General features: G+C 36.8%; 2 protein-coding genes across 3 annotated transcripts; one reads left to right on the top strand and one right to left on the bottom strand.

Annotated features, from left to right (window-relative positions):
• Nucleotides 1-87,783: 87,783 nt before the first annotated feature.
• Nucleotides 87,784-91,910, top strand: LOC132300896 (U-box domain-containing protein 15). The gene is made up of 4 exons (XM_059798186.1): nt 87,784-88,442; nt 88,547-88,663; nt 89,880-90,305; nt 90,610-91,910. The coding sequence occupies exons 1-4, from the start codon at nt 88,116-88,118 to the stop codon at nt 91,657-91,659; spliced, it is 1,920 nt and encodes a 639-aa protein (XP_059654169.1). The 5' UTR covers nt 87,784-88,115; the 3' UTR covers nt 91,660-91,910.
• Nucleotides 91,911-93,828: 1,918 nt separating this feature from the next.
• On the bottom strand, nt 93,829-137,610 carry LOC132300895 (AUGMIN subunit 4-like). Of its 2 annotated transcripts, XM_059798183.1 has the most exons (15): nt 137,370-137,610; nt 134,735-134,863; nt 134,577-134,645; nt 134,265-134,390; nt 125,212-125,562; nt 124,622-124,721; nt 123,930-123,975; nt 123,075-123,168; nt 122,831-122,902; nt 122,348-122,446; nt 112,019-112,077; nt 94,925-94,993; nt 94,799-94,850; nt 94,204-94,281; nt 93,829-94,113 (listed from the first exon to the last, which is right to left on the bottom strand). In XM_059798183.1, the coding sequence occupies exons 2-15, from the start codon at nt 134,852-134,854 to the stop codon at nt 94,036-94,038; spliced, it is 1,413 nt and encodes a 470-aa protein (XP_059654166.1). In that variant the 5' UTR covers nt 134,855-134,863; nt 137,370-137,610; the 3' UTR covers nt 93,829-94,035. The 2 variants fall into 2 exon arrangements, with proteins under 2 accessions (XP_059654166.1, XP_059654168.1); XM_059798185.1 differs by lacking the exon at nt 122,348-122,446 and having other exon boundaries at nt 134,598-134,645; nt 137,433-137,610.
• Between the last annotated feature and the right edge of the window lie 6,569 nt (nt 137,611-144,179).

Below are 144,179 nucleotides of genomic sequence, written 5' to 3'. Positions count from 1 at the left end.
TGTTATATCTTGGAGCTGACTAGTTTCGCCAATACCCGCACGAAGGGAAGGACTATCAACTTTAGATCAATGTGTTTACACATACCTCAACAATCAGGCCAGCACTTTCTTACTTATTTTATTATTATTGTTTTACTTCTTAATTTATATTATTGATCTAATATTAATATTATATTGCTGAATTATTTATCTTATTAAATTTATATTCATTGCTATATCCATATTGTTCAAATGGTGTATTATTCAGTTTAATGAAAGAATCGTTATTAGATTATTCATTGGCGGTGTTGTTCATTATATTGAATCATTGTGTATGAATATTGTACTTTATATATTTCTATAAATATGTGGAATTTCCACAACAGTCTAAAGCCGATATTTTTCCTATATAAAATCGTATACTCCTAAAATAATAATAATAATAATATTTATTTATTACATGTATTTTTTATAGAAAGAGAAAAGATGTATATAATGCTCATCCGTTTTGGTGTAAAGTTTTCTTGCCTAGCTTAAGGTTTTCGGGAAGTAATTTCTTTATATAACATTATTATGTTTTAAATATGATTATTTCATTTATGTGTTGATTTGTAGGAGGTAGTTTTCAATTTACTGAATATTTTATATAAAAATAAATAAATAAATAAAGGGGAAAATTTCTATATTATAGATTCTATAAATTTGCATGCCTGGGTTTTTATATTGTTTTTGCATTCTCTTTGTATTATAATTGAATTGATTGCTTATAGTTGCACACCTACATATGTTGTTATTTTCATATTTTCTCTACTGGTTAATTACTTAGAAATCATGCCCAATGTTCATGCTATACACTGCATGTTATGACACCTATGCGTCAAATGGAGTTTTAATTACAAATGATAATATTATTCGTATGATTGATTTTTTTTTGTGCGTACTTTTAAATAAGTTCATACAAAATTGTGTAACATAATTTTTAATCCTATTTTATAGTGAATTAATTATGGTTAGTAGTATTATTATTTTTATTTTGATAATGATATTTAAATAGAACTTTATTGACTATTGTAACTTCTAGCAGCATAAAAATGCCATTCATTTCCTTTTCATAATGTGCTATTGAATGCCTATTGAATTATGGCAGTTACAATAGGCACAAATATACATATATACATATATATTGTTGGAATTTTATTTTGCACATGGTGGGCAGTGAACTGTTAAATGATTTATGATTGAATAATTGATAATGTAATTGACTGGTATTAATATTGTTTTGATTGCTACACATATGTTCTTTAATTGATACAAAATTTTATGCTTGAATTTGTTTGTACATCATGAGTTCCCTAAATAATGAGCAGTTTTTAGAAAATGATGGTAGAATGGGAAATAAATGCATTTAAATGGGAAGAGAATTTATTGTTATGAACAACTGTTGACTATATACATCTAAATACACGTTAAAGTGTTATTATTATATGAGGCGAGTGTAGATGATTATTAGGTATTCAATGAAAACTATTATTTAGTTCATTTACATATAATTTTTGGTTCGTTTTCATATTACCGAAATAAATAGTAACGTATTTATGGGAAGGTTAATATATTTATGAGAGAAATTGATCATCCTTATACTACTTTCCGAAAATGAAATTTCAAATACATGCTGAACATATATATACATATATATATATGTAAGTGAATCATTATAGAGTGAACATGCGGTATATATTTAATAGAAAAGAAATGTTGGGGTTTTAATTGATGGACGTTTTTATTGATTTTAACGACCTAAACTTATTTTGTTCATACTTATTAATATTTGACATCTTGATGATATTATTTTAGTAACGGTTCAAATTTATTAGAGAAGTTTAATTGGACTAGTTATATGTGAAATTAAGGTTACAACTTTGCTATTGAAAACCCAATTAATGTTTGGTAAAGTAATAACGTTTTTTATTTGTTTATGTTTCTGTTTTATGAGAGGTGCACCTATTAGCTATGTTATAACTTTCCATCCATTCCATGCTCATGTTAAAAGGCTAAAAAAGCTTGGAGGTTTGAAAGATGACACTATGAGGATGTTGTTACCACTGCTAATGGTGATATAATTGAAGCTTTCAACACCAATATCAACCTTTGAATTACCAAGCAATACACGAACTAGAGAGATGGTGGGGTCCTATTAAGTTAACGAATCAGCCAAAAGTAAATAACTAAAGGCAGAAAGAGATAAAAGGAAGATCATATAAGAAGCCAAAGAAGCAAAGCATATAAGAGCTGAGAAATACAAGCAACAAATTGGATCAATCTAATGCTTCAACTGGGTTTTTTCCATGTCTGCAATAGATGTCCAATGATACTGTTGTCCTTAACAAAAGCAGAACATGTTGCAAAGAGAATGGCAACCACAAAAACAGAGGCGAAGGTTTTAAAAAAAAAAATGTAATATGTTGTAATGGGACCTTCACCATAGCAGGTGTGCGCATGGCTGGTCATACTTAATAAAATTAAAGTTTTGTGCGGTGTAAGGAGATCGCACGGGCTTGCCCGGGTTCTCTCATCTGATGTGTGGTGTGTGTGTGTGTGCACGCTTACATTCTCTCTTATGCCACTTCCAACATTGCAATCTTGCAACCAAAGCATATACTAACATTCTATTATGATAGAATTAACAAAGCTAACAAATTATCCATCTCAAATATTTTCCAATGAAGTATTATTCTGTGATGTTTTATTTTGAGAAGGAAGTGGTTGGGTGAAAAAAAAAAAAAGTGAATGAAAATAATAATAATAATAATAATAATAACAAGAAGAAGAAGAAGGGTGAATGACATTAAACCCCATTTTCTATTATTTTGTCCAACCCCCCCCCCCCCCCCCCCGAAACCCAAAAAAAAAAACTATCCGAGGGGGGTGATTTAACAGATTAGAGTTAATTGAGTGAGATTTGAAATAAAAATTGACTGAAGTGCCCCCTAGGCCTATTTGGACATATAATTTGTCTTTGATTTTTTATTTTTCATTATATCACCTAAAAGATGTATAACTCTTGCTCCACGCCTCATTATCGAGATCAAATACCTACACCTCACCCTTACTTCAAACCTCATGCCTCACTCCCGCTTCAAACCTCACGATGGAGATTAATACTTTCATTCTTGGTACACAACACTATTAGATTGTAATGATCACAACGTTGTTGAATGTGAACTTCTTAAAGCTTTATTCAAAGTCCAGATTCTTTGAGGGTTTTAAGGTGGTGGTAGTCCTGTGGTGATCTCTTTTTAAAAGAAGACAAGACAAGAAAACAACAATTTGGAATATTTGAAATTAGAGTTTGTTTGTTTCTTATTGAGATTCTCATAATTGTTTATGATTTTAAAATTAGGATTTTTGTAGTTTAATAATATTGTATGCATTATTAAGTTGTAAGCTTAAAGAAAGACATGCCCCTTTAATGGATTTCACTTCATAAACCTTATTATCAACCCACTTCCCAACTTGGACACGAGCAGGTCTGAAGTATTTGTCCAAGCTACTTCGTTTCTTTTGTCTATATTGTCAAAATATGGTACTTTTTTACAAGGTACATATACTAGGGTTCTTAAAAATTAGGGCTTTTTAAAATTAGGGCATTTTGCACTTTTAAATTGTCAAAATATGACACTTTTACACCCGATTGGGGCTTTTTAATTTTTTTTTTTGTTCAAGGAGTTACTTTTAATTATTAGTTTCTCGAAAATAGACTATGAGCAATCTGTTTTGATGCCATATCCATTGCTACTGATCTAACTTTTGAACAGGGAAATAATATAATATATGAATGGAGATTATTATCAAAACCAAAAAAAAAATATATGGATGAAGAAATTTATCAATATTATTTGAAGTCTTGAAGACTTTTATTGTTTGAAGTGCATAACTCTTTCTATCAGTATATATCATCAAGTACTTTGGAATCAAATAGAAGATATTTTTTAATTTTAAATTTTGTTTAATGTAGTGTGTTAATGTTAAAGTACTTTAGAATCAACTTTCTGGAGTTAATAATATTGTTATATTATTTGAAAAACTAATGTTAAAATATTTTTAAAAAACAAAGCTTGTGTCCTTTGCTTTGCTAGATGTTAAAAGTAGTATGTATCATTTTAGCCATCCTTTTTTTTTATTTATTTTTTTATTTTTTAAAATCATTTTATCCATTTATCCATTTTGATGGTTACTTTTGAACAAAATACTTTTTTCTAATTTTGTGTGAGTTCTTGTGCTACTAATCTTGCATCTCATTTTTAATGAATTTTTTCTAATACTTAAATATATTTGTAAGCATATAACTGATTGATATCAATCCAGTCCCATTCTAAGTATAAAACTTATATATCATTTGCTGACACTAGGGCATTATGTACATATTCTCACCATTTTCATGTTGTATTAACTTGGACAGCTTTTATGAAAAAGTTATTCACATTAGAAGTTCATCATGGGGGTAAGTTTGAGAATTTTGGGTTATCATATGGTGCAGCTAAAATACATTATATTGAAGGGTTAAGGTTGACTGTATGTCATTGCTTGAATTGCTATCAATTGTTGTGGGCCTAGGTTATGGGAGGAATGTTGATTTTTATTATAGATCACATTTGGCTAGTGGTAATGAGTCATTTAAAAAGATATCAAATGATATTGATGTAATTGAGATGTTTGAAACCTATAAGATGTTTGCATTAGTGAAAGTATTTATAGTTGAACACGAAAAAGTTGTAGTGGCACATGATGATGAATTTGCTGTTGGGATTTATATACCCTGGCACAGCAAATTCCTATTTGGATTATAGTGACATATGTTCCTGGCATATCTGAAATATTTATGATTTATATAATTGGTGAATTCAATATATTATGTTTCGATTCATTATGGAATTGATAGTATCCATTTGATTACAAGAGATATTTATATATGTATGTGATGACGATCAATACATGAATATAAATAGTAATCACAAATTGTTCATAGTCAGTAATTATGGATGGATTCATTATTAACTAAGATTTGAACAGGATCCGCGTTAGGTTGAGATATATTGCTAGAGCCGTCGTATACAATTACTCCCAATCACCGTCATGGCGTTTGACTCTTAAGCATAAGAGAAGTATAGACTTTTTTATTAATTAGTAATTACTTTGATTTGTTCGGCGGAATCTTTAGAATCCTTAGACCGGCACTTTGGGTAATTATGTAATTAATAGTTAGAGGGTTATATTTTCAATATTTGCATCATTGCTATTTGTATTTATTTTGTATTGATTATGGTTGGTCACAAAGTAAATTCAAAGGCCTTCGTGTATTTTTAGGCAAAATGATTTATTATATATTTATTTATTTAAATTATTATTTTTGTCAAACAGATGTTTTATTGTGATCAAACCGAAACTAATCAAAGGTACCAAAATAAATATATTAATTAAGTAGTCATAATGATGGCTTTATTTATACGATAACTAATTATGTATAGAGGAGTCAAAATGCAACATTGACTTAGAGGTTATTTATTATTTAATTGGAGTTCAATTAATTTCTTTTAGTGGGGTAGAAATTAATTTATGAATTAATTGAATTGGGTCCATGGATCGGGCCAATTATTAATTCATTACAGCTAAGAAAATAATAAGCCCAAATGATTCTCACTCATAGTCCAACTTGATATTGGAATCCTATTAGATTTGAGATATGGTAATTAGAGATTGGGAAGGATTTATTATTTCTTTTCCTTATCTTTATGTTGCCAATATATACATGGTCCATGTATACTTTAGGTGTGACTTTTAGAAGAAAAAAGAATATTTTCTCTCTCTAGAATTTTAGGGTTAGTGTTTTCATCTAATGGAGGCTCCCACGAGCCTAGTTTTCTAAGGTTATTCATGGAGGCTTATGGGTGAATCCTAAAGGCAAAACCATTACCAAGAAGATGGAGATCCAAGGAGAAAACATCTAGGAAAGGGATCTACAATAAGTGGGAACATTCACTTTAGAGGAAAGATCTAAGGTTTACTCAAACCTTGATGTAAGTATTCAATCTATTAATTGAATGATACATCATGTTTTATTTTTGCATAAAACTTGTCTCTATGTGATGAATCAAGATCTATGTATGAAAATCTCTCAGAAAGTTTTTAAAACTTGCACGTTTCCTAACAGTGGTATCAAAGGTTCAATAATGTAATTTAATTTTTTTCATTATATTTTAAGTGTAAATATTTTTTAAAGCCATGTAATCTTCATTAAAGGATACTATAAAGCAACAAGAAGGTCCAAAAGGGTTAAATTAGGCTTCAGGAATTTCTGAAATTTTTTAGGATTAATTTAACTTTCTGGAATTTTTTTTATTAATTTTCTACAATTTCAGGCGAATTTTCGACGGCCGGAGGGCAGCCGGTGAAGGAGGAGGCGCTGGAAGGGTTGCGGCTGATCCGATGCGGCGCGGTCCATATGCGCCCGCACCGGCAGCCCTTGGATCATGATCAAGTGGTGACGGGATCAGGTGTTTTGCAGCCAATGGTGCGCTGTATGCGCACCCAATCCAGAGGCGTATGAGATACATATGCCAATGCAGTAGGTGCCAGTGCATGGAACGCGCTGGCAACTCCCTCACGCTTGTACCTGCGCGTGGGAGCACGTGGCACGCGCTGGGAACCTTCACAAGCGCGTTTTGGCGCATCCGATGGTGCGTAGGGGCGTCTGATGGCATCTAATGGTGCGTATGGTTGTGTTATAGCCTCCTGTAGGTGTACAGAAGTTTTTGGAGGACACTCGCGTAATAATTAGAGCATTTAAATGTTAAAGGCTGACTTCATTGGCAATTTTATTTGCTTTTGTCTGTTGTTTAATTATTTATGTGATGCATGGAATAATTAATTGCTGATTATTATTGTTCATGCATTGGATCCATGATTTTTTTTTTTTTTTTTTTCTCTAAATGACTTGATTTATATTAATTAAATTATAAAAATTAATTGGATTTGATTACTAATTAATTAGAGGGAACTTATTGGAAAACAAAAAATTATTTTTGTAAATTATTTTTAAAGTGTGTCTCAAATTAAATATTAGTGAATCATTTAGAAATCTAGATATTTTTTAAATTTAATTGGATTAAAATTATGACGTTTTGCATGCATTAAATGATGAATTGAAAAACTAATTGCAAATAATTAAAAATTAAGTGGGAGCGGGGATTTTTATACATTACCCCATGACCTTCGTTATTATAACCATTGTAATTAGATTTTCAAAAATAAGGCCCCACGCATGATTTGAAGAGTCTAAAAATTATAAGAATGGTTGTCTTATGAAAATAAAAGTATTAAATTTTCATTGTAATTAGATTTTTAAAAATAAGGCCATGCGCATGATTTAAAGAGTTTAGATTATAATGACAAGATATTTAATGTTTTATTGTTCGTTGGAGCATTAATAACGTTATACACTCAATCTAAAATCAATAATGTTAGCTCTTCAACGAAGTGGTCTACAATAGGTGATTTTAGAAAGGTTAAACATAATCGTGAATCATATCATATAGATATACAAGGCATTGTCTTTAGAAATATGAATGATAGGATTTGCCTGCCAATAGCAATAATGAATTTGGCTAGCTGAATAAGTTATTAGCGTATTGGTTATCCGATTTTTCATACAGTGGTTAAGGAACCCACATATATTTTAATGAAAGTGCTCGCTTAATAGCAAATGAATCTCAACAATAGTAATAATGAACTCCTCTATCAGGATAAGTTATTGACATATTGATTGTGTGATTTATTATATTACGAAGTTGAGGGACCCGCATTAATTAAAAGGGATTGTTCATCAATAGTGATAATGAACTCTTATTCTATTGAGATTTATTATACTATGTGGTTGACAAACTCATTTTAATTTTAAATATGATGATAGAATTAATAATTCACCTTGTATATTGTATGAATGCATTTATATTAAGATATTATGTCTAATCCATTTTAATCTTCATGTTAACATATTCAATGTATTTGGACCTCATTTATATTGACTGAAAAAGGAATTTAGATATTTTATTCACAACGTAAGGGTACAAAATGTATTTACTACTCGTATACCTAATCCTTTTACTTTAAGATACCCCATTTGACATTAGTGCTTTTAATAAGTGAAATATGACAAATGATATGGCTCGGTGCAACATTCTAGAGTTCATCTCGAATACACTCTAAAGCTAATATTTGTATTATTTTATTTATTTTAAGCATCATATTATATCTCAATGAGATGTTTTGCTGAGATTAGATAGAGTATATGCCTTAGTACTGCATCAGACTTGAATACCATTAAGATAGTCTAAGGAACTCCAGTAAAAGATTGTGTTTTTAAAATGATTGTTTATTATTTAAAAATTGGACTGGAGGTTAGTAAGGCTGACTTAGGTGGTAAGTTTCAAGTTGACATGATTATTGCCTTGTTACCAAACTCGTTCAACTCTTTTAGAGTGAACTAAATAAGGAACCAATTTCAGTTTACACTTACTGATATTCTTATAGAATTGGTAACATGTGAAGGGATAATCAAAAGTATGTGCATTCCTATCAATCTAACCTAGTCTATACCATCTTCTTCTTGGCCCAAGTGGATGGACAAAGGAAAGAAGAAGGATGATAATAGGAATATGCTAGCACAAAATATGGGGATCCAAAAGGTTAAAGGAAATAAGACAGTGTAAGTTGAGGACGAAGGAAATTGTAGGCTAACAAAGACACTTTGATAAGCGCCGAATATTGCATATTCAAGCGCCCTTAATTGCATTATTTAAGTCCATTGTTTGTTTAATTATGTAGATTACCTTCATATGAACGTTTTTGCGTATTTTCAGGTTCATTGGCCAAAAAGAAGCAAGAAGGATGCTTTGTGGAGTTTTGAACATCAAAGGTCACAATGCTGAATTTCTGGCAGCAGTGGAACCTGGACTTTGCTCGCCATTTTGACCTTGTAAACTCAAGAACTGGACTTCCCTCATAACATGAAATATTTAGAGCTCTGAATCAGCTTTCCAAATCTTCAAGCGGTTTGTCATTCGGAGTTCGGAGCAGAGAGTTATGATCTTCTTATCATAGGTGCTCAGAACTGCCTGGCAGCAATGAATTTCTGCCTTGCTCTTCAATTTCGACCAACCATCCTTGAGAATTGGATCTCCACCAAAACATGAAGTTTTTAGAGCTCTGAATTAGCTTTCCAAATCTTCAAACGCTTCATCATTTGGAGTTCAGACCGCAAAGTTATGGCCATTTTACCAAAGTAGGTCCAGGCGGAGCAAACCAAGCATAAGGCATTCTGGCCAATTTTCGAGTGCTCGAGGCCTTATTTCGAGTGCTCGAAATTAGGGCAGATTGCTTCACAAGATCAGCGGTGGAGTCAGGACTTTGCTCACCATTTTGACCTAGAAAGCTCGAGAATTGGACTTCCATCATAACATGAAAGATTTAGAGCTCTGAATTAGCTTTCTAAATCTTCAAACGGTTCATCATTTGGAGCTCAGAGCAGAGAGTTATGGCCTTGTTACCAGAGGTGCATAGAACTGCCTTTCTCCCCATTTTTGACCAACCAGACTTGAGATTTGGGTCTTCATCAAAACATGAAGTTTTTAAAGCTCTGAATCAGCTCTCCAAATCTTTAAACGGTTTGTCATTCGGAGTTTAGAGCGTAAAGTTATGGCCATTTCATCAAAGTAGGTCTGGGCGGAGCAAGTGAAGCATGGAGCTTTTTACACTAAATTCGAGTGCTCGATGCCCTATTTCGAGCACTCGAAATTTGGGCAGTTTGCTCCACGAGATAGCCCACTTGTGCTCTGAAATTTCCAACTTTGGATTTCCCTATTAATGAGATGGTTGGGGATGTTTTTTGGAGGAGAGAGAGGGTTTTGTTGGAGGACAAAAGGCAACCAAAGGCCACACATTTCATATCCTTGAATTTTTGCAAGATAGAGGAGAGAGAAGAGAGCAAAGAGGAGGAGTTCTTGAAGCTTCAAAGAGGAAGCTCGAAAATGGAGGGGAAAGCCTTGCTTCTTCCTTCATCTAGGGCCACCATGGGTAACTAAACCTCCTCTAGGGAGGTGATGAAGCTCCATTTGTAAGCTTTGCTTTGTTTTGATTTATATTTGGGGGTTAATATATGTATGTAATCCTTCCATGAACTAGAGCTCTTCATTTGATGTAATGAATTTCAATACCTATACATAATCATCTTGAGTTAAATATCTTGTCTTAGATGGTTTTTCTCCTATGATTATATTGCTACATTTTCATAGTGACAATGGAATGGAGTTTATGGAAGTGTTGTTAATGGCATGATATATAGGAGATTTGATAATCTATTGCTTAGGATCTTCCTTTGATAGATTATTCTTGGATTTTATGTCATGTGCTTCTACTATGTGATTAAGGGCTTGATAACTCTATGCTTAGTGAGTATGTCTAAGGTTACAACCTAGTTTAGGTAACCAAAACATGCAATGCTTTGATAGGTTATTCTTACCTATTGATTTCATAAATTTCTTGAAGGGAATGTAATAATTTGTGTTGTTGCATCTTATGGTTATACATATATGTTATTCCCCTAAGTAAATCATATCCTAGCATGCTTATTGATGGTTGTGGAGTCTCTTCCCTAGTCTCTTCTCTATTGTTCTATTTCATCCTAAATTCCTTGCAAATTAGTGTTTTATGCACTTTGAATTCCTAATTTAAGTGACAACAAACAAAACCTTTATGAACACCCCCTCATCATTCTAGAAAGATTCTAGACACTAAGGTTGCCGTAAGACTAGCGCAGTCCCAGTGGTTCGACTTACCCGACCAATAGCCCTATTTTACAATGATTCGTGCTATTGCTAAGGTTGATGTATAGTTGATCAACCGATCAATTTTTGGCGCCGTTGCCGGGGACTGCAAACGGTTTAGCGACCAAAGTTCTAGGGTTAATTTAGCTTGATTGTGCATATTGTGTTTTGTGAATATTTCTTGTGTGTTTTAACCATCTTTGTGTTGTAAGTGAGATCCTAGGGACTCGAAGCTCGCCGTGGGAATGCTAGCAAATTGTGAGTCTAGAGGACCCCAGGTAAGTCTCGTGACTTCTAGTTTCGAATTGTGGATATTGTGCATGTGTTAAGCTTAGAAGTAGTTAATTTATTTGTGAAGCCCTTGTCGAGGCTATTTTTGTTTTACTATATTGCAAAGCATCGATCCTTGTCGTGGCCATTTATTTCCTATCTTGTTGATAATTGAGGAGAAAGGGATCATTGTATGTGGAGTTGATGATAAAGAATTGTTGTGTTGATTATGTTGTGTGTTGTTGATGTTTAACTCCTAGATGGAGAATAATTATCTCCCAACTCAATTCTACGCACCACATGCGTTTTGTGCTTTTTGCTCTAGTAATTCACATCATACAAGAGATTGTCTTCCAACGAGACAATTCTCGGATTTTTATCTAGAGCAACCAAATGAAAATTTCTTTGAACCGGGTAGTGATCCATACTTCAATGGTTACAACTCGGGTTGGGGAGACCAACAAAACTTCTTGTGGCATGACATAGGAAATTCAACCCCACAATCTCATATGCAACCTTTTCAACCCAATGATCATTCTTTCCCGCCCTCTTCTCCTTTTCCACCGTCTCCATTGGATGAGCTAATTGTTGCTAACAAACAAATGATGGAGTCTATGCACACGCAAATGATGGACTCCAACAATCAACTATTGGCTTCCCTTGCTAGCATGCAATCCACAGTAGAGTCTATCGATCAAGTGGTACCATATCACCAGTCCCAAGTTAGTGCAATGATAGATGACCAAATATCTCAAATTCAACAAAGGATTAATGCTAAAAATCATGAAGAGGAGGAAACATTTTTATTTGAATTTATGGCCAATCCAAAAGAAAATTCTATGAATGATGAGATTACTCCTAGTAACTTTCATCATGAGAATGATCAAGTGGTTATTACATGTGAAAATGATGAAATGGTGGTTGAAGATCAAATTATTGCCCCACATCAAAATGAAGCAATTGTGGTTCAAAATGGGAAAAATAATGATGTAGAGATTGTCTACCCTACTCCAAAACAGCCCCTACATAATCATTTGCTTGATGCACCTCCTTCAATGGAGGATTCTCTAAAAGCTTGTTTGGCTCATTTCAATTGTGAGGATTTTAATGTTGACAATTCCATTTCGGAGGTGAATTCTTTGCTTAATATTCATCCACCTATTCATTCTCTTCCTTGGTCAACATCAAATGTATCTCTTTCTTGGGAGCTTGCATCTCATCCCATTCCCTCACTTGAGTTGTCTCAAGTTGTTGAGCCCGAACCGCCGGATAAGTGTGAGGAGGATGTTGAAATTTTGAAGGATAAGTTGTCGAGCATTCCCATGCTCAATGTGACCCTTCAAAAGCCTTTGCTAGGTGCACTCTCACCTATTCCATCTTCCTATAATCCAAATCAACCCCATAGTCCAAAGTACTTCATTGAGGATGAAGAGTGGATTGAGGTCTTTCCATTACCTCTTTCCAACTTTTGTCTTCAAGCTCTTTTTCTTCTGCTTCCAAACGAACTTTTTTACTTAGGGAAGCTTGAATCTCTAGAGAGACATGGTATAGGGTAAGGAGGACTAACCTGATCTCGGTGCGTCTAGCTATCGACGCTAAATTTAGCACTCATGGGAAGCAATTCTTTCAATTTCCAAGCTTTCCTCCTTTCAATTGCCTGAGCCTCGAAATTTTCTGGGAAATGGTTTCAAAAAGCCAAAAATTTGATTTTCCTGGAATGCTCTTCAGTTGTGTTCCACAATTTTAGACCGGCTTCTTAGACATTCTCAACTCTTGTTTTCATTCCTGGAAGTTTCCGGCTCTATCAGGCAATTTTCTCGGACTTTCGACATGGCACTCACATGCATAACCTCTCATCTTCAATGCATTGTTGAAATGTTCTTAATCTCATCCATGCATTGAAGAGATGTTCCAAAGTTTGAAAATTTTCTCAAAATCATCCATGCATTGTGTGAGGTTGCAAAAGTTGGGAAATCTTCTTGAAATCATCCATGCACTCATTGAAAAAAAAAAAAAAAATTTGCACAATTTGAAAATTTTTCTAAATTTTCCATGCATTGCAATGAAGTGTAGAGTTTGACAATTTTCCCTCCTTGCATTAGAATGGATTGAAGTTCAAAAGTCGAAAGTTCATCCATGCAATATTGCATTTTTGCATGCATAGACACCTTGCTTGCATGCATTCCATTCATTTCTATGTTGCATTTTTTTTTTATTTTTATGTTGCATGCATTTCTATGTTGCATGCATTCCATGCACTTCTTTGTTGCAATCTTACATGATGGATGGATGGTTGGAAGCACCATGCATGGCAATCCATCCATGCAAGATCATCCATGCATTCAAGTTGGCTGAAACATTCCATCTCCAAGTGCCAATTCATTTCCAAGCTACTGAGCCAATTTCGTGCCCTCCAAATCCCATTCAGATTGCTCCAAATTACCACACCAATTTTGCATGCTCACTGCCCAAGTTTGGAGCGCTCTAGCTTCCATTTGGATTGCTCCAATTGTGATCCAAACTTCCATGAGCCTACTGCCTTCATTTAGAGCACTCTAGCTCCCATTTGGAGTGCTCCATATTTTCAGCCCAACTTTCGTAACCTTCTGAGCCATTTTAGAGCACTCTAAATTCTGGTTTAAGTGCTCGAACTCCATGCACCAACCAACCCTCACTCTCTGCCAAAATCTCGAGCACTCGCAATACCATTTCGATTGCTCGAAATTGCTTGCACCAAACACCTGAGACATTGCCTTCATTTCGAGTGCTCGCAGGCTCATTTTCGAGCACTCGAAGTTAGCCTCTCACTCTCTTTTAAACTCACCACTCCACCTCTCTCTCTCACCACTCAGCAAACCCAAGACCTCCATGCTTGCAGCAACCACCTCACAACCATCTCATCAACCACTCCATGCACCAACCCTCTCCAACACCATCCACCCTCTCGGCATCATCCTCAACCTTCTCTCTCTCTCTCTTACCACTCTCGGCTTCTCACTCTCGGCCACCTCAACTCCAACCCACCAACCTCTCACCATGCATGCCCTCAAGCACACCACCCACACCTATGCACACCTCCATGCATGCACACCATGCAAGCCACCACCATCCCTCATCAACTCTCTCTCATTCCACAACCCACCATCACCAATCTACACCCCTTCAACCTTTCCCTCACTCACTGCCAAGACTTCGAGCACTCAAAGTCCCATTTCGAGTGCTCGAAGTGTGCAGCACAATACACCATCCTCACATTCCGAGCCCTCGCAACCAACCTCCCAACCTCATGCATCTCCTTCCTTTCGGCTTCTCTCCATTCCCTTCCCTCCCTCGGCTTCAAACACCAAACCAACCTTCCTCATCTCATTTCTCTTTCTCCATAGCACAACCACCCCCTCAACACCATGCACACACCACCCCCAAGCAACCAACCTCCATTCCCCAAACCAACCACTCTCGGCATATCTCTCTGTAACCCAAAACACCAACCCCACAACCTCATCTCCATAAACCATGCATGTATTTTAACACCACCCCATCAACCACAAACCAACCTCTCGCAGCCAACCATGCAAACCAACTTCTCTCTCTTCCACCATCCTTCCTCTCAACCCCAACATCAACCAACCAAACCCACAACCCAACACCACCATGCTCGGGCACCCCTCCTACATGCACACATCTCTCGACATCTTCCACCATCTGTCTTCCTACAGCAATTAATAGTACTAATAATAATAATAATACTAAATAAATAAATAAATAAATTTTTTGGCATTATTTTGTTTTGCATTTTACGCTTATGGCTAATGTCAACATTTGTCTTTTGTTTGGATTTTTTTATCTTGCACTAAAATTTAGGTTAGTGTTTTAATTTCTGTTTTGGTTTTTCTTACGAGACCTATGCTTTTACCTGTGTACATTAGTTGTGTTTTGATAGGTCTTCATATCCAAGTTTGGGGGACGCCGTTGCGCACTCACATGGCTGAACATCTACGTCGTCGTCACTCTACTTGGTATTATTGTACCTTTCCCCCCTTTTTGTTCTTATTTTGATTTACTTATCTTCTCACATTGAGGACAATGTGACATTCAAGTTTGGGGGTGCATTTATGCATTTTTGGTTTCATAATTTTTGCTAAGCAATGATAGTATAACTTGGAACTTGTCGGAGACAAAGCATATATTTAATACCTTGTGTATAGAAGCAATGGACATTTTTGAAAATAAAGAAAAATTTGAGTTGAAATGATCATGTGGATTCAAATTAGTCTGTATAAATGTAATACCCCTAATTTTAAAAAGGATAGTCTCGGCATTTTCAACATATTTATTGTATTGCCTTTTAATTTATTTTATTATCTTTATCGCATTTTTATTTAATTGGTTATTTGAAATTTGAATTAAATTGTTTTATGTGATTATTTGGTTTAATTGTTGTTTACCTATGTGTCATGTGTTTTAAATTGAATTAAGTGTTTTTAATTATTTAATTGGGTTTTTAATTGGAATTAATTAGTTAAGCGGATTTAATTATTTAATTGTTTTTATTTAATGTGGTGTTAAGTTACAGTTAACTTTGGGGTTGGAAATTTCACATTTAGGTAAGCCGTAGCAAAGGTAGTTTCATGGGCCGACTAGGTTTAGAATTAGGGCTCTGTCTCGGATTAAACACGGATTAGGGTTTATGTTTTTACACCTATATATATATGGTTACTCTGTATCAAGGGTTGGAAAAAAAAACCCTATTCACGTACCAAAGATACAGAGAGGGAAACAGAGAGCAGTTGTGGGGAAAACAGAGTGAGGCTTAAGAGGAAGTGTACAGAGAGGACCAAGGAGGTATTAGGAGGCTAGACAGTGTTGCAGTGGTTATTGGACGTTGGGAAGACGGCGACAAGTTTTGGGTCCAAAACTTCAGGCAAGTTCTTTTCTTCCTCCTTCCCGTTGGCCTGTGTTCTGTGCACCTAGACATACTCTAGGGTTCTAATGGATCAATAATTGAATTAAGCATGTTTTTATATGTCAATTTCACCTTATCTTTGCCTTGAATGAATTCGGTGATGGTTTTTTTTAAGTTCATTACAGTAGTCGTTTTCTTAAGCGTGATTTGTCTGTGGAACTTGTAGTTTTTGTTTTTGATTTCAACTGTTGTAAACACTCCATGGGGATTATATTGGACATAGTTAGGACCCTTGGGAACAGTCTAAAACTAAATAAAATGGATGGGAAGCGGCCGGCGTTGAAGAAGAAGGTCGCAGAAGTCACAGACGGACAGACGGCTCTCGGAGAGGGAGAGAGCCGGCTCCATGGAGGAGGGAGCCGGCTCCCCCCTAGTGTAGAGCCGGCTCTAGGAAGTGTAGAGCCGGCTCTACCCAAGTAGAGTAGGCTCCAATAAAAATTGGAGCTGGCTCCCCTTTTGTTCATAACCTGTTCTCGCTCAGTTTGCTTCCAGAAGGTGTTTAATGCACTGTTTGAAGCTGTTGTGTGTGGGAACTGTTTAAAAAAAAAATACTGGGACTTGCCATAGTGATTAAAAAGTTAACTTTGGGTATTAAGAGGTCTTTTAATTGTTTAAGGTTTACCTCTAAATTAACGGAACAAACTGTATAAAATTTATGCACATTGTACACGATTAAGGGATGGAAGAAGACTTAATTGCTCAAGCTTATTTTTGAGCATTCCAGTGGGATCTAATATGTTTATAAATTGTTCTAAATACATTATAGGGTCATTGACGTATTGAAGTTGACCTATGCATGCTTTGGAGGCTAATTGTTGAAATAGTAAATACTTTCTGCAATGATATGGATTATCGTTTGGATTTTTAATTGCTAGAACATCAAATATCTTCCTGCAATTATTTGGATAATGTTTTGGAATGTAATTTACTAAATTATGATTTCTATATTGTAATTGGCATTGATATGGAGGATTATATGCACCGGTATGGGACGGTGGCATACTAGGGATGGTTTAGCTTCAAAACGCTAAGACCTAACCTAATGGATTAATGGAATGGATTGTAAGATATCGAATCCTAATTGTGACTAAGTCAGATCAGCTGTAACCAAGTTGGATGACTTCCTGGATTAACGGATGGTAGTTAAGTCATATCAACTGAATAAGTTGAATGACTAACTAGTTGGTTTATTGTATGACAGTTTAATAAATGGTTGAACTGCATACCCTGGATTTGGACGGACTTTATATATATGGTTATGGTACCACGAGTTGAGCTTGAGTCTCAGACTCGTTGGTTAGGGTGCGTATATGCAGTGGATGCGTAGCTGGTTGTAATAGGTTGAGGTGTACCCTGTTAGGTCTAGGTACTCATGTCCACCTTTGGGTGCGTATTCGCATGTTGCCTTCTATTCAGGTTGAGACCCCTATTATAGACTGGTGAATGTCCCTTAGTGTGGATATATTTATACGTATGGACTAGATAAATATTGTGAGGTGTCTACGGTGTATCTGCGTATCGGGTCACTGTATGGATTGCAGTTAGATTAGAACTTGCTCGTGGGTCTGACCCACTCCTTTATTATTCTTTTCAGGTACAGGACGGTTCCAGCCTTAGAGCTTGATCGTGCTTGTCGAAGACAGTCTCACCTTCATCTGATTACGTAGGACTTCTCTCGATATTTCTAGCATTATCTATTTTCAGTTTTCAGTTTCAGTTGAACTTTTGGTTAGGGGTCCATCAGTAGATTCCCAAGTTGTAACCTTGAAGTTTTGGAGGATTGGATTTTCAATTTTCAGTTATACATGGAGGATTTTATAATTAATGTTACTTTCAGTTTTATTCCATCACTTTTGTTTCATTGTGTCATTTGTGTTCGCTTTAAAATACTTTAATTGTTTGATTTTCCCTCGGGTTTGGGCCTGTGCCTGATCAACCCGTGTCTCGGATCCGAGGGATATCACAATAAATGTCTCAATTAGATTCTTGCTGGATTTGACACTCTTTTAAGCTTCACAATGCACAGATGCACATTGGAAACTTAACTGTGAGGCATACAACTTAATCGACCTTGACCTTGGCCTAGTTAATCTGATTTGATGAACCTAATAGATGAATATCTTTGGCATGATTTAAGTTGTCTAAAAAAAAAAAAAAAAAACTGAGAAAGAAAGAAAAAATGACCAGTTGACGTTCGTAGCCTTTCCAACTCGAGCTATTAAGCCTTTTGGAGTGTCTCTTCACTTAACACCCTGAAGCCATCTGGTTTGGGAGTTGTTGGCCTAACGCTTGCTACAAGGGTTGGTTAGAAAGCTTAAAGGACTTTAACATTGCATGGTCAGTCAAAAAAATTGTAATAAACATGGTTCGCTAAAGTTCGTAGCCTTTCCAACTTGAGCTATTAAGCCCTTTGGAGTGTCTCTACACTTAACACCCTAAAGCCATCTGGTTTGGGAGTTGTTGGCCTAATGCTTGCTACATAGGTTGGTTAGAAAGCTTAAGGGACTTCAGCATTGCACAACCATCTTATGTTTCACTTCTGAGTTACAATAAATTGTCAACAAGCAACAAAAGTTGTCTTGTAAATAAAATCATGCCTTAAGGACCTCATTTAAAGGGGAATTCAATTATTTGAAAACTTGTGCTTTGGAATTGGAAAAGAAAGTAAAAGCCGCATGTTGAGAATCCAATTCACTTTCACTGAAGTTAGAGTTGATTTCCATTCAAGAGATGATAATTGAGTTATTTATATAGTCTATGATGTTAATACATACATGTTGAAATGTGTTTAGTATCAATGCTTCATATATGCAAGGTAGTCTTCCCAATGACCCCATCTCTAGTTCTTTGTTGTTTCAAATTGTATTTGAGCTATGTTTGCACTTCATTTCACCATGGATGATATTTTTGTGGTAGCATGCCCATGGTTGTATTTTCATTGAAGTATTCATTTTGGTTTTGCTAAGGGACTAGCAAAATGTAAGTTTTGGGGTGTGATACGCGCCGAATATTGCATATTCAAGCGCCCTTAATTGCATTATTTAAGTCCATTGTTTGTTTAATTATGTAGATTACCTTCATATGCACGTTTTTGCGTATTTTCAGCTTCATTGGCCAAAAAGAAGCAAGAAGGATGCTTTGTGGAGTTTTCAACATCAAAGGTCACAATGCTAAATTTCTGGCAGCAGTAGAACCTGGACTTTGCTCACCATTTTGACCTTGTAAACTCAAGAACTGGACTTCCCTTATAACATGACATATTTAGATATCTGAATCAGCTTTTCAAATCTTCAAGCGGTTCGACATTCGGAGTTCGGAGCAGAGAGTTATGATCTTCTTATCATAGGTGCTCAGAACTGCCTGGCAGCAATGAATTTCTGCCTTCCTCTTCAATTTCGACCAACCATCCTTAAGAATTGGATCTCCACCAAAACATAAAGTTTTTAGAGCTCTAAATTAGCTTTCCAAATCTTCAAACGGTTCATCATTTGGAGTTCAGAGAACAAAGTTATGGCCGTTTTACCAAAGTAGGTCTGGGTAGAGCAAACCAAGCATAAGGCATTCTGGCCAATTTTCGAGTGCTCGAGGCCTTATTTCGAGTGCTCGAAATTAGGGCAGATTGCTTCACGAGATCAGCGGTGGAGTCAGGACTTTGCTCGCCATTTTGACCCAGAAAGCTTGAGAATTGGACTTCCATCATAACATGAAAGATTTAGAGCTCTGAATTAGCTTTCTAAATCTTCAAACGGTTCATCATTCGGAGCTCGGAGCAGAGAGTTATGGCCTTGTTACCAGAGGTGCACAGAACTGCCTAGCAGCACTAAAGTACTGCCTTTCTCCCCATTTTCGACCAACCAGACTTGAGATTTGGGTCTTCATCAAAACATGAAGTTTTTAAAGCTCTGAATCAGCTCTCCAAATCTTTAAACGGTTTGTCATTCGGAGTTTGGAGCGCAAAGTTATGGCCATTTCATCAAAGTAGGTCTGGGCGGAGCAAGTGAAGCATGGAGCTTTTTACACTAAATTCGAGTGCTCGAGGCCCTATTTCGAGCACTCGAAATTTGGGCAGTTTGCTCCACGAGACAGCCCACTTGTGCTCTGAAATTTCCAACTTTGGATTTCCCTATTAATGAGGTGGTTGGGGATGTTTTTTGGAGGAGAGAGAGGGTTTTGTTGGAGGACAAAAGGCAACCAAAGGCCACACATTTCATATCCTTGAATTGTTGCAAGATAGAGGAGAGAGAAGAGAGCAAAGAGGAGGAGTTCTTGAAGCTTCAAGGAGGAAGCTCGAAAATGGAGGGGAAAACCTTGTTTCTTCCTTCATCTAGGGCCACCATGGGTAACTAAACCTCCTCTAGGGAGGTGATGAAGCTCCATTTTGTAAGCTTTGCTTTGTTTTGATTTATATTTGGGGGTTAATATATGTATGTAATCCTTCCATGAACTAGAGCTCTTCATTTGATGTAATGAATTTCAATACCTATACATAATCATCTTGAGTTAAATATCTTGTCTTAGATGGTTTTTCTCCTATGATTATATTGCTACATTTTCATAGTGACAATGGAATGGAGTTTATGGAAGTGTTGTTAATGGCATGATATTTAGGAGATTTGATAATCTATTGCTTAGGATCTTCCTTTGATAGATTATTCTTGGATTTTATGTCATGTGCTTCTACTATGTGATTAAGGGCTTGATAACTCTATGCTTAGTGAGTATGTCTAAGGTTACAACCTAGTTTAGGTAACCAAAACATGCAATGCTTTGATAGGTTATTCTTACCTATTGATTTCATAAATTTCTTGAAGGGAATGTAATAATTTGTGTTGTTGCATCCTATGGTTATACATATATGTTATTCCCCTAAGTAAATCATATCCTAGCATGCTTATTGATGGTTGTGGAGTCTCTTCCCTAGTCTCTTCTCTATTGTTCTATTTCATCCTAAATTCCTTGCAAATTAGTGTTTTATGCACTTTGAATTCCTAATTTAAGTGACAACAAACAAGACCTTTATGAACACCCCCTCATCATTCTAGAAAGATTCTAGACACTAAGGTTGCCGTAAGACTAGCGCAGTCCCAGTGGTTCGACTTACCCGACCAATAGCCCTATTTTACAATGATTCGTGCTATTGCGAAGGTTGATGTATAGTTGATCAACCGATCACACTTAAGGACGAACTATCTAAGCAATAACTTGGCATAGGAAAATGTGTATTTAATCATTGAGCCATGTTATGTAGTTGTATCTATTAATTCCTGATGGATAGATTCTAGAGCCACTAAACATATTTGTAATTCGTTGCAAGGATTTCAGGAATCCAGAAGCCTCGATGATATGGATATATATTTGTCTTTTGACCTGATGCGAAGATTGTAGCTAAGTCAGTGGGAGTATTACATCTGATATTAGAGAGTATAAGGATATTAGTATTGGAGAACTATCTTTATGCACAGATGTTAGATGCTATCTCATTCTTATTTCACTTTTGGTTTATAAAAAATATGCTGTTACTTTTGGTAAAACTGCTTTTATAAAATTGAATAGATGTGTGATTGCTTCTGGTGCATTAAAGATGGTTAAAATACTATAATCACAAGCTCTTAATATTTGCATGATGTAGAAACTAAAGTTGCATTTTCTGTGTGACGGCTCAAGTTTTGTAAACCCGGTGCGTCAGTGATGACCAAAAGATGACCCAAAAATAGATCCGAAATGCGAAAGTGAAATATTCAAAATGACCTCTAGAGATGTATGTCATCCCTAAGGCATCAAAATGACTTCCCATGAAACCATGGAACTCAACTAAGCCAAGTAATGAAGCAAGAATGCCAAACCCGATAAGAAATGAACCTAGGGTAAAATGGTCATTTCAAGTTGATATAGATGCCACCGTGTGTACCATTAGAAAGACAACAAAAAATGAATGGAGTTAGGCTCAAGAATCGCCTGATTCTGAGTCCGGACGAAAAAGATATAAAAAGGAACAAAGTGGTATTCTTCATTTAGGAGGTACCACGAACCTATCTCACTTAAACTAGAATAACTCTGACTACAATTAGAGTTTTGATGTGTGGTTGGTACCATTAGAAAGATAACTTCAATCGCTTGAATTTAGACTCAAGAACGATCCAATTTGGATTAGGAATGAAACAGTTATGACCCTCTGAATTTGATGCAAGGTAGCCGTTCAATGAAAGAGAGGATCAGTTGACCGAAATACAACCATCAGTCGGCCGAACCTTAACCTTTGGTCAGCCGAACCCTAATCATCAGCTGGCCAAAATGATGAATTTCCTAAAATGGCTACTGGAATGCTCCTCGAGCATGTGTCAGCCGGTTGATGGCCCTCATCAACCGACCGACACCTCTGCTGTAGCAAAATAAAAGCTGCTGCAAGTAAAAAAAAATGCACTCGGTCCAACCTTGATGCAATGCATGAATTCCAAATGGTCCAAGACATATTTGAAAACATTTTCTATCCCCATTCGAGCATGAAGAACATGCTAAACCAAAGAGAAACATGAAACTTACTCCCATGCATGAATTTTGCACAAAATTCCATAAATCATTCCAAAAACACTTCAAAAGTTGCAACTTAAGAGTTTTATAAACTATAAGCATGCCCGCAAACGTAAAAGAAAGTTTTAAATGTGCTACAATGGCCTACAGCCTTATTTCAATCCATTTAAAAAAATTGACCTTTCAAACCTCCATTTTCACAAAATAGGTTATTAGGAAAAAACTTATGTTTTAAAAGCATACATGTAAACTTGAAGTTTAATGCCCTTGGTCTCATGTTATACATACAAAATAAGTATAAAAAAGAGTACTTAAAAACACATTACATGAAGGAAGCCATCTTAGCTTCTAAAATACCATACATCCATAGTATACAAAATATATTATCCAAAAGGAAAGCATGCTAAACAAGTGCATGTCAATATAAAAAAGATGTTCCAAATTGCTCATAAGCCACTATGGATGATGAGCATCCGAGAACATTATCTCCTTACCTGTAAAATAACCCACACAACTAGGGTGAGTAATCAAGTTACTCGTAGGAAGAAGCATATATGTATACCCTAAATTTTCAATGTCATTGCAAGATCAATATAAACGAATACAAGGGAGCATTCCACTTAACGTCTATGTTCAAGGTGTTCTAAGGAAACATCTTAAGTTAACTTAAATGATTCTATAACGATGCAATAACAATATCAATGTACTTAACAGCATCAAATCGCCATTAACCAAAAATTACAAGTCACAATTAAACATTGGTTGTCAATTTAGAATTTAATGCGAAATCAAATAGTTGAATACTTGGACATCAAATCTCGGATAAAGCCAAGACCTAAATGGTTATTCCAAGCATTAACCTGCTGGGAATACCACCCTAGTGCGCACTATAAATGGGGAGAACTCATACCTCCCGTACTAGAGCCAAACTTTAGCCATATCATTTGTAACAATATCCCAAGAAAATCCAAAATATATCAAGTTCAAAACTTATACACAATATTAATACATATATACCACCTTCCATGCACAAGTATTTTGAAACCACACAAACCATGTCTTAGGGTTCCAAGTCTAGAATGACATAATAAATGACAAGTATTCATCACGATATAATGTACAAAACAATATCACCAACTTATCCATTTAAGTCATGCCTCAATAATAAGCTTTATATACTAATCCTTAACAATTTAACAATAAGCTTCTAAAACAATTACAATTAATCATTAACAAGAATATAGAATTATCACCACCATAAATATAGCAATTCAAGACAATAGGAATTGTATACAACATTAATAATTCTACAAGAGTTCTATATCACTTCCACACGTGAAATTACTAGAATTTAGCATACTACTAAATCGTGAAATCCTTTTACACAAGGTATATACATACTATACATGCTTATATCAATGAACCCTAAGTCAAAAGTGAGGGTTTCCTATAATATACAAGACTATCATATTAAAAGCATGTACACAATATATATTAAACCCTAAAGGACTTAAAATACTTAGAGTATAAACATACTACCACCCTTACCTCAATAGAGAATTGAATCTCTATAATCCCAAGCAACCAAGCTCAAAATGGAAAACAAAACAAGGGTTTTGAAGAAGTGAGTAAGAGGAAACTTTTGTCTCCCAATGTTTATGGTCTAAGGTGAGTGGAAGGAAGCTAAAATGAAGTTAGAAGCTCTAAACTAAGCTTTTCATCAATGGTGGCTAGGTTAGGGTTTTGAAGAACAAAGGAAATGAAAAAGATAAAGTGAAAATGGTGAGTGGAGGATCTAGTATTCCTCCACTCACTATGTGCTCTTACACTACCTCACACACACACACAAATGCAAGACTTAAATGTGAGCCTACACTTGTCACAAATCCATGACTCCTTCCTAGGCTTAATCTTAAGCCTATACTTGTCAACCATCTACGCCAACAAGTGCATCAATCCTAGGCCAACATGTGGGTGAATCTCCACCCTCCAAATGTCACAAGATGATGCATCCAAGTCTTTCCACCCTAATGCCAATAAGTGGCTCCATGAGAATGTGACACTTGTCACACTTTCCAAAAATTGTAAAAAGGTCCTTTTCTAAAATATCTTTCAAATTAAATTACAAGATGGTCCCTAAGATGAAAAATAATTATTTTGCATAGTTACACTGAAACCCCAAAATCAAGAATTATTACAATAAAGTATGCATCCATGCCCTTTTTCGAAAAAGTAAGCAACTAGAATATATTTTCTACAAAAGTAAAAATACAATTATCATAGATGTAATGACCCGGTCATTTTCTTCCTTTCCTTTTTCCTCAAATTTCATGGATAATTTTTTTTTTTCCATTGTCTTTTCTATTATGTGTTTGGTTTCTTGTCACTTAGTGTCATCACGAGTGTTCAGAAATGGTTTCTAAGAATTTTTCCTTTGGATCGACAACTTTCTTTAAGGATCGAGTCATAACCTCACTTTTTGTGCTCGGAGTTGGTTTTTGACTTCACGTACCTTCATCCTAAGTGGTTTCCACGAAATACGTATCTTTACTTTTGTAAGAAAGTACTCTTGTTGCTCCAGGTGTCCATAAGGGTATGGATGCAAAGTTCTTTGGAAACTTTTTCTTTTCTTGGGGTATTTTTCGTAAATATATTTTGAAGATATTTTATTTCAGGGGTTTTTAAGAAAATATTTTTTGAAGATATTTTCATTCTGGGTTATTAGTGCAGTTAATCCTTTTTGGAGGAGCCATTGCGCAATTAACGAAAGTTATTGCAAAAATGCCTCGATTTGAGCATGGATCCTCGTACGGAATTCATTTTCACTTTTCGTCAAGTCTTGTACTCTTAGAATTCCTTTCTGGTCATTTTTCCCCAGTTTCAAGGTTTCTGGCTCCGGTTGTCGCCGAATTTGTTCGGGGCATAACTTATACATTGTTGTGAACAAAACGCGACTACCAATTGCAATATTAAGCATGGACCATCAAATTCATATATGAATTGTCGACCTAACTGACAAATAAACTAAGTGTAGAACAACCCATCAAATCTAAGTATGACCCATCAAACTAGTTACAATTGTAGCACACATCAATCTAGAGAATCATGGAATTTGCAATAATAAGCCATGGAATATCAAACCAAGTGTAGGTTGTCTACCTACCTACAAGCATGAATTAAATTATAGAACAACCCATCAAGCATAAGAATAATCCATCAAATTAATTACAAACCCATTCAATGAAAACCCATGTTTAGCCATCACTAAATCCTTAATTAATTACACATAGACATGTAACCAACATAAAGAATCTAGTGCAGAGATCAATTCCCCAAATAATCACACATAATACAACATGTAATCAAATAGAGAATCAATAGAAAGAATTAATCCATATGAATCATGTAAGAAATAATTCCTAATTTAATCACACATAGACATGTAAATAAATTAGAGAATTAATAGGAAGAATTAAACCATATAAATCATAGAAATATAGCAAGATTCATTAAATTCACAAGGCTATAACACTAATCACGACAATATATATAAATCCCCAAAAATAGAAATACAAGGGTTTAGATTACACAAGACTTAAGGCTCATCCAAGCCCTAAGTGTAGATCTAGCCAATCATGGAGGAAGTCGATGTGATCATGAAACCCTCAAGAGCATGCTCCAAACATGGCTCCATCTTCTTCTTATTCTTCTTTGAAGCTTTAGAGAGAGTGTGTGTGTGTGGATCTAGAGATGGGTTCTTGAGATGTGCCTCCACTTCCCTCCTTTCTTCTAACCCTAATCTCTAACTTTCTAGAGAGAGAAACTAAAATTACAATATAAAAGTAAAATGATAAAAAGCCCTTTTACAAAATGGGTCACTTCCCTTTAAATAGAAGGTCTTTTTCTTAGTCATTAAGTCAGAAATATAACCCCAAAAATATCTAATCCCGTACTATGTGGTAGGTGGAAATCAGTGCGCTCGAGAATTAGACAGCTCACTGCCAGCACATTTTCGATCGATCAGAGAAAAGTTTGATCGAATAGAGTTCGATCGATCACACTTTTTTTTTATCGATCTCAAGATCGATCTCACTTGGCAGCTTTTCAACATTAGCCTCTTTTTGCTCCAGATCAGCCTCCTTTTGCTCCAAATTCTCACCAAGACACTAGTTTGACTCCAAAAAGGCCTTAAGAAACCATTTTTAGCTTGTTTTAACATTATTAACCTGAAATAGACAAAAACACAAATAAGTACTAAAACGGGTAAATAAAGATAGATAAATGGACTAAAATACCTTCGCTTAAGGGGTTTAAATGCGCACTTTTCAACGCTCATCACACCCCCAAACTTAAATATTACTAGTCCCTAGCAATAAACTACGAAGTAAAGAAATGAAATGAACAACTAAATAACTATGAACTAGAAACCAATAAATGGATAACGCCACTTTCGTAGGGAACACGATTCATTTAGCGTATGTAACAAGCCTTTTAAACCCCTAGGTTACCCCTAGTGGACGAGTGAAGTCTCGTGAGGGTTTCCAGAAATGATACCCACAAACATTAAGCTTATTATCACAAAAGAAGCACCAATATTGCAAACAAGCATTGGGAGAAAACTACCTCAATCATGCAATTTTTCAAACATTTCCAAGTAATCTTCCAAAATCTCAACATCAAGCAAGCAAGTATGATCCTCCACACATCAAGAAAATGATCATGCAAATCAAAACAACTCTAGAATCCTTTTTGAGTGGACCAGCATCAAATATGTTGCTATCTTAGCCAACTAAAGAAATGATCACATCCTTACCCTCAAACTAGCACACAAATCTAGTACCGATCATCAAGACAAAGAGTGGACCTTTTATTAAAACTTTATTGATCTAAGTGCGCTTATTCTTTTCACTCGATTTTTTTTTAAGGATCAAAGATGGAAACATAGTGCAATGTGTTGATCTATTAAGCTTTCTAGCGATCCATGAGGTCGAACGTTAGGTCAATGACTCCCAACCCAGATGGCTTTAGGGCACTAAGTGTTCAAACACCCCTAAAGACTTACAACCTCAAATCAACTAGGCTATAAATCAAAACAACCTCTATCAAATCATTTCCCACTTCTCACCTTTTTGGGAGAAGTCCTCATTTTTTATTGCTTCTGCAACTTCTTTTTTTTTTCAAATTCAATTATTAACCTAGAGTTTGGACCCTCCACCTTTCGGCGTGAGCAATTCAATGCTTGATGAGGCTAGAATCCCGGCTATTTAATGAAAAGGGTTTATTATCCACCTTTATCAAGAATGAAAGCTTTCAATGCACTACTAGCTCAATTGGGATATAACCAATTCAATAATCAATAAAGCATGTACCCCACAAATGAATGCTAGTGTGCGCCTGTGCTAGTGTAGAATCCTAGAGTGAATCTCAAAACAAGCACAATATCAGGATGTTGTGGACCACTAATGCAAGCAAGATATCAATCTTTCAAAAAATTTACTCCTAAATGGCATCCACAAGGCATACATGGAGTATTGGATTCTTAAGTCAAGCAATTTTTAAATTCTAAGCAATATAGTCCTTAAAAGATCAAAATCATCGCTAATATCAATCTCAAATCTCAATTATGCATTTAAAGTTCAACTTTAAGTAGAATGCAACAAAGACACCTTACCCCCAAACTTAAACCACACATTGTCCTCAATGTGCAATGAGAATAATGAAAAAGATGGAAAGAGTATACCGTGGTGGCGAAAGCATGAAGCCCGGCAATGATCTAATATGAAAAGGGTCTCTCCTGAACTTGGAATCAACAACTTATTTGAATAACCAAACTAGCAAATTCAGATCAAATATCAAATGCGATAAGAATATTCAAATCATGCATTTTAAGGCAATATAACACAAGATGAAAGAGAGATATGAGATCAAGCCCAATATAAAATATGAAAGTAGCATGACTACACATAAGGGCACGATGGTGAATTTTTTTTATATATTTTTCATTTAATGAAAGCAAGTATATACAAAATGCAAGAAATAAAATGCAAAGATGTATAAACAAAATGAAAAAGAAAAAAAATAAAGAAGGTAAAATACAATGAAAGAATATGTACAAAGTAAGAAATAGAAAACAAAAAGTAAGAAAGGATGCAAGAACAAAATAATGAAAAATGAAAATAATAATAATAATAATAATAATAATAATTATTATTATTATTATTATTATTATTTGACATAACAAGTACGTACATACACAAAAATAAAAAGACAACTAAATAAAAATGAAAGAAATAAAAATGCAAGGAAATAAAGAATACAAAGAAATAATATTTTTTTAAAAAAATTATTATTATTTTTTTTTTTCGGTTGGATCGATCATAGAAAACTTGGATCGATAAGGGGAATGTTGGACCAATCATAGAAAAATTCGAACGATAGGACCGAGAGCATACATTTTGTGTTTCTGAAATTTTCAGAACTTTCGATTGATCCAACATAAGTTCGATCGATCCAACAAAAGTTCGATCGATCCAACATTAAGTTGGATGGATCCAACATTTTTTTTTTTTTTTTCTGAAATTTAATATTCAAAATAAAGTCTAAGTAAAAGTCAACCAAAAAACAAAGATCAATCAATCCCAGATCGATCTAGAAGAGGCTCAGATCGATCGAACATGCAAAAACCTGCATACAAGTTTGAACGATGCAACAGAGAGGCCTTTTTTAGGGGGTTCAAAAAAATTTATAAATGTTGGAACTGAAGATCGATCCAAGAGGGGGTTGGATCGATCTTAGAACTTAAGATCGATCAAATAGGAACTTCACACGATGGGACAGAGAGCTGTTTTATGCAAGAAATCTTCTCACGAATAAACAGAGAGGTGATTTGGATGTAGGGTGGAAGTTCAATCGATCGAACCTCTTTTGAGATCAATCGAACGGACACAAAATGCCTATTTTCAACATGAAAGTGCATGCAATCCTAAACCACAGTTCCTAGCAGTGTGTATGAACCCAAAACAAATATCTAGACGTCACAAGAAATGAAAGATAAAAATAAATGGGAGAGGAATAGAGTTAAAAACTCTACGAATACTAGTGTTTAACGTCTCTAGCAAGACGTTGTGTCAACTCACTAATCAAAAGAATCAAAAACCGGATATGAAACATCCTTATTGACTCTCTTTTCAATTTTCTCATTTAATACCTCACTTATGACAATGAAATCATCCTCCAACACAATGACTTGAAAAAAAATAAAAGAGATGATATTGTTCATTTCATCCACGGTCTTGAAAACAAAATCAATCATGGTTGGGCTTACCTCTTTGTTGTGTTCTTGAAACACATTCAAATGATCATCCACTTTGATAATTGGTAAGGCATTATTTTTCAAAGACTTATTTGGATTAATAAGAAACACCATCTCTTCATCCCTCTTCTCTTCCTCAAAAATAACCATCTCCTCACCTTCCAGGTTAGCTAAGGAGTCCATTAAAGAGTTCACTTCATTTTTGGAGCTTTCAAGGTCAAAACCACAATTTTTATACATTTCAAAAAGGTATGTCTCAAGAGGGTCATTAGAGATAATAGAAGGAAGGCTCTCTTTTTTGAGTTCCTCCTCCTTCTCTCCTACCTCAAGTATGGTCAACATCTCCTCACTCTCTAAAGTAGCAATGTCCGAGATAAAATCATAATCAAAACAAGGAAAGTCCTCATTAATTATGTTATGCTCTATTGGATTAGCTACTAACTCACTTGCCACTTCCTCCTCTATACAAGATAGAGTGCTAGACATTAGCTCACTTATCTCATCCTCCTTTTCACTCTTATCATCCTCATCTATATACATTGAAGTTCTTGCCATTTTTTTATTTGCCTCTTCCCCGTCCTCTTAACATGAAAGAGTACTTGCAATTTGCTCACTTGAGCTTCTAACTTGGCTAAAGTTTGAGAATGAGAATTAATAAGTGAAGTTTGTGAAATATGCACATCAAGTAAAGCTAATACTTTTTCTTCAAATCTGGGTGAGTACCTAGAAAGTGGTGGATTTGGTTCATCATAAAATGGTGGGGGAGGGCAATAGTCATAAGAAGAATCAAAAGAGTGATTATGTCCATAATTAAATGATGCATGTTGAAATGAATTGAACTTAACCTCATAAGGATCAAAATATGGTAGAGGGACATAAGGTGAGGGGAAGTAATTTTTTCCCAAACTTGGATCAAATAATGGCTCCATTCACATTCAAAATCCAAATGCAACAAATAATGGCCTCCACACGAGCCAATGCTTGGACAAAGATTTAAGCAATAAAATGAGCCTCAACAACGGCTATCAGAAGTATGCAAAGAAGTGAAACAATTAAAATATAAGAGTTCCAAGAATTGCTCACAACGATCCTTAAGCAACTTTAAATTCCAATGTTAGCTTTAAGCTCCAATGATTGCTTCAAGTTCCAAAGCTTGCCTTTCTTGTAGTCAAGTACCTAATTGATAAATAATAATGAGAACAAGAGAAAAGAATATACAATGGAAAATAAAATAAAAATAGAAGCAATCAAATGAACACTATTGTCTAGTTTAATTCCAACAAAATTGTTAATCCCCAGTAACGGCGCCAAAATTTAACAATAGCCATTCTTATACGCCAAAATAATGTAGTGAATGTACGGTTCAAGAAAAACCTTTTAGGTCCAGTTTAAATTTATAAAAACCACTACCACCACTACTACTAATGTAGCAAGAGTGAGTAGGGATCATCCCAAGGAATTATACGTGTTAGAATTTAACTTCGACTCTAGCGTAACACAAGATTGCAAAGAAGTTGGTTGGTTGATTATTCTAGAAAATAATTAAATTAAAATGCAATTAAAGTAAACTAGTGAGAGATAGGGATTTAAGAAATATGAAGAGAGGTCTTAGGGTCTTGGAATCACCACTAAGCTCATGTAATTAACCACTTGCTTTCTATTAATGGGGAATACATTGTTGTGAACAAAATGCGACTACCAATTACAATATTAAGCATGGACTATCAAATTCATGTATGAATTGTCTACCTAATCGACAAATAAACTAAATGTAGAACAACCCATCAAATCTAAGCATGACCCAACAAACTAGTCACAATTGTAGCACACATCAATCTAGTGAATCATGGAATTTGCAATAATAAGCCATGGATTATCAAACCAAGTATAGGTTGTCTACCTACCTACAAGAATGAATTAAATTGTAGAACAACCCATCAAGCATAAGAATAATCCATCAAATTAATTTATAAACCCATTCAATGAAAACCCATGCTTAGCAATCACTAAATCCTTAATTAATTACCCATAGACATGTAACCAACATAGAGAATCTAGTGTAGAGATCAATTCCCCAAATAATCACACATAATACAACATGTAATCAAATAGAGAATCAATAGAAAGAATTAATCCATATGAATCATGTAAGAAATAATTCTTAATTTAATCACACATAGACATGTAAATAAACTAGAGAATTAATAGGAAGAATTAAACCATAGAAATCATAGAAATATAGCAAGATTCATTAAATTCACAAGGTTAGAACACTAATCACAACAATATATATAAATCCCCAAAAATAGAAATACAAGGGTTTAGATTACATAAGACTTAAGGCTCATCCAAGCCCTAAGTGTAGATCTAGCCAATCATGGAGGAGGTAGATGTGGTCATGAAACCCTCAAAAGCAAGCTCCAAACATGGCTCCATCTTCTTCTTCTTCTTCTTTGAAGCTTTAGAGAGAGTGTGTGTGTGGATCTAGAGATGGATTCTTGAGATGTGCCTCCACTTCCCTCTTTTCTTCTAACCCTAATCTCTAACTTTCTAGAGAGAGAAACTAAAATTACAATGTAAAAATAAAATAATAAAAAGCCCTTTTACAAAATGGGTCACTTCCCTTTAAATAGAAGATCCTTTTCTTAGTCATTAAGTCAGAAATATAGCCCCAAAAATATCTAATCCCGTACTATGTGGTAGGTGAAAATCAGCGCGCTCGGGAATTAGACAGCTCACTGCCATCACATTTTCGATCGATCAGAGAAAAGTTCGATCGATCAGAGTTTGATCGATCTCACTTTTTTCAATCAATCTCACTTGGCAGCTTTTCAACATCAGCCTCTTTTTGCTCCAGATCAGCCTCATTTTGCTCTAAATTCTCACCAAGACTTAGTTTGACTCCAAAAAGGCCTTAAGAAACCATTTTTCGCTCGTTTTAACATTATTGACCTGAAATAGACAAAAACACAAATAAGTACTAAAACGGGTAAATAAAGATAGATAAATGGACTAAAATACACTCGTTTAAGGGGTTTAAATGTGCACTTTTCAGCGCTCATCATGGATCGTAATAGAATAGGACTTGTATGTGGGCCTGACCCACTCTCTTATTTTTTAGGTGCTCGTCAGTTCCAGAGTTAGAGCTTGGTCGTGCAGAGCAGATACAGACATTCATTCCTCCGACTACATAAGATTACTTTTTTATTTAGCTTTGGATTTTGATTACAGTTTTTCCTTTCCAGTTTGGGATTTTATTAGGGGTCCACTTGAAATATTCCCGAGTTGTTAATTAATGGAGTACTTTGGAGGTTTTGGATTAATGGATTTTAACATTATTATTTTAAGTATTTTTAATTAGAATTCTTTTCAGCTTTAATATTTATTTCTTAATTCATTTTGTAATCTGTGTTCGTTTTAATATTAATTGTTTGATATTCCCTCAGATCTGTGCTCGGACTTGATCACCCGTGGCTCTAGAATCCAGGGGTATCACACTTCATTATCTCTTTCATTTTAGAGTTTAGCCTTAACGATATCGATGCACATTATGAATTGCATTCCATCTTAGTCTATCTCAAGGATATCTTTTGAGTTGTAATTTTGACTAAATCTTAGTTTGAAACACGTGCACATAAAGGGTAGTCTTACACATGTGCGTTTGATATGAACAAGTAAGTTGGAAGCAGATCATAGGCATGCTTGATTTAATGGCTACTCTAAAGGCACTAGGATGGATTATTTTATGATCTCAATGATGAAAGTTGATTATTTACACTCACTGTTTATCTATTGGAGGATCATATTATAAATCACATACCTAGTATCATAATGTTAGAGAATATGGTATGAGTACCAAATGTACCACAAATAAACACACATATTATAGAGATTAAGAATTATAAATGAATTCCCTATTGATGCATCAGCATCATCTAATATATAGATTCCTGCATCGGTACATTGATGTAGTGGGAAGATTATCATCCAATCTGACAGAATCATGTTTTTAAGTGAGACCTTTATGGAAACAGATGAGTTGGACCCAGTAAGCTACATGGAAGCATGAATCGATATGGATACAGATCGCTTTGGCGAGTTGCTATTAAATCAAAGTTGAATATATGTATTCTAACAAAATCTAGGATCTTGTAGAACATTCTAGTAGGGTGATACCTATGGAAGGCAAGTTAATCTGCAAAAGGATACCAGAAGATTTCTTAGTGAATAAACCATGTGTGTACAGTGTAATTTCATTATTTTTCCTAATTATATATATTTATGATATCCTATTCATTTATAATAACGTGGAAGCTTTGTCATCAGTAAAAAAGTAATTATTCAATTATTTTGAAATGAAGGATATTCAAGATGTAAGCTATATTCCTATGATTAAGCTTCTGCAAGATCAGGTTAAAAGGAAAATAGGCTTTAATAATCCTACATTAATTAAGTTTTGACCTAGTTTGGTATGCAAAACTCAAAGAACGAGTTCTTGCTTTATAGACATGGATTGCTATCTCTAGTAAGTAGTTTTCCATGACTAGCAGAGGAGATTGAGCAAAAAAGAGTGGAAGAATATGCTTCGGCATGTGGGATTCTCAGATATGCCATGATCTATACCAAATAGGACATCCGCTACATTGTATGGATAGTTAGTAGATATCAGTCCAATCCCGGACTTAATAACTGGTCTATTGTGAAAAATATCATAAAGTACCTGAGGGGAACCAATAATCTCATACTCATTTATGGATATGATGATGTGGTTCCAGTCGGGTATGCTAATTCTGATTTTAGATCAGATGTCGATATTATAAGGTTCGTGACTTAGTGTATGTTCACTCAATAGAAGGGAAATCAGTTGGTAAATTGTTAAGCAGATTTAAACTGCTGACTCAAACCTGAAGGTGGAGTACATTGCAGCCTTAAAGGCAGCAAAGGAAGCCTTTCGGTTTGATCTCACTGATTTAGAGGTTGTGGAGCATACTATCCTGCCTATCAAGCTATATTGTGACAATAGTGCAGAAGTAGTCCAAATCAATGACCCAAGGTTCTATAGAGGAACAAGGTACACTGAGAGGAAATATCTACATGATATTGTCCGATAAGAAAATGTACTCGTAGCTAGAACATTGCATTGGAATACAACTTTGTTTATCCATTAACAAAGGTGTCATCGATCAATAGTTTTGATCATCACTTGGATAACATTGGAGTTAGATGCAATTAGAATTGGCTATGAGGGCAAGTGGAAGCTATTGTGATTTATATGCCCTGGCATAGCAAATTCCTATTTGGATTATAGTGACAAATGTTCTTGACATATCTAAAATATTTATGATTTATATAATTAGTGAATTCAATGTATTATATTTCGATTCATTATGGAATTGATAGTGTTCATTTGATTAGTAGAGATATTTATATATGTATGTGATGGCGATCAATACATGAATATAAATAGTAATTATAAATTGTTCATAGTCGGTATAGGATCCGCGTTAGGTTGAGATATATTGCGAGAGCCGTCGTATGCAATTGCTCCCTATCACCGTAATGGCATTTGACTCTTAAGTATGAGAGAAGTATAGACACTTTTATTAATTAGTAATTATTTTGATTTGTTCGGCGGAATCTTTGAAATCCTTAGACCGGTACTTTAGGTAATTATGTAATTAATAGTTAGAGGGTTATATTTTCAATATTTGCATCATTGCTACTTGTATTTATTTTGTATTGATTATGGTTGATCACAAAGTAAATTCAAAGGCCTTCGTGCGTTTTTAGACAAAATGATTTATTATATATTTATTTATTTAAATTATTATTTTTGTCAAACAAATGTTTTATTGTGATCAAGCCATAAATAATCAAAAGTACCAAAATAAATATATTAATTAAGTAGTCGGATTGATGGCTTTATTTATCCGATAACTAATTATGCATAGAGGTATCAAAATGCAACATTGACTTAGAGGTTATTTATTATTTAATTGGAGTTCAATTAATTTTTTTTAGTGGAGTAGAAATTAATTTATAAATTAATTAAATTAAGTTCATAGATCGGGCCAATTATTAATTCATTGTAGCCAAGAAAATAATAAGCCTAAATGATTCTCAGCCATAGCCCAACTTGATATTAGAATCCTATTAGATTTAAGATATGGTAATTAGAGATTGAGAAGGATTTATTGTTTTCTTTCCTTATCTTTATGTTGCCTATATATACATGGTCCATGTATATTTTAGGTGTGACTTTTAGAAGAAAAAGGAATATTTTCTCTCTTTAGAATTTTAGGGTTAGTGTTCTCATCTAATGGAGGCTCCTACAAGCCTAGTTTTCCAAGGTCATTTATGGAGGCTTATGGGTGATTCCTAAAGGCAAAACCATTACCAAGAAGATGGAGATCCAAGGAGAAGGCATCTAGGAAAGGGATCTACAATAAGTGAGAACATTCACTTTAGAGGAGAGATCTAAGGTTTACTCAAACCTTGATGTAAGTATTCAATCTATTAATTAAATGATACATCGTGTTTTATTTTTGCATAAAACTTGTCTCTATGTAATAAATCAAGATCTATGTATGAAAATCCCTCAGAAAGTTTTTAAAACTTGCACGTTTCCCAACATTTGCAAATGGTGAAGATGGGTTAGAAGATATGGATGTTGCAATGGGTGATAAAGAAGTTGAAATGGGTATGCATGAAGTTACAATGGGTGATAAAGAAACTACAGTTGATGATGTGTATGTTCCAGTGCTCAATGAAGAAGCTGCAGTTGAAGTTACAACTAACACTATGTATATTCCAGCTACAGAAGATGTAGAATTTTAAGCGTTTATAAATGATGAAATGGTACAAAATGCTGAGAATTTAGTGGACATCGAACTACAAAATGCAGAGGATATAGTGGACTATGAAGATAGGTCAGAAAATGTGGATAACTATTAGAATCCAGTGCTAAATGAAGAACATTTTGTTGATGTAGATTCAGAGTATGCACCCACGGATGAGTTAAGGAGCATTTGTCAGTCTAAAGATGATGAGGTTGCATCTAGATACCAAGATTTTGATCCTCAAAAAGACTTGGAGAATGTAAAACTTGCAGTGGGCTAGAAAATTACAACAGTTGCTGAATTCAGAATGGCTTTAAGGCATTATGAAATGACAAAGAAATTTGGTGTGAAGTTCAAAAAAAATGAGAAAAATCTAATCATTGCCATATATAGCCAAAGTTGTGGGTGGAGAATACGTGTATCTCAAACTCAAATTGAGAGTTATTTAAGCATAAAGACATTTATTAAGGACCACAACTATACTGCAATTGAAACAAATCATCTTGCAACATGAACTTACATTGCAAACAGGTATATGTAGGCAATTAGAGAGAATCCAAATTGGGAATTTAGTTCAATGAGACAAACTATTATAAGGAAACTCATAATTGATATCTCCACACAGAAGATTTATAGGTCAAAAGGAAGAGCAAAAGAAATGGTTGAGGGGAGCCATGGGAAACAATATTTGAATCTTAGAAAATATTGCCAATTGATTCAAGAAACCAACCCAGGTTCAGTTGCTAAGGTTAGTAATTACCCTAGTGAGATCAAACCCAGAAGATTCAAAAGACTGTTTTTATCTTATGAGGCCATGCATAGAAATTTTAGGGAATGGTGTAAGCCATTCATTGATGTTGATGGGACTTTTTTGAAAGGCCTTATGGTGGAAATTTACTTAGTGCAATTGGGATTGGTGGGAACAATAAGATGTTCCCTTTGGCTATTGCTATTGTTGAGACTGAGAATAGGGACTCATGGTCATGGTTCATGGAAGAATTGATGGGGATTGTTGGTCCCCCACATGGTTTGACATTTATATCTGATCGACAAAAGGTAAAAAAAATTAATTATTGTTTTAACTAATAAACTATATTATATATCTAATTGCTAATTAACTTATTTTATTTATTTTAGGGTTTACTTCAAACCTTTAAGGATGTATTGCAAGGAGCTGACCACAGATTTTGTGTTCGACATATGTATGAAAACTTCAAGCAAAAATTTTGGGGATTGCAATTTGAAACTGAGTTGTGGAATGTTGCTAAAGCTTATAATGAGCTTGACTTTAAGAAACATATGCAAAATATAAAGGATATAAATAATGATGCCTATGATTGGCTTGTGAAGGTGTCATTCCATCTTTAGGCAATGGCACATTTTCCAACCATTTCAAAGTGTGATTTGGTAATTAACAACATGTGTCAATCGTGGAATTTTGTCATTCTAAAGGCAAGGGAGAAGCCTGTGATAACCATATTGGAGTGGATTCGAAAACATTTAATTAAGAGATTTAAGAAGAAGAGATTTGCTATGTCATCATACAATGGATTGGTGTGTCCTGTGATACAACAAGTGTTGGATAAATATAAGAATTCATCACTGGAGTATACTGTTGATTATAATGGGGGGTGTAGGTATGAGGTTGAATTTAAGGGTAATAATGAGGATATGAACATGAATTTGGAAACATGCAGTTGTAAGGAGTGGGATGTGACTGGTATTCCTTGCTAGCATGTTGTTGCTACCATACTTTTTAGAAGGGAACAACCTGAGATGTATGTTGCTAGTTATTATCTTAGTCAATCATACCTTAAGACATATGGCCCTATCATGTATCCTGTGCCCCTAAAGATGATAAGCAAATATACCACTTATGTTTTCCTTCGACCCCTAAACCCTACACCACTTGGAAGGCCTAAGAAGGTTAAAAAGATAGCAAGTGATGAAGTTACAAGAACAACCAAACTGAGAAAATCATATGTGGACTTAAAATGCACCAAGTGCTTACAACCTAGACATAATGCAAGGACATGTAAGGCAACTGAACCTATTGTTAAAGAAAAGTCTCCAAGAGGTAAAGGAGATAGACCCCCTTTGATTAAACCTACTTTTCTTAGTGTAGGGTATAATGAGCTCAGTCAGCTGAGATAAAGTGTTAAAATATTTACTTCACTTTATCGAACTTTTTTTTTTTTTTTTTTGGGTATATTTACTTCAGTTTACCTAACAATTTTAACTTACATGGTAGGCTAACAGAGAAAGAGCTATAACTTTAGTCAGATCAAGAGGAAAATCAGCAGTTGCATCAGGTGGTGCGAGTAACAAAGGAATAGGCAGAGGAAGAAGAAGTCCAAACACTCAAGCTGCAAACATTCCATCTATAAACACTCAAACTTTAGTTCGAATTCAGTTATGGCAAGTGTTGCTGGGCTTGTTAAGCTCAGTCAAGTGAGACCCTTAATTAAGTTATTTACTTTAGTTTACCTTTTTTGTTTTCTTTGTATATTTACTTCAGTTTACCTAACATTTTTAACTTTACATGGTAGGTGAGTAACCGGGGAAGAGTTGCAACTTTAGTTAGATCAAAAGGAAGGTCTGAAGCTTCAGTTAAATTAAGAGGAATATCTGCAGTAGCAGTTGTATAAAGTGATGTGGGGCATACACAACTCAGTCAGGTGTGTTGTTCATTTTGTTTAAATTAATATTCAATAGCTTCAGCTACATTAATAATAATGTTGATTTCTTACATCATATGGTAGGTGAGTAATAGAAGAAGAAGAGGTTCAAACACTCAATCTTCAAACACTCCAGCTATAAACGTTTAAGCGTCAATTGGAAGTTCAAAGACTACATCTTTAGTTGGAGTTGGAGGCGCAAACACTCAAGCTTCAATTGGAACACTTAGGAGAGTTTCAGTTACAGATTCATTAGTAGAAAGAACTGGTTTGGCTGGAAGAATAGTTGAAACAAGAGGTCCTACTAGTGTAGGAACAAGAGGTGGTCTACTCAAGGTACTTCCATGAACATAAAATAAGTGATTTTGATTTTTAATTTCCTATAACCAAAATTATATTTTTCATATTTGGTGCGTAGGTGAGAGTTACTTCAACACAACCCACTCATGGCAGTGGCTTTGAGATACCTCCATCAACACAAAACACTCAAGCATCCTCTTCAAGGTATATGAGTGTCATCAGTAAACATAGTGATAAAATACAGTTGTGTTATTAAATAATATCGGCGCCGCATTGTTTGAGGCTTATATAACTTTATTTTTTCATTTGGGAGGAAATGATTATATTGAGGCGTCATTTGGCAGTTAATGAACATATGTTTTTGGTCATGGATTATGTTGCTAGAGATGTGTTTTGGTGGTTTTGGTCATGTGTATTTTGAGAGTGTGTGTTTTTGCTGGTGGTTTTGCTCATGTGCGCTTTGAGCATGTATTTTTGCTAGTAAAGCAGTTGCTGATGTGTTTGGCCATGTTTGTTTTTTCGACATATGATATTTTGGACTTATGTTTCTTTTGGACATGATGCTGGACTTCTAAATGAAATTGCTAGTATGATGCTGGACTTTATATATTTTAAAAAGTTTAACATGTACCTATTGAAATATATATATATATATATATATATATATATATATATATATATATTAAAACGGGTAGTTTTATTACGTTTTTCTATGTGAGTTCCGAAAGAAACAATGTTGGGATAGACCCAATTACTTAAGTACTCAATTTTTGTATATATAGTAGATGTACATTAGCATTAAACTATATTTTCAGCTAAAAGTCTTTACTTGGAACACCATAGACAGGAACTTGGAAGTTGTGAAATTTAATTATTCTTTTTATTTTTTTATTTTTTGCATAGGATTGTTTTTTTTAGGATTCAATAGTAGTTTTTTTTATTTAAATTTTATATTTGCATTTGATATTTTGAAGTCCTAAAAAAAAAAAAAAAAAAAAATCAATTAGGGTCATTTTGGGGTGTCCGCAAGAAGGAAGGATTGCAGGTCCTTGGTGTTGTCAAGAACATTAGTGGCTTGTGTCAACCCATATTAGATTTCAAATTAGGCAAGAGTAAGTGGATGTTCTTTAGCTTAAGATGTGTATTTTATCTCCATACATGTAAAACTCTTTCATTGTCAAATACATTTGATTGACTTGCTATGACCAGATCAACCTCTATGGCACTTTCGAGGTTAACCAGAACATCTCAATTTTTTATCATATTCATATACGTGATGGGTGATGATCTTAGTGATCTTTTTCTCCTTGGAGATAATTTTTCATTAGTAGAAATAAAAGGATAAAAGAAATCAAATACAAAAAAAAAAAAAAAAAAAAATCATGTTGGAACTTAACACTCACCAGATGCATAAGCTAAAAGAAAAGTAATCGTAAATGTTTTCTTTCTTTTTCAAGTAGATGCATTGACAATTTCTGGGGAAAAAAAAAAGGCCATAAGAATGATGTAAAATTAAAAGGAATGGACGGTGGTTGGATAATAAATGAAATTTTCTTTTTCTTTTTCTTTTTTCTTTTCTTTTTCCTCTTTTTGTAAGTGTTTGCTTAAATTATCTATTTTCATGGCAAATACACATTATGCCCTTGAACGTCCAAATGTAACTTCTTACACATTTACAAGTATATATAAAATAAGTACAAGGACAATTTTGTCTAAAAAATATCTGAAAAAACACAGTATCCAAACGGTTCCAATTCTACTAACATCTTTCTATTAAGTCACCCCCTCGGATGGTTGAGGGGGTTTTTTTTTGCAAAAAACATAGAAAAGAGATGTTTAGTGCAAAACGCAAATAGAAAAGGGGGGTTTAATGACGTTCACCCTTTAATAAAAAATAAAAAATCAAAGACAAAGTATATGTCCAAACAGGCCCAGTGGGCACTTTATTCAATTTTTAGTTCAGATCTTACTCAGTTAACTCTTGTCTGTTAAACCACCCCCCTCAGATAGTTAGGGGGGGTGGGTTTGGCAAAAAAATAAAAAAGGGATGTTTAGTGCAAAACCTAAATAGAAAAGGGGGTTTAATGTCGTCGACCCTAATAATAATAATAATAGTGAGAGAGAAAAAGAAAAGAAAAAATAAATAAATGAGGAGAAAGAAAGAAAAACCCAAGAGTTGGGTTGTGAAGGAAAAGAAAGAAAGTTAAAATGACCAAGTGTCTTATTAGGACATAATCCTATATATGTCGAGGGGGATGGGCCTAAGCCCCAAGGACACCTACGGAGGTAACCATACCTTCTGATTGGCGATATAATCACATGACAAAAGGTTCCCTAAAGCTTTCATGAGAATCAAGATACCAATGCATGGCCATTAATAGTGCTAAACCGCCAAACCAAGTCTATTGTCAATACTATGTAATGACCCAGTCATTTTCTCTCATTTCCTTTTTTTAAAATTTTACAGATAAATCTTTTCCATTTAATTTTCTTTTTTGAGTTCTGTTTTTCGTCACTTAGTGTTGTCTCGAGTGCTTGAAAATGGTTTCTGAGACTCTTTTTTTTGGATTGACAACTTCTTTTAAGGACCGAGTCATTTCCACATTTTCACTTTTTGGACACTATTCACTTTTCGTCTTTTTCCCTGCTTGTCACTTTTTGGCACAACCTCACTTTTCGTACTCAGAGTCGATTTTCGACTTCATGTACCTTCATTCTAAGTGGTTTCCACAAAATACGTACCTTTAATTTTGTAGAAAAGTACTCTAGTTGTTCCCCGTGTCCATAGGGGCATGGATGTAAAGTTTCTTCGGAAACATTTTCTTTTGTTGGGGTGTTTTTGTAAATATATTTTGAAGATATTTTATTTCAGGGGTTTTTAAAAAAATATTTTTAGAAAATATTTTCTTTTTGGGTCATTTTTACAGTTATCCTTTCTTGGAAGGGTCATTGTGCAATTAACGAAAGTTATTGCAAAATGCCTCATTTTAAGCCTGGATCCTTATACGGGATTCATTTTCATATTTCATCGAGTCAGGTAGTCTTAGAATTTCCTTCCGGTCGTTTTCCCCAGTTTTAGGATTTTCGGCCCCGATTAACGCCGAACTTGTTTGGGATATATCTTTCTGCTCGGAACTCGGTTTTCGATACTGTTTCTTCCGTTGTTTTTTTTTTCAGTTCTTTTTCGTTCACGGTGTTTTACCATTTGAGAGCACCTACGCAAATTTCACTTTTCTGGACCCGGCAGGACCCGTTCGGGGCACTTTTGGGGTTTTACAATAAATAGAATGACTTAAAGTAAAAAAATCAAATTTTCACCATCTTCTTCTCCTCTTTGGCCGGTAGCCATCGCAGCCCCTTGGGTTACCACCATTCTTTCTTCTTTTTCACTTGATTTCCTTTATTATTTGTCTCGTGCCTTAACGCTTATCGTAGGCCTTAACGTGCTCTTACTTTCCCCTTATTAGAATCCATTTCTGACCATTTTTGAGTTCGGGTTTGGATTTTCATGGTACCTCAAAGGCTAAAGTCGTTCCTCTCGTTGTCCCCGACATAACCTAGGAGTATCGTTGGATTCAGAGCATTTTTATTTCGGTGGGGATTTGAGATTTCATCTCAAATTGAGGTAGGGGATGTCTTAGGTTTATATCTTGGTTATATTGAGTGTATTCCATACTTACACAACTTAATCACATGCCTTTGTATTAAATCTAGAAACTTTATTTATTTATTTTCTTGTATAAGATTTAATTCTCCCAGTTAGTTATAGCTTAGTTTAAACTTGTGGCATGCTATTAAATTACACCTTGATATATTCATTGACATATATTAAATTGAGAGCATTTGGACAAGTATTGAAACTTTTATTTAATTATTTTCTTGAATGAAAATTTAATTCATATGGTCGTATCTAGCTTGAAATCAATATGTGATGTCATATTATATTAGGCCCTAGCATACTCTTCAACATATGTGAATATGAGAGTATTCGGAGATATTTTAAAATCTAGAGATAATTAACTAATTAGATTAATTAATTTATTCCAAGTGTACTATTCACTTCATTGAATTTCTGACTTAATATTATTGATGAGCATGCCACATACTTTCACATATGTTAAATCGGAAATATTTGATTAGGTTTTGAAACCTTTCATTTTATTATTTTCTTGTATGAAGGTTTAATCATAATGGTTGTATCTTGCATAGAAATTTATTGTATTATACTATTAAATCAAGTCTTGACATGTTTATAGCATACTTTAATTTGAGAACATTTGGATGAGTTTTAAAATCTAGAGATTTTAATTAAATAAATTAATTAAAATATATTCAATGGTTCCATGGGCTTGATTAAGTTTATAACTTGGTATTTATGATTTCCTTGACAAGTTCTTTCATGTGTATCAAATAGAGAATAATCGGATAAGTTTTGAGATTTATATTTAATTATTTCCTTTGTATGGAATTTAATTCACATGGTTGCATCTTGTATGAAATGAATTTGTAACTTGATATTAAACTTATTATTAACATATCTTGTTCGTAGAATATTTAGAGTTGCCTTGTAGTCTTGAGAATTTAATCCTTTAAGTTGATTAAATCCCCTTTTATGCTTCCATCGAGTTAATTATACTTTAATATTGAACCCTTGTTAAACTTATGAATTGGACTTGTATTTCATGGGGCTTTTACCTTTTTATCATGCATCATGATCTCTTGTATCTTGGTTTCATTAATGCAGTTAATGGACTTGCACAATTGTCTTAGAATGGTTTAATTATTCATGTGTTGTTTAACAAATAATTAAATCATGTGTCTTATACTTGTGGTATATTTACATCAATGGATTTCATGTGTTATATATCTTAGTTGTAGTCTATATAGATGCACACTATGATTTCTTGACATTTCACATGCCATTATAGTTGAGGACTAAGGGCATGACTTGTGTGTTTCTATAATCTTGGTTGTGCATGGAATGTGGTTTAATACATTACTTGTATCTTGATACTATCTTGACTTGCACAACTTGCTGATTTAGGAAACTCAGCGATATCAATTAAGACTTGACATAGCTAGGACTTGGTTCTAGTATGGGGGATAGAGAGCCCCCAACAATAGAGTGCGCACTAGGGGAAGGTACCCATGGGTTAGTAGCCATAAAGTGATCCCAAGAGTACGGTTCTAATCCGGGCGATATCCGAGTATCCACATTGTTTGATTTAAACTCTTAGATTTCAAGTGTATTCCTTGAAGTTCTAAGAATCTTCTCGTGTAATACCCCTAATTTTAAAATGATAGTCTCCGTATTTTGTTTTATGGTTTTTCTGCATTTTTTTTTAATTATTACTTGATTATTTATCTGTTTGTTTAATTGTTAATTGTTTACTTGTTTAAATTGAGTTATTTGTTTATTTGAAATTATATGCTAATGTGGCTGTTAGTTGTTAATTAAATGTTCAATTCTGTTTTAATTTTAATGAAGTTGGGCTTGGCTAGTAGTAATGGACCAACCGTTTGGGTCACATGGACTACTTGGATAGGAGGTTAAATTGGTACAACTAATTACCAATGGATAGTGATACATATATATATAGGTATATATGTATATTGGGTTATTATATTTTTTTAACTATCATTAGTAATTAATATTAATAATAATTATAAGTCAAATATATATATATATATATTATATAGTTATAATATTATATAGAATATATATAGGTATATTTATGGTAGTTCTTTTAGTCGTATTATTTATAGCTTAGTATGTTTTAGTTTCCTTTTCTATTTTTTTTTCTTTTCCCTTAAGGTAGCAGACTTGGAATACATATAGGACTAGGTTAAATTGTGTTGTAACGACCCGGTCATTTGCCTTCCTTTCCTTTTTCCTGAAATTTTACGAATGAATTTTTTTTCGTTTAATTTTCCTTTCTGAGCTCTGTTTCATGTCGCTTAGTGTCATCTCGAGTGCTCAGAATTGGTTTCTGAGACTCTTTCATGTGAATTGACAACTTCCTTTGAGGACCGAGTCATTTTCGCATTTTTCGTTTTTCGGACACTATGCACTATTTCGTCTTTTCCCTATTTCGTCTTATCTCCGTTTGTCAGTTTTTGGCACAACCTCATTTCTCATGCTCGGAGTTGGTTTTTGACTTCACGCGCCTTCATCTTGAGTGGTTTCCTCGAAATACGTATCTTTACCTTTGCAAGAAACTATTCTGGTTGCTCCCGGTGTCCACAAGGGCATAGATGCACAATTCTTCAGAATCTTTTTCATTTCTTGGGATGTTTTCGTAAATATCTTTTGAAGATATTTTATTTCAGGGGCATCTAAGAAAATATCTTTTGGAAGATATTTTCATTTTGGGGCAATTTCGCAGTTAACCCTTTTTGTAGAGGCCATTGTGCAATTAACGAAAGTTATTGCAAAATGTCTCGTCTGGAGCCTGGATCCTCGTACGGGATTCATTTTCACTTTTTGTTGACTTGTAAATTCATAGAATTCCGTTCTGGTCGTTTTTCTCCAGTTTCAGAGTTTCTGGACCCGGTTGCCGCCGAACTTGTTCGGGGTATAACTTTCTGCTCGGAACTCAGTTTTTGACACCGTTTCTTCCATTGTTCATATTTTATCATTTTGAATCTTTTTTATTCACAAATTTTTGCCATTTGAGCACGTCTGCTCAAATTTTACTTTTTCGGGTCCAGCAGGGCCCGTTCGGGGCATTTTTTGAGATTTCTAAAAAAGGGGGGTGAGATATTTCATTTTTTATCTTCTCCCCTCTTCATGCACGACCTGGAGCTCCTATGGCAGCCCAAGGGGTGCTGCCATCTTCTTTCTCCTCTTTTGGTTCACTTTTCCTTGATAGAAAGTCTTCGGCCTTAACGTTTGTTGTTCCCCTCGCCGTGCTCTACCTTTCTCCCTTATTAGAATTCAGTTTTGACCATTTTTTTAGTTTGGTTTTGAGGTCAAGTTATGATTTTGATGGGCCTTTGATGGGGGTTATGTTCACGGCGTTGTCCCCGGCAAAACCTAGAAGTTTCATCGGATTTGGAGCCATTCCATTTTGATGGCTTTAGAGATTTTCATCTCAAATTGAGGTAGGAGATGCTCTAGGTTTAAATTCTTGTTATATAGCATGCTTGTGATGCTTATACTACTTGTTTGCATGATTAAATGAAAATCTAGAGATTTTATTATTTATTTTTTTTGTAAAGGGATCTAATTTTCCCGGTTGCTCATGACTTGGTTTAAACATGTAGCATGATTTTATATTGCCACTTGATATGCTCATTGTCGTGTGTTAAAATTGGAACATTTGAATAAGTATTAAAGATTTTATCTAATATTTATCTTAGGTGAAAGATTAATTCACATGGCCTTAACTAGCTTGAAATTAATATGTGTTAGCATATTATATTAGGCCTTAGCATACTCTTCAACATAGTTGAATTTGAAAGTAATTGGAGGTATTTTGAAAATTAGTAATTATTAATTAATTTGCCCCGAGTGCACTATTCACTCCATTTGAATTCTGACTTGATATTTTTGATCTACATGCCATATAGCTTCACATATATTTGATTTAGAATATTCGGTGAGGTTTTGAAACCTTTCATTTAATTAATTTCCTTGTTTAAGATTTAATCTTCATTGTGATATACAACTTGGAATTGAATTGTGGCATGCTAGAAAATTAAGCTTAGGTATAGTTGTTCACATATATTAAATTGGGATTAATTGCATGAGAATTGTAACTTTTAATTTATATTTAACTTTAGTGAAAGTTTAATTCACACGGTCTTAAATTGAATAAAATAAACTTGTAATGTGATATTACATTAGTTCTTGGCATACTTTCCAACATAGGTTAATTTGAGAGCATTTGGTTAAGTTTGAAAATCAAAAGATTTTAATTAAAAGAATTAATTAAAATCTATTTTGTGGTCCCATTAGCTTAATTAAGGTTTTAAGTTGATGTTTGTATTGGCCATGACTTGTTTACTAGTATATATTAATTTGGGACTATTTGAAGTTGTTTTAGAACCTTGGGATTTAAATTAGCATGATTTAATTAAAGTTCTACTTTGTTGTTCTAACAACCTAATTGAGTTTTAGAATGGATATAGGTGATGACCTTGCCATGCCCTTTAACATGTATTAAATTGAGATTAATTGAAATTGAATCGCAAATCTAGAGAATTTAATTGTGTTTATCTATTTAAATTCTATCAATTTGCTCCATGATCTAGTTGTGTTTTAGAAGTGGTTTCTATATTCAAATCATGGACTTAGACTTGTTGTATATTCATTTGGTTATGTTTTGAACATTGGATAACATAGTTGCTATGTTTGTATTCATGAGAATATGTTTTCCTTATTGAATATATTGTTGCCTTGTGTAATGATTTGCACACTTCGTGTTTAACATCTTTCATGCATAGCGTGTAACGAATCGCACACTGAAGATTCGACATTCATCATATCATATTAGTTGTGGATTTAGAGCATGTACTGTATAGGTTTCCAAATATGGTTGTGCTTAGTAGATAGTTGATTATCTTACATATTCCTGTTGATATATGCGTTGTTGCACAACTTGTTGATTTTGGAAACTTAGGGATGTCGTTGTTTGACTATGGCTAGGACGTGGTTCTAGTACGGGGGATAGTCCCTCTACATATAGTCTAGTGCGTACATAGGGAGGTTACCCATGGGCTAGTAACCCTAAAGTAACTATGTTGTTGGTCTGATCCGGCGTGACGTCCGAGTATCCACTTTGTTTGATTTCGCATTTCATTTTCAAGTTGATAACGAGATGATGTTGTAATTTGTTATTTCTTATTTGTCATTCCATTTTAAGTTACAAGATGTTAACTTTGCGAAATTGTGCTTTATGCGTTGTATTGGAAGTTCCAATGTTAGTTAAATTGCATCGATATTGAAAATCATGTTTTGACGTTCTAATAAAGCTTAGGATTGATCCTATTAATTCATTTATAACATAGACGTTAGGTGGCATGAACCACTACTGTTATTTTGTGCTTTAGATTCTAAGTTAATGGCTTTGAGAACTTATACCTTATTGCATTGTATAGCATGCTCTTTTGTTGTTGAATTGCATGGATAATGTGATTCTTGTTAACTTGTATTCAAATATGTTTTTGTCATGTTGTATGGATTACTCTAGACCTAGTTCAATTGTATTGAAAATGCAATTCATGTTAATCTATGCTCAAGCATTCTTCTTGTCATATTCTTTGGATTATCCCAACCATGATTCGTTTCATACACGTATGTATATCATGATTCTTGTTGCTTAGAGTCTAAGGTAGCTTAAGATGCTCCCCGAGTCTCATTTGGACATAGACGTTAGGTGGCATGAGCCCCTTTAACATGTTTCACCTTAAGGTGATAAAATTTGTAAAATGCTAGGTCGATGCATGCTCATCTCCTACTAGTAGCTTTATATTACTCACCCCTATGATACTGGGGCATATTTCAGGTACGAAGACTTGGTTCATGACGCCTAGCATTCCTTGGATGTCGTGTAGCTTTCAAGTTTCCATTTCATGCAAATGTTAGCATGAAATGTCATTTTGTAGACTTATATGTAAAATTTGTATTCTTTGATTCCATGTATGTAATGTGTACATAAGTGCACTCCTTTCAATGTATTTGACATGTATGAGATGGGGCCGAAGGCCAATGACATGTGTATTGTATTTTATATAACTTTTTAACTTCATGAAATATTGTGAAAATCTTGAAAAATCGCAAGTCATTGCTTCACCTTGGTTGCATCGGGTGTGGAAATTCTATTCTCATTCTTTCATAAGGTCTTATAAATCATGTTTGAAGTGTGGCCAAGGGCCAAACGGTCATTTGACCCCATTTTGTATTTTTGGATTCCGAGTTTTCATTCCAAGTTCCATTTTTGCCTTTTTGCCCGTTGGGGGGTCGGATTTTGTATCGGTGGTATTTTTAAGTCGTGGACCATTGTAGCACGTCCTAATAGGTAAGTTACGTTTGCGTGCATGGTCATTTCCGGGCAAAACTTTATCGTTTGTGTTTTGAGCCTCTTGTGAATTCATTTCGCACTTTTTTTGCATATTCTGATCTAAGGGCATTGTAGACTTTTCACGATGGTTTTATTTTCTTCTTTCAATATGGTTAAATAGAAAATATGATTTTAGGGGGGGGTTTCTTTTCCGTATTTTTCCAGAAAATATCGTCTTGATATCGGAAATCGCTTACGAAGTTCAGCTCTCAGTTTTTCAAAATAGCAGCTTTTTGAACCTCCATGACTAGCTTTTTGGGCGTTTTTTTTTAATTCTCTCGTGAGTTGCATAGAAAACTCAATTTTGAGGGGGGTTTCTTCTCTGTGTTTTTGCAAAAAAATTCATCTAGGCCTCCAAATTCAGCCTCTATTCTGGATTTTTTTGGAAAATAAGCCCACAGCAGCTTTACGGGCTACTGCTGCCAGCCATGGTGCACACAGCGCGCGCGCGGCGTGCATGGGCGCGCGCATGGGGCTGTCATGGCCCCCTCGTCGGGTCGCCGCGACGTCAACTCTTCTTTTGGGCTTTTCTCCTTCGCCCGGACTCCGATTCAAGTGAATTTTTTTTTAAACTTGACTAATTTTTCGCTGTCTTTCCAACGGTGTGCTCGGTTGCAACCGGTTCTTCCTGAATAATTTCCAGTTTACCCTTTTTGCCTTAAATGCTCATTTTTCTTTGTCATGCCGTTTCTCCTTCGTCCGGACTCCGAATCATGCGATTCTTTAGTCCATCTTGATTAGTTTTTCATTATCCTTCCAGCGGTGTGCTCGGTGGCACCTGAATCTATAATTTTTAAAAATGACTATTTTGCCCCTGGGTGTTTATTTGTCATATTTTCGATCTTTTGCTTCCGCATCAGTTCTTGTTGAGTTCCACGACCTCATGGAAGGTCACTTTGACTTCTTAGAGTCTTATTTTCTGTTTTCGCTTCCGCATTCGGATCCGTTATCAGATCATCCTATCGGTTCATGACTGACGCATTGGCCTAAAAACCAGGGCCGTCACATGTGTAAAGCCTATATATATATATATATATGTTATTAGGGTCTGTAAAACGGGGCTGGATTATATACGTAATATATATTGTGTATAAAGAGAGAAAAAAGAGAGAACCGTGAGGAGATAAGGGATAACTCGACCGAAGCTCAAGGCTGAACCAAGGGAATAAGGAACGGGGTTTACTTGTGGATTAGAATCAGAGCAGTGGGAGGTTTGACGGCAATTAGAAGTCATCGAAAAATCTAGGAAGACGGCGGCGAGATTTTAAATCTGAAATCTCAAAGGCAAGTTCTATATCTTTCTCCTTCCCATTGACCTGTGTTTTGTGCATGCCTAGATAGTCTCCAGGATTAAATTAGACTTTAAAACTGAACTTGTATTCTATATCTTTCTCTTTTGTATTTTAAATTATTGTTAATGATGCATACTGTATTGTTATAAGTTTCTGGAGTAATTTGGGACTTAGTTAAGATGGTTAGAGGTCTTAACAGAGAGGGTCAGAATGATTGGAAGTCACCGGAGCTTTGGACCAGGGATGGCTTCGAACCACTAATGGCTTCGAACCACGGATGGCTTCGGACCACAGATGGCTTCGAACCATAGACGGCTTCGGACCACGGATGGTTTGTAATGACCCGGTCATTTTCATTCCTTTCCTTTTCTCGGATTTTCACGGATATTTTTTTCCGTTGATCTTTTCCTTTCTGAGTTCTATTTCTCATCACTTAGTATCATCTTGAGTACTCGGGAATGGTTTCTGAGACTCTTTTCGGTGGATTGACGACTTCCTTTGAGGACCGAGTCATTTTCACATTTTCACTTTTGTGACACTATTCAATTTCGTCTTTTTCTCGGTTGTCACTTTGTTAGCATAACCTCACTTTTCTTGTTCAGATTTGATTCCAGTTTTGCATGCATCAACGATATTTAAATTCTATACTATGTGTATTTTCACTTTTGTAGAAAAGCATGCTAAGTGCTTACTTTTCTTGTAAAAGGTATAGATGCATGACTTTTTTGTAAATTTTTAAACTTTAGGGGTTTTTGTGTAATTACTGTAAAGTAATTATTTTTCATCTTAGGGACCATTTTGCAAATTAATTTGAAAAATATTTTCAAAAAGGACTTTTTTGCAATTTCCGGAAAGTGTGACAAGTGTCACACTCTCATTGGTCCACTTGTTAACATGTGTGTGGAAACACTTTGAGGCCTTGGATGAGGACATGTGGATGATGGAGATTTAACCACTTGTTGGCCTAGGATTGGTGCATTTGTTGGCTTAGATGATTGACAAGTGTAGGCGTGAGATTTAGCCTAGGATGGAGCCTTAGATTTGTGACAAGTGTAGGCTCACAATTTGATCTTACATTAGTGTGTGTGTGAGAGGTAGTGTAAGAGCACATAGTGAGTGGAGGATCTCTATCCCCTCCACTCACATTTCATCTTCATCATTTTTCATTTCCTTCCTCTTTTGTAAAGAAAACCCTAGCCTCCATGGATGGAGCCTAAAGCCTTAAGCTTCGACCTTGATTTTTGAGAGCCTTCCATTGATTTCCAAGCTTGAACTTAGGAATACATTTTGTTCCCCTTATCTTCCTCTTCATAACCCTAGAAGGGTTTGCCATTTTGTGTTGATTTTGCCTTGGATTCTAAAGAGACACTTCTCTAGTGAGGTAGGGAATGTTATATGGTTATATGTTTGTTGTCTTGCATGTTTTTGATGCTTATACAACTTGTATGCATGTAGTGTATTAATTTGAGAAATTATGATTAATGGTAGTTTGCTTATAACTCATTTTAGACTTGGTAAATGGCATGGCCATGAGTTGATCTTTGATATATATTAATTTGGGTTGATTTAGATAAGTTTTCAAATCTAGAGATTAAATGGATTTAATTTGGTTTAAATTCTAGCAAATTGTGTTTTGCTTGTAATCCATCTTAGACTTGATATATAGTATAACCATGACTTAGTGTTTGATATAAATTAATTTGAGATCATTTGGACAACTTTTGAAATCTAGAGATTTAATTGATTTAAATTAATTAAATTCTATTTGATGATATCTTGCTTATCTTGCACTTCTGATTTAATCACCTTGTTTAATTAAATTCTATCTAATGGCTCCATGGACTTATTGGTATTTTAAAAGTTGTTTCTATATTCAAATCATGGACTTGAACTTGTTATGTATTCACTTGATTGTGTTTTGAGCATTGGACAACTTTGTTGTTATATTTATATTCATGTGAACATGTTTTCTTTATAGAATATATTGATGCCATGTGTAGTGAATTGCACACTTTGTAATTGACATTATGTATGTCATTTTAGAATTGAAACTCTAAGGCATGGATTGTGTGGTTTCAACCTACTTGTGCATGGAAGGTGTTTTCATGCATTAAATAAGTTATGTATAAGTTGTGAACTTATTTGGTTTAATTTTGGAATCTTGGAACATTGTTGAGTTGAGATGGCTAGGGTTTGGCTCTAGTACGGGGACGTGAGTCCTCTAAGTCATTGAGATAGTGCGCACTTAGGGTGTTCTTCCCTGCGGGTTAGTGCCTTGAATTACCATTGAGGTCTCGGCAGAATTCCGAGCTTAGATGTCTAAGTCTTCCATTATTTGTTTTCGCATTCAATTCCAAGTTAACAATCATGTTTATATTGTAACTTGTGGTTTTAGTTATTGGCGATTTTGATGTTGTTAAGTACATCCATGTTTATGATTTTAATGAATCATTTTGATGTTGTTAAGTACATCCATACTAAATTGATATATTTAGTTGATTTCACACTTTTAGATTTCTAGTTGATAACCTAGAGAACCTATGTCTTGATGTGTGGTATTAGATATTCTAATTATGCTAAATTGTTATATTTAGTTGATGTTGCATTTTAGACTTCAAGTTGATTACCTTGAGAATCTATATGTTGTTGCTTTGTATAAGCATGCTCCTATGTTGTTGCTTTGTGTAAGCATAACCCTATGTTGCTAAAATTGCATGAATGAGGTGATTGATGCTAGAAATGATCCTAGGTAGCTAGGATGCTCCTTGAGTCTCACCTTTGACATAAACGTTAGGTGGAATGAACCACAATAATTAAATCATGCAAACTTGTAAAACGTAGGTTGATGCATGCTCATTTCCTACGAGTAGCTTTATGTTACTCACCCCTACGATACTGGGGCATATTTCAGGTACAAGAATCAAGGTTGCGATTCTCGCCATGCTTGGATGATTGGTGCACTTGAAGATTTCCATTTCTTGTAAAGGTTGGCTTGAAAAGCCATTTGTAGCCTTATATGTCAAAATATGTATATTTGATTCCATAAAAGTAGTGTGTACATGAGTACACTCCTTACAATGTATTTGACATGTATGAGATGAGGCCGGAGGCCAATGACATGTATTTGTATCCTATGTAGTTTTGACTTCACGATATATTATGAAAATATTGAAAAATATTAAGTTATTGTCTCACTATGTTTGCATTGGGTGTGGGAATTCCATTTTGATTCTTCCGTAGGATCTCATTAATCATGCATGAAGTGTGGCCAAGGGCCAAACGGTAATTTCCAATCAGTTGTTAATTTTGGTCTTCAAAATTTCCATTTCAAGTTTATTTTCGCCTTTTTGGCCGTTGGGGGGGTCAGATTTTGACTCAACCATTTCTGGGACCCGCGGACCATTCCCACGTGCTCAAAATCACTTGGTACATTTTTGTGCATATTCTTTTCAGCCTAGAAGTGCATTTGGGGTCAAAAGTATGTTTGGTGCAAACTTACATTTTTTGCCGTTTTGAGCCTAAACTGAGCATAAGGGCATTTTGGGGTTTTCGTTTGAAAAATAAAGTTTCTTTTGGCATAGTTGGCTAGAAAACATGATTTTGAGGGTAGTTTCTTCCTTGTGTTTTTCTCAAAAAGGCCCAGAAAGTCCTCAAAAATTGCATTTCAAGTCAGCATTTCAGGAACAGCCTACAGAAGTTTGAGCGCTCTAAATGGGGAGTTCGAGCGCTCAAACTTTGGGCAGATTTCTTAGGATAATTTTCAAGCACTCAAAGTCCTTGTTCGAGCGCTCGAAGTACTGTTCACAGGTGTGTGTGTCTTGGTTCAGCACTGCACCTCCGACTTCAAATCATCATAACTTCTTCGTTTTAACTCCGAATTGGTCCGTTCTTGAGTCTAAATTGATTGCGTCAAAATAAGCTTTCCAATGGTACTAATTAGAGATTCAGATTCTTTTTGTGGCTCAAGTTATTCAAGTTTTAGTAAGGTAGTGTCTGTTTTTGGTTCGAACCGGGATAGGGTTTCCCTTCCTTCAACTTCAGAATTGGATATCTTTGCCGTTCGGACTCCGAATCAAGTGATTCTTGAGTCTATCCTTATTAATTTTTCGTTGTCTTTCCAATGGTGTGCACGGTGGGACCCATTTTAGTATGGAATGACAATTTTTCCCCTAGGTTCATTCTTATCCGTTTTTGAAATGTTGCTTCCGTATTTTCTTCCTTTGGGTTTTTTGACCTCGTTAAGGGTCGCATTGGTGTCTTAGAGGAGTGTTGTATCTCTAGAGACCATTGTTCAATCTGTTGCTTCCGTATTTTGGATCCGTTTTGGGTCATCACAGGACATACTGGGTTAAAAAATCCAGGGTCGTCACAGGTGGTATCAGAGCTCCTAGGTTTGAATACCTTGGATGATGGGTTTTGGGTGCATATCATGCTTATGTTGCCATGCTCTATGTGCTTATATGTTTCGTGATAACATGTTTTGGGTGATAACATGTTTATGTGCTCATGTGCTTATATGGTATATATAGTATGCCGTTTGTTTAAGCATGATTTTTTTCTAATGTAAAGAGCATGACATGTGATGTATGCTAGATTAGAATTGTATATGCATTGTTGTGTTGCATATTTGGCAGGACTTGGGATTAGTCATTGGATGTTTGAGTTAAGATTGAGTCGTTTGGTGAGTTTTCGCTTAGTATGATGGTTGGTGAAATTGGTTTCATTTTGGCATTCTTCCTTGAGGTTGTTGGTGATTGTCCACATGGTTTTATGGTAGTATAGGTTATTGTCGACCTAGCATTGGTTTGAGGTAGGTGGTTAGACACCTTTTGTTTAGGCTCTCGTGAGGTGAGTCCTTTGGCATTGCCATGGTGTTGGATTATTGATTTTAGGCCACGATGAGGTCATGGACCTCTTAGGATCCTTAATTGTTTTGGAAGGTTCCTCTGATATTGCAAATTCCGTGGGCGGGTACGTTGTGGGCGGGTGCATGGCACTGTCATGCTACCGTACTGGCTAGCTACAAGTGCAGTTCAGATGGAATCAATGTTGGTTTTGTTGTGATAGGCGTTGTCCTTTTGGTTGGTGATGATGTGAGTTTTGTTTTGGGCGTCCGGTGTTGAGACAATGATTGATGGTCATTTTGAGGACGATTTTGGAGATTGAATTGGTTGTCTGATTGTACGGCTAAAGTAGCCATTTTGTTTGAGTTCTCCTTGTGTGATGATGCTTTTAGGATTGAGTCGATTGATCGATGTTTTGGGTTGGTGAAAGCATTGCATTGTTAGTGTCATGTATAGCGTCACCTCTAGATTCAGCATTAGATTGTTGGAGTCTTACCATTGTGGTAAAGGCTCACGTTTGTTTTGAGACAGGTTGTTGTCGCATTGGTTTTTGGAGATAGTTATGACTAGGACTGGTCTTTCCTTTTTCCTAGACACTCTAGGATACGATATCCATGGGGTTCATTGTTGCATCGTTTTATTTTCTGTAGTTTCATTTACTACCATGTTAGTAGTATGATTTCTGATGTTGTGATGCATAAATAGGTGGAAGTGTATCCACATTTGTTTCCTCGTTGTGTGGCATTAGCATGCCTTCTTTATATGCTTAGAGATGTCATGTTGTTGCTGTACTTTAGTGACATGATTTTGTGTTTACATGGAGACATGCTGCATGTAACCTTGATTTTTATCTATGTGAGTAGATTTATTTCTTGGTAGTTGCATTTCCTTGTCATATGCATAACTTCTAAGTTTGGTTTTCCCCATTCGTTTCCCTCGGTTGCACGTAGTGTGTATGCGGGTTTCCATGAGGGTTTTATGTTCGTTCGTGTTAGGGACTTCACAAGGAGTGAGTCTCTTCTTTTCGTTGCAGTGTGCACAGCTTTGGGGTTAGTTGGTCCGTGAGGATCACTATCGTTGTCTTGAGTCCTTGGTGAGGATTTGATGGATTTTGGTCGACTTACTTCCATGTAGGGGGTGAAGTCTTTGACCTTGCTGTCTTTCATTTCATAGATAGAGTCGTGGTGTTGTCCTTCTTAGGACTGGTGGTTCCCTTTCTTTCATGTCTTCCCTTGGGGAGTTTTTGCCGTGGTTATTGACGGGTTGTGGTGCTCAAAGTGAGTTGATTGGTGTGAGATCATTTTAAGGGGACTTGTGTCCATTTGATTGGGGATATGGTTGACTCGTTGTGTGAGTTTGACGCTGTTTAGGGATGTCTTTTGGAGACTTGTTTCAGTTTTGGATACCTTGATGTGGTAGACTATTAGAAGAGTTTTGAAAGATCGTTGTTGGATATGGCTTGTCTGTGGAGTTTTCTTGTCCTAGTTACGGCTAGGCGTAGCTTTGAGGAATCGTAGTTCTGATGATTGGTTGTGGATCAAAAATTGAGGAATTTTGATTTAACTTGGTGTTTCCAAGTACGGGTTTGAGAGATTCATTTTGTGACCTTGGTTGTTGGCATTCTGATGTGTGTGCCACTTGGTGGGTTTGTATTTGGAGGATTTAGTTATCGATGATAGGGATGCAGATCTAATGTTTGATTATGGTGTAGTCTTGTAGTTGATCTGTTTCATGGAGATATGAAGGACTTTTGATGAAATGTCTTATTATAAGGTTTGTTTTCATTTTTGTAGGCATTGACTTGCTTATCAGGTTCTGGATTCCTGATTAATGTTATTAATAGGGGTATTTTGAGACATTGGAGATGTTGGTTTTGCTGTGTTGAGGATTTGGGGCCTTAAGCATAGCGGTACCTATAGTATTGTTGTCAGAGTTTTGGGATTGGCCAGGATGGTCCGGCCGGACATCTTTGGGCCATATCTCAACTCTCACAAAATGTTGGTCCCCGTAGTGCTTTTGGTAATGATCATTTTTGACATTGATGTCATTGGTATCGAGAGGTTTCATGGGTAGACCTAGTGGGGGGCAGGTTATGAACTAGTGCCTTATACTGTCATGCTACTGTATAAAGTTGTGTGTTGTGGGCGAGTACTAGTTGCCGTCGATGCTACCTTTCTGACGAGTAAGTGTGGGCGGGCACTAGGTACTGTCATTGCTACCACACATTTGAGTGCGTCGTGGGCGAGTTTTGGTCACTATTCGTACTGCCACGTTGTGTTTGTTCTGTACCCTGATTTGATACGTGATTATTTTGGAGTCCTTTTTGGTGGATGTGTTTTGGATCCGTTTAATGGTTGTCATGAGGGATGCTTTCGATTGTTGTCTTCCGTTCCCTTGTCTGACCTTGGGTTCTGTGTGTGATTTTTTACTTGTTGTATGGCCGCATGGTCATTTTCCTTTTGAGAGGTTGTCTTGTCATGAGCACGTGGGTGCAAATGACACTGGGTTGTGGGGTTCCTTTCAACTTTGAGGTCGCTGGTGTAGTGTGTTGTGTGGGATACTCGGAGATGTACTCTGTGGTGTTCCTTGTTTCGCCTTTTGTTGGTTGAGGCTGGATTTCGGGGACGAAATCCTTTTTAGGTGGGAAGGTTGTAATGACCCGGTCATTTTCATTCATTTCCTTTTCTCGGATTTTCACGGATATTTTTTTCCATTGATCTTTTCCTTTCGAAGTTCGATTTCTAATCACTTAATGTCATCTTGAGTACTCGGGAATGGTTTCTGAGACTCTTTTTGGTGGATTGACGACTTCCTTTGAGGACCGAGTCATTTTCACATTTTTACTTTTGTGACACTATTCAATTTCGTCTTTTTCTCAGTTGTCACTTTGTTAGTATAACCTCACTTTTCGTGTTCGGATTTGATTCCGGTTTTGCATGCATCCACGATATTTAAATTCCATACTATGTGTATTTTCACTTTTGTAGAAAAGTATGCTAAGTGCTTAAATTTCTTGTAAAGGATATAGATGCATGACTTTTTTGTAATTTTCTAAACTTTAGGCGTTTTTGTGTAATTACTATAAAGTAATTATTTTTCGTCGTAGGAACTATTTTGTAATTTAATTTGGAAGATATTTTCAAAAAGGACTTTTTTGCAATTTCTGAAAAAGTGTGACAAGTGTCACACTCTCATTGGTCCACTTGTTAACATGTGTGTGGAAACACTTTGAGGACTTGGATGAGGACATGTGGATGGTGGAGATTTAACCACTTATTGGCCTAGGATTGGTGCACTTGTTGGCTTGGATGATTGACAAGTGTAAGCTTGAGATTTAGCCTAGGATTTGTGACAAGTGTAGGCTCACAATTTGATCTTGCATTAGTGTGTGTGTGAGAGGTAGTGTAAGAGCACATAGTGAGTGGAGGATCTCTATCCCCTCCATTCACATTTCATCTTCATGATTTTTCATTTCCTTCCTCTTTTGTAAAGAAAACCCTAGCCTCCATGGATGGAGCCTAAAGCCTTAAGCTTTGACCTTGATTTTTGGGAGCCTTCCATTGATTTCCAAGCTTGAACTTGGGAATACATTTTGTTCCCCTCATCTTCCTCTTCATAACCCTAGAAGGGTTTGCCATTTTGTGTTGATTTTGCCTTGGATTCTAGAGAGACACTTCTCTAGTGAGGTAGGGAAAGTTATAGGGTTATATGTTTGTTGTCTTGAATGTTTTTGATGCTTATACAACTTGTATGCATGTAGTGTATTAATTTGAGAAATTATGATTAATGGTAGTTTGCTTATAACTCATTTTAGACTTGGTAAATGGTATGGCCATGAGTTGATCTTTGATATATATTAATTTGGATTGATTTAGATAAGTTTTCAAATCTAGAGATTAAATGGATTTAATTTGGTTTAAATTCTAGTAAATTATGTTTTGCTTGTAATCCATCTTAGACTTGATATATGGTATGACCATGACTTAGTGTTTGATATAAATTAATTTGAGATCATTTGGACAACTTTTGAAATCTAGAGATTTAATTGATTTAAATTAATTAAATTCTATTTGATGATATCTTGCTTATCTTGCACTTTTGATTTGATATATGTAAAGACCATGATATGTTGCTTAAAATATATTAATTTGAGGTTATTAGAAATCTAGAGAATTTAATCACCTTGTTTAATTAAATTCTATCTAATGGCTCCATGGACCTATTGGTATTTTAAAAGTTGTTTCTATATTCAAATCATGGACTTGAACTTGTTATGTATTCACTTAATTGTGTTTTGAGCATTGGACAACTTTGTTGTTATATTTATATTCATGTGAACATGTTTTCTTTATAGAATATATTGATGCCATGTGTAGTGAATTGCACACTTTGTAATTGACATTATGTATGTCATTTTAGAATTGAAACTCTAAGGCATGGATTGTGTGGTTTCAACCTACTTATGCATGGAATGTGTTTTCATGCATTATATAAGTTATGTATAAGTTGTGAACTTATTTGGTTTGATTTTGGAATCTTGGAACATTGTTGAGTTGAGATGGCTATGGTTTGGCTCTAGTACGGGGACGTGAGTCCTCTAAGTCATTGAGATAGTGCGCACTTAGGGTGTTCTTCCCTGCGGGTTAGTGCCCGAAATAACCATTGAGGTCTCGGCAGAATTCCGAGCTTAGATGTCCAAGTCTTCCATTATTTGTTTTCGTATTCAATTCCAAGTTAACAATCATGTTTATATTGTAACTTGTGGTTTTAGTTATTGGCGATTTTAATGTTGTTAAGTACATCCATGTTTATGATTTTAATGAATCATTTTGATGTTGTTAAGTACATCCATACTAAATTGATATATTTAGTTGATTTCACACTTTTAGATTTCTAGTTGAGAACCTAGAGAACCTATGTCTTGATGTGTGGTATTAGATATTCTAATTATGCTAAATTGTTATATTTAGTTGATGTTGCATTTTAGACTTCAAGTTGATTACCTTAAGAATCTATATGTTGTTGCTTTGTGTAAGCATGCTCCTATGTTGTTGCTTTGTGTAAGCATGACCCTATGTTGCTAAAATTGCATGAATGAGGTGATTGATGCTAGAAATGATCCTAGGTAGCTAGGATGCTCCTTGAGTCTCACCTTTGACATAGACGTTAGGTGGAATGAACCACAATAATTAAATCATGCAAACTTGTAAAACGTAGGTCGATGCATGCTCATTTCCTACAAGTAGCTTTATGTTACTCACCCCTACGATACTGGGGCATATTTCAGGTACAAGAATCAAGGTTGCGATTCTCGTCATGCTTGGATGATTGGTGGACTTGAAGATTTCCATTTCTTGTAAAGGTTGGCTTGAAAAGCCATTTGTAGCCTTATATGTCAAAATATGTATATTTGATTCCATAAAAGTAGTGTGTACATGAGTACACTCTTTACAATGTATTTGACATGTATGAGATGAGGCCGGAGGCCAATGACATGTATTTGTATCCTATGTAGTTTTGATTTCACGATATATTATGAAAACATTGAAAAATGTTAGGTTATTGTCTCACTATATTTGCATCGGGTGTGGGAATTCCGTTTTGATTCTTCCGTAGGATCTCATTAATCATGCATGAAGTGTGGCCAAGGGCCAAATGGTAATTTCCAATCAGTTGTTAATTTTGGTCTTCAAAATTTCCATTTCAAGTTTATTTTCGCCTTTTTGGCCGTTGGGGGGGTCAGATTTTGACTCAACCATTTCTGGGACCCGCGGACCATTCCCGCGTGCTCAAAATCACTTGTTACATTTGCGTGCATATTCTTTTCAGCCTAGAAGTGCATTTGGGGTCAAAAGTATGTTTGGTGCAAACTTACATTTTTTGCCGTTTTGAGCCTAAACTGAGCATAAGGGCATTTTGGGATTTTCACTTGAAAAATAAAGTTTTCTTTTGGCATAGTTGGCTAGAAAACATGATTTTGAGGGTAGTTTCTTCCTTGTGTTTTTCTCAAAAAGGCCCAGAAAGTCCTCAAAAATTGCATTTCAAGTCAGCATTTCAGGAGCAGCCTACAGGAGTTCGAGCGCTCTAAATGAGGAGTTCGAGAGCTCAAACTTTGGGCAGATTTCTTAGGGCAATTTTTGAGCACTCGAAGTCCTTGTTCGAGCACTCGAAGTACTGTTCACGGGTGTGTGTGTCTTGGTTCAGCACTGCACCTCCGACTTCAAATCATCATAACTTCTTCGTTTTAACTCCGAATTGGTCCGTTCTTGAGTCTAAATTGATTGCGTCGAAATAAGATTTCCAATGGTACTAATTAGAGCTTCAGATTCTTCTTGTGGCTTAATTTATTCAAGTTTTAGTAAGGTAGTGTCTGTTTTTGGTTCGAACCGGGATAGGGTTTCCCTTCCTTCGACTTCAGAACTGAATATCTTTGCCGTCCGGACTCCCAATCAAGTGATTCTTGAGTCTATCCTTATTAATTTTTCGTTTTCTTTCCAATGGTGTGCACGGTGGCACCCAATTTAGTGTGGAATGACCATTTTGCCCCTAGGTTCATTCTTATCCGTTTTTGAAATGTTGCTTCCGTATTTTCTTCCTTTGGGTTTCGTGATCTCATTGAGGGTCACATTGGTGTCTTAGAGGAGTGTTGTATCTCTAGAGACCATTGTTCTATCTTTTGCTTCCGCATTTTGGATCCGTTTTGGGTCATCACAGGACACACTGGGTTGAAAAATCCAGGGTCGTCACATGGCTTCAGACCACGAATGGCTTCGGACAATGGATGTCTTCGGACGTATGACTTTGGACGCATGGATTCGGATGTATAGCTTCGGACATATGACTTCAAACCACGGATGGCTTCAGACCACGGATGGCTTTGGACCACATATGGCTTCATACCACGGATGTTTTGGGGTCCAGAACTGTTTTGGGTTAATGAAGGGGATTCTGAATAATATTTCCTGATATATATTAAAACCCAATAATGCATAATTTAATCTATATGCTAATGAATTGCACAATATGAAATTTTAACAAATTTGTATTTTGTTAATGGATATGGAGGATGTAATTGCTTAATGTTTTTAGCAATTTAAATGACTGTGCCATGATTTTTAAATCAGGTATTGGATGCATAATATGGTCATATACATAGCATATTTTTATTATGCTTTTTTTGGATTATAATTGATGAACTATTTATATCTGTTCTGTCGATTATATAGATTTTGTGGATTGTATGCACCGGTATGGGACGGTGGCATATTAGGGACGGATTAGTTCAAAATACTAAGTCCTACCTACTCTGTAATAAGGGAATGGATTAACTTTAACGTTACATCCTACTTATATTTCGTGTCAAGGCAACGAACAGTTGAGCGGCACTACCTTAGTTTTGGATGGGTTTTTTTAGATATATATATATGTCTATGGTACCACGATATGAGCTTGAGTCTCAGGATCGATGGTTAGGAAGCGTATATGCAGTGGGATGCATAACTGGCTATGATGGTAGAAGTGTACCCTGTTAGGTTTAGGTACTCATGCCCACTTCAGGTGCGTTTTGCATGTTGCCTACTAGTCAGGTTGAGACCGCGTTGTAGTCCACTAAGAGTCCCGTAGTGTGGATATATATATTTATGGACTAGATAGATATTGTTGAGTTATCTAAGATGTATCTGCGTATCGAGTCTCTGTTTGGATTGTAGTTAGAGTAAAACTTGTTCGTGGGCCTGACCCACCTTTATTTATTTCAGGTGTTCGACAATTCCAGGCTTAGAGCTTGTTCATGCTAAGTAGAGACAGTCACTCACTCTTCCGACGATGTAGGATTTCTCTTTATACTTTAATTTTTGGATTTTCTTTCCGTTCAGTTTTTCTGTTCTCTAGTTGGGATATTATTAGGGGTCCCCTAGATGGATTCCCGAGTTGTAATAATATTGGAGGGTTAGATTATTTTATTATATTTTGAGGATTTATTATTTAGATTCTTTTCAGCTTAATTACTTATTCTTTATTTTCTTATTGTATTCTATGTTTGTTAAATATTAATTGTTTGGTATCCCTAAGGTCTGTGCTCGAACTTGATCACCCGTGACTCTAGAATCGAGGGCTATCACAGTTGGTATTAGAGCACTCCAGGTTCAGTGTCTCTAGGGTTGTTTCGTAATCAGACTTCCGCGTAACGTATTCTCTTAATTAGAGCTTAAGTTTAAGGTTCGTTGTATTCCTTTACGTTCTGGTTAAATCGTTTTGATGTTTGTCTTTTTGTGTTAACAGAATGGATAACACTAGAAGAGGACAAAACATACAAGGAAACATACGGCAAAGGAGAGCGGCACATAGGCAGCAATATCTCCTACAACGTCAGCAAATAGATGAAGAGCAAGAGGAAGTTCAGCAGACTCAAAATCAGGGAAGAGATCCAGAGTATCCTCCTCATCTCAATGATATCATTACTCGAGCTATAGAGGTAGGTGTAATAGCATCACTTCAGAATCAACCACAGGTTCAGCAGGCAGCTATACCAGCACCAGTGGTTCAGACCGATCCTTGGGAAAAGGCTAGGAGTTCTTTCACAAATGGGAGCCCACCTGAGTTTTCAGGCTCCACCGACGCGAAATTAGCTCACTAGTGGAAGAAGGATATCAAGCGACATCTTCGAATGGTTCAGTGCATGGAGGTTCAGAAGCAGATGCTTGCTACCTTCAAGCTTGTCGGCAATGCACTCCAATGGTGGGAATTAGTTACCACCGCAAAGGAGAGGACTTCATTGACTTATGAGCAGTTCAGTACTCGTTTCAATGAGAAGTACTTTCCATATGTAGTCAGGACAGCTTTGAAGACAGAGTTCCTTAATCTACAGTATGGGAACATGACGGTGGCAGAGTATGAGCAGTAGTTCATGCGTTTATCCCTTATTGCTCCAGAGGAGGTGGATACAGAGGAGAAGAAACGTAATAGTTTCGTTAAGGGACTTATGTGGTCTATTAAGTGATCTATTATAGGTAGTCCAGCCTACACTACATATGCTCAGGTAGTAGACACCGCTCTACAGTAGTATCAGTTGACCGTAGACTTCAGACAAGTTGGGGGTGAGAAGCGGGGTGACAGAGACTCTGCTAATTAGTCAGCTGAGAAAGGGAATGGCAATGGACACCGACATTATGATAAGGGCAAATTTCAGGGACATCAATCTTGGAAAAAGCACAAAGGTGGTTTTGATGCTCACAAGAATGGGGCACCTGTTCAGAGGCAGCAGGATGGGGGATCATAGGCAGGACAGGGTCAGCCACAGGCTAACCGACAAAGGAGGCCATTTTGACTTTCTAGGGTAATTGCTATACTTGTAAAGAGTTTGGTCATACTTCCAGGTAGTGTCCCAAAGCAGGACAGGGACAGGGACAGCGTGGGCAGCAGGGACAGAGGGCACCAATACCTTTACCCGCTCCATAGATTCCACGGATTCAGGGACAGATATTTCTAGCTTTACCCGCACCACCACAGCCTCAGGGACATGCACCATAGCAGTTGCATTGTGGCAGGGTATACAACCCCATGTCACAGGATGTTCAGGCACCTCAAGCTGTTGAGGGTATGTTTCTTATTCATGGTTCGCAAGGTCGTGTTTTATTTGATATGGGTGATACACATTCATTTGTATCTAAATCATTTATTGCATTATCTGGGATGACAACGTGAGTATGCGATTGACCTCATAATATATCTACACCTATAGGCGATATTGCCATTCTACATAAGAGTGATGGACCTGTGACACTAGATATTGGTAGACTCATATTTCTAGCCAATCTATTAGTTCTGGACATGCACACTTATGATATGATACTTAGGATGCATTGGTTATCTCACTACCATGCCCAAGTTAATTGTTATGATAATTCTATTGTTTTCACTATACCTGATCAGGATATGTACGTCGTCGCTATGCTACGTTCTAATACGGTTACTAGCACGTATTTGTTCTATATGGAGAAGGAAATGAAAGAGGAGATTACTGTGTTATTGGATAGCGTACCAATTGTACAGGAATTTTCGGATATTTTTCAAGAAATTCCAAGGTTACCACCTAGTCGAGAGATAGACTTTGTGATTGACTTAGCTCTAGGTACTACGCATATTGCTAGAGCACCATATAGGATGGCACCAGTGGAGATGCGAGAGCTGAGGGATCAGATTCAACAATTGCTCAGTCAGGGTTTTATTTGCAAGAGTACTTCACCTTGGGGAGCACCAGTCTTGTTTGTGAAAAAGAAGGATGGTTCACTTTGCCTGTATATAGATTACAGGGAGTTGAACAAGGTTACTATTCAGAACAAGTACCCTTTGCCCAGGATTGATGATCTTTTTGATCAGTTGAAAGGAGCTACATACTTCTCTAAAATTGATCTGCGTTCTGGATATCATCAACTTCGAGTTAGGGATCAAGATGTTCCTAGGACAGCGTTTCTCACTAGATATGGTTCTTATAAGTTTCGTGTCATACCTTTTGGATTGACTAACGCACCAGTAGTCTTCATAGATTTAATGAATAGAGTCTTCAGGGCTTACTTAGATCAATTTTCCATCATTTTCATTGATGATATTTTGATTTATTCTAAGTTGGAGGACAATCATGCAAGGCATCTTCGTATAGTGTTGCAGACGCTTCGTGAACACCAGTTATATGCCAAATTTGAGAAGTGTGAATTTTAGCAGCGAGAAATGAAGTTTCTTGGTCACGTAGTGTTAGAACGGGGAATAGCAGTAGATCCAGCCAAGGTATCAGCAGTGGTACAGTGGGGACAGCATACTTCACCTACCATAGGTTCGGAGTTTCCTCGGATTGGTAGGATATTATCGAAGGTTCATTCTAGGGTTCTCAAATATAGCAGGACCACTCACTCACTTAACTAAGAAGGGGGTACAGTTTGTATGGGATGAACACTGTCAGAAAGCTTTTGATGAGCTAAAGAGCAAATTGACTTCTGCACTGGTTCTGTCTACTCCACAAAGTGGGATAGAGTATCTTGTCTACACAGATGCTTCTTTGCAAGGTCTTGGATGTGTTTTGATACAGGAGGAACGACTAATTTCATATGGATCTCGTAAGCTTAAGCCTCATGAGCTTAATTATCCAACACATGATTTGGAGTTGGCAGTTGTAGTCTTTGCTTTACGCATTTGGATGCATTATCTGTTAGGTGAGTCTTTTAGATTATTTAGCGATCACAAGAGTCTGCAGTATTTATTCACTCAGCGGGAGCTAAATATGAGACAGCGCAGATGGTTAGCGTTTGTGAAAGACTATCATTTTTCTATACAATACCATCCAAAGAAAGCGAATGTGGTGGCAGATGCACTCAGTCGTTGACCCTATGCGAGTCTTTCTGCTTTATTCACCACTGAGTGGAATGCTTTGAAGACAGTTGATGAGTTGTCTGATGCTTTTATGGCTTGTATGGTAGTTACACCTTCTATCATTCATAAGGTCTTGAAGGCATAACTCATGGATCAGCAGTGCATTGACAAAGTTGCAAAGATAGCTTCTAGGGAAGTTCCATTTTTCTATGCTGGGACTGATGGAGGTTTGAGATACAAAGAGCGTTTAGTAGTACCTTCTGCTGATGAATTAAGGAAGGATCTGATGACTGGGACTCATCATTCTGAGTTTTATATTCATCCAGGAGGAGACAAAATGTATCAGGATATGAAGCTGCAGTTTTGGTAGGCAAGTATGAAGAAAGACATTACTCTTTTTATCTCTCAGTGTAGTACTTTTCAGATGGTCAAGATTGATCATCAAAGGCCGCCAGGAGCTCTACAGCCCCTACCAATACTAGAGTGGAAGTAGGAGAGCATTTCTTAATTTTGTGAAGGGATTGCCTAATTCATTCAAGGATCACAATTCCATTTGGGTCATCATTGATAAGTTGGCTAAATCAGTTCATTTCTTGCCTATTCGCACTGACTCACTTCAGAGCAGTTGGCGAAACTTTACATTACAGAGATTGTGAAGTTATGTGGCATTTTGTTATCTATTATATCGGACAGGGATTCGAGCATTGTGTCAGGATTTTAGAAGAGTTTTCAGCAGGCCTTGGATACAGAGTTGCATCTTAGTACTGCTTATCATCCTCAGATTGATGGACAGACCGAGAAGGTTAATCAGATCATGGAGGATATGCTTCGTTCATGTGTCATTGACTTTAAGGGCTACTAGGAGGATTATCTACCACTTATGGAGTTTGCGTATAATAATAGCTTTCAGAAGACTATTGGTATGGCACCATTTGAGGCATTGTACGGCCGACCATGTCAATCTCCTGTTTGTTGGATGGAGGTTGGAGAGAGTAGATTTTTGGGTCCGGAGTTCATTAAGGATACTTCGGAGAAGATTGCTCTAATTAGGGATCGTATGCGCATTGCCCAGAATAGGCAGAAGAGTTATGCCGATCGTCGTACTCGGGCATTGGAGTTTCAGGTTAGGGATCAGTTTCTACTCAAAATGTCTCCTGTGATAGAAGTAATGCGCTTTAGGAAGAAAGGGAAGTTGTCACCGCAGTTTGTCAGTCCTTTCATGATTACGGATTGAGTTGGAGCTATAACTTATCAGTTAGCACTTCCGGACCATTTGGATCGTGTGCACAATGTGTTTCATCTTTCCATGTTGCGAAAATTTTTACATGATGTGGATCGATATCAGTATATCGATATTGGTAAGATTGAGTTACAGCATAATGCAACATATATGGAGCCACCGTGTCGTATTGTCGACCGTCGGGATCAGATTCTTCGCAATAAGGTTATCCCTTTAGTGCGTGTTCAGTGGAGTCACCACAATGAGGCTGAGTCTACTAGGGAAAGGTAGGATGTCATTCGCTCACAGTTTCCTGAAATATTGAAAAAAGGTAAGAGCGAATTCCTAGGACGGAATTCCTTTTGTTAGGGGAGAAGAATGTAATACCCCTAATCTTAAAAGGATAGTCTCGGTATTTTCTTTTATGATTTTTTTGCATTTTTCTTAAATTTATTACTTGATTATTTGTCTGTTTGTTTAAATGTTAATTGTTTACTTGTTTAAATTGAGTTATTTGTTTATTTGAAATTATATGCTTATGTGGTTGTTAGTTGTTAATTAAATATTTAAATTAAATGTTTAGTTCTGTTTTTATTTTAATGGAGTTGGGCTTGGCCAGTAGTAATAGACCAACCGTTTAGGTCAGATGGACTACTTGGATATGAGGTTAGATGGGTACAACTAATTACCAATGGATAGTAATACATATATATATGGGTCTATATGTATGGAGGGTTATTATATTTTTTAACTATCATTAGTAATTAATATTAATAATAACTTTAAGTCAAAAATATATATATATATATTTTTTATATGTAGTTATAATATTATATAGAATATATATAGGTATATTTACGATAATTCTTTTTAGTCGTATTATTTGTAGCTTAGTATGTTTTAGTTTCCTTTTCTACTTTGTTTTCTTTTCCCTTAAAGTAGCAGACTTGGAATACGTATAGGACTAGGTTAAATTGTGTAAAGCCTATATATTTATATATGTTACTAGGGTCTGTAAAAGGGGGCTGGATCATATACGTAATATATATTTCGTATAGAGATAGAAGAAAGAGAGAACTGTGAGGAGAGAAGGGAGAACTCGGCCGAAGCTCAAGGCTGAACCAAGGGAATAAGGAACGGGGTTTGCTTGTGGGTTAGAATCAGAGCAGTGGGAGGTTTGACGGCAATCAGAAGTCGCCGAAAAATCTAGGAAGACAGCGACGAGATTTTAAATCCGAAATCTCAAAGACAAGTTTTATATCTTTCTCCTTCCCGTTGACCTGTGTTCTGTGCATGCCTAGATAGTCTCCAGGATTAAATTAGACTTTAAAACTGAACTTGTATGCATATTTGATTCAGAAATTTAACCGTATTATGTGTAGTTACTGGAAGTTGTTTTATCTTATCAATTGGGTCATCTTTTGTATTTTAAATTATTGTTAATGATGCATACTGTATTATTATAAGTTTCTGAGGTTATTTGGGAATTAGTTAAGACAGTTAGAAGTCCTAACAGAGAGGGTTGGAATGATTGGAAGTCACCGGAGCTTTGGACCAGGGATGGCTTTGGACCACGGATGGCTTCGGACCACGGATGGCTTCAGACCACTGATGGCTTCGGACCACGGATGGCTTCGGACCACTGATGGCTTCAGACAACGGATGTCTTCAAACATATGACTTCGGACGCATGGCTTCGGACGTTTGGCTTCGGACATATGACTTCGGACGGATGTCTTTGGACCACAGATGGCTTCGGACCATGGATGTTTTAGGGTCCAGAACTGTTTTGGGTTAATGAAAGGGATTTTGAATAATATTTCCTGATATATATTAAAACCCAATAATGCATAATTTAATCTATATGCTAATGAATTGCATAATATGAAATTTTAAGCAAATTTGCATGTTGTTAATGGATATGGAGGATGTAATTGCTTAATGTTTTTAGCAATTTAAATGACTGTGCCATGATTTTTAAATCAAGTATTGGATGCATAATATGGTTATATACATAGCAGATTTTTATTATGCTTCTTTTGGATTATGATTGATGAACTATTTATATTTGTTCTGTCGATTATATGGATTTTGTGGATTGTATGCACCGGTATGGGACGGTGGCATATTAGGGACAGATTAGTTCAAAATACTAAGTCCTACCTACTCTGGAATAAGGGAATGGATTAACTTTAACGTTACATCCTATTTATATTTCGTGTCAAGACAACGAACAATTGAGCGGCACTACCTTGGTTTTGGATGGGTTTATATATATATATATATAGTCTATGGTACGACGATATGAGTTTGAGTCTCAGGATTGATGATTAGGGAGCGTATATGCAATGGGATGCATAACTGGCTATGATGGTAGAGGTGTACCATGTTAGGTCTAGGTACTCATACCCACTTCAGGTGCATTTTGTATGTTGCCTACTAGTCAGGTTGAGGCCGCGTTGTAGTCCAGTGAGAGTCCCGTAGTGTGGATATATATATTTATGGACTAGATATATATTGTTGAGTTATTTAGGATGTATCTGCGTATCCGATCTCTGTTTAGATTGTAGTTAGAGTAGAACTTGTTTGTAGGCCTGATCCACTTTTATTTATTTCAGGTGTTCGACAGTTCCAGGCTTAGAACTTGTTCGTACTGAGTAGAGATAGTCACTCACTCCTCCGACGATGTAGGATTTCTCTTTATGCTTTAGTTTTTGGATTTTCTTTCCGTTCAGTTTTTCTATTATCCAGTTTAGATATTATTAGGGGTCCACTAGATGGATTCCCGAGTTGTAATAATATTGGAGGGTTGGATTATTTTATTATATTTTGAGGATTTATTATTTAGATTCTTTTCAGCTTAATTACTTATTCTTTATTTCTTATTGTATTATATGCTTATAAAATATTAATTGCTTGATATCCCTCAGGTCTGTGCTCGGACTTGATTACCCGTGGCTCTAGAATCGAGGGGTATCACATGTCGTGTTATATGGAATGTTTCTATCTGGTTAATTGCATAAATATTATGCATTATCCTTGATTTCATGCTTTATCCTTATCGTGTTAATTGAATTGTTTCAATCTTGTTAATTTTCTTAGTTATCTCGTTTCATGTTACTTTATGCTATCATGACTTAGGAATGATCCTATACATGTAACTTGACTTAGATTCTAGGTGGCATGGACCACATGTAATGATTAATATCAACATGCAAAATCTTTAAACCCTTAGATTTCAAGTGTTATCTCTTGAAGATCTAAGAACCTTGTTGTGTTATATGGAGTATTTCCCACCTTGTTTAATTACATGACATTATGCTTACTTCGTGTAGTTAGATCTCATTTAGCGTACTTAAAACTGTGCACTTGCTTCTTGTATCTAGATTCCATTTAGTATACTCGTGTCTCGTATACTTGCTTTGTGTATTTCCAATCCCGTTTAGTATACTTGTGTTTTGTATACTTGCCTCGTATGTTTTCAATTTTGTTTAGTACACTTGTACCCAGTATGCTTGCATGTTGTGTATTTTATTTCAATCGCCTATGTAACTTTGGATGATCCCTGAGTCTCACTTTAACATAGACGTTAAGTGGCATGAGCTCCTTTAACATGTTTCACCTTTAGGTGATGATATTGTAAAATGTTAGGTCTATGCATGCTCATTCCTTATGAGTACCATAGGATACTTACCCCTTGCTGGATGCGACCTGTTTCAGGTATGAAGACTTAGTTCGTGATGTTCATCATTCCTTGGATGACTTGCAACTTTTAAGTTTCCATTTCATGCATATGTTAGCATGAAATGTCATATTTAGTCTTATATGTCAAAACTTGTATCTTTGATTCCATAAATGTAACGTGAATATAAGTACACCTTTTATAATGTATTTGACATGAATGAGATGAGGTCGGAGGCCAATGACATGTATCTTGTATCCTATGTAGCTTTTAACTTTATGAAATATTATGAAAATATTGAAAAATGCCAAGTCATTACTTCACCATGTTTGCATCGGGTGTGGGAATTCCATTTTTATTCTTCCATAGGGTCTCATTAATCATGCATGAAGTGTGGCCAAGGGCCAAATGGTAATTTGAAACCATTTTATCATTTTAAGTTTCAAAATTCCCTTTTCATGTGCATTTACACCTTTTTTGGCCGTCAGGAGGTCGGATTTTGCATCGGGTCTTCTCAGGAGTTGCAGACCATTCCCGCGCGCTTGAAATCATTTATTATGCTTGCTTGCATATTCGTTTCAACCTAGAAATGCATTTAGGGTCAAATGCATACTTGGTGCAAAGTTATATTTTCTGAGTTTTTGCCCTTTTTCTGATCTAAGGCATTCTGGGTATTTCACAGTGTGCTTTTTTTTCCTAATGGGGAATTTCACAGTGTGGTTTTTTTCATTTTCTTTCGCAAAACCGGGTAGAAAACTCGATTTTAGGGGGGGTTCTTCTTCGTGTTTTTCCAGAAAATGTCGTTAAGGGCACAGTTTTTACTCTCTGTTCTGGCAGATTTCAGAAAAGCCCATGTAGCAGCTTTTTGACCATCTTGACCTATTCTGATATAAGGGCATTTTGGGAATTTCACAGCGTGTTTTGTGTTTTTTTTTCTTCCGCTTAACCGAGTAGAAAACTCAATTTTAGGGGAGGGAGGGGTTTCTTCATGTTTTTCCAGAAAAATTTGTTTCGGCCTCCGTTTCAAGCCTCAGTTCTGGAAAACCCTTTTTTTTTTTTTTTTTTTTTTTTTCTAGCATGTCCAGGTGCTTGTCAGGATGCTTGTGGGCGCCCATGGTGTTCCGTCTCGACATCCTGACGTCGATTTTTGTTTTCACTCGTTCTCCTTCATCCGGATTCCAAATGAGATGAATTTTTTTTTCAAACTTGACTAATTTTTCATCGTCTATCAAACGGTGTGCTCAGTTGCACTTGGATATTCCCGGATAATTATCAGTTTACCCTTTTAACCTTAAGTGCTCGTTTTTCTTCATATTGTCGTTTCTCCTTCTTCTGGACTCTGAATCATACGATTCTTGAGTCCATCTTGATTAGTTTTTTGTTATCTTTCCAGTGGTGTGCTTGGTGACACCCGAATCCATATTTTTAGAAATGACTATTTTGCCCCTGGGGGCTTAATTGTTACTTTTTCGATCTCTTGCTTTTGCACTTTATTCCTTTGGGTTCCATGACCTTATGGAAGGTCATCTTAGGGTCTTAGAGTTGTGCCTTAGGAAGCCGTTGTCTTGTTTCTTGCTTCCACATCTAGATCCATTATTGGGTCAATCTTCGGTTCATCACAGGATGCACTGGCTTGAAAAAAGCCAGGGCCGTCTCATACTATGTGTGTGGTATGTTAAAGTTTAGCTCAAGGGACCGAATTCAAGACTAAGTTTATTCAAGTTCCTCAAATGGAGACTATCATAATAAATGTATGTTCAAGCCTGGAGACCACCTACACCGATTGCATAGTATAAAGCCGCTCAATTTATTTTACTTATTTTTATTAAAATAGGTGGGGACTGTTATAGATATTTTAATAAAAAAACGTAAATAATATTTAATATAATTATTTATTATATTTATAAGGGTAAAGTGAAAAAAAAAACCCCTTGAAGTATGCCCATTTACACATAACCCCCTTGAACTATTGAATTGTTGCAAATTACTCAATCCGATCAGATGCCGTTGTCGGAAGTATAGAAAGACAATTTTACCCTTAAATAAAAAAAGACACTAGCCCGAGCACTTCCTCTTCACATCAGATAAAAAAATAATTAAAAAAAAAAAAATTCGCCAACATGATAAAATTTTATTATCCTCCATGTCTGAACACAGTCCACTTGGTGATGATTTTATCATTATTGGTGTTATAGGCGTACTGATCCAGATTGATAGGTGTTCGTGTTGTAAAAGAACTCTCTGGTTAATAACAGAGACCAATATATATATATATAGTAGCAGAAGAAAAAACATTTTTCTTTCTCTAAAAGAAGTTTACACGAAGTCTCTTACCGTCTCCACCCAGATCACCGCCGTCCCTTTGAGGCAATTGATGGCGATGAAGCAGAGCCACCGCGTGTTCTTGATAGGTACGCGATGTGAGTTTACGTTTAATCTTAGGCCGTTCAATGTTAAAGAGAATGTGTTCATCACTATATTTGCAAACTGAGATGCGGAAACTATTTATGCTCTCTCCGACTTCCAAGTTTGGTCAATCACCGGCATTACTGCACTTCCATCACCGAAATCAAACCACAATATTGGAAACTCAAGTAATCAATCACAAACCACATATAAACCATCCATACATTATAAACCCAATTGGACTCCCACAACCCCAAACCACACCAAACTATCCATACATTATAAACCCAATTGAACCCACTGCCGCCAACACCATCATCGCCACCACCCCCACCACTCCCACCACTGAATTAAACTGAATTAAACCACCAATCCAACCACGATCTTGGAAACTCAAGTAATTAATCACAAACCACACAAAACCATCTATATATGATAAACCCCACTATCACCAACACCATCATCGCCACCACCCTACCATTCCCACCATCGAATTAAATCACCCAATTGAACCACAATCTTGGAAACTTAAATAATTCACACTCAACCATGTAGCATGTTCACCATTTGAATTTGGATATTTTTTTTAAATTGAGTTAGGGTTCGATCATGTGTTTGAGATGATCTGATGAAGAGACATAATTTGGTGGTAAGGTTTGAGATATGTGGGCATTATAATATTTTTATATTCCTAAGGATATTATGGTTAATTAATTTTATATTGTCTCTCATGTGACCATCACGTGTTCATTTATGGGTAATATATGAACGGAAGATGGCCGAATTAGGCAATTTGCAACTAAAGTGGTTAGTTGTGGGGTTTTCTGCCACTTTAGTAGTCCAAAGGGGTTTCTTGCTAATTAAGGCATAGTTGAGGGTGGTTTATTGCACTTTACCCTATTTATAATGATGAATATTATTATAGTAGTTAAATTATCTTTATGGGAGTCATTATTTCAATAGTAAATTATCAACAGTTACATATTATTTCTATATATAAAGCATCCACCAGTTTGAAAGTGCGAGGATAGATCTAAAAAATATAGAGAGATATATACTCCTACCATATTCTTTCTATATTTCTATATTTGTATATATATGAGTGATGATATATGAATGGGTGAGACTCTTATAGAAGTATTTTATATTATATTATATACTATTTTATATGTTGAGTTTATGGACAACGAGATACGTATAGACTTGGACCTAGTCTTCATGTGGTCGTGCACATGGACGAGACACCGCTGTGAGCTGATTGGGTTGTATCTTGGAGCTGACTAGTTTTGTTAATACCTGAAGGGAAGGACTGTCAGCTTTAGGTTAATATGTTTACACATATCTCAACAATCAGGCCAACACTTTCTTACCTATTTTATTATTATTTTTTTACTTCTTAATTTATATTATTGATCTAATATTAATATTATATTGCTAAATTATTTATCTTGTTAAATTCATGTTCATTATTATATTCATATTGTTCAAATAATGTATTATTCAGTTTAACGAAAGAATCGTTATTAGATTATTCATTAGTATCGTTGTTCGTTATATTGAATCATTGTGTATAAATATTGTACTTTATATATTTCTATAAATATGTGAAATTTTCACAACATATTTATCATTTTGTATTCTGTGTTCGTTTATTGCCATATTATTTCTGATATCCTTGGGTCTTCAGGCGTGGGCTTGGCCAACTGCACTTAGAAATTCGGGGATATCACAAAATTTGACTACCTTATAGGCTGGAATTAATTGAAAACAAAGAAAAGGGGGTCTTTGTCAACCGCTTTGGTGGACGGTGGGTGTGGTGGGAACGGTGGTGGGTAGTGGGTGGTAGTGATGGTGGTGGGTGATGGCGATGGTGGTGACTGGTGGGTGGTGGTGAGTATTGGAGATGGTATGGGGTTTTATAATGTAAAGAGAGAGAAAAAAAGTGGTGGTTGGTGGTCGGCGGTCGAGGGCGATGGATCACCGGAAAAATGGTGTGTGGTCGACGGTAATCGGTCATGTAATGACCCGGTTATTTTCCTCCATTTCCTTTTTCAGTGATTTTCTTTTTTCGTCTTTTTCCTATTTTGTCTTTTCCTTATTTCGTCTTTTTCCTGTTTATCTTTTTTCCTTGCATAACCTCACCTTTTATGCTTGGATTTGATTCTGGTTTTGCATGCATCCATGATATTTGATTTCCATGACATTTGTATTTTTCCTGTTTATCGTTTTTCCTTCCATAACCTCACCTTTTGTGCTCGAATTTGATTTCGGTTTTGCATGCATACATGATATTTGATTTCCATGACATTTGTATTTTTACTTTTGTAGAAAATACATTTTAGTTACTTACTTTCTCAAAAAGGGTATGGATGCATACTTTATTGTAATTATTCTTGATTTTTAGGGTTTTAGTGTAATTATGTAAAATAATTATTTTTCGTCTTAGGGACCTTTTTGTAATTTAATTTGGATGATATTTTGAAAAAGGACATTTTTGTAATTCTTGAAAAATGTGACAAGTGTCACATTCTCATGGTGCCACTTGTTGGCAATGGGGTGGAGTGACTTGGGAGCATAACCTATTGACATTTGGAGGGTGAAGATTCACCCACTTGTTGGCCTAGGATTGGTGCACTTGTTGGCTTAGATGGTTGACAAGTGTAGGTTTAAGATTAAGCCTAGGAATGAACCATTGATTTGTGATAAGTGTAGGCTCACCATTTAGTCTTGCATTGTGTGTGTGTGAGAGGTAGTGTAAGAACACATAGTGAGTGGAGGATTTCTAGACCTTTCACTCACCATTTTACACTTTATCTTTTTCATTTCATTTGTTCTTCATAACCCTAAACCTAGCCACCATTGGAGAAAAGCTTGGTTAATAGTTTTCTTCTTCATTTTGGCCTCTTTCCACTCACCTTAGACCAAAAACCTTGGGAGACAAAAGTTTCCTCTTGCTCTCCTCTTCATAAACCCTAGAATTGTTTTCCATTTTAAAGCTTGGTTGATTGGATTATAGAGATTCAATTCTCTATTGAGGTAAGGGTGGTAGTATATTTATATTTTAAGTGTTTTATAATCCTTTGGGGTTTAATATATATTGTGTGCATGCTTTTAATATGATAATCTTGCATATTATAAGAAACCCTCACTTTTTGACTTAGGGTTTATTGATTTAAGCATGTATGATATGTATATACCATATGTAGAAGGATTATATGATTTAATAGTATGTTAAATTCTAGTATTTTCACATATGGTAGTAATATAGAACTCTAGTAGAATTATAAATGTTATATAAAATTGTATTGGTTTGAATTGTTATATTATGGTGGTGATAATTCTATATTCTTGTTGAGGACTTATTGTGATTATTTTAGAAGCTTATTGCTAAAATGTTAAGAATTAGTGTATAAAGTTTATTGTTGAGACATGGTTTAAATTGATAAGTTGGTGGTATTGTATTGTGCATAATATCATGATGAGGACTTGTCATTTAGTATGCCATTTTAGACTTGGAATCCTAAGCCATGGTTTGTGTGGTTTCAAAAAACTTGTGCATGGAAGTTGGTTTATATAAAATTGTATAGGCTTAAATTGTTATATTTGGGTGCATATCATACTTTTGTTAATCTACCTTGATATATTTGCATACTTCTGATAACATGTTTCGGCATTATAACATGTTTATGTGTTTCTTGATAACACGTTTGGTAGTATGACATGTCGTTATGCTTATATGTTTATGTGGTTAAGAGCATCATTGTTTGACATGTATGCTTATTTGCTTAAGTGCTTAACTGTTTTAAACAGCTTTCTTTGATTGCTTTGGCATGACAGTATGTTGCATGCCTTGTCTTGCTTCGTGTTTTGTGCATTCATAGTATGAGTTGCACTTAGTCATAATAACTTGTGTTATTGTTGACCTCTTTCCTTATGTACGTTTAGCATCATGGTTGTCACGCGTAGAGACTCTTCACGTCAGGGTATTGAGGAGCAGGTGGCTGACACCGAGTTCACGAGGGGTCCGGGGAGGCCCAGGATTCCAGTTCGTAGCGTGGATGCTAATCCGCCGCAGGCACTGACTTATGAGGAGCGAGTTGCTCAGGGAATCAATCAGGGGATCGCTGAATCCCTACAGGAGTTGATACGCAGGTAGGTGGTAGGGATACAAATTCATGCACCGGCACCAGCACCGCTAGTCATGGAGTACTTTATGCGACTACAGAGGGTTAAGATTGATCCATTTGTAGGGAGTTTAAATCCGCTAGTCTCAGAAACTTGGTTGGACCTTATGGTTCGTAAGATGGACAGTATGGCGGTACCCACGAACAGGTTGAGGATTTCCTTGACTGCTTCTATGTTCATGGGGGATGCAGATATCTGGTGGAGGTCTATGACCAATGTCCACAATGTTGAGATGATGACTTGGAATGAGTTCAGAGATTTGTTCTTCGAGCGCTTCTTTCCTAGGGCTATGAGGCGGGAGATGAGGATACAGTTCACAGGTCTTTATTAGGGCACTATGAGTGTCATTGAGTATAAGACACGATTTACTTCTTTCTCTCGCTATGCCGAGGACATGGTGCGACAGATGAGGCCAGGGCAATGAAGTTTCATGATGGGCTACACCTTAACATCAGGCCACGGGTCTTAATTCTTGATTTGAGGACTTATAGAGAGGTAGTCCAAAGGGCTATGCTAGCTGAGGCAGAGGAACGGGATCAGTCACGGATTAGGGGTTCACATAAACAGCCTCGCTGAGACAATCCATCATCTTCTAGGAGTCAGTGGAAGAAGGCCAGGGCAAGGAACAATACTCACTCACAGGGGGCACTGCAGTTGACTTGTCCTGTACCCACAATTCTTGTATCTACGGGATTAGCCCAGAGTGTGATTTGTTACCATTGTCAGCAGCCGGGGCACATCAAGCTTCGCTGCCCACAACTTCGATCATAAGCCAGTCAGACATCAGTTTCTACGAAAACAAGGCAAGGAGTTTGCTTCTATTGTAAACAACCAGGTCATCTCAAGAAGATTGTCCAAGATTGTTGAATAATTTACGTAGTGGCACAGATTCATAGATGGTACCGATACAGTCTGCAGTGGTTCAGTTTGGTTTCTGAGTTCCTCAGGCACCATAGCCAGTAGCGCCAGTTAGTACTTATCCAGCCAGGGGTTCTACACCTACTGTTTCTACACATCAGTCAGGCTATCATGGCAATTCACAGCAGGGCTCAGGGACTCAGGGATGAGCCTATGCTCTTCCACAGGTGGATACTTCCACAGGCACCTCTTCAGTTCGAGGTATTTTTCCAGTTTTCAGTTCTTGGGCACGAGTTCTTGTTGACACAGGTGCATCACATTCTTTCATTTCTACTTTATTTGCACATTCATTGGGTCTGGAGGTCATACTTTGGGATAGTCTTCTTTATGTTGACACACCAGTTGGGGGTCCAGTGTCTTTGGATCATGTTTGTCGGGGTTGTGCTATTGAGATAGCTGGGCGGATCTTAGACTTTGATTTCGTTGTTCTCGACATGATGGGTTTTGACGTCATTCTCGGGATGGATTGGTTGTCATTCTTTCGGGCTACGATCGATTGCTTCCACGGGAGGGTGTCTATTTGCACTCCTAAGAGTGATTGTTTTCTTTTTGTGGGAGATCGAAGTGATTCCCACCCAGCAATGGTTTTCAGTATTGGTGACTGGAGTTGCCACAGATCCTACTTGGCTAGTTTGCTAGTTGATGAGGATAACAGTTTGGACTGTGTTCTTCCGGCAGTTGGTGAAGAGTTTGTTGATGTCTTTCCAGAGGAACTGACAGAATTACCTCCTTTAAGGGAAGTTATTTTTGCCATTGATGTCATTCCCAGTACAGCACCCATCTCTATGGCACCGTACCGTATAGCACCGACAGAGCTTGATAAGCTGAAAGGTCAGTTGGATGATTTGAAAGCTAAGGGCTTTATTCGTCCTAGTGCTTCACCATAGGGAGCACCGGTTCTTTTTGCAGAGAAGAAGGATGGGTCTTTGAGACTTTGCATCGATTATCGCAAGTTGAATCACGCTACAATCAAGAACAGGTATCCTTTGCCTAGGATTGATGACCTATTTGATCAATTGAAGGGAGCGACATATTTTTCGAAGATTGATTTGAGATCAGGTTACCATTAATTGAGGGTTAAGGATGAGGATATATCCAAGACCGCTTTTCATACACGGTATGGCCATTATGAGTTTCTGGTGATGCCATTTGGTTTGACCAATACTCCAGTAGCTTTCATGGATTTGATAAACCGTATATTCAGTGACTTTCTTGACAGATTCGTGGTGGTGTTCGTTGATGACATTCTCGTGTACTCAGCTTCGGTAGAGGAGCATGAGTATCACTTGAGAGCAGTTTTACAAATCCTTAGGGATAATCAGTTTTATGCCAAGTTCGAGAAATGCAAATTTTGGCTACTAGAAGTGAAGTTCCTTGGACATGTTGTGTCAGGGGGCGGTATTGCAGTGGATCCGTCGAAGATTGAATCTGTGATGGATTGGGAGTGTCCGAAGACAGTGTTTGAGGTTCGGAGCTTTCTTGGACTAGCTGGTTACTACAGGAGATTTGTTCAGGATTTCTATCGTCTAGCGGCACCTATGACTCGACTTACTCGCAAGGGAGTTAAGTTCATATGGAATGAGGCTTATGACTTTGCTTTTCAAGAGTTGAAGGTTAGGTTGACATCAACTCCAGTTTTGATCACACCTGAACGTGGTTTGGGTTACGTGGTCTATTGCGATGCTTCGCGGGAAGGATTGGGTTGTGTCTTGATGCAGACAGAACGGGTGGTTGCTTATGGGTCTCGACAGTTAAAGACTCATGAGTTGAACTATTCGACACATGATTTGGAGTTGGCAGCAGTTATCTTTGCCCTGAAAGGATGGAGACATTATTTGTACGAGGAGAAGTTTGAGGTTTTCTCCGATCACAAGAGTCTCAAATATCTCTTTTCTCAGAAGGATTTGAATTTGAGACAGCGCAGATGGGTCGAGTTTATGGAGAACTACGACTTTGAGTTGCAGTATCATCCAGGGAAAACCAATGTGGTGGCTAATGCATTAAGTAGGAAGTCACAGGGTACTCTTGCCAGCATTTTTGTCCACAGATGGAAGATGCTAGAAGAGATTGTAGATCTTAGTTTATAGTTGTATGAGGATGTTTCACTGGCTAACTTGTTTAGCCTTGTGGCTGAACCGGAGAAGAGTTATTGAGGTACAATAGGAGGATGGGGAGATGAAGTCCATTCATAGTCAAATTTCAGGCGGTGAGAATGTAGAAGGTTAGACCTTGCATTCAGACAGTGGTCTCAGGTACAGAGGAAAGATGTTTGTTCCTTTGTCTTGTCGTGACGTTGTTCTTCGGGATTTTCACCATTCTCGACTCACAGTTCATCCTGGTGGTACGAAGATGTATCACAATTTGCGGAGACAGTTTTGGTGGAAAGGCATGAAACGGGATGTTTCTCAGTTCGTGGCTAAATGCCTTACTTGTCAACAAGTGAAGGCAGAGCATCAGAGACCGGTAGGTTTGTTGCAACCACAACCAGTGGGAGAGTGGAAGTGGGAGCATATCACTATAGATTTCGTGACAGGACTTCCGAGATCCAAGACAGGGAATGATGTCGTTTGGGTCATTGTTAACAGATTGACTAAAACGGCTCACTTTTTGCCTATGGCAGTGACAGACGACGCAGAGAGACTTAGTGGACTGTATGTGGGGCAGATTGTCAGGCTTCATGGGGTTCCAGTATCCATTGTTTCGGATAGGGATCCAAGGTTCACATCTCACTTTTGGCAGAGTTTTTAAGATGTTCTTGACATAGGGCTTCATTTCAGCACGGCATTCCATTCTCAGACTGATGGTCAGTCAGAGCGTACCATTCAGATATTGGAGGATATGCTACGAGCTTGCATTTTGGATTTTGGGGGTAGTTGGGAGGACTACTTACCATGGTTGAGTTTACCTACCACAATAGTTACCAGACCAGTATTGGCATGGCACCTTTTGAGGCGTTGTATGGCAGACCTTGCAGATCTCCAGTTTATTAGACCGAGGTAGGTGATACAGTTGCCTTAGGTCCTGATACAGTCTTTGACACTACAGAGAAGATTAAGTTAATTCAACAGCAGTTGGCTATAGCTCAGAGTAGGCAGAAGAGTTATGCTGACAAAAGGAGGAGATCCTTATCTTTTGAGGTAGGGGACCACGTCTTTCTCAAGATTTCTCCACGGAAGGGACTTCTGAGATTTCGGCAGACGGGCAAGTTGTCTCCTAGGTTCAGTAGACCATTTCAGATTTTGGAGCACGTCGGTGAAGTTGCTTATCGTTTGGCGTTGCCATCAGACCTGGATAGGGTTCACGACGTCTTTCATGTATCTATGTTGAGGAAGTATGAGCCGGATCCATCGCATGTTTTATGGTGGACAGATGTTGTTGTTGATGAGGATGTAACCTACGAAGAGGTCCAGTTTAGATTCTTGATTAATGGGAGCAGGTCTTGAGGACCAAGACCATTCCATTGGTTAAGGTCTTGTGGAGACATCACGGCATTGAGGAGGCTACCTGGGAGCTCAAACAGGAGGTTCGCTCTTGGTATCCCAATTTGTTCTCTCTTTCAGGTACTACTCGATTTCGGAAACGAAATCCTTTTAAGGAGGGTAGGTTGTAATGACCCGGTCATTTTCCTTTCTTTCCTTTTTCGGTGATTTTCTTTTTTCGTCTTTTTCCTATTTTGTCTTTTCCTTATTTCATCTTTTTCCCGTTAATCGTTTTTCCTTACATAACCTCACCTTTTGTGCTCGGATTTGATTCCGATTTTGCATGCACCCATGATATTTGATTTCTATGACATTTGTATTTTACTTTTGTAAAAAATACATTTTAGTTACTTACTTTCTCGAAAAGGGTATGGATGCATACTTTATTATAATTATTCTTGATTTTTGAGGTTTTAGTGTAATTATGTAAAATAATTATTTTTCGTCTTATGGACCTTTTACAATTTAATTTGGATGATATTTTGAAAAAAGACTTTTTGCAATTTTTGGAAAATGTGACAAGTGTCACATTCTCATGGTGCCACTTGTTGGCAATGGGGTGGAGTGACTTGGGAGCATAATCTATTAACATTTGGAAGGTGGAGATTCACCCACTTGTTGGCCTAGGATTGGTGCACTTGTTGGTTTAGATGGTTGACAAGTGTAGGCTTAAGATTAAGCCTAGGAATGAGCCATTGATTTGTGACAAGTGTAGGCTCACCATTTAGTCTTGCATTGTGTGTGTGTAAGAGGTAGTGTAAGAACACATAGTGAGTGAAGGATTTCTAGACCTTCCACTCACCATTTTACACTTTATCTTTTTCATTTCATCTGTTCTTCATAACCCTAAACCTAGCCACCATTGGAGAAAAGCTTGGTTAATAGCTTTCTTCTTCATTTTGGCCTCCTTCCACTCATCTTAGACCAAAAACCTTGGGGGACAAAAGTTTCCTTTTGCTCTCCTCTTCATAAACCCTAGAATTTTTTTCCATTTTAAAGCTTGGTTGCTTAGATTATAGAGATTCAATTCTCTATTGAGGTATAAGTGGTAGTATGTTTATATTTTAAGTGTTTTATAATCCTTTGGGGTTTAATATATATTGTGTACATGCTTTTAATATGATAATCTTGCATATTATAAGAAACCCTCACTTTTTGACTTAGGGTTTATTGATTTAAGCATGTATGATATGTATATACCATATGTAGAAGAATGATATGATTTAGTAGTATGTTAAATTCTAGTATTTTCACATATGGTAGTAATATAGAACTCTAGTAGAATTATAAATGTTATATAAAATTGTTTTGGCTTGAATTGTTATATTATGGCGGTGATAATTCTATATTCTTGTTGATGACTTATTGTGATTATTTTAGAAGGTTATTGCTAAAATGTTAAGAATTAATGTATAAAGTTTATTGTTGAGACATGGTTTAAATTGATAAGTTGGTGGTATTGTACTGTGCATAATATCATGATGAGGACTTGTCATTTAGTATACCATTTTAGACTTGGAACTCTAAGATATGGTTTGTGTGGTTTCAAAATACTTGTGTATGGAAGGTGATTTATATGCCTTAATTATTGCATATAAGTTTTGAACTTGATATATTTTGGATTCTCTTAGGACATTGTTACAAGTGATATGGCTAGAGTTTGGCTCTAGTGCAGGAAATATGAGTTCTCCCTAATTAAGATAATGCGCACTAAGGTGGTCTTCCCAGCGAGTTAATGCCCGGAATAACCATTTTGATCTTGGTTTAGTCCGAGACGTGATGTCCAAGTTTTCCACTAATTGATTTCGTATTCAATTCCAAGTTGACGACCAATACTTAATTGTAACTTGTAATTTTTGTTATTGGCAAATTAATGTTGTTAAGTACATTGATGTTGATAAAAAATCATTTAAGTTAGCTTAAAATGATCCCTTAGAACATCTTGGACATAGACGTTAAGTGGAATGATCTTGCAATGATATTGAAACTTTAGGGTATACGCATATACTTCTTCCTACGAGTAATTGGATTACTCACCCTAGTGGTTTGGGTTGTTTTACAGGTAAGGAGACTATGTTCTTGGATGCTCATCATCCTTAGAAGCCTATGAGCAATTTGAAGCATTTTTGTATATTAACATGCAAATGTTTAGCAGGCTTTACTTTTGAAGTCATATTTTGTATACCATGGGTGTATGGTATTTTAGAAACTAATGTAACTTCCTTGATGTGTAAAGATACTTAAGTATTTAGTTTAGACATTATAAGCATGTTTACTTTAGCACTTGTATTCATTTGGTACTAACTTTTGCTACAAAAATGCATTTTAACCAACTTGGAGGTTTGGCATATGAAATTCTTGTAATGGACATGTATAAGGCTATAAGTTGTTGTAATACTTTCATTTATTCAATTTAAGGTTGTTGACATGCTCACATGCTCACATACTCAAATCTCATTAAAAATCAGTTTTAAACTTTTATTTTTGAACCAATTCATGAGGGGATTTGAAGCATAGGTTAAACCTTAACACATTTGGCATATAGCAGGTCTTACAACAACTTTTTGAGGTGTTTCAGTCATCCGAAACTCCATTTCAGTTGACCGATGGCTTTTGGGCAACTCATTGCACAGTAAAAACTCATTTCTAGTAGGCTTTTTCACTATTCAGGACCATTTCGGTCGACTGATGGCCTATTGTGGTTGACCGATGGCCTAATTTGGTCTACCGAAACAACCTCCTCTCAAAAATCATGTTTTCAGCAAAATTATACCCAGTTCGATCGTCTGAAACTCTATTTCGGTCGACCGAAATAGCTTGCATTCACACAGCTTCCAAATTATGTTTCAGCACTGAAGTTCCAACTTCAAAAGGTTATAACTTCTTCGTTTCTATTCCAAATGGGGTGATTCTTGAGCCTAAACTCAAGGATTTTGAGTCAGATATCCAATGGTACCAATGCCATTCTTAGATTCCAATCACAGTGGGAGTTATTCATGTTTTAGTGAGGTAGGGTCAGTTTTCGCTTAAACCGGGAAAGGGCAATTTTGTGAGATTCTTGGCCAATGTTCTTGGAACCTCTTGGAATGTTGTAAAATGATTAGATTAGATTGTACTCACCTTGTTTGACTTGTTTAGAGTCAATTTTCTCCTTTTAATTGTGAATTGGCCATTTTGCCCTTACTTAACGAATTTAATCTGCTTTAACTCTAGTTTCCTCTTTCGCTCTCCTTAAGTTCCGTGACATCATGAAATGTCACATTGGTACCTTAGAGATGATTTATATCTCAAAGGACTATAGTTTTATCTTTTACTTCCGCATTTCGGATCCGATATCAGGTCAACTTTCGGGTCATCACTGACGCACCGGGTTGAAAAACTTGGGCCGTCGTAGGTCACTGGAAAAAATGGTGTGTGGCAGGTGGATGGTGTTGTCAACATTTGGTTCATAAGTTTGGTGGTTCATGAGATTTTTTTAGAAAGAATTAAAACTATTGGTGAAGGGTAATTTGGACTCAAATTATATAGGTGTTTGTTAAATATGTAAATATTTGTGTAAAATTGTCATATTTTACAATATATTTGATCAAAAATATCAATTTTTATAATATATTTTGTTAAGGTGTCATTTCTATCCATTCTTTGTTAAAAATGATCATATTTATAACGTATCTAACAAAAATTGTCCTATTTTAAATTTTTCGAGTTTAAATTCTAAAGTGTACGATGCTATATATATATAAGCATATGATGCTAATTACTACTACTCCTAAATTCATTACCTGGCCGAAGGCCTTGTTCTTTGTGAATCGCTCGTTCTTCTCAAAAACTACGGTTATCACAAAGTGGCTGTGGAAGGGGATTGTATGCCTTTGATGAAATTGCAAGCTTTGGTTGATGGTTTGATGGTGATTTTCAATGATATCATTTCTATATTTAAATATTGTGTGGGTTCTTCCTTTGCTTGGGTTCCTATCGTAAGAATGTTGTCGCTTATGTGTTAAGTAAAAAAACTCTTGTAATCGAATGTAGCCGAATGTAGTGATGTTGAGTGGAGCATATGGCTTCCGTCATTGTTAAATGTTCATTGTTAAATGTTCATTTCCGTGATTGTTCTTTTTCTTTTCCTAATTTGATATATTGTTGTTAAAAAAAAAAAAAAAAAAAATTCCCTGTGGATTGAGAATGACTACGTAGCATAAATATCTTCAATTAAATGGATTGGAGTGACATGTGACGATGTTAGCATAAATACCACCAATGATGACAATTGATCTTTTCGAAGAGTACCTTTTTCCTAATATACGTGGGTCCACGCGGCATTACCCTATCATAAAATAGGATCCAATTTCAAGGAGGCTCCACCTCTAAATTTCCTTGTCTCAAAAATAGCAAAGAAAGAAGAATGAGTGGGACCCACCAAGTGGGACCCCAATGCTTGAAACAGCAAAATCAAAGACAAATTTCACGTGAAGACGCGTCATCCTCGTGCAACACAAAACCGCGTGATACGTCCGCTGCAACTGCTTTTCAAATCATTTCCCCTTTTTAGTAACCGTGCTACGATAGAACCCGCGAAATTCCCGCCGTAAATCATACACCAAGCGAAAGAAAAATCTTTCATATATATATATATGTATGTATGTATGAGCCATATTTGTTGTATTTGGTAAAAAAGAAAAAACAAATAAATGTTGCATTGATGAATGTTTAGGCTGTCAAGGGGGTTAATGATTAGTTTAATTTCTGTATCAAGTCATTCCTCTATTAGCATCCTCTATTGAAGGAGGACCACACATTCCATAACAACCTTTATACATACAAACATATCAGTGTAGGAAAATATCACTTTCCCCTGATTTTTCCAGGAAATTGTAGCTAGCCCATTTTGTTAGAAACACCATTTTCCGGGAAAATTAATGGAGGAGGGGCAGATGTTGATGGAGGGTGAGGTAGGGAGAGAGAGAATGGAGGATTCATCAAAGGAGGGGAGCGATGTGGTTGGGGAGATGATGGAAGTGATTGAGACCGTTGGATCGTTTGTGGGATTTCGGAAGATGCAGAGGAAGGAATCTTTCGGTCTTGTGAGGAGGCTGAAGATGCTGGTGCCTCTTTTGGAAGAGATTAGGGAGCTAAATGGGTCCATTCCCTCCATGGCATTGGTTTTTTTAGCTAATTTGAAGGAAGCACTTGTTTCTGCAAAGAAATTGTTAAAGCATTGTAACAATGGGAGCAAGATTTATCTGGTAAATAATTATCTCTCTCTCTCTATATATATATATAGATGTATGTATGTATGTATGTATGTATTACACACATTAATTAATTGTTATTTACCAATTAATTGTAGGCATATGAAAGTGAGGTGGTTGTGGGTAGATTTCATGCTGTTTATGACAAATTGAATGAGGCTTTGAAGGATATTCCTTATGAAGAGCTTGGGATCTCAGAAGAAGTGAAAGAGCAAGTAAACGCCTCTCAACTGTTTGCTGAATTTACTCTTCCAACACTTGTTCTTTGTGCCTTTGTAAAAGTCCTTTTCTGGATGCTTATTTGTTTATCTGCTAGTGCTCAACCAAGAGTAAACATGAATAAGATTAATTTAAGATAGTAATGAAAGATTAGATAGCTTGTGGTTTAACTGTAGAGCTGGATGATGAAATGTGGGGATTCATGTAGTGGAAACCAAATTACTGGGATGAGGCTTTGTTTGAGTTGAATTAATCCAGCATTCTCATTCGTTGATACAGAGAATGTAAGATTAACAATGTTTCTCTTCAGGAGGCAATCAACTGATAATTGGCTAGTAGTTTGATGATGTCGGCTTAATTGAGTGTGTGTTTGTGTATGTATAGGTAGTTTTAGTATTTTACTGTGATTTCATAATGCTGCCTAGATTCACAAGCCACATTTAAGTTAAACATTTTAGTGTTAACCATAAGTTGTAGTCCTCAAAGGTCCTAGAAAATGTTCTGTTTTTAATGCATAAACTGAAAAGTTTTACATGAACTGGCGGGTGTGTGCATTAGCACATACATGCTTATGTGGGCAGGTTCTATGAACATTATAAGTAGAAACTTAAATTTGATGTATATTATAATTACTTGGTCTGAAATCTGATAAAACATACATATCACTACACTGTGTGGTACCCATTATTCTGCATCAATTTTTACACGGTGCGCAGCCTAAGTTTTTACCGCTACACCAACCAGCAACACTTGGTCTGCAAAACGATGATCAGATTGATTTTAATAAATATACATGATTAATATTTAAGACTTCGACTTAAACTTACAAATAATACTTTAGTGCTTCAATGTGCATGGTTTATGAGATGGTTTCCCAAAGAAATTTATTTGATCACTAATTAGAGTTCCTATTAAGCACATTTCGTTCTAATAAAGAATAGTAAAGGGCTATTCTTCTTTAGAGTCTTTAGACCTTTCTCACTCTATGAGACGTCCCACATCTTCTCAGGAGAAGAAGTTCCTAGCATTTATATGTGTGGACACCCCTTAACCATGTAGATGTGTTTTGAAAACCGTGAGCACTGGGAGTGTGCAAAGCGGACAATATCTACACGAGTTTGGAAGGGATGTGACATTATACTTCTACGGGTTAATGTTAGCACTTTTGCACTTTTTGTTTGCTTATATAGTTACATTATTAGCTATCTTCAGGTTGAGCTAATGCACAAGCAACTTAAAAGAGCAAAGAGAAGGACAGAAACACAGGATATAGAATTGGCAATGGATGTGATGCTTGTGTTCTCTAAAGACAATGACAGCGATTCAGATAATGCTGTACTAGAAAGACTCGGAAAAAAGATGGATCTATGTACTATTGCAGACTTGAAAATAGAAACAGTGGCGGTTAAAAAACTCGCCAAAGGCAAAAGTGGGCAGAATGCAGAAAGCATGCAGAAAATTATACATCTTTTGGGAAAATTCAAACAGATTGCGGGGATGGAGGAAACTAGCGTGCTTGACGATCCCGTGTCATCAACAAGTTCAGAGAAGTGTCCCTCTTTGATTATCCCCCATGAATTCCTCTGTCCAATTACTCTCGAGATAATGACAGATCCTGTTATTGTTGCAACTGGACAGGTATGCAACTTTAATTGTTTTAAAACATATTTCTTCTAAAAATTTGTCTATTTATTTGTTGAGTAATTTGTGCATGCCCTCAATTCTGAAACTCCAAATATTGTGGTTCCATGTATATATATATGGGTCTTGAATTTGTTTTTGACCATCAAGTTTGTTCCTTAATGCAGAAAATCTAATCACTGAACAAAATAAGCACAAAATTTTTTACTTGTAACAACATTTTCATATTGGATTGTGAACTTCTGTTATATATATATATATGCTGAACGAAGGAGCTCAAATGAATTGTTTTTGTTTGTAGACATATGAAAGAGAGAGCATAAAGAAGTGGTTGGATTCGAATCATCAGACCTGCCCAAAGAGTGGACAAACTTTAAATCACTTGTCACTAGCACCAAACTTTGCCCTGCGCAACCTTATTCTGCAATGGTGTGAGAAGAATAATTTCAAGCTGCCGAAAAAGGAAATTGATATAAGCTGCGGCTACTCTGCCAAACTCATAGAGGAAATATCTTCATTGGTCGAAAATCTGTCTTCAGTTCAGCTGGATGTGAAGAGAGAGGCCGCTCTGAGGATCCGTATGCTCTCCAAAGAAAACCCTGATAATAGAATTTTGATTGCCAATTGTGGGGGAATCTGTCCTCTAGTTCAGCTACTGTTTAATCCAGATTCTGAAGTTCAGGAACACACTGTTACAGCTTTACTGAACTTATCAATTAACGAAAAAAACAAAAAAACTATAGCCTTGGAAGGAGCTATTCCAGCTATTCTTGAGGTCTTGCAGAATGGGACAGAGAAGGCTAGAGAGAACTCTGCAGCCGCCTTGTTTAGCCTATCGATGCTCGATGAGAACAAAGTGATGATAGGGTGCTTAAATGGAATTCCTCCATTGGTGGTACTCTTAAAGACTGGGACAGTGAGAGGTAAGAAGGATGCTGCAACTGCACTCTTTAACTTGTGTCTCAACCAAGCCAACAAATCCCGGGCAATTAAGGCAGGTATTATTCCGCCATTGCTTCATTTACTGGAGGATAAGAACTTGGGGATGATTGATGAAGCTCTCTCAATTTTATCAATCCTTGCATCGCATCCTGAAGGGCGGAGTGAAATTGGAAAACTCTCTTTCATTAAAACTCTTGTTGAGATTATAAGAAATGGAACCCCCAAGAACAAGGAATTTGCCACTGCTGTCCTTCTCGAGTTGGGGCTAAACAATTCTTCTATGACTTTGGCTGCACTGCAGTATGGTGTGTATGAACATCTGAGTGAGCTTTCAAGATGTGGAACAAGTAGAGCACAAAGAAAAGCAAATTCCCTTTTGCAACACATGAGTAAGTGTGAACACATCTGAATCCTACAAAAATAATGAGTTCTACTTCTACTTCAAGTGATGTCGACAATAACTTAATATCTGAGCTCAATTTATTTTCTTAATTATAGGTAATTGAAAATGACATAGTTTTGAGTGCTTAGGTACTGATGTTAATATTGATTAAGTTTGTACATTTACATGTTCTGAATATATCACTTTATGGATGCTTAAGTAGTATGTGTGTGTGTGTGTAATTTTGCTCTCTATACTCTTTTTTATCTGCAAGGCAATTATACATCAAACGGACCATGCCATGTAGGGAATTTTTGTGCATATATTTGAGAAGATTGTTGCTAAGTTTTCAGGTGATGTGCATGTACAGATATATATCTTAACAACCATGGATGACTTAAATTGTTCAGTACTGTTCATTATAATGTCATATGGAAAATCATATATTGGCCAATACAGGCAGTGGATTGTACATTGGAGTATGTTCACAGTGATTGATTAAGTCTTCATTCTCTAATTGGTTTGGAAGAAAAGGTTTTTTTTTTTCTTTTTTCTTTTCCTTTTTCAAAAATTAATTGGGAGAAAAGTACTCAGTTTGCATTCTTCCTCTAGACTCATGAGAGCAGTTACACATTTTGGAACAATAAGTTGCTTAATTCATTACAAGATTATTATACAGTGAGATCTGGTGGTCGTCCTGCATACTAAGACTTTTAAAAAGTTGCATATGCACGTCTTTTTAATCTAATGTAGCAATCACTTATAATAATCACAACTTTTGGATTTGGCAAATATTCTTTTGTTTAAGAGGGGCTTTGTGTACCAACAAGCACGGTAACTCATCTACCTTTCAATGTGAAAATTGAGTTCAAATGTGGGTGAAGAATCACCTCCAATTGCACAGTACAACCATTTCCTCCATATTTGTGAATGAACAGTACTTACCATGGTGGGTAAAAAATTGTGTTCAAATGTACTCTTCTTCCCTCCCTCCCTCCCTCATTTTAGCAACCCATTTGAAATAAAATTGAAATCCCATTACCCAACTACCCTTCTTCTCTCCCAAAATATCAATCAACCCAATTTATAATTTGATTTCTTTCCAAATAGATTTTGATTGAAATCCCACCACCCAACTAACCTTCTTCTCCCCCAAAATATCAATTAACCAGTTTAGAATTTGATTTGTTTCCAAATAGATTTTGATTGAAATCCCGCCACCCACCAACTAGCCTTCTTCTCTCCCAAAATATCAATTAACCCAATTTAGAATTTGATTTCTTTCCAAATAGATTTGGATTTCTTTCCAAATAGAAGCAGGAAGCCGGCTTTATTCCCTCCCAAATTTTGAATTCTATGATTTGTTTCCAAATAGAATAAGCGATTCTATTTCCAAATTGAAAGTCGGATCATACTTTTCCAAATTGAAGCAAGAGGCATGATTTCTTTGATTCTGTCATTCATTATGGAAATAAGAGGATTTCCTTAAAAATGAAATCTGAAAATTATAAGTGTATCCCAAATTATCCTCATTTGCTTCAACGTTGGCCTTGCATCACAACATGTATTTGTAAAGTAGTGCATCACAACATTTTCTTAAGTTACATCCCAATATTTTCGTACAAACATCTCAACATTTTTCTACAATACATTCCAACTTTTCCAACCTAACCTCAAACCTTTCATTATTCTTCGTTTTCCCTTCCCTTCTTCATCTTCGTTTATTCAAAATTCAAAACCCTAACCCTCAGACCTTCCTTCTTCCCTTCTTCTTTGCCTCACACCTTCCTTCTTCCATTCTTCTTCTTCACCTCAGACCTTCGATCTTCACTTCTTCTTCTTCGCCTTAAACCGTTGGTACTATTTCCTTCTTCCCTTTTAGAGAGAAAAAGGATGACAGTCGTGCGTAGCTTTTAGAAAGAGAAAAGAAGATAGTCTTGCATAACGTATTTTAGAAATAATATTTAAAGTTTTATATATATGAAATACAATATTTAAAGCTTAGAGAGGGGTAGTAAAAAATTAATTTCCCAATTTTTTTAATTGATGTGACACATCCGCAGTCACTTATTTCAATAGGAGGAAATGGTTGCACTATGCAACTGGAGGTGATCCTAGTCCACGTGGATGTGGGTGTTTTTTTTGCTGTATTTAACCTCCTTACGAAAACAATAATTGGAAAAAACAAAAACTCACTTTTCACTAATACCAATTATACCATATACTATGCTTATTCAAAACTAATACAATAACTGGATAACATTTCAGAATTCGGGAAGTACAACCACATAAATAATTCTCTTCAATAACACCATATGCTATGTTACACAACAACCGAAGAGGAAAACAATTTCAGAATACAAAACCAAATGAAATTTAAAAAATAACAATACAAACAATAAATTAGGTGCTTGAGTGATCTGGTAAGCGTTTCAGGTCCATCTCGACCTGGCGAATCGTCCATTGCATGTTTTCCAATTTCTGCATAAATCAGAATTAAACTAGAGAACTTGATAAAAAAAATTTACTCAAGAAGTGAGTGAGAATAATTTATATGTAAAGTAACATTACCTTCACTATATCATGGTACTGCCTCGCAATTGTATCAAAGTGAGGATCAACACCTTGATACTCACGAAGTCGCGTAACCTGGGAAAATTTGCAACATTGAATTTTTTTTATATAAACACACGGCAAGCAACCAGAAACACATTCATAGAATAAAGGAAATAAAGGCTGTATGGGCATTTCCTTCTCGCTAAGCAACAAGGGGACTAGAGCCCTTGAGAGCCGACCTAAGTACCACTGGGCTTACCAAACCATTACACGTCAAAACAGACACAAGATTAACATGGCTAAGCATCCAAAAAAAAAGGCAACCTAAATTGACTTTTCAACAGATTGTCACCCTTGTTTCCGTACCAAGGAAGTAGACTGATTAACGAAAATCCTTAACCCTTTCAGAATCAAATCCCTTAACCATGCAGATAACAATCGTACTAGAATTCACACAAAGTTAAGAGAAGCCAGTGAAATTCTTATATTACCATTTAAATTTCCCATGTATCCATAAACATTAGAGAATTTATAGTAAACAGTATAGGCAAATACGACAAGCAAACAAACAACAAATAAACAAAAAAGAATATCTAGCAGTGAAACATACTGCTTTATTGTATGCAAGTGAAGCTTCTTCTGTAGCTTCAACCAGATATTTCCTAGAACAAAAGAAAAAACCAATCAAAATCCTCACCATGAACCCAAACTGGAGATATTTGTTATCGTTCTTTACCTTATTTTATGGAGAGCTGGAATTGACTCCTGAGTATATGTCTCAAGCAGGAGAATATGCTCGAGAACCCTAAGACAACAATGAGACATAAATTATTAAAATAATGAGCAAAATTTTTTGCACAAATTGATTAGTTCAACTGTGGGGCTAAATGCTGACAGAATTTATAAGCAATTTTTGGTAGTAAGAGAACATAAATTATTGAGAGCTTGATATACATTATTTGGTCCCCTCCTGATAGCTTAACCCTTAGGCCAGGTGATTATCTAACATACTCACAGACAAGTAACTGTTATGCAATTTGTTTTCTAACATACTATCTGCACAAACCTTTTAAAAAACTATGAAGCTTACTTTGTGGATGGAAAACAAAGAAACTTAGTATCTAGGCTTCAAGCATTAAACAATTTGAAATATCTCAAAATTTTGCACGCTCGAATGCTCTAAAGAGCTTCGGCTAACAAGTTTGATTCAGTAAATGTATCATGGTCCATACTAACAGATATCTAGTCAATTGAATTACAAAACGAAAAGAAAAACCACAAGGAAAAAAAAAAATCATTTCGCATTTCACAAGTACAAGTTATCAAACCACTAGTGCCATCTATCTCTTCTTTATTCTTCTTCTTCTGATAAATACAACACAAAATACCACGTCCTTACGAACCTTAAACCCTACACCTCCAATTTGGGGTGGTACGTGTAAGCTCAAGTTGATGACTAGGATATAGAGGTAAAAATCCATGATATAATAGAGATCACAGGTGGATTGGGATTCTCTTTTAGAGGTCTACTGGATTTGGAGTCTTTGGGGATTCCCTTCCCAGGCCCTCTCTCTAGCATCTTTCCCCATGTAAGGTAGAGGCAAATTTATAGTCCATAGATAAGTATTAGTTGATGCCCAAACTGAAATGAGGGAACAGTCTAAATTAATAATTTTTGTCATTCTCATGGCTTGACCAGAATGCACCGGGTGGGCTGGTGTTGCTAGACTGAGGATGATAAGGAAGTGGTATATATAGGAGCCACCCCACATTGTGCAGATACTGTCCGCTTTGCACACTCTCCGTCTCACGGTTTTCGAAACGCGTCTACACAGGTTGGAGGCGTCCCTCTTACAAGTGCCACCAACCTCTCCCTCCCAGGAGATGCGGGACATAAAATCACCCCTCTTGAGACTCGGCGTCCTCACTAGCCTGACCCTCGTGGGTTTGTGCAAGCTATCCCATTTTCAGTTGGGGATTGGGAGTAGAGGGTGGGTTTGGGTGAGGTGGAGAAGGAGAAGGAGAGGAGGGAGGAGTGCAAGGCAGAAATTTGGGAGATAGCGACTTTGGAGAAGATTGCGTGGAGACAAATATCCTGAGCTTTGTGCATAAAAGAATGTGACCAAAATACAAGGTTCTTTCACATGTTGGCCAATGCTCACCGTAGGGGTAACCATATTGGTCAAATCAGGGTTAAAGGCTCTATGTTGAGGAAGGAGGAGGTGGAAAGAGTTGTGACCTTGTTCTATCAACATCTTTATCCGGAAGCCTCGTCTTGGAGACCTCTCCTGGGAGGCTTGGAGTTTGATATGATCTCCCTGGGAGAATAGGGATTGTTTGGAGAGGCCGTTTGAGGCGGAGGAAGTGATCTTGGCTTTGCAGAGTTGTAGTGGAGACCTCTGTTACAGGGACTCTTCAATAGTAGGTGAAGTACCCGTGTCCGACGCATATTGCTCAGGTATGGGATGTGTCCTAATACTTTTAGTTGGACATGTATCTAAAAACCATGTTCAATAATTCAATTTTATTATATTATTGCTTCAAAATGAGTGAACTACAAATATTACACACCCTATTACCTAAAGACAACTAGGAAAAAAAAAAATTACAAAAAAAACATTAATTTACCTAGAAAAAAAAATTAAAAATATTAAATTGAAAGATTTATCAGTGTCTTTTGGTTTGGAGATTTTCCACATCCGATGCGTGGAAATATATACCCACACCCAACACATGTACTCAAGTCAATGTATCATAGGTGGAGACAAATCCTCGGGGCCAGATGACTTCTCTATGGCCTTCTTTCACCAAAATTGAGAGGTGGTGAAGAGTGAGATTATGGCGGCAATTCATTTCTTCCACTTGCATGGTAGATTTGAGAAGTCCATGAATGCTTCCTTTATAGCACTCATCCTGAAGAAGGGTGAACCCATTGACATTAGGGATTTAAGCCCAAGCTTGGCGGGTGGCATGTACAAGCTTATAGCCAAAATCCTTGCGGTGAGGTTGAAGGAAGTACTTAAAAAGGGTGATCTCAGAGTCTCAGAATGCTTTTGTTGGAGGTCGCCAGTTTCTGGACTGTCTTGGTTGTTAGAAAGTGCAATGACGCCAGACTTAGCACTAGTGAGTCAAGGATGGTGTGTGCGATTGATGTTGAGAAAGCTTACAACCATGTGTGTTGGGCTATGTTACCTGCACTCGCTGATACCAGCAAGAGTGTCCATGTTGCGGGATTCAAGTCGAACACCTCATTTTGTCTATCCGACACGGCTACGGCTGCCATCCACTATGAAGCTCGCTAGTAGTCTCTAGTTCAAAAATAGGGTTTGTGTTTTGAACTTCAAAAAGGTTGAAGGAGACATCGACGAAAGAGAAACTTTCTAGTTAAATGTGCCTTAACTTTTTGTATTTTATTTACATATATATATTATATCATCTACCAGCGAGAGTGTCCATGTTGTGGGATTCAAGTCGAACACCTCATTTTGACTGTCCGACACGGCTACGGCTACCATCCACTGTGAAGCTCGCTAGTAGTCTCTGGTTCAAAAATAGGGTTTGTGTTTTGAACTTCAAAAAGGTTGAAGGACACATCGACGAAGGAGAAACTTTCTAGTTAAATGTGCCTTAACTTTTTGTATTTTACTTACATATATATATTATATCATCCTTGCCAAATGCTCCCTCTATCCCAAAAAGAATTTCTCTTTTAGGGAATTGTGACTCACAGTTCCCCAAAAGAGACATTTACTTTGGGACAGAGGGAGTAGTACTTTGTACTCACTCTTTAGGCTATCAGGCTTATTAATATAATATTTTATCATTATGTGTGGGTTATAGTAGTAACCGACAATGTTATATGTGGGTTACAGTTAAGGGTGGCAATTTTTACAGCCCCGTTAATAACGGATATAGTAACAATTTTTATATCGTTGGGGCAGGCATGGGTACAAAATTTTGACCCGTCGCGGATCATGGGGCGGGGATGGGTTCTAATAAATATCTGCCCTGCCCCGCTAACTATATAATTATATTTTAAAACTATATATATTATAACTTATAACCCTAATTTCCTAAAGCTTGAACTGAAGTATCTGAGTATCCCCATTCCATAATACCATAAGTCAGTGCGGCGCATTAGACCTATCAACGGATTGGATTCGGACCGAATCATGGTCGATCTGATCCGAATCCGATAAGCATAATGAGTGATCCAATCTGATCTAACAATCCGACGGATTCTTACTTAATCAATCCGTATCCGATATTCATTCCATCGGATATCCGATCCGAAAAATACGATCCAAATATAAACTACGCACTTTTGCAATTTGAACAAACACAAATCAACCAAATTGATTCAAATATACATCTCAGCATGGTTTGATCCACTTAATTACGGTAAAATAAAGAGGGTCATAGCTAGCGTTAAAGAAAAATAAACTGAGAAATGGATTTCGTAACAAAGACCCAACATCACCATAAAGAGAGAAAAGACAAACCGGGAGAGAGGCAAGAAGAAAATGAAGAGGGAAGAAAAAAATTGAAATAGTTTTTGTTGTGAAATATAGAAAATTAGGGCTTGCAAATTGTCATGGAGAAAAGAAAAGGAAGAATATAAGAAAAATGAGAGAGTATTAGTAACTAAAAAAGTACCCTGCAACAGATCCAAGGTCCTAGCAGTCCATGCTTTCCCTTCCCCTTCCCCTTCTGATTGATGACTCCCCCTTCGCCTTCGTTTCTCTCCACCCCGCAAGCACAATATAAATTACTTCTAGGGTTTTCATCTCATCTTGTTTTCAATTAGGTGACAAGGAGAGTTGTCCGTATATGGGTGAGAACACTATATTATTGTACACATAGCATTAAGATTAGTTTTGTTCATTACATCTAAACAAATCCAAGGGTGATATATATATATATATATATTGTAACGACCCAAAAAGAATACCGGTCGACAGTACCAAATAAAATAGGGTAAATTACACTTAGACCCCCTGAGGTTAGGTCATTTTACAGCTATATTAACATTTTGGTTTTACATTTCACTTATATTTGAATTAGTGGTTTAACATTTCACTTACACCCCAAATGTCAATTTCTGGTGGGGTTATATTACTTTTGAGGTGTTAAATGACTATGCTACCGTTTGACCTATTTTTTACTATTTTTGTGACCAAACTACCACAACATACACCTTCCTCTTCTTCCTCCACATACTATCATCATCCCCAATTCAACCCTAGACAGAATCACTGGACCACCACCACCACACAAAACCCAACTCCTCAAAATTACAAACATATATATCTATATAGATATATAAAACAGCCAAATATATATATATATATATATACACACAAAATTACACATATATACAATATAGATATATAAACACATACAAACAGCCAAACAAGGGTCGACCAAATCGATGATAGGGTTTGGCCTTGAATATCCATCGTCAACAACCTCATGCGGCACCAGATCGGTAGCGGTAGAGCTTGCCGAAAACATAGAGGGCGGTGAAGAAGCCGATGAAGCAGAGGGCTTGGGTGCCGGTGACGAACCAAGCTCCGTCGAATGGTTCTGGCGGAGGAGCAGGGGCACAGCCGAGCTGATCCTGCAGGGTGGAGAAGGCCGAAGTCGGAGATCTTGAGGTTTCCGGCTTCGTCGAGGCGTTCGCGGCAACAGTACCGGCTAGGCGTCAATCACCGAAGCGAGGCACAGCGCGGCGCCGATCTGCGAATTCATTCTCGCCGTCGCAAATCAGCTCCAAAATCACACACCCAATCCCAATCCCAACTCATCACCAATCGCCACCGCCATCACAGCCACCATTGTCCTAAACGCAGCTGTCGCTATTTCCTTATCGATTACCACCACCGTGGAGATGAGGGATATGTCAAGATTATGATAGTTCTCAAATTTTAAATTAAAGATTGGATTCCGGCGAGGGGTATGAGGTTGTTGACGAGGACCATCAATGTCATATATACATACAAAATGGTATTTTTTTTTTTTTTTTTTTTGCTTTTTGATGTGTGAAGTTGCAGAGACGGATATGAAAATGAGTTTGTGGTTTGTGTTTTTTGATGTGTGAAGTTGCAATGATGGGGTTGATGCCTGAAAAGGAAAATCGAAGACGGGATTCGACGGTTCAAGCACCGCGACCAGCGGTGGTTGTTGGCGATGATGAAGATTTTGACATTTACAGTGTGTATATATGTATGTATGTATGTATGTATATATATATATGTATGTATGTATGTATGTATGTATGTATATAAACAGAGGGGTTTGCCATTTAAGATTATATATATTTTGTATTAAAATATTGAGGGTAAAAGGGTCAAATTGCATGTGTCAGAGGCCAAAAAGTAAATTTGGGTGTAAGTGAAAGTTAAAACCAAAATTTTCATCTAACTGAAATATGACTTAACCTCAAGGGGTGTCTATGTAATTTATCCATATATATATATATATAATTCGGCATGACCTCTACATAAAGTCCTACTACGACCTGCAGAAATACATATAAAATACAATAACCTCACTTGGCTTTAAAACAACGCACAATGCAAAAAATATACAATATTCCCAAAATCAACACATACATATAAAAAAGAGTCTCGTTCCTTCATCTCATCTAAACGTGGAAACACCAGTCCACTACCTAGTCCTATAATCCTTTACAAGGAATGCACTTTAATTACATCAAGTTACAGTCTATGAAATATAACTAAAATTAAAAGTCCATAACTTACAACATTATACAAATTAAACTAAAGTTTTACAAAATAGTCAAGATTATATTTACAAAGCATTAAAGTTCAATTACAAAAGATACCAAAATATAGATCTCCAATCCCGTCTAAACTTATGGTGGATCGTCATCCGCCACCTCTATCCAATGTCCTAAAAATATTAAAATAATGGGGTGAGCCAACCGCTCAGTAAGAAGTGTCTAAGGCACACCTCTTACGACCCTGTAAACCCACATAAGGAATAGAATACAAGTGAATGGGATCATGCCTCAGGAAGCAAGTAAAACAGTAATAATATCAACAGATACATACACAAGTCATCCGACTGCCAAGTGTGCAATATATGCAAATAATATGCCATGCCATGAAATGTCGCTCCCCATTTCCGAAACAATACCGTTTTACCTTTCCAAACCGTTAGTGCAATCCGACCCAAGTCAACTCCGCAATCCGACCCAAGTCAACTCCAGGGCGTCACGAGAGGAGGATTGGCTTACTATCCACGACCACAAGGCAACTCAAAGGCGTCGTATCCGGCTTAGGTAGCTCAACCATACTAGGGTCTCTCCCTAGTCCCCTCTAGACCACACTAACGCCACGGACTACAAGTCGACTCCTAGGTGTCCGGTTTTCGCAAACACTTTTTGAAAAACAATTTCCCAAAACAATTTCATTTGTTTTTCAAAAGCATTTTTCCCCCTTTTTTTCTTTCCCAATGGAATGCATAAATGTTTTATGCTTAACAATTTCACCAACAGGCCAGTGGCCTAGCGGTACCAAGCTCCTACTTCTCAAAGAGAGGTTAGGAGTTCGAGCCTCAGTGGAGGCATGTGTGTGTGAGTACCCAACTAGGAAAAAAAAATGCTTAACAATTTCAATATTAACAATGAAATCTCATGTAAATCAATAATTCTCAACAATATACACATATTTCATGCTTAAATAAACAATTTAAACATATTGAACAAATCAATGCATAAATTGAATATTTCATCACATCAACTCAAAGAACATGTAATTGAGCCAACTATTCACGTAATTCACATTATCATATAAAACCCTAAACACCATAAGCCAAATAATCAAATTAAGCATGCTTTTAAGAAAATTTAAGGGGAAAAGTCACTAGAGTTAAAGAAATTGTGGGTTAGAACACCCCTACCTCAAAATTGATAAAATGCCCCAATTTTGTCCAAATTTCGAAATTCCAAAGGGTGGCTAAACGGCACTTGGCTCCGATTAAAACGAAGTTCTCGACGAGCTCGTTAATTTTGTTTTTAAGTGGCAAAATAAAATTCTCAAAGATTTAGAAGAAATTAAGGTTTAAAGTTGTAAAAGAAAAAGAAAATAAGTCCGGGGGGGGGGGGGGGGGGGGGTGGGAGAGAACGTAGTAGAGAGATTACAAGGGTTTGTAATGACCCTTAGGCCATTTAAGTGATAAAAGAAATGGTGGGTCCCACAACATATAAAATAACTTTAACATTAATATAAATATATATATATACTCAAATTAAATCACAACCACACATTCAAACATACCACCATAAAATATGTATAAAATAACAATGCATGAAATGTATTGAACCCGTGACACAACCCCAGTGCACAATAACCCCGATAGCGGGTCCCACTTGTCCTGGCCCGAAAAACAAAAAAAAATGTCAAAATGACAACCGATGCACTTCCAAGAGTCCTAAACCCAAGGAAATGTCCCAAACAACACGCCGACAAACCCGGCACACCCCACGAAAAATCAGAAAATCCCTGAAAATGGAAAGTGACGAAAATTGGAAACATTACATATATAATATATATAAATATAATTATAGTATATATTATATTATTCAGATCGGATTTTTAACGGATTGGATCAACCCTAATCCATATCAGATTTGTTAAGTTAACGGGTTATCAGTTTCGGATTATTATCGGGTTATCGGATTTTCTACCTAATCCATATCCGGATAATCGGAATCCGATCCATTGGTAGGTCTACGGCGCATCAAGGTAAAAAGTCAAAGACCAAACCCTCATCCCTCTCCTTCACTAGTCACCAAATCCTAACCAGAAACCATTTTTCACAAACCAAACGTTCCAAATCCAAACCCTTCAGGCAAAGATCGACGATTTATCTCAAGTAGTCAGGCAGAGATCAACGATTCATCTCTAGAAACCCTAACGCAATCACCAGTCAGGCAGAGTTCCACCCACTCTCTCTCTCTCTCTCTCATGATTTGATTATTGATTTCTAGTGCATGTAAGTTGTTAGACGAAATGGTCAATAGAAATACTATTTTGTTTCATACATTGATTAAGTGGGTCTGTGCCATCTCTTTAATTTTTTGTCAATAGGAATACTATGTTGTTTCTTACATTGATTAAGTAGGTGTGTGCAATCTATCTTCGTTTGGAGAAAGCCCTAAACCAATCTCTGTAACTTAGGTAATCTCTTCCTTAATTCTTTACAATTGTATTTGTATGTTCATATTTGTCTTTGCTTCCATTGATTAAGGTTCTCTCCATTGATTGAGGTTTTCAAGATCCTAGTATCAGTTTGATTCACTTAAGGTTGTCAAAAAGGGGGGAAAAATTGTCAACCCGAGGGGGGGGGGGACCAGGCACAGCCATTCCCCAACGAGGCAACGACGGATTTAGGTAAACCCGCTCCATACCCGCCCACATCCATTCCACATACAAATCCATTTATGCCTAAGGTTGGTTCTTTTTTTTTTTTTTTTTTTCCCTAGGGTTTGCAGTCAAACAATAAAATATGATGTAGGCACTGTAAAAGATGATGTGGCTGCGAAAGATTGTACTTCTGTTTGACGCTATTTCACATGCTTGCTTTGATAAAAGAAAATAAAGTAGACTTAGTCAAAAATACAAATTAAACAAGTGAGGGAATACTCTTTCTCCTTTACACAATGTATAAAGTGTCCAAGTACCCATGTTTGATTTGTGTCCCCATGTTTGAAAATTTAACAGATAGATGAATCCGACCTCTAGACACACACTCATGTCCGACACCTGTACCCGAGTCCAGGTAACATAGGTGCTGGGAGTTTTGATTTATGTCTTGGAGAGGATGGGATTTAGTGAGAAGTGGAGGGGTTAGTGGATCCACTTTTGCATTTCTGCAACGAGATTCTCTTTGTTGGTCAACGGCTTTCCCACCGTTTTTTCCAGTACCTCTAGAGGTTTGAGGCAATGGGATCCTTTATCTCCCTTCCTTTTCATCATGGTGATGGAGGCCTTCCATAGGTTGATGAGATGGGCGGGCGAGCTGGGTTATTCCAAAGGTTTTGGGGTGGGGAGGGATACCTCCATCCAGACGGAGATCTCTCATTTACTATATGTGGCTGACGCCAATGTGTTTTGTGACGCTGATGTGAGGCAATTAAGGTACTTGAGAGGGGTCGTGTTTTGCTTCCAGGCAGTCTCAAGGCTGAATATTAACCTTGGGAAAAGCGAGATTATTCCTGTGGGAGTGGTGGAGGAGATTGATTATTTGGCCAGCATTCTGGGTTGCAGGGTGGGAGCCTTCCCCTTGGTATTGCTGGGCTTCAATTAAATCATGAGCATGTAGAAATCAAGAATACTTCAATAATGATAAGTGCTGAAATATGCACATTTTAGCCCTAGCCTTGGGTATAATAGAACCTTAATCTATCTTTATTTTCCCGTTTTAATCTTAATTTGTTTTATTTCCGATTCCAGGTTCACAAGGCTTAAACGAGCTAAATCCAATGCCTTAAAACCCTTGGGAAGGTCAAACGGACTCTTGGCGAGGAGTGGGAGCAAAAGGAGACTGAAGCTGAAAAATAAAGATCCCTGATCGATCGAGCCAGATCTGAGATCGATCGAGCCAGATTGATCAAGCCAGATCGATCAAGCCAAATCCCTGAACGATCGAGCCATAAGCCTGATTGATCGAGTTTGCCGCAGAAGCTATACAAAAGCAGATCTAAAGCTATTTTCGAACCAACTCCGACTGTGCTTGAAATGGGAGATCCTTGGGCCGAGTTCTGTCCGAGCATATGTAGAGGATGAAGCCTCCTTCGGAGGAGGATGCGGATTGGAGTTGATGAAAGGCCAAGCTTTGAAGACTCTCTCTATCTAGAAACCCTCTCTCAAACATTTAAGATCTTGGGTTGTGCTTGGAGATGGAGACTGAAACTTCAATGTTCATCTGCGTCATCTCTATGGCTAGCGATTTCTTCTCTTCGGGCTTGGATTAAGCCCTAAGCCAAGTATTGTATTATTTGTCTTTAAATTTGGGGATTATTTGTGTAGATTGTTTAACCTTGAGAATTATACTTAGTTGTACCAAGATTAGTTATGTGTTTAATTCTTCCATTAGTCTTCCTATGATTTTTACATTATCTTATTCATTGATTGTGGTTGATTGATCTCAACATCTTTCACTTTTTGTAGTTGTGTGGGTGATGGTTAAACAATGGTGCTTAATTGATGTAATTGCAATTGGTTTGATAGTTCATGCTTAGATTTGATGCGTTGTGCTACAACACTAGTGTACAAGTACGTAGGTAGACAATTCATGATTAGATTTGATGGGTTGTGCTACAACACTAGTGTACAAGCAGGTAGGTAGACAATTCATGCTTTAGATTTGATGAGTTATGCTTATTGATGCAATTTACATATTCTCTTGACCATGATTATGTGCTTGTAGCCACAATTCTATTATTGCACAAGTATTTTCCCCAATTTGATTGCAATGGTACAATTACAAGGCCAAAGGTGGATTCTCTGACCTAAGTTCCTCAATATCTCCATTCCGTTATCCATTTATCTTTTCTTTTATTTGCATTTGTTATATTTTTAGTTTAATTAGGATTTTAAACAAACTATCTTTTCTATTAAATCAATTATTCACTAATTATAAATTGAATCAAGCCGCTGTCCTGTGGAGGATCCCTACTCACTATACTATATAGTAGTAGTGGTTTGATAAATGTAAAATTGACTTTCAAAGCTTCCAAAACCACATTCATATTGACCTTGTGAAGCGACCTCTCGCAAAAAGATCCAGTCAAATAATTAAAGAGGGAAATTTAGCCATCGTACCTGATTAATGATTAAAACACACAATACCTTTAGTTTTGGAAGAATATCCTTAAAGTCCTTCGAGATTTCCTGCAAAACATTAAAGTGCTCTACCCCTGTCCGAGAGTTGTCCGCCAATAGGGCTGAATAAGGGTTTGGATGTTTAGTCGAGGAGAGCTTCTTTTGGGGATTCAATAGTACACGTTTTAAAGTTATAGCGTCGCGGCTTGCGGCTTGCGGCTTGCGGCTTCTTTTGGGATCACTCCCCTTTTTGAGTGCTTTTAATGAAATTTTACTTATCAAAAAATAATAATAATAGTAAACGTTTCAAGAGGCAATTGGCTAGCTAGAAGAAGCATTACTTATCGAAGGGGGGCATCTGACATTGCTGAAGAGCACCCTTTCCAGCTTCCCCACTCATTTTATGTCCCTCTTCCGAATCCTGACTTTTATGGCGAGGAGGATAAGGAGATTGCAGAGGAACTTTTTGTGGGGCGGTATGGAAGATGAGTTCAAGTGCCCATCTTGTGGGGTATTTGTGGACTCATTCAGACGGGAGGTTTGGGTGTGAGGAGATTGGACTTATTCAGCAAAGCTTTGTTGGGTATATGGCTGTGGAGGTTTGGGGTGAAGAGGCACAAGCAGTGGAGGGGGGTTATTTGCTACAGATATAGCGAGTCTAGAGGTGGGTGGTGCTCTTTGTTTTTGAGGTCCCCGGTGGGAGTTAGCTTGTGGAAGAGCATCCGGAAGAGTTGGGATGAATTCGTCAAGCACATTCTGTTCAGGGTGCTGGATGGTCGCTTTGTCAGCTTTTGGTACAATACTTGGTGTGGAGAGAGGCCGCATGTGAGAGCTTTTTCAAGACCGACTAGGATTGCAGTTGATAGGCAGGAAATGACCGCACATTGCTATCTTGATGGCGGGAGACTGCCCTGGGACGTGCAGTTTGAGTGACTCCATGATTGGGAGGTGGAGAAGACGGTTGAGTTTTTGGCTATGCTTTATAGTCAGTGTGTTTACGGCCAGCAGTCAGATAAGTGGCTTTGGCGGGTTCAAGCCACGGGAGAGTTGAGGTTTGCTCATTCTATTGTTGCTTGGTTGTTGTGCAGTTGTTCTAGGCCCCCTCTCCCTTTTGGACACTCTTCAATGAATTCTCTTACATATCAAAAAAAAAAAAAAAAAAAGTCATATTAAGGAATGTAACTCTGTACAGACCTCAGGTTGAGATCACCTTTAGAATTCCACAACGCTATTCAATCCCGCAGTGAGCCATGACTATCAGCCATACACCAAGCTATAGAGCCGTCCTAAGTCTTGCTCCAAGCTCAAATAGTTAATGAGGTGCATCAAGATGCTTTCAGTCTTCAGCAAGGATTATCCATAGAGACGAGATCCTCTTAAGGATCTTCAATTCTTTGACAAGGCTTATCCATGTAGAGAACGTCCTGATGATGCTCTTCAAGCAACATTTGTCTCGTAAAAGAGGTCCTCGCCATGTGTCTTCAAACAATGCTTATATGAGAAGCAGGCTCTCATAACAAAGCTTATATAATGAGAAGCGGTTCTTGTCATGTAGAAGTGGAGGGTAAATATATACAGAGGAGGTCATCGCCAATACATGCCTGTTAATAAAGCTAGTCATTCAAAATTTTTGGGCCTCTAGAGAAGGCAGTGAGGGTAAAGGGAAAAATTGAACAGATAGAAAATAAAGATCCTTCTTCTGGTGACCATCTGATGGCTCCATTTTAGATTGTTTCTTATCAATATACATCTCAAGCTTACCTATTAAAAAAAAGGATCACCATCTAGAGGTAGAGGATACCTAGATCGAGGTCTACCTCTAGACATCCTTGAAACCACTCCTAAATGATGACTGAAGTCAAGTCATGATGGATAATTGCTATTTTGACCCTTCATAGTGGGGGGTGGTTCCGAATAAGAAATGTCACTGTTGTAATACCCCGATATTTTTAAAGGATTTATTAATTAGGATTAATTATTTTATTTTATTTTTCAATGATTTATTTTATTTTATTGAGTGCTAGATTAATTATCTTATTTTAATTAAGTTATATTTCGTGATTATGTATGATAATTGATTGTTTGTGTGGTTGATTATTGATTGAATTATTGGTGTGTTGATTTTATTGGTATTGTGTGACTTAGTTGTAAATTCTTGTTTGTTTATGTGCTTCATGTAATTAGTTATTTTAATTTCAGTATTTAATTAATTATCTTATTTATTTAAATTAATTGGATTGGGTTTAAGGAAAGTTTGACCAAAAGATGTGGTCTTGGGCTTGTATGAAACCTTATTGGGTTAATTAATGAAGGCCCGTGGTTATTTAATTATTTAAATGATCACTTTTGTATTAATTATAAATATATATATATATATATATATATATATATAATTAATTAATAATTGTTATGGAAAGATATATATATAGATATATATATTAATTGATATATATGTATATATGATTTAATTAACTAATGGGTTAATTATGGAAGGAATATATATTTATATATATATATATATGTAATATAATATATGTTTATGGATATAAATTATTTAAAGGTTATTATTTTAATTCATAATATTAGTTGGAATAGGATTTGGAATTTAAGGTATATAAAAATATACATAAGGCTTTAGGGTTAAAGATTTTACACGTTAGAAAAATAAAACAGACAGAGAGAGAGGAAGAAGAAGGGCTGACAAGGAGGAGGTCGGATCTGAAAAGAAGGACGTCGGAATTGGAAGAGATAATTAAAGCTTAAAGCGTCGGTTTCGTTTCAAAACTTTCAGGCGAGTTTTCTCTAACTTTCCTCTTAGAACTCATAAGGATTTCACCTTGAGTATCAAGGCTTTAATTAAATTTATTTGTTTAAAAATTATGGTTAGATCGGAATAATTAAAAAGTATAAACTATTATATTCGATTTTTAAATTATTGGATTTTAATTGATATATATAGGTGTTATATGTATATTTTAAAATCAATCTATAGGTGGATTTGTGACCCAAGAGAGTTAATTATGGTTTCTTTATTTTCTAGAATTGTTCTGTAATTTTTTGGAATTTTTCTGATATTTTTAGGAATTTATTAGGATTTATTTTCCTATTATTTGTTAGGAAAATAATTATATATATATATATATATAATTATATATATATATATATATACACTATTTATATATACTACGTAACTAGCGCATGTGGAGCTGCGGCACAATAAGGAATTGATCCAGCGCGGCACGGTGTAGGATAATAGTGTGTATACGCCAATTAGAGCCATTTGATTAATTAAACTTATGTGAATTGATATGGTGCATCGCGGCGCATAAAAGTTTGGTGCGCATGTGTATCTGGACCATAGAAGTGGTCTGGTCAACTATGGGATTATTTGGTGTATCGCAGACCATGAGAAGATGGTGCACTCGCTGATCTGGACCTTAGATCTATTATAGTTAATAGAAAATAATCCAGTGTGAGCGTGTTCATTTGCGCACTGATTTGTGGCCATTGGATGCGGCATAAAGGAAGTGATGGATTCAGTGTGGTGAGCTCACGGTAGCTGAAAGAGCTTAGCCAATACCAGCACACAAGGAGGCTTGAATCCAGCGCGTGCGAGTGCATAGTAGGCGCGTGGGCGCGCGTGGGAAACCACTGTTGGCCTATTTCGACACTAAAAATTAAAACGGTCATAACTTAGTCATCTTAAATCGAAATTGGGTCATTCTTGAGCTCAAATTTAAAGATTTTTCGTCCTCATTCCAATGATACCAATTTCATTATCAGATTCCCATCCTACTAGAAGATATTTACATTTTAGTGAGACGGTGTCGGAAAACTATTTAAACCGATATGGAGTATTTAGGGGAAACTATCTCTGACATATTAAGTAGCATTAATTTGTGTAATATAGTAAATTACTAATTGGTTATGGATGAATGATATATATATATATATATATATATATATATATATATTTATATTTATTTATTTATTTATTTATTTATATATTTGTATATATGGTTTATTTAATTTATGAGTTGTATGGATAGTTGTATATATATATATATAATTATTGATATATATGTATATGTGATCTGAAATAATTATGGATTATTAAGGAAGGATTATACACATATATATTATGAAATATATGTGTATATATGTGTAAATTAAGATATTTAGTGTTATTATTCTTACTTAGTATATATGGCTGGACTGGTTATTAAATTAATGATATGCGTATAATATGCATGAGATAGCTATGTATGATTTAGCGTATTGTTAATTTTAAAGTTAATTCATGGTTAAAGTGTAGGTATGGATGAATTGTCAAATGATTAAATATATTACCTAAATATTTATATGAATAGAATACATATATGGAAAGCATGGATGAATTGCTAATTAAATGTATGAATAAATATACCTGTGGAGGCATGATTGAATTGCCAACGTATAAATATACATATACGGAGGCATGATTGAATTGCCAATATATAAATAAAAATATTTGTAATGGCATGGTTGATTTGCCAAAACATAATTACATTGTTATGTGTTAGATGATTAAAATATCATCTATGGTTGTTGTATGTATGGATTGGATTAGGATTAGATATTCTTAAATGAGAATAGTTTAGTACTTACTGGTTAGTGTATTATTTTATATTAATAAAATAATATTGGGGAAGACATGGATGATTTGTCAAAACTTGGATTTTGGATATGTGATTTAAACAATTAAAAATCATTATCGGGTTGGGATTAAATAGAGTATTTCTTTTATTATAATTTATTGTTTAAATGATTAAACAACTTATTAGGATGGAATTCAGGTTAAAGGAGTTTATTTTTTTAAAAGAAATGGTGGATTGGTCTAGTTATGATTATTATTTTAATCATTATTTTATAGGTTTGGAAATTTAATAAATCTATTAGTGGATGTGATTAATGTAGTATATATAATTATTTATATATATGTATATCATGCTATATTAAAGTTAAATTCTTTATTAGGTTGGATTTTGATCAGAGATGATCTACTTATTGGTTTTCAGAGGTCTGGTAGAGAGAACTTACTCGTAGGGTTTAACCCACAATTTAGTTTTCAGGTTATTAGAAGTTCCAGTCTCGAGGTTGAGGATCTGCAGCTGGGAGACTATTATTCATCTATTCATCTTGTGTACTTTTAAGTAATATTGGATTATAGATAATGTTTTAAGGGGTCCTTGGGTTATGGGATTCCCGAGTTGTAATTGTTGGAGAGTTATTAATTAATGGAAATTATTATTTATTAGTTTTTCTTCAGCGTATTATTTATTCTTTTATTTCACTTTGTATTCTGTGCTTGATTAAATACTTTAATTGTTTTGATATCCCTTAATTTTGTGCGCGGACTTGATCAACCCGTGTTCCAAAATTAGGGGGTATCACAACTGTCGAGACAATTGGTGGTAAGTACAGATGCTAGTGGTAATGGATAGATGCCTAATACAGTAATACCCATAGTAGGAAATGTCACTCAATCTGAGTCATAACTGGTAAGTAAAGACGCTTCTGGTAATGGATGGGTGCCTAATACCCATGGTAGGAAATGTCACTCAAATTGACAGCTGGGGAGGTTAGTAGAATCATGCAAGTTTATGTTTCTTAACTCACAACTTTAGAATGACGCAAGAGTATTAGAAATTTAGAATTCTAAAAGGGCACTCGACAGTTTCAGATGGTTGATTTGATGTCAATGAAGGGGTTTTGAAAAGTTAAAACCCCAATGTTATTTTTCAAAACACAAACAATCCTGGTCCAAGTTGCAGAATTTCTCAGTTTTTACCTCTGCATCATGCTTCTTGTTATGCTAACCACTGGAAGAATAAGTTTAAATTACTCCAACCATATTTAAATTCACTATGAATAATAAAAGGCTAGCAATATTAACGGTTAAAGAAAGGAATAATATAACAGCAACTGATGAGACGAACCTCAATTTTGCATTCATGGTCTCACACCTTTTGCACAGCCAAGTTTTTTGCAGTTCATCCTATTGAATAGTTACATAGAAATTTAGTTTACAGGTCCCTAATAGTAGGAAAAGAACAACATAGAAAGTGAATTCAGCTGATACTGTTTCATTAATATCATTCTATATAATGCTCAAAGTACGTCAATAGAAATATAAAAAGAAGAAAAATGAGAGAATTGTGTAAAGGCTTGAATGATATATATAATATGTAAAGGTTTGAATGATATCTATCACTCATTCACAGCTCTAGTATTTATAGATAAAATAAGAGCAAATGCTCATATTACAAGAAAAGAAACTAAATCAAATCTCAATCAAATCTCTGCTAATATGGTAAGTCATTCCATAAATCATGGCTATCATATATGCTAACATATGCATAATTAAATCTATGCTAATGTGGTAAGTCATTCCATAAATAGTGGTTATCATATATGCTAACACTCCCCCCTCAAGTTGGTGCGTGGATATCTGAAACGCCCAACTTGGACAACGCATCTTCAAACACGGTCTTGCTAGCACCCTTCTTCAGAATCTACAAGTTGCAGAGTGCAAATCTGACTAGATTTAAAATATCGATCAACAAACCAAAAATGTCTCCTTGACCATAAACAATTAATAATGTCTCCTCATACCATAAACAATTAGTAATGTCTCCTCAGACCATGAACAACCAATCACGTCTCCTCAGACCATGAACAACCAACAATATGTCTCCTGAGACCGTAAATAATCAACAATATCTCCTCAGATCATTCCCCTTCACATGTTTAAAACATGTAGATGGAAGAATCAACAATGTCTCCTCAGACCATTTCGCTTCATACATACATATGTTTAAACAATGTAAAAGAAAGAATCAACAATGTCCCCTCAGATCAAAAAAAAAACAACTATGTCTCCTCAGACCATAAAAAAGAAACTACGTCTCCTCATACCGTTTCTCAATGCCAAACCCGTAATGCCCTCATTGAGGTGCCTACCCGACACCTCCCGGATGGCCATTAGACCATTCCCGAATGGGTGGTGCCGAACTCACAATGCCCTCATTGCAGTCGAACCACCCTAGCTCTGATACCAAGTAGAAATATAAAAAGAAGAAAAATGAGATAATTGTGTAAAAGCTTGAATGATATGTATAATATGTAAAGGCTTAAATGATATCTATCACTCATTCACAGCTCTAGTATTTATAGATAAAATAAGAACACATGCTCATGTTACAAGAAAAGAAACTAAATCAAATCTCTGCTAATATGGTAAGTCATACCATAAATCATGGCTATCATATATGCTAACATATGCATAATCAAATCTATGCTAATATGGTAAGTCATTCCATAAATTGTGGCTATCATATATGCTAACAACATCCTAATTGTTGAAAGAGAGAGAGAGAAACAAAAACAAAAAAAAAATATATGAAAACGTGTATATTATTAAGTAATACAGTAATATAATGGTGTTTAAAAAAGAGAAGCTACGGGAGTAGGTGAGTGGAGAACAAGTAAACCCTCTACATGGTAATTCTATATATGGTAATGAGGGGTAAGTGACAACTCATACAATACTAACTGTACACGTGTGACAACTCATACAATACTGTACAACGTGACAACTCATACAATACTGTACAACATTCCCCCTCAAACTGGAGAGTAAATGCCAATAACTCACACCTTGCTACATATGGAATCAATATAGTTCTTGGGAAGCGCCTTAGTGAAGATGTCAGCCAGCTGTCTACCAGAAGGAACAAAAGGTGTAACAATCTCATTTGAGTCAACTTTAGATCAGATGAAATGGCAATCTACTTCAATGTATTTAGTCCTCTCATGGTAAACTGGATTGCTAGCAATATGAATAGCTGCTTGATTGTCACAATGGAGAGGAATTGGGTACTGGACTGAAATCCCAAGTTCCTGTAAAAGAGTTTTCAACCAAGTAAGTTCACAAGCAGTGCATGCCATGGCACGATACTCTGCTTCAGCCTTGGAACAATCCACAACTAACTGTTTCCTACTCATCCAAGTTACTAAATTTCCTCCTATGAAGATGCAGTAAACCGTGGTGGACCGTCGATCAGAAGGAGAACTGACCCAATTTGCATTTGTGTATCCCTCAATCCGAAGATGTCCAGATGATCGATAAAGCAGACCATGTCCCGGAGCACCCTTAAGATACTTCAAGATGCGTACAACTGCCTTCATATGAGGTACCCAAGGACTAGTCATGAACTGGCTCACAACACTGACTGCATAGGAGATGTTTGAACGAGTGATTGTGAAGTATATAAGTTTACCTACAAGTCCGATAAATCTTTGGATCATCGAGTTGGTCACCATCATCCACCTTAAGTTTTACATTAGTCTTCATGGGTGTAGCTACAGGTTTCGAACCAAGATATCTAGTATCCTATAAGAGATCAAGAGTATACTTCCGCTAAGAAAGACTAATGCCTTACTTCGACCGAGCCACCTCAATTCCTAGAAAATACGAAGTTTGCCCAAATCCTTAGTAAGGAAACTAGAACTCAAGTGATGAATTGGAACTTATATCCCATCTTTGTCACTGCCGATGATAACGATACCATCTACATACACCATAAGATCACAATACCACGTTTCGTTTTCTTAAAAAAGAAAGAGTGGTCAACCTGGCTTCTGGTCATACCATGAACTACCACTTCTTTACTGAACTTATAAACCATACATGAGGGGACTGTTTGAGGCCATAAATAAACTTCTTGAGATGACACACACACTCCCCCTTATACTCAAACCCAGGTGGTTGAGTCATATAGACTGTCTCAATAAGTTCACCATGCAGAAAGGCATTTTTAACATCAAGTTGATGAAGTGACAGTCTAGATTAGCTGCAAGAGAGATTATCACACGAACAAAATTCAGTTTGGCCACAGGAGAGAACGTCCCAGTATAATCAAGGCCATAAGTCTGAGTGTAGCCTTTAGTAACAAGTCGAGCTTTGAGACGGTCAACAGTACCATCAGGGTTCTGTTTAACAGTAAAAACCCAACAACAACCAACAACCAACAACCTGAGTATCAGCAGCCTTAGGAACAAGGTCCCAAGTATGATTCAATTTTAAAGCATTTAGTTCTTCCATAGCTTTCCTCCACCCTTGATGAGAAAGTGTCTCCTTGTAGGACTTAGGAAGAGCGATAGAGGATAATGACAAAGAAAAAGCTTGAAAGGAGGAGGACAATTTATTATACGATACAAAATTGGAGATAGGGTGACTGGTGCAAGACCGTTTACTTTTCCGAACAATAATAGGTTAATCAAGATCAGAGTCCACAGAGATGGAAGAATCTCCAGGCGTTGAAGCGACTGGTGGAAGTGGCAAGGCTGGGTTTACTACTTCAATCGTTGGAACATGATTAACTACTCTTTTTCGGCAACAAGCATAGACACGAAGAGCTGGTGGGATGTCAGAATCAAAAACTAGAGTTGGAAGAACAGACTCTTGAAGAACAGAGTTCTCCAGACGACTGCCTTCCTGGGAATAATAAGGAACATCCTCAAAGAAAGTTACATCTGCACACACAAATTGTTTACGAAGAGTTGGACTGTAACATTTATATCCCTTTTAAGTGCGAGAATTGTTAGAATATATATATATATATATATATATGTTGGGCCAATTTGTAATTTACTTATAGTTTGTGGCCTTAGTATAATTAGGCCTTTCTTACATTTTTATATAACCCCTATTTTGTTTAGGGATTAAGGTAATGAGAATTGTGCAGCCTCCATCAGTTTCTCTCTATGCTTCTAAATTCTACATGGTATCAGAGCAACGGTCCAATTAGTGTCGTTGTCACCGCGAGCTGCATAATTGATTGCTAGGGTGTGTATTAGCTTCATGTGCACTAGCTTCGAGCTGTCGCAAGTTTCATAATCAGTTGCTTATTTTTGGTTGATTGTCATTGTTGTGTTCATCACTTGGAGGAGATTACAGAGGGTTCATCATGCCAAGATCGTTGCAGAGGTTGGTATACATCATCACGAAACAGCCCAACTTCATCGTCGTTTCTCTGGTTGTGTCGCGATTCTTTTTGGACATCGCGAAGATCCTAATTTTGTGATCGAAGAAACTGGTCGGTGGAATTGCATAGAGCTTCTTCATCGCGAACCATTTCTTCTGTTGTTATCGGAAGTTGCAGTCACTATTGCCGGAAGTTGCAGAGACAGACTTGTTGGTTGGTTTCTGTTGGCCAGTGCTTGCGTTCTCCGGTCGACATCTCATCGCCGATGATTGTGAAGGAAGGAGGGTGTTTGGCTAATGGGTTTGGGTGTCCCAACCCGTCATCGTCATCATCCCTAAGATTGGTATCTCCATTGTCGTCGTTGTCTGGAATTGTGAAGAAGAAGAGGGGTGTTTGGCTACATGACTATGGTAGCCCAAACTAGTTTTGTTGGAACTCAGTTTTGTAGTGACCTAGTTCAGTTTCAACCCGGTTTGTAGACCTGACCCTATTTTGAGATACGGTTCGTATATTGAGACCCGACCCGTTTTGGATCCACAGACCCAGTTCAACTTAGAATTCCCCCCCCCCCCTCTTTAGTGGTGCCAGAAAAGAACAGAACAGAAAAAACATACTGTTTTTTATGGTTCTGCATTCTCCAATTCTAGCCAAAAAAAATATTCGAGTTTGTTATTTTGGTTATTCAGCTCCAGGTTTAGGAGCTAGAACAGATTTTAGGTTGTTTCTCTTCTGCCTCTTCCATTTTTTTACTACAATGTCAGCATCTGTTAGTACTGATAGTGTCAGAATATCCCAAGCCAAGTTCAATGCCTTAGTCAATTCGGCACAACAAAAATCTGTTGATGGTGTTGTCAACTTTGCCCAAACAGGTAACATTGCATGTTTTTCAGACTTCTAGTCTTCCTCTTCCTCTTGGGTTCTTGACTCTGGGCATCTACCCATTTAACGGGCAATGAATCTCTATTTTTTGAATTACACAATTTTTGTTACTTTAGCTGACGGCAGGACTCGTCCCATTATTGGACAGGGTACAATTCGCCTAACGTCCTCCATTGTGTTACCTAATGTGCAACTAGTCCCCTAGTTTCCTTTAATTTATTATCTGTGAGTAGGATAACTCTAAGCACTCAATTGTTGTGTGATTTTTTATCCTTCATTTTGTGTCTTTCAAGACCTCAAAACAAAAATGACAATTGGTGGAGGCATTGCGAAAAATGGTCTCTATTACATGGAATGTGAGTCATCTACTAGTGATATGGCTCTCATTCACGGGTCTCTGTCCACCAGTGGCATTATCGGTTGGATCATCCCTCATTGAGGTACTTGAAATCTGCACTACCTTTTCTTGAGTCCGTGTCTAATTTAGACTATGAGTCGTGTCAATTGGGCAAGCACCATAGTGTCTTTTCCTCCCTGTATTGATAATCGTCCCTGTATTTATTTGAATTGGTGCATACAGACATTTGAGGTCCTGCTCGTCATGTCAGTCACTTAGGGTTTTCCTATTCTGTTACCTTTGTTGATGACTATTCAAGGATGACTTGGATGTTTTTAATGAAAGATCGTTCTGAACTTTTTCCCATATTTCAATTATTTTTAAAGAAATTGAGGTCCAGTTTGGATGTGTTATACGAACTTTACAATCTGATAATGCCATGGAATATGTCAAAGGTGCTATTTCTCAATTTTGCGACACTCATGGTATTTTGCACCAAACTTCTTATTCTTATACTCCTCAACAAAAATGGCGTAGCAAAACGAAAAAATAGGCATTTAATTGAAATAACTCGAACCTTAATGATCCATACGCATCTTCCCAATGCATTCTAGGGAGATACCGTTTTAACTGCTTGCTATTTAATTAATCGCATGCCATCTTCCATTCATAACTGGAAGAGCCCTCTTTCTATGGTTTTTCCTACCTGTCCGTTATTTGCATTAACGCCTCATGTTTTTGGTTGTGTGTGCTTTGCTCATGTATTACGTCTTGGCACAGATAAATTGTCTCCTCGTGCCATTAAATGCGTCTTTATTGGTTATTCACGAACTCAAAAAGGTTATAAATGTTGGAATCCTAGCACTCGTAGTGCTTTTGTGTGTATGGATGTCACCTTTTTTAGGACACTCCTTACTTCTCTTCACGTGGTTCGTCTTTAAATACCGATTTGTTGCTTCCGTTGCCTGTTGTGTCTGCTTCAATTGAATGTGTCTGCTTCAATTGAATTTGTCACACCACAGCCACTTCAAGTGTATGGTCGAAGACCACGGGAAGCATCCCACCAATTTTCTAATTCTATTAAGGTTCCTCCTCCTGCTGATGATCTTCCTATTACCTTGCGTAAAGGTACTCGCTCGTGTCACTGCACATCCCATTTCTAACTTTATCTCATATAATCATGTTTTACCCTCTTTATCCTGTTTTGTATCCAAGTTGTCTACTACTTCTGTTCCCAAGACTTTGCAGGATGCTCTTTCTAATTCAAATTGGTGTAAAGTAATGGTAGATGAAATGGATGCCCTTCATTGTAATGGAACATTGGATCTTGTTCCCTTACCTCCGGGTTCCAAACTGGTTGGTTGTAAATGGGTCTACACTGTCAAATACCATCATGATGGGTCTATTGAGCGTTTGAAGGCTCGTCTTGTTGCAAAGGGGTACACCCAGACCTATGGTGCTGATTATGACGAGACCTTTTCCCCTATTGCAAAGATTTCCTCTATCCGAGTCCTTATTTCCATTGCTACCAATCATAATTGGTCATTATTTCAATTAGATGTGAAAAATGCCTTCTTACATGCTGACTTAGCTGAAGAAGTGCATATGGAGCAACCACCTGGGTTTGTTGCTCAGGGGGAGTATCACCATGTTGTTTGTCGCCTTAGGAAGCCCTGTATGGATTGAAACAATCTGCAAGGGCTTGGTTTGGAAAATTCTCTGAGGCAACATTAGCATTTGGTCTTAACAAATGTTAGACAGATCATTCGGTAGTTCACCTGCACACCAAAGCTGATTTCATTTTTCTTACGGTATATGTAGATGATAGTATGATCACAGGTAATGATTCTGAAGGCATTGCTCAGTTGAAGTTGTTTCTGCAAAATCGATTCCAAACTAAAGACTTGGGTGAACTCAGATATTTCTTGGGTATTGAAGTTGCTAGATCCAATGAAGGTATAAGTTTATCTCAAAGAAAATATGTGTTGGATTTATTAAAAGAAACAGGTATGTTAGGTAGTCGTCCGGTTAATGCTCCTATGGATCCAAATACAAAACTCTTGTCTGATGAGGGTGATCTATTTAATGACCCTAGCAGATATCGACGGCTTGTTGGGAAATTAATTTATCTCGCTATCACTCGGCCTGATATTTCATATGCAGTGAGTATCGTAAGTCGGTTCATGGAAGCTCCTAGAATGCCACATTTGAATGTTGTTCTTCGAATTATCCGACACCTTAAACAAGCTCTAGGTTTTGGGTTACTGCATAAATCAAATGGGCATCTCAGGGTGGAAGGCTTTACAGATGCTGACTAGGCTGGTTGTCCCTCAGATAGGAGATCTACTACATGCTACTGCACATTTGTAGGAGGGAAACTTGTTGCATGGAAAAGTAAAAAGTAAACGGTGGTAGCACAATCTAGTGTTGAAGCTGAGTATAGGGTCATGGCACATACCTCTAGTGAGTTGGCATGGCTACAACATTTTCTCGAGGAACTTGGGATGATAGTCAAAACTCCAATTCCGTTGTTCTGTGATAACCAAGATGCTATTCATATTGCATCCAATCCTGTGTTTCAAGTGGGAGCATCTCTACTCCATTTGTGAAGTCTGGAGATGAGCTAGCTGATATGTTTACCAAAGCACTTGGTCATAATTGGCTAAGGACTATTTGTTCCAAGCTGGGATTATATGATATATATTCTCCAGCTTGAGAGGGAGTGTTAGAATATATATATATATATATATATATATATATATATATATATGCCAATTTGTAATTTAATTATAGTTTGTGGCCTTAGTATAATTACGCCTTTCTTACATTTGTATATAACCCCTATTTTTACTTCTCAAAAATATATATATATATATAACCCCTATTTTGTTTAGGGATTAAGGTAATGAGAATTGTGCAAACTCCATCAGTGTCGCTCTCTACTTCTAAATTCTACAAGAATAACCAAAGAAAATACATTTGTGAGCACGAGGATCAAGTTTGTCTCCTTCCGGACTTAGATTATGAACAAAACAGACACACCCAAACACCTTTGGAGGAATGGAAAAAGGGTTTTTGTCAGAAAACATCATTTGGAAGGGTGATTTTCCTTGAAGGACCCTAGAAGGCATGCGGTTTAAAAGATAAGTAACAACCAGAACTGCATTTGCCCAAAAATGTTTTGGAACATGCATTTGAATTATTAAGGCACGAGCGATAGCTAGGAGTGGGCTATTCTTCCGTTCATCAACTCTATTTTGTTGTGGGGTATCAACACAAGATGTTTGATGGATAATGCCCCTCGACTCAAAAGACTTTTGAAAAACATTAAGTTTATATTCAAGGGCATTGTCAATTCTAAGAACAAGTAATTTTGCATCAAACTGATTTTGAATTTCAGCATAAAAGGATTGAAAAACAGAAAATACTTGAGATCTATCTTTAAGAATATAAACCCAAGTTAAACATGAATAATCATCAATAAATAACACAAAATAACGAGCACCAAATAAACCAGTAGTACGAGTTGGTCCCCAAATATCCGAATGTACTAACTCAAAAGGTTTTAACCTTAGAAAAATCAACTAAAGAAGGGACCAAGGCTCAAAGACTATTTGAAGAGGGATGTCCATGGCGGCCATGCCACTAGTAAGCTGAAGAGAAGGTGGAATGTAGAGCGGAGCAGTAGTTGGTTGGAAGTAGTAAAGACCATCCTTCTCAAACCCCCCATCAATCGTCTTCTTCACCTTGAGATCCTGAAAGACACAACGGGAAGGAGAAAAAGTAACTAAGCAATTTAAATCTGATATGATTTTGCGAACTGACAATAAATTGAATGAAAATTTAGGGATATATAAAACTAATGAAAAAGTGAGACCCGAAATGCGGAAGGTACCAATTCCATGAACAAATGATTTAGCACTATTTGCTATAGTAACAACCGATGGTGAGAAAACATGAGAAATATCAGAAAGAAGAGATGGGTTACCTATCATGTGATTGATGATCCAAGGTGTAGAAGATGAAGCATGGAGACACGTATTACCTAAAGTAACGATAGTAGCAGTGGAGGAGGGTTGATTTGCACGCTAGCGCTTTACCAGAGAATCATATTCGGCTTTGGAGAGAACGACTAGTTCATTCGCAGGAGTGGGAGTAGTCTCCTCCGAAAACGAAGCTTGATTAGCCCAAGCTGGCTTGCCATGAAGAGCCCAACAGAAGTCAACAGAGTGATTGTTTCAGCCACAATGAGTACACTTCTTGCTCTCTGCCGCCACAAGTACCACGGCCTGCGTTGGAAGGACCTCTGCCCCCTCGTCCTCCACAGAAAGGATCATGTCGCTCAGTAGGAACAACAAGGACAGAGTGGTTGTCCTTCTCAATCACAGGGGCATGAATAGATGCTCTTCGAACTCAAGCAAAAGTCTCACTTCTTGTGGGTATCTCCTTGCCAGACAAAATCTGCGAACTGATCGGAGTGAGTTCGGATTTAAGTCCAAATAAAAAATTTGCCACCCGAAGCTCCTCCCTATGCCCTTTTTGTTGTTCTATGTTTGTAGTCAATGGTTGGTAGACATTCAATTCTTCCCACATGCCCTTCAGTTTTGAGTAATAATCTTCAATAGAACGATCTTCGTGCTAGAGATTAAAAATATCCCGATACAACTGATAAATACGAGAAATATTCTTCTCTGAAGAATACATGCCCCCGAGATTTTCCCAGATATCTTTGGCAAATTCTAGGAATGATACATTGTTGAAGATCTCAGGCTCCAAGTTGTTTCATAACCAAGTCATAATCTGAGCATCTTCTTTCTCCCAAGCCTCAATAATCTTTTCATCACTGGTGGGTTTGGTTGATTTAAGATATGACAGTTTTTCTCAAGCCTGTAAGAACACTTCGACGGCTCGAGACTGTTAAAGGTAGTTTGAGCCTTCCAGTTCTGGTGATTAACCCAAGAAGATGGGATTCCTTAGTATCCATCACAAGAGCTGCAGAACAAATGAGATATAGTAGCGTGCAGGAGCCGAGATAAGAGAACCAAGATCTAACCGAGATGAACCTGAGAGAAATTATCGAGGAGAGAGCCAAGGAGGGATCCGAGAGAGGTTGCCAAGATGAGAACTGAGATCGCCGAGGAGAGATTGCCGAGAAGAGATAGCTGAGAGAAAGCCGAGATGAAATCAAGATCTGAGAGTCTGAATAAAACTAAAAAAAATTTAAAGAGGGATCGATTTCCGCTCTGACACCATGTTGAGAGAGAGAGAGAGAGAGAGAGAGAATCTGAAAAACGTATATGTTATTGAGCAAGTAATACAATAATACAATGGTGTTTATATAGGAGAAGCTACGGGAGTAAGTGAGTGGAGAATAAGTAAACCATATACATGGTAGTTCTATATATGGTAATGTGGGGTAGGTGACAACTCAAACAAATCTAATTGTACACGTGACAACTCATACAATACTAACTGTACACGTGTGACAACTCATACAATATAGTACAACACTTATCAATTGAGAAAACTGGAACTAGAAAGCTTACATATTTATGTTGATGTTGCAACTTCAAATCTTTGACCAGTTTGATGAGCACTCCAAGTATCTGCTCTAAGACCTTCCAGTTGGAAATAGATTATATGTCACATATAATCAGAATAGCATAAGACCTGTGCTTATAATAATGAAAGTACATTACAATACAAAAGTTTGAAATTAAAAATTGGATTGAGAAAGAATGCAGGGATAACAAAATATACAAATATTACAGAGAACTCCTATTCACATACATTGAAATATTCTGCCAGTTTTCTATCCGCGGAATATAGATCCTCCTGCAAAGATGCCTCTTCCCTCTCGATCTCCTCAATAATTAACTTTGCCCTGTTTTAATGATTAGTGAGAAGAGCGCAAGATAAAGGCTAAAGGTCTTTTGAGAAAAATGGTTTCTAATTATTGGAACATGAACTGAGCAAATTACTATATGGCAGCACTAGGTAGTTTAGAAGGTAGATTCAGAAATTTTCCAGAAAGATATCTGCAATGTCATGTTGTGTTTTCATTAGCAATGAAGTAATGCAAAGTATGAGATGATTCAGACCGAATAGCCATCTCATTGTCTGAATAAAATTTTCAACCATTGAGGTATAAAAAAGGACAACTTTATTCATTTCATCATGATGGGTTGAGGCTGGGTTGAGGCGCCTGTTTTGATGTTTCAGCATTTCATGCATATTCATGTTTCAGCTGCTCAAACAAGAAAATAAGGAAAGGCCCAGAAACAGCCAGCCCTGAGTAAATGATAGATCTTGAAGACAGTTCTAATAATGTTCTCTACTTGTTTAGAAAACAAACTGTATTAGGAGACACAGAAGTAGGATGAAGAAATTTTGAAAAATGACTTCGATGTTCAAACATTAGAAAATGTTTTTGCTCAATCGCATTTTGTAGCCTTCAAATTGGAGTCAACTGAATGACAACAAGCACTTATAACAAGACACCATGCTTTTACAAGTGATTATAAATGTCAACATAACCTGTTCTGTTATAGAAATTCAAACAATCAGAAAATATAGTATACCCTCATAGACTTGACATTTAGGGAAGATATAAACATAATGACCATGTGAAAAAAGAATACAAACCTTTCTAGAAGCCGAGCATTTGAATTTTGACTACCAGTTGAAGAGTCTGCAGCACCCAAAAGAAGGGTAATTTTATGCACAGAATCTCTCTTTATATATCTATAATTCTATGTAACTATATTTTACATATTTCTTCATAAAGTGATGCACTTGTGTATAATGTAGACACACACATGCACACATCAGTGCGTGTGAACAATCTTCCAAGGGCTGGAAACCCTCTTCTAACAACATCCACACACAAAAATACATGTGGAATTCATGCATCATGGCAATCCATCCTGGCTTCTTGAACCAGACTTGTTATAATAGTGAACATCCAAATTATCAGTTATGATGCACAAATTTAGCTGATAATTCGTAAATGGTATGAAGAAAAAGAGCTACCTATCCCCAAGAGGTAGATCACAAAAATAACTACACCTTTCCTCTCTTCTCACTCTACCAATCCTCGAACTCTAAACCTAAGGGTTGACAAGACGAGCCAACTCCTAAGCCAAAGAGACCATTAGAGGACCAGTAACAAACTACATAGCTCAATAGGTTGTATATAAGATATAATACATGTATGAGTGTGTGCTTGTGTAGAGAGAGAGTACTTTAAGACTTACCCATGTCATGTAATACAAACATCTGCTAATGAGAGAGAGAGAGAGAGGGAGGGAGAGAGAGAGATAGAATTTAAGACTGACCCATGTCATCTACTACAAAGGCATCTGCTAATTTATCACACTTGGCTTTTAAACGACCCTCAATCTCGCGTAAAAGCAACATCTGGTACTCTGGCATGTCCTATAATTACAGAGAATCAAAATTATTAATCATTAAAATTTATTCACTCAGACGAAGAAAGAAGAACAAGGAAAAGAATTGTCATGACTATAGATCATACCAATCAACAACAAACGAAATAAAAATACATTGCCTATACATTGTGCATATGGATACAGAGAAGAGCTTCACAAAATGCATAGAATAAGAATATCTACATTTTATTAGAATTTGTCGCTTCTATTCATCCATCAAATTTTCATCACCAATTTGCACTTGGTGTAACTCCTCAGTTTTGCAATCCTCAATTCAAATCTATATATCATTCCCTCTCGCTCTACACGTGTTCTCTAGATTCATATTCATCCTATTCCTTCACACATCCCTCTCTCCCTTCACATACATCTATACATCCCTCCATAAGCAAATTCTCCCTCGCTAGACACTAGTGTAGAAGAGGATAGAAGAAGAAAATAAAGTTGTAACCCATTCCCCAATGGGGGTATCATACCATTGATAATGGTGCTTGTCGGAGCTGAGTTTGCCATAAATAAGCAGGTGTTATTCCAAGAAATCTATTAGGAACACCACCAACTCCAGGTTCCTCAGCATCAGTAGCACTGCAGGAAAGAGTATTTGCTGCACCACCAGCACTAATTGCAGAAATATTTGTATAATTTGTTGAGTTCGAGCTTGAGCTAATGGTGACACTGGTACTCATACTATCAAGGGAGCTTCTTGACATTATACTCCACTTTTCAATTTCTTCCTCGTGAATCTCACCATCTTTGGAAATCAGAGGGAGCCTCAATTTTTGAGCTGCTTCTGCGACAACTAGGCGGTGCTCAAGAGCCTCATAAACCTGAAAATTATTGGATTTTTCATCATAATTCCTGAAAATTCAATACAGCTAAAATGCCAAGAATTTAAAATATGAAAACAGAGATTATTTTTATTTTTCAAATTCTCAATGTTGTTTCGCTTTCATTCCTTTTAATAATGACTATGAGTTTAAGTAAATTCTCTTGATAAACATCTTTTACACTGAATGCCAAAACGTGGCCATCAGTTGTGAGTGAAAAACATCTGTACTTTTGATGCAATAACATAGCAATTAGTTGTTTTGCTTCACCTTATACCTAAAATACACACCCATAACCACATAATGTATCTTATATTTCAAATTTGCAAACGCATTGCACTTGCCATATCAGGCAGTATTAAGATTAGAATTGGGAAGGCAAAGTCTTCAGCGAACAACCAGATTAATTGGGTTTCTAGCATGGGGTGATAGAGATCCGTCTTATTTCTAACATTCTAGTCAAGTGTGAACATTACGTTATTATCTCCACTTTGTTGAGCAAATAGAATTATGAAATCAGATATTAATAAATAAATTACTACGTTAGGAATATATACTTTGCAACATAGAAAAAATATAATTATATTAAGAATGAAGATCTACATAGAAATTTTATCAATGTTTCAGTCAATAACATAAAACTTTGCCACATAGAATCAATAAGACAGAACTCACGGCTGAAACAATAGAAACTGAAGAAGAGATTATTAACATAAACTAAAATATTCAAAGCTGTAGGTAAGAAGAAGAAATTATTTAACATAAACTAAAATATTCAAAACTTTATTTCCTGCAGCGCTGAACTAATTCAAATGTTGTAGTTCTCTCCCATTTGCTATGTAGAATTGCCTCTGTTGTTTCCTTGTTCTCATTTGGCTGCTTTCATGAGAGCCCTCGATGGCCAGAAGCTGTCGCTTTTGGAGGTCGCAAGCCTCCCTCATCTGGATCTACAAGGAGAGGTGGAGTGCGTATCTTCATTCAGAAGGCATGTGTTTAGGGTGGACAATCACAGCACTTCTACTCGTGAATTAATGCTTAAGTCTTGCCTTGTTGGGAGATTAGACAGAGATGTGGGGTCTTTGGAGGAGATTGAAGAGTGGGCTACGAAGAAATGGAGGATCTCGTGTGGGGTTAGGGTTTCTTCACTGGCTGATGGTCTTCTGCCGTTCCGATTCCTGTCGATTAAGGAGGCACAGAAGGTTCTTGATAGGGGTAAGAAAACATGAGGTGATGCACAGTTGTTCATCGACCTATGGTGTTACAGGGTTGGGTATTTTGAGTTGAGAAAGAAGACTAATCATGGGAGAGTCATCATGTACAGCCTTCTGCTGCATTTATGGTGTCAGAAGCTTTTTGTTGCAATTGGGGATTTATGTGGAGGATTTTGGGTTGTTGAGGCGTATGAATTGAGCAACACAAAGAGGATTGTTATTACTGTGGTTGAAGGTGGCGAGATCCCGGAGTCATTCATCGTGGAGGACAGGTGGTGGGCCTTCATAATTTCATTAACAGAAGAAATCGCTCCTTCCCTTGTGCCGGTTTCCAAGTCCTGCACCGGAAGTGAAGGTTTTAGGCCACCTGTGGTGTCGGAAAGAAGGAAGCGACCATCTCACAGGTCTGGGACTGGGTCTGGGAGTGTGCCGGAGGTTCAGATGATGGATCTGCAGGACCGCCGGACTCAAGGACAGGGACGCGTGAAGCTGAACACGCCAAAGGCGAGTGGGATTGGGAGGGACGTTAGCGGGACACATGGTTGACGGACAGCTGCCTCCCGTCGCAAGTGGATGACAGCTGCTTCTACACATGAAGAGACAAGTGAGAGTAGGGGATATTTGAGTTCTGCATCTGATGGACTTGATGGGATTGGGCCTAGACAGCATGGACCTGTGCAGATTGGTTCATTGACAGAGTTTCAGGAAGTTGGGTCGGGCGTGACAGGCCCAAGTTATTTGGGCCAACCTCTTATCCTGGGCCTGCACATGCCAAGTCCAATCACAAACACATAAAAGATAGGGTGGTGAGTTGGGGTCCAAATAAGTGCTTTACTGTTTCTATCAATGGATTGCAGCCCAGCCCAACTTTTGTTAAGGTGCCCAGTATGGTTTCTCAAGGCCAAATCCATGATTCGGCACAGCTGAAGTCGGACTTGAGGTATTGGTCACGATCGGAGAAGGAGCATTGGGCAAAGGTGAGTGTGAACAAGAAGGAGGGTGCTGGCTTGATTTCGAAGAAGTTTCGGCACAGTGAGTGCTGTCAGAACTTGCTCTCTGGTAACATATTTGGACCGCTTCAGTCGGGTTCTCCGTGTGATGTCGAGGATGGTAGTTGTTCATCCATCAAGAAAGATTGTCAATCTTCAATTAAATCGCATCAGTCCGGTAAAAGATAGACTAGAAAAGACAAGCAAAAATGGGTGGCCCGCAAGGTTATTCATTCTGAACCTAGTATGTACCCTTCTTCGTTTTCTCGAAGCTCTCTTTTTGCTCTTCCTTCTGCTTCTACTCCTTCTTGTGGGGGTGTTGAGGAGCGAGGCGGGGGAGGATTTTGATGGGAAGTCGTTGATGTCTCGGATGTTATCGCCAGTGGTGGAGGTGGACTCCGTAGATGAGGTGATTTTATTTTTTTTTTTTTTTTTGATAAGTAAGATTTTATAAAAACGCTCCAAAAAGGGGAGCGAAGCCCAACGGGAACAAAAGGAACAGAAGGGCCAAAGGGCTCCTTAGACCTTCAGAGAGGGAAAAAAAACAATAATTTCCTCCATAAATCTATAATCTCTCCTTGAAACCCAACAAAAAAGAGTAGAAATAACAGAGAACTTAAGCATAGAAACAGGCTTCTTTTTCCTGTCAAAATATCTCCTATTTCTCTCAAGCCAAATACACCACCAGATACAAAGCGGCGTAGCCCTCCAAGCATCCCAAATGCCAGCCCCAACAGAGACGCCTCTCCAAGCCTCAATCAACCCTCTAGAGGAAAAAGGCATGGCCCAATGAACCCCAAATAAACGAAGCATCAGATCCCAACAATCTATGGCCATGCTGCAATGTAAAAGGAGGTGATCAACAGTCTCCTCATTACACAAACACATGTAACAGTGATTAACCACCACCTGATTCCTCCTCCTCAGATTATCCTGGGTTAAAATCTTACCCAGAACAGAGGTCCAAGCAAAAAAGGCGACCTTGCGGGGAGCCTTGGACCGCCAAATAGACTTCCAAGGGAAGGGATCTCCATGACCAACCGAAAGGCGTCTGAAAAAGGACCTAACCCCAAAACGGCCATGCGAGGTAGGAATCCAGAACCACCAATCCGATCCCCCAATAGAAATCACCTGACTGTACAACAGCTCCAGAAAACGAGAAACATCCTCGATCTCCCAATCCTAGATGAGGTGATTGAAACAGATTTTACTAGGTATGGGGCTTTTGGGCTGTCAGAAAGGGATGGGACGGTCAGTTTGCTTGTTGATGGGGGTATTGATCGGAAATGTGTAGGACATGATGAGTTTTGCTCTGATTTCTCCTCTTCCATTCAGTATGGTACGTCTGGGGATAATTTGGGTGGGCTGGCCAAGCCTCATCTGGGTAGAGGAAGGAAAAAGTTTGTGTTTACCCAAGGGCGATGTTTTGGACACATCAGATGGTTTGTTTGCCAGAAAAGATGACAGTTTGCATTGGCAAGGACATCTGTATTACCTTTAGTGATGAATCAGCTACTTTGTTGGTTCAGGAATTGCAAAAACACAGGTTTTTGTCTGATGAAGTGCTCACTTATGATCCAGATTGAAGGTGAGGTGGATAGTGTAGTTGACTGGACCTGTGTTGATGAGGTGGAGGAGCCCGACGGAGGTGATGTTGATGGGAGCAGTTGAGCAAGGCAGGTCTCTTAACATGATCTTGTGGGCGAAGGAGGGTCACCCTAATCTGAGGATGGTTGATCCACTGGCAGTTGTGAGACCGGAGGTAGGGGTGAGCAAATAATCCGCCAATCCGTCAATCCAGTCAAAACCAATCTGATCCATGTGGTTCGGTTCGGTTTTCAGATCTCATGGTTCAGTGATGGTTTAGAAAAATAACAATTCGCTATTCGTAGTTCGGTTAACGGATTGGCTTAGAAAAACCGATCCGGTCCGTTAACCAAACCGATCCGATCTGTTACCTTAATTATATATTAATATATTTTATATATATAACTATATATATACTTACTATATTTCTATATTTTTTTTATTATTTAAGACTTTAAGTTATCCCTAGGTCACCAAAGTCATAACAGGTTTTTAATTAATAATTTGAGATTTAATGGGCCATAAAGTGTAATCATATTGGGCTGTTGAAAAGCCCAATCCGTGGAAACCGAACCGATCCATTATTTCACGGATCGGTTTGGTTCGGATTGAAGGTCCCCACGGATCGATTCAGTTTCAAATTTCACCAATCCGTGGTAACCGGATTGAATTGAACTTTACCCCCAAACCAAACCAATCCGATCCGTGATCAGCCCTAACCGGAGGGTATGGACAGTGATATTGTAAGGCAGGATTGTAGTGATATTGGAAAGGATTGGGTCATGGCAAATATCAGGGCCACTAGCGAACTGTTGGGTGTCTCTTGCAAGGGCAATCGAGACCAGGCCGTATCAATCCTTCATGCTACGGTGGAGGGGGGAGAAGAGGAGATGAAACAGATCTCTCAGAAAGGAGAGTAGAAGGAAAAGAATCATCCCTCTTAGAGAGGGGAGAGGGAGCTGAGAAATCTTTGTTCAGACGTGAACTATGAAAGGAAGATAGGGGGCAGAAGGAAAGGGGGCCAGGGGCAGTGCTAAGGGGGGAGGGAGGGTAAAGGAGAGATGGGTGTTAATGTTTCCTCATGAAGCTACGAATTTTATCTTGGAATGTCCATGGTCTCAATGACCCGGGTAAGAGGAAGGTGGTGAAGTTAGTAGTAAGAAAATGGGGGTTTCATTTGGTGTGCCTTCAAGAAACGAATGCAATGACCAATTGAGTGGTTAAGAGCCTTTGGGGAAGTCGGTTCGCTTAGTGGGAGGTTCTGGATTCTTTAGGGGTCTCTGGAGGCATTCTCCTCATGTGGGATAGGAGATGGATGGCAAGGGTGGATATTTAGAGGGGCGTTTCTCTCTTTCTTGTGATTTTGTGATGGAGGAGGATAGCTTCTCTTGGGCTTTTTCTGGCGTGTGTGGGCGGTGGATGATTGTGAGAGGCTTGCACTGTGGGAAGAGCTTAGTGTGGTGAAGGGGGATTTCAATGTGGTTAGGTCCCCGTCAGAGAAATCTACAGGTGGTCAATGGACTCCGGCTATGATGCAATTTTCGGAGTTTATTGATGGACATCAGCTTATTGACCTTCCATTAGAGGGAACTACTTTTACATGGTCGAGTGGTAGGTAGGGAGGTCCCTACTCTTTCCTGCCTGGATAGATTCTTGGATAGATTCTTGATTTCTAGGGAGTGGGAGGAGAAGTTTCCACACGCAGTTCAGGCTGTTTTGGCTAGGGTAACGTCGGGCCACATTCCTTTGGTTTTGGATTTTGGAGGATTGAGACCTCGTTACACTCCATTCAGATTTGAGAACATATGGCTTAGGACGGTGGATTTTCAGGGGAAACTGGGAAAGTGCGGTCTTGGTGGGAGGAGGACATGGTGGTGGGAACGTCGAGTTTTATTTTGTCAGGAAAGCTTCGACTACTGAAGAACAAACTCAAAAGATGGAATAAGGAAGTGTTCGGTAATCTAGAGTGGAGGAAGAATAGGGCCGACATTGCTGAGATTGATAGATTGGAAGGGGTAGGTGGTATTGTTGAGTCTCAATGTAATAGGAGAGCAACTTGTCGGGCAGAGATTGTTGAGATTGCGGTTATGGAGGAAATTTCGGGGCAACAAAAATCTCGGGCTTTGTGGCTCAAAGAGGGAGACCATAATACAAAGTTTTTTTCATAGAACTGCTAATACCCATAGGAGGGGCAATCATATTGGGCAAATTTGTGTGGACGGAACGGTGTTGAATATAGAGGAGGAGGTGCGTAGGGAGATCGTTTCTTTCTACCAGAGGCTATACTCTGTGCCTCTACGTTGCAAGTCAAGGCTCGATGGCCTTCATTTTGACTCTATATCAGCTGTGGATAGAGATGGGTTAGAGAGTCCTTTTACAGAGGAGGAGGTTTTGAAGGCTTTGATGAGTTGTGATGGTGACAAGGCTCCAAGTCCGGATGGCTTCACAATAAGATTATTATTGGAGAGCTGGGAGGTGGTTAGACAGGAGGTTATGGGCACTTTTCATGAGTTCCATTCTAATGAGAGGTACGAAAAGTCGTTGCATGCATCTTTTATTACTCCAATTCCTAAGAAGGGTGGTGCTTCTGTCGTTAAGGATTTTAGACCAATAAGTATGATTGGGTGTATCTATAAGCTTATTGCTAAAGTCCTTGAGTTAAATTTGAGGAAGGTTCTGGACAGAGTCATCTCTAAATCTCAAAATGCGTTCATTGGGGGTAGACAGATCCTGGATTCCGCTCTCATTGCCGGTGAATGTTTGGAATATAGGCTCAGTAGCGGTGTTCTTGGCGTTCTATGTAAGCTTGATATTGAGAAAGCTTATAATCATGTTTGCTGGAATTTTTTGTTTTATCTGCTAGAGAGGACGGGTTTCAGAGAAAGATGGAGGAGATGAATCGACGCAGGCGTTTCCTTTGTCAGATTTTCTTTGTAGGTGAACGGGTCTCCATCGAGGTTTTTTTGGCAGTTCTCGTGGTTTGAGGCAAGGGGACCCACTCTCCCCATTCTTGTTCATTATTGTTATAGAGGCTCTTAGTAGGTTGATGAGAAGGGTTGTGGATTTGGGATTTATCAGGGGCTTCAGGATTGGTCCAGATTCAGTTCAGCAGATGGAAATCTCTCACCTGCTTTTCACGGATGACACTCTAGTTTTCCGTGAGGCAAAGAGATATTTGAGATGTGCCCCGGTTTGCTTTTAGGCAGTTTCAGGTTTAAAAGTCAACGTGGGCAAGAGTGCTTGTTCCTGTGGGGGAGGTTCAGGAGGTGGCTTCTCTTGCAACGGTTTTAGGTTGTGGGACGAGCTCTTTCCCTATTTCTTGCATTGGCTTGCCGTTGGGTGATTCATCAAAAGGGTGGGAAGTTGGGACCCGGTGATAGAGCGTTTCGAGAAAAGGTTGGCTGGGTGGAAAAAGCAATATCTTTCAAAGGGAGGGAAAGTTAATTTGGTGAAGAGTACATTGTCCAGTCTTCGAACTTATTTTCTTTCGCTTTTCCAGATCCCCTACTCTATTATTAGAAGACTTGAGATGCTTCAACGAAACTTCCTCTGGGGCGGACTAGGGGAGGAGTTTAAATTTCATCTTGTCCGGTGGGAGCAGGTCTGCAGACCCTTTAAGTTGGGCGGTCTTGGGATTAGGAGATTAGCCCCTTTCAACAGAGCACTCCTAGGCAAGTGGTTATAGAGATTCAACAATGAAAGACATAGGTTACGGAGGAAGGTTGTTTCATGTCGTTTTGGGGAGGAGAGAGAGGGATGGTCATCTAGGCCGGTCAGATCTGCTGTCGGCGTGAGGGTGTGGAAATCCATGGGGAAGGGATGGGATGAGTTCTCTAAGCATATTAGATTCAGAGTTTGGGAAGGAAGGGACATCCGGTTTTGGGAGGACACTTGGTGCGATGATCGCCCATTGTCTTATTTGTTCCCAAGGTTATTCAGGATTGCTGTTGATAGACATGCTTTGGTAACTGACTTTTATCGACTCGATAGCGGTAGGTTGTCTTGGGATGTGCGGTTCCAGCGATCCTTTCAGGTTTGGGAGTTGGATGACGTCATTGGCTTGCTAGACCTTTTATATAGACAGGAGGTGGATGGTACTGGTTCGGATTCTTTGACTTGGGTGCCTTCTTCGCAGGGGACTTTTCAGGTCCATTACTTTTTTCTCTGCCTCTCCGGTTTCACGGTTCCAATTTCTCTTGGAAAATGGTTTGGCATTCGAAGGCTCCTCTTAGGGTGGCCTTTTTTGTTTGGACTGCAGCTTGGGGTAAAATCTTGACTCTGGACAATTTAAGAAAGAAAAGACAAATCATAATCAACCGGTGTTGTCTGTGTAAGAATGACGAGTCTATGGATGATCTTCTTTCGCATTGTCCCGTGGCTCATGACTGCTAGAGTCTTATTTTGGTTCTTTTTGGCGTCCAATGGGTTATGCCCCGGACCTCAAGGGATTTGATTGACATTTGGAAGGGCCAAAGGGTGGGGGATCATGCTCGTGAATATTGGAGGGTGACCCCCCTTTGTGTTTGGCGGAGTTTTTGGAAAGAGTGAAATAAAAGATCTTTTGATGGGGAAGAATTCTCCATTGGGGCGTTGAAATTTTCTATTATTTTTTCTCTTTTTAATTGGGTTATAGGGAGAAATTGTATATCTTTATATGAAGTCGTGGACTTTTTGGGTTCTTTGGGTCATTAGGACTCCCTTTTTTTTATTATTTCGGTTATTGTACAACTCTTGGGACGCTTACTCACACATTTTTACTTATCAAAAAAAAAACTAATTCAAATTAAAGAATGTGTATAAAGATGGTCATACGCGGTTAAACCATTCAAGACTAGCTATATAACCCAAAAAAAGTCAGAAGACAGGCCAATTTTCCTATAAAACTGAGAAAATGTAAAGTACGAAAAAGTGAAACCTCAGGAGAGTTCTTCAAACCCAGTTGTGGGTACAGACCCTGGACGTCTCGGATACCTCCAAGGTTTGCTACTGAAACAGCCTGCTGATATTCTTCAACCATAGCAATAGCCTCACAGTAAATTGCCTACATTGCCCACCACAAAATAAAAAATAATAATATGTATCATATATGAAACAAACATGAAAAAATTAACACTAGAAACCCAAACCCTAATTCCCCAAAACACCAAAAAACGCATATAAAACACCAAAAAACGCATATAAAACACCAAAAAACGCGTATAAAACAAAGCAGTGATTAATTCCTAACATTGTACGAGCATAACAATACCATGGCTTCCAAATAACGCAGTCTCTCTCTGGACATTTCCTCTCTCGCCTGCAACAGCAATCAACCAATCAACGAGAAATGGTATATATGAAGCATGGGTAAATATACATGTATATATATAGAGAGAGAGTGGGTACGAGTTGCAGATCGTAATAGGCAGATTTGGAGACGAGAGATCCATCAGGGGCCAAGCAGTGGCGCTCCAACTGATCGATTAACTGAGTCACGTCGGCAGGTAGATTTTGCCCCTTCGCCATATTTTTTCCCTCACAAAATTTGAAACCAATACTATCAAGATGAATTTCAAAAATAAAATACCAACTAATGAATTAAAACGATTGCATCTGCCGGCACCTATTTGCATTTAGCAGGACAAAATTGGTCCTACCATAACAAAAGACCAACACGTGTCCCAAATATTATATGATAAAAAAAAAATTTAAAATAAAGGGCTAAAAATCATAAAACCCGTGTTTCTAAAAATTATCAACTAACCCCTCAACTAAAGAAACTATCATATTACCTCCTTGACGTTTTAAAAAGCCTATCATATCACCCCATCCCGTTAACTTCCCGTCTAAAACTAACAGAAAAAAAGCACCTAACAGCACGTGCATCATTTTGCACTTTAATCTGACAAAACTACCCTTCACTTCACCTAATGACCAAATTGCCCTTTTAGAACACTGTATCATTCTAGTAGCGTTCTCAATTATAGCACACAGAAAAACTTGCTTTCTCTTCTTCACAATTGTGTCCTCCATTAAAGCACATGAAGAGAAAATCTTGCTTTGTCTTCCTCACAATCCTTCTTCCTCAAATCATTAGCGACGTCCTTAAATCAATTTGGAAAAAACTCGGACAACTGGTCGTGGATATCAAAGTGCTAGTGGAGAAATAGATTGCTCGAGGGGCAGACGGCTTGGAGACTTGAGTAGAGAGTGTGGCTCAAAAGGTAACTAGAGGTTTTCTGGGTTTCAAAAATTGTTCACCTAGTTGTAAAATCTCCCTCACTTTGGAAATGCGGAGTTAATCCGCCTAGACTAGGTCCCACTGTTTTTGCCCTTGGGTTTTCACATAAAAATCATGTGTTCATTGTGTGAATTATTTAGTTTACTTTAGGTATTTTAATATGCATTACGATCATGATGAATGAATTGATTTATACATTACGCTTAGACTTAGTTTAGTTTTTGAATTGTCATTATTGTAGTTATAGTAAGTCGAATTGATTTATGCATTACCATCATGATGAATGAATTAACCAAGAAGAAGTTGTTAAAAGCCATCAGTTAATCAATTTAGACCTATTCACCACCTCTAAGGTTACGGTCCTATATTTCTCAAAAAGCATTATTAAGAAAACTTTGGCATTATTTTTCACATAGTAATTGTTGATTGGTCTCGGACTTGAACCTGAGGCCCCACGCTTTTTGCTCAAACTTCAAGGAAGCAATTACCCTAACCCCTACATGATATATATAATATGTATGTAATTATGTATGTGCATGGAAAAGCTATTTCCTTTTTTACTATTATTAAATATACTACAAATTGGCCCATGTAAATTTACTGAATCCTACCCACTCTTCTAGAATTGAAGATCCATATTCCAAGTGCACACTGATGTCAAAAGCAGGATGTGAATGGAAAAAGTGACAAGATGAAGGGATAGACAGGTGAAAAGATCAAAGAAACACATTGAGGAACTAAGATTTTAAATTTTAATTTACAAAGAAAATCAGCTCTTCAGATCAATTTAATTATAAAAAAAATAGTCAAGTGTCAAGTGGAAGTGCAGTGATGTACGCAAGAGGCATCCCAACAAATAATAGACTTGAAGCTTGTTCTTACATGACTTGATCAATTCGATTAGGCACCCCATAGCTGCTTTCATTATTCAACTTTTTGACAATACAATAAAACCACCGTTCAATTCTTTGACAATATGAAAAAATTAAAAGCTCTCCCTTCCCCCTCTATCTATCCAGCTAGGGCTGCAAATGAACCGAGCCGAGCCGAGCTTGGGTCTGCTCGGGCTCGGCTCATTTGTTTACAGGGTCTGCTCAGGCATGGGCTCGGCTCGTGACGAGCTCAGAAAATTGAGCTCGGCCTCAGGCTCCTCTTAATTTTAAAAGCTCGGGCTCGGCTCGGTAAATTTTTTTTACTTCTCAAAATTAATTAGTATTCCACAAGAGAGAGAGTAAGAACAACTTACAACACTTGTAATAATAAACTTACAACACTTGTAATAATAGAAGTTTAGAATTAAAAGTTTGGGGAAGGTCAAACCTAATTTTATTAAAAGTAATATTCAAATTCAACAAACTGATATTAGTTAAAAGTATGAACAAAATCAACAGATAACTGTAAGCAACTCTTCTTTTGCGAGGCCTACAATCACATAAACCAAATCAATAAATTGGGTGCAGGTGATTATCTCAAGTAATTCATAGCATCAAAGGGCCCCAATGAACAATTTTAGTTTTTTTGAAAGTAAATCCAACCTATAGGAAGCTTTTCATATATACTCAAATTTTCTATATGGATGTGTATGAGTGCAAGAATGATAAAACAAAGGGTCCTATTGATAAAACCATCAACCCTCAGAATTAAATCACTTGAAAACAAAAAGTGACCGATAACATGAAACATATTCCAAGGGTCTTCAACATCAAACCTTCGTCATGAACTTGAAAAGGGGATCTTCAATTATAAAATCCATAGTCATGTATATAGATATATGCATCTATAATCGATTTTATATAGTACCTCAAGCGATGAAGACAGATAGAAAGGGAAAGAGAGAAGGAGACGAGCAGTGAATCTTCATACCAGAAGACGGAGAGGACGGACAACGACAGAGAACGGCGAGGACAGCAGACGGCAAGGCCAGACGACGGCGAGGCCAGACGACGGTGGGGGCAGGCTGGACAGCAGACGGCGGAAGTGGTTTTGGAAATGAAAGAGAGAATGACGATTCAGTCTGATTGGAAATGAGGCGCTTCGGCCATATTTTTGTATTTAGAGATGGGTTTAACATGTAAATTAAATTACTTCTTAAACAAAAATTTAATAATTAATAGCTTATTTAATAGTAAGTGGTAGTTGTTATTTGAATGTAAATTTTATAATGCACATTTGAATATTTTATAACATAATATAGAAAAATACTTGAATTTAAAGATTATAAAATATTTATCTAAATTGTGCTTAATTTTTTTTTTTTTTTCATATTTAAATTGATGAGTCTTTGAAGATCATAGTGCAATTCTGATTTCCATTCATACTTAATTCACATTTAAATATTTTATAACATAATATAGATAAATATTTAAATTTAAATATTACAAAATATCTAAGTTTTGGTTAATTCTGATTTTTTTTCATACTTAAATTGACGAGTCATTGAAGATCACAGAGTCAATTCTGATTTCCATTCATACTTAATTCACATTTGAATATTTTATAACATAATATAGATAAATATTTAAATTTAAATATTACAAAATATTTATCTACGTTGTGTTCAATTCTGATTTCTATTCATACTTAATTCACATTTGAATATTTTATAACATAATATACATAAATATTTGAATTTAAAGATTACAAAATATCTTTCTAAGTTGTGCTCAATTCTGATTTTCATTCATACTTAAATTGACGAGTCTTTGAAGATCACAGAGTCAATTCTGATTTCCTTTCATACTTAATTCACATTTGAATATTTTATAACATAATATAGATAAATATTTCAATTTAAATATTACAAAATATCTATCCAAATAGACTAAGTTTTGCTCAATTCTGACTTCCATTCATACTTAAATCGACGAGTCTTTGAAGATCAAAAAGTCAATTATGATTTTCATTCATACTTAATTCACATTTGAATATTTTATAACATAATATAGATAAATATTTGATTTTAAATATTATAAAATATCTATATAATTGTGCTTAATTTTGATTTCCATTCATACTTAAATCAACGAGTCTTTGAAAATCACAGAGTCAATTCTGATTTCCATTTAACATGACGGTGATTCTCTAATATTATTTTATTTGATATTATTCTTATGTTGTTTAGCTTTTGATATGTAAATTATTAATTTAAAATTATTATCATTTCTGCCGATAATGATTAAAAAAATTATAGTATAGTTATTGATTCTGTTAAAATTGTCTTTGATAATCTATTTAGTATAAGTATACTATTATATATTAATCAATGTTGTACTTTGAAGACACAAAGTGGATTAGTGGTATCCTGGTAGGAGTGTTAGGAGTTTTATTATTTCATATTATATATATATATATATATATATATATATAGCGAGCCGAATCCGAGCCTCAACGAGCCTGCCGAACCCCTGTTCACGAGCCTAAATGAGCCAAGCCCAACGTTGTTTGGACTCGGCTAGTTTACTAAACGAGCCTGAAAATTAGACTCGACATCGGCTCATTTACTAAACGAGTCTGAAAATTGGGATCGGGCTCGGCTCATTTACTAGCGAGCCAAGCCTGGAGCTAGCCGAGCCTGGTGTGACAAAATTGTATTAGAGCTCAGTTGGGTGATATATTCTCAATTGTTGATGCAATGATATTTTAGATTTGGAAACTCATTGGGATTTTCGTTGTTTCGAGCTCCTTCAAGACCACAATTAAGAATTTGAAATATATTGGGTTTTTATGGATTTCGGGGGTGTGACAAGATTGTATTACAGCTCAGTTGGGTGATCTATTCTCAATTGTTGATATAATGATATTTTAGATTTGGAAACTCATTGGGATTTTCGCTGTGGCTATTAATACACATAACAAGAGAAAAAGTAATCAAACTACCATAACTCATGCATACAAAATCTCTCTCTCCAGATAAAATTCAAAATACACAAAACAAGAGAAAAATAAAGCAAAGTACCACAACTCATGTATACAAAATCTCATAACATTAGCAGGATAAAAAATGAGGGCCTGATATCTAGGGACTAGCCTTGGACCTGCAAGAAGCTTATAGCCTCCAAATTATATTGTTATTGGTTGCATGATAAACAGAAACTCTTAGAACATGAAAATTCCTTCTCATAGATCATCTCCAAGTATTAACTCTTCCTTATGAAGGGTTTCACCTAGAATTCAATCTTAGCATATGCAAAATAAAATTGCACATTACACTTCCTCTTTCATTGTGAAATATGGATCAACAAATCCTATCTTATACAATGTCAACCAATTTCAGGTTTGTGATACTAATTTATTTACAATGTAAAATCATTCTTCAAACTTTTTACATAGAAAAGAGACTTATTTGTGAAATGGGATTATTCAAAATTGGAAAAAGAAAAGGAGCTAGTCACAAAAATTTTTGGGAATTTTTAGCTGCAAACAAAGGAATGAATTTTGAGAGTTAGAGCACCAATGTGTTAAAAAACAATAAGTATTTGTCAATGTATAATTTCAAGGTTTTATTCACTTTCTCAAAACAATTTGATAACTCCCATTACTGTTAACTTTTCTCAACAAAATTTTTGAAATAATTTGATAACTCCCATTACTGTTAACTTTTCTCTACAAAATTTTCATAATTGAGATCACTAAGCATTCTAACATTCTATTAATACAGAATCAAATCGACTTATCAAAAAAAAAAATCAATACAGAATCAAATCGATAACTAGAACTTCTTCATTTTTTGTAGGTGTAATTAGAACATCTTTAAACCACATAGAGTATCAATAACTTCAAAATAATGCTAGTTGTCGCTAAAAATTTGAATATTCTGTCCTATCAGTACATAAATTTCTTCACGCAAGAAACTAATTGTGACGACCCTGATTTTTAGGCCAGCGTGTCCTGTGATGAACCGTAAGGATGATCCGATAACGGATCCGAATGCGGAAGTGAAAACAGAAAACAAGACTCTAAGAAGTCAAAGTGACCTTCCATGAGGTCGTGGAACTCAACAAGAACTGATGCGGAAGCAAAAGATCGAAAATATGACAAATAAGCCCCCAGGGGAAAAATAGTCATTTTTGAAAATTATAGATTCGGGTGCCACCGAGCACACCGCTGGAAGGACAACGAAAAACTAATCAAGATGGACTCAATAATCGCATGATTCGGAGTCCGGATGAAGGAGAAACGGCATGACGAAGAACAATGAGCACTTAAGGCAAAAAGGGTAAACTGGTAATTATCCAGGAAGAACCGGGTGCAACCAAGCACACCATTGGAAAGACAGCAAAAAATTAGTCAAGTTCAAAAAAAAATTCACTTGAATCGGAGTCCGGACGAAGGAGAAAAGCCCAAAAGAAGAGTTGACGTCGCGGCAGCCCGACGAAGGCCATGGCGCACACGGCGCCCATGCGCGAGCCCATCGGCGCGCATGCCGGCGCCCAAAGACACGGCTGGTGGCAGCCCTTGGCTGCTACTACATTTTTTTTTTATCTGCCTAGAACTGAGGCTTGAAACGGAGGTCAAGACGAATTTTTCTGAAAAAACACGAAAAAGAAACCCCCCTTAAAATCGAGTTTTCTACCCAACTACAAAATAGAATCGAAAAAAACTCACTGTGAAATCCCCAAAATGCCCCTAGATCAGAACTGAACAAGAGGGTTAAAAGTTGCTACAGTGACTGTCTGCAACTGAGAGTGAAAACGGGCTAAAAGATGAATTTTTCTGGAAAAACACAAAGAAGAAACCCCCCTCAAAATTGAATTTTCTATGTGACTCGTAAGAGAATTAAAAAAAAAAACTCAATGTAAAACACCCGAAATGCCCCTCCATGAAATCTGGTCATGGAGGTCCAAAAAGCTGCTAAGTTGGAAAACTGAGCGCTGAACTTCGTAAGCGATTTCCGATATCAAAACGACATTTTCTGGAAAAACACAGAAAAGAAACCCCCCCTAAAATCATGTTTTCTATTCAACCATGTTGAAAGAAGAAGAAAAAAACCATCGTGAAAGGTGCACAATGCCCCTAGATCAGAATATGCAAAAAAAATGTGAAATGCATTCACAAGAGGCTCAAAACACAAACGATAAGGTTTTGCCCGGAAACGACCATGCACGCAAACGTAACTTACCTATTTGGACGTGCTACAATGGTCCACGACTTAAATATACCACCGATACAAAATTCGACCCCCCAACGTGCAAAAAGGCAAAAATGGAACTTGGAATGAAAACTCGGAATCCAAAAATACAAAACGGGATCAAATGACCGTTTAGCCCTTGGCCACACTTCATACAAGATTAATAAGACCCTATGAAAGAATGAAAATAGAATTCCCACACCCGATGCAACCATGGTGAAGCAATGACTTGCAATTTTTCAAGATTTTCATAATATTTCATGAAGTTAAAAAGTTGTATAGAATACAATACACATGTCATTGGCATCCGGCCTCATCTCATACATATCAAATACATTGAAAGGAGTGCATTTATGTACACATTACATACATGGAATCAAATATACATATTTTGACCTATAAGTCTACAAAATGACATTTCATGCTAACATTTGCATGAAATGGAAACTTGAAAGCTACATGACATCCAAGGAATGCTAGGCATCACGAACCAAGTCTTCGTACCTGAAATATGCCCCAGTATCGTAGGGGTGAGTAACATAAAGCTACTCGTAGGAGATGAGCATGCATCGACCTAGCATTTTACAAATTTATCACCTTAAGGTGAAACGTGTTAAAGGGGTTCATGCCACCTAACGTCTATATCGAAATGAGACTTAGGGAGCATCCTAAGCTACCTTAGAGTGTTTCTAGCATAAATCACATCATCTATGCCATTTAAACAATATGGAAGCACGTTATACAAAGCAACAAGATATAGGTTCTTAAAGGTATTAACTTGCAATCTCGAATACAGAAACAACTAAAGTGATCATGTCAACTAACGTCAATGTTCTAAATAAGTCTAAGGAATCATCCTAGGCCATGCTGAACAATCAAAACGCAATTTACAACTTCAATGCAATCTAACCACATAAAAGCATATTATACAAGGCAACAAAATACAATTTCTTAAAGCTATCAACTTGAAATCTAAAGCACGAAAATAACAGAAGTGGGTTATGCCACCTAACGTCTAAGTTATAAATGAATCAATAGGATCAATCCTAAGCTTTGTTAAAACGTCAAAACACAATTTTCAATATCGATGCAATTTAACCAATATTGGAACTTCCAATACAACGCATAAAGCACAATTTCGCAAAGTTAACATCATGTAACTTAAAATGGGACGACAAATAAGAAACAACAAGTTACAACATTATCTAGTTATCAACTTGAAAATGAAATGCGAAATCAAACAAAGTGGATACTCGGACGTCATGCCGGATCAGACCGACAACATAGTTACTTTTGGGTTACTAGCCCATGGGTAACCTCCCTATGTGCGCACTAGACCATATATAGATGGGCTATCCCCCGTACTAGAACCACGTCCTAGCCATAGTCAAACAACGACATCCCCAAGTTTCCAAAATTAACAAGTTGTGCAACAACGCATATATCAACAGGAATATGCAAGATAATCAACTATCTACTAAGCACAACCAAATTTGGAAACCTATACAATACATGCTCTAAATCCACAACTAATATGATATGATGAATGTCAAATCTTCAGTGTGCGATTCGTTATACGCTATGCATGAAAAATGTTAAACACGAAGTGTGCAAATCATTACACAAGGCAACAATATATTCAATAAGGAAAATATATTCTCATGAATACAAACATAGCAACTATGTTATCCAATGTTCAAAACATAACCAAATGAATATACAACAAGTCTAAGTCCATGATTTGAATATAGAAACCACTTCTAAAACACAACTAGATCATGGAGCAAATTGATAGAATTTAAATAAATAAATACAATTAAATTCTATAGATTCCGATTCAATTCCAATTAACCTCAATTTAACACATGTTAAAGGACATGGCAAGGTCATCACCTATATCCATTCTAAAACTCAATTAGGTTGTTAGAACAACAAAGTGGAATTTTAATTAAATCATGCTAATTTAAATCCCAAGGTTCTAAAACAACTTCAAATAGTCCCAAATTAATATATACTAGTAAACAAATCAAGACCAATACAAACATCAAGTTAAAACCTTAATTAAGCTAATGGGACCACAAAATAGATTTTAATTAATTCTTTTAATTAAAATCTCTAGATTTTCAAACTTAACCAAATGCTCTCAATTTAACATATCTTAGAGAACATGCCAAGGATTAATGTAATATCACATTACAACCTTATTTCATGCAAATTACACCTATGTAAATTAAACTTTCACTAAAGTTAAATATAAAATAAATGTTGCAATTCTCATGCAATTAATCCCAATTTAATATATGTGAACAACCACACCAAAGCTTAATTTTTTAGCATGCCACAATTCAATTCCAAGTTGTATATCACCATGAGAATTAAATCTTAAACAAGGAAATTAATTAAATGAAAGGTTTTAAAACCTCACCGAATATTCTAAATCAAATATATGTGAAGCTATATGGCATGTAGATCAAGAATATCAA

Source organism: Cornus florida, unplaced genomic scaffold (assembly GCF_030987335.1).
Source record: "Cornus florida cultivar Cherokee Brave unplaced genomic scaffold, ASM3098733v1 CherokeeBrave_3.0.0_Hap2_Chr03, whole genome shotgun sequence".
Taxonomy (NCBI): Eukaryota; Viridiplantae; Streptophyta; class Magnoliopsida; order Cornales; family Cornaceae; genus Cornus; species Cornus florida.
Note: the sequence above shows the minus strand (reverse complement) of the source record. Positions and strands in the feature narration are given on the sequence as shown.

Excerpts from the sequence above, each read along its gene's own strand:
- LOC132300895 (XM_059798183.1), bottom strand. The coding sequence starts at position 134,854 with ATGGCGAAGGGGCAAAATCTACCTGCCGACGTGACTCAGTTAATCGAT. Across the intron at positions 94,994-112,018 it reads ACCATGAATGCAAAATTGAG|GGTTCTCGAGCATATTCTCC; the intron begins GTTCGTCTCATC and ends TTGTTGTCTTAG. Across the intron at positions 94,114-94,203 it reads AGTACCATGATATAGTGAAG|AAATTGGAAAACATGCAATG; the intron begins GTAATGTTACTT and ends TGATTTATGCAG.
- LOC132300896 (XM_059798186.1), top strand. The coding sequence starts at position 88,116 with ATGGAGGAGGGGCAGATGTTGATGGAGGGTGAGGTAGGGAGAGAGAGA. Across the intron at positions 88,443-88,546 it reads ATGGGAGCAAGATTTATCTG|GCATATGAAAGTGAGGTGGT; the intron begins GTAAATAATTAT and ends AATTAATTGTAG. Across the intron at positions 90,306-90,609 it reads TTATTGTTGCAACTGGACAG|ACATATGAAAGAGAGAGCAT; the intron begins GTATGCAACTTT and ends TTTTGTTTGTAG.